The sequence below is a fragment of the Cetorhinus maximus genome, chromosome 17 (genome assembly GCF_964194155.1).
Source record: "Cetorhinus maximus chromosome 17, sCetMax3.hap1.1, whole genome shotgun sequence".
NCBI lineage: Eukaryota > Metazoa > Chordata > Chondrichthyes > Lamniformes > Cetorhinidae > Cetorhinus > Cetorhinus maximus.
In genome coordinates, this window is record NC_135895.1 from 62769253 (window position 1) to 62897294 (window position 128042).

Sequence of the window (128042 nt, forward strand, 5' to 3'; positions counted from 1 at the left end):
CCTTTTCATGGATGAGAAACAATTGTAGCCTTGTTATTTAATCTTTTGTTTTGTATTTTTATCTCCTGTTGCTGTAACTGTGTCTTCAATGCAATTATATGAAAATCCAAATTTGTCTCATGTATTTTCCTGTAGGCATTGATTCATACTGAGATACGATTCAATAGGTCTGATTTACTCTCAGTACTTCTCCCATATTACCACTTTTTATGCATTTAGATAGACATTATGCTGTCTATATAATTGTGTTAAGAATGGAGTGCTAGCGTCACATTAAAATATTGTTGTGCTTCATTCAGCATTGTGTTTTTTTCATATGAGGGTCTCATGATGTTTCCCTTTTAGAAATGTGTGATGTTTAATATCATAGGGTGGAATCATCCCAGATTCGCACTAAGTGTGGTAGCGGATGGGAAAAATGGCCTCTCATACCATCACCACTAACATCCCAGCTGCGTGTAGCCAGACCACAAGTGATTCTGGAGGGAGAAGTGTGTGTGTGGCAGGGCCTTTTGGAGCCTCGTGCAAACACTCTCCCATGCACGCGGAGCCTTCATCCATCACACTCATCTTACTGTTGCAAGTATTTTCAGTGCTGCCTGCTGGGATTCTCCTTCAGTTGTCCATCTGAGCTGAGCTGCATCTCCGCCCATCCACTGACTGCACTCCCATGCAGCACCTGTGCAGTCCAACATGAGGTTCTGCTGGGTAGTTGTTAAGTTTCTGATCAGCACCCCCTGTTCTTTCCCCTCCCCCAGTCACCCGTGTCCTCTCCCCCAGCACTGCCAACCCCCCTGGCGTCACCTTCCACCTCCTCACCGTCACCCACCAACCAGAACCCTTGTATTTCCAGGATGTCCAGGTGAACGTGCACATTCCCTATCTTACTGATAATCCCACATCCACATTGACCTCCCCAACCACCTTCTTCCCAGCCTCAGGGTCCAAGTCTGCCTCCGAGTTCCCACCAACCACCCTCGCCATCCCTCCTATTGCTACCAACACACCCTCACCCTTCCGGCTCCTTCTGTGTCCTCTCATACTCACCATTCCCTCCTACCATGCCCACCATCAGTTCGCTCCCCAGGAGGCAGTCATTGACTCCACAGACCTCACCCTTGTACATTAATCTGGACATCCCCCACCCTTTACTCCTTACTCCCTCCGCACCCCGGACACCTCCCTCCCTCCGGACATCTTCCTCTCTCCAGACACTATCTGGACTCCCTCCTCCTCCTGGACACCTTCCTACCCCCGGACACCTCCCCCCTCTGAAATCCCTCCCACCTGAGAACTCCCTCCCTTATACCTTCCTCCCCCCTTATATCTACCTCCCCACTTGCTGCATCTTCCCCCGGTACACCTTACTCTCCCAATCACAACCGGCCCTTCCCCTCCCTCACCCTTGCCGATGATTCGTAGCAGCCCATGACAAAAACCATGATGTTCCGATGCAGGCCCAAAGCATCAATGGAGACCTCCCACCCTCCAAGTGCTGCTTTGCGGTGGAGCCATGTCCATGAGAGTCCATCCAGCATGCGATGCATGTGTTCCTCCAGGGTCCGGTAGCTGTCGGGCTCCAGCATCTCCTGCTCCTCGGAGGTCCGCAATCTGACCAAGGCCCTAACAGTAAGTCCCGACTTCTGCATATCACACTTGTCCAGGCATGTTCTAGGCCGGTGTGTTTTCCCGCCAGGGTAATGGTAAATCTGGCATGGGGGGACGATTCCGGTCAGGCCTTACTTTGCATCCAATTAGTAGGTTGCAAATCGGGTTCACGCCGGCCACCAGTGGGATTGGCATTCCGCCATGGTGGGCACCATCAGATGATCCCACTATGCTTTCACGCCAGCATGAAACTGATTTTTGACTTTCTCGCCATATTGCTCCCCCCCCCCCCTCCCCGCCCACCATGACACCTGACGCCAATGGGGCTGGAAAATTCCAGCCAGTGATTAATAACATTGGGGAGGACTTTACCCTTGTCGGGCAGGCTTGGCAGGTGGGCCTGGGAGTGGCCGTGCAATGGCCCAGCGTCTGCGATCGGGCCCTGACCACGATTTCACGCTGGCTAGCCAATTAACGGCCAGCCAGCGTGAAACGCGCACTGATAACCTCAGCGCTGCCTGGGTGGTGGCAGGAGGAGTGTGAACGCTGAAGTGTGCGCACACATGAGGGTGCGCTCAGTGAAAGCTCCCTGAAGGCACAGAGCTGCCTCATGGAACGGAAGATTTTTAACATGAGAAATAAAGAATTAAAAATAAGGAAAACATATCCCCACATGTGACTCTGTCACATGAACAGGGACATGTGAAATATGAGTTTTAAAATTTTTCATTGTGTTTTTTAGTCGACACCTCATCTCGCCCATGGATGAGGTCTTGCAAAAAATGCAAAGGCTGCTTGGCCTATTCGCCCGTCCGCCAACCGTAAGGTTGGACAGGTGGTGAAAAATTCAATTTAATTAATTGATTAAGGGGCTTATAGCCCTCTTAATTGTTGGTGTCCGCCAACCAAAATATTGAGCAAGGGTGCGATGACATCATGATGCTTGCCCGACGTCATTGCGCGCTATTTCACACCCATGCGTGTCAGACGCGGGCCTGCACACCGAGCTGAAAATCCTGCCATGTGTCTAAATTTGGGATTTGATAGCTGGGCGATAGGTGTTTCTGCAACATGTGTCCCACATGCTGAGTTGCCTCCCCGGTGTCACAGTAAAGGATGCTACTGAGAGGGTGCAGAATATTTTGAGGGAGCAAGGGGAAAAACCAGAAGTCTTGTTCAAATGGGAATTAATGCCACAGGATGGAAACGGCTGAAGGGAAATCAAAGAGCAGACTTCAAAAAGTAGGAATCTCTTATACTCCCAGTGCCACATGCTAGTGAGTTTAGAATAGTAGGATAAGATATATTTACACGTGGCTACAGAATTTGAAGGGAAGAGTTCACACTGGGATATTGGGACAAGTTTTTGGGCAAGAGGGACCTGTTCAAGGTGGACAGGCTGCACCTCTACAACCCTCACAGGAAGGTTAATTAGCACTGTGTGGGGGGGGGCATTTAAATTCATTTGGCTGTGGTGGACATTAACATGAAAAATTCAAGGAGAGAAACAAGGTGCACAGAGGACTGGGAGAGAAAATAGAACTTGAATAAAGGATAGTTCAGAAATACCAGGGATCAGACAGAGGCAAATTTGAGGCAGTCTAAATTGGGTTTGGAGTGCATAAATACACACAATATGGTAAATAAGGTTGGTGAGCTGCAGTCACATGGAACTATGACATAGTGGCAATAACAGAGTCTTGTCTCAAAGAGGAGGAGAATTTGAACTTAATATTCATGGGCAATTACCTTAAAAATAAATTGTTGTGCCTGTTTATTTTATTGTTCTGTCCTTTTAAATTTTTTTTGCGCAGCCATGGACACACATTACTTATCACAGAGCAAGACCTACACGATATCTTTCAGATAGTTGCACAGCTCCACACCCAAATTGCTTACCGGAAACATGGCTCATGGCTGCCAGGTATTGAAGAAAGGAAAGGAAATGAGGGGGACAGGGGGTGGTGGGACGGCAGGGGTGATGGGGGATGAAGGGCAGTGGAGGTGACAGGGGCAGTGGGGTTACGGGAATGGTGGGGTGGCAGGGGGGGTGGGGGGCAGTGGTGGGGGCAGGGCATGGTGGGGGCAGGGCATGGTGGGGGCACAGAGGCAGGGGATGGTTGGGGGCAGGGCACAGTGGAGTGGCAGGGGTGGTGGATGCGCAGGAGCAGTGGGGGCAGGGGGTGGTGGAGGTGGCTGGGGTGGTGGGGGGACAGGAGGTGGCTGGGGCAGTGGGGATGCCACAGGGCAATGGGGGGGCAGGGTAGTGGATGATGGCACGGGCAGCAGGGTGTTGGGTTGGTATAGGTCATGGTGGAGGTGGCAATGTTAATCAAAGAAACTATTATAACAGGAGAAAGGGATGGTGTAGATAAAGGTGAGGTTGATTTGCAGCCAAAAGGTTGACACTCTTGTAGAGGAAGAGAGCATAGTTGAGATACTAAATGAATACTTTGCATCTACTTTCACTAGAGAACAGAAAGTTGGCCCTGTAGCCATATGGAGGAGGCAGTATGGGATTGAATAGGATAAAAATAGATACAAAGGGAGCGTACAAAAGATTGGCAATCCTCAAAGCAGTAAGTCATCTGGTCCAGATAGAATTCATCTGAGGTTGCAGAGGGAAGCAAAGCCAGAACTTGCACAAGCTCTGGCCTCAGTCGTCCAATCCTCCTTAGATATGGGGCTGGTGCCAGAGAACTAGAGAATTGCAAATGTTGCACCCTTGTTTTAAAAAGGGAAGGGTTAAAACCTGCAACTACTAAAACCTGCAACTACAGGCAGTCAGTCTAACATTGGTAGTGGGGAAACTTTTAGAGACAATAATTCATGACAAAATTAATTAGCATTTGGTAAAGATATGGGCTAATAAATGAAAACCAGCATGGACTTGTTAAAGGCAAATCATGTTTGACTACGTTGATTGAGGTCTTTGATGAAATAATGGAAAGTACTGTGGTTGATATTGTGCATAAGAGCTTTCAAAAGGCATTTGACAAAGTACCAGATAAAGGGCAAAATTACAGCCCAGGGAATTAAAGGGTTAGTGGCAGTGTGGATACAAAATCAGCGAAGGAAACTGAGATAAGTAGTGAATAGTTGTGTTTCAGATGGCAGAAAGAGTATTATGGTATTCCTCAGGACTCAGGATTAGGACCTCTCCTCTTATTGATATGCATTAATGGTTTGGATTTGGGTATATAGGGCATTATTTCAAAGTCTACAGATGGCCCAACATTTGAAAATGTATTAAACAATGAGGAGAATAGTAACAAGCTTCAGGAAGACACAGACAAGCTGGCGAAATGGGGAAGTGGGTGGCTGCAACAAAATTCAATGCCGACCTGCCAATTGTCAGCACAGTCAGTATAACCTGTCACTAATGGGCACAGGTAACAGGTTTGGCCGGAAACTGCCAGAAATTTTTGAAGTTTATCCCTTTTTAAGAGGGTGGGTAATACCGGGGCTGAAAGTTCAGTTCTGAGCCTGGCCTGCAAAACTCTTCCACCATACAAATGTAATGGATATGTCTTTTGTTCTGGCATTCAGTACATGGGAGCATAGCAGGGGTTCTGATTAATGGCACCGTTCCACAGTTCCCACTTCAGTCTGCAAGGGAACAAATGTGACTTCTGTCGAACTCTGCCTCGAGGAAATCCCAGTGTCAATTTTTTTCGGGCAGAGGTTGGGTGAGGGGAGGGAGTTTCAAGTTCCCCTGGGAAAACAAGAGCCACCACAGCATTCTCTGTAAGGAAGCTGTTTTTAAATATTAAAAACATATATATTTTCCTGACTCTTCTGGGGCCCAGGCCTCAATCCCAGCCTGCATTATGGTGAACATCACTTCTGCCATTTGGGAGCCTGGTACAGCTGGAACCACTAAGCTGGTCCTGTTGGCTGAGGAGCCTGGAAACACAGGCCCAGCTCCGGCCCCAGTGCCACCTCCTCTACCTTGCTGATTTATAAGGGGTGGCTGAAGTTCTACACAATTTTCTCCAATCCCGTGGCTCTTCCAGGAGACTCCTGCCAAAGTTATGATGAGAATATGCCGGCAGGCTTGTGAATTTTGGGACTGTACTGTCTAGATTCAGACAAGAAGAATAGATCCTTCAATGAGGCATTAAAGGGCTTCTGATGCCTGTGGAACCATAATCAGCAAGAGCCACACTGGGACCGGCTAGATCTGGACTGCAAGATTCTGGTCCTGTGTGAGGCAGTGCCTTTGCAAGAATAGGGTGAAAGATAGAAAAAATATTTATTGACAATAATGTGAAGCAGTTGGTCGGTTGGTAACACTCTTGTTTCTGTGCACAAGTCCCACTCTAGGGCTTAAGTATAAAAATCAAGGCTGACAGTCCCGTGCAGCACTGAGGGAGCACCGCCCCATCCGAGGTGCTGTCTTTTAGATGAGACCGAAAACCAAGGCCATATCTGTCTGCTCGGGTAGATCCCATGGCACTACTTGGAAAAATAGAGCAGAGGAGTTATCCCCGGTTTCCTTGCCAATTTTTATTCCTCAATCAACATCACCAAAACAGATCATCCAGTCATTATCACGTTGCTGTTTGTAGGAGTTTGCTGTGGGAAAATTGGCTGCTGGATTTCTTACATTACAACAGTGACTTCCCTTCAAAATATACTTCAATGGCAGTAAAGTGCTTTGAGATGTCCAAAGGTCATGAAAAGCGCTGTTTAAATGCAAGTCTTTCTTTCTACAATCTTACAGCACATTTTGTCCCCCAGTCATTTCCACTCCATTTGCTTGCAATCGGACTTTACTTTTATGCAGAAATAATAATGTATAATAGTAAGATGCATCCCAACATGCAGTATACCCAGGTACAGCAGCTGAAGCCCATTCTGATATCAATCAAATGTCAATCAAACAATCTCAACCCTGTGTTTCAGCCAACTGGAATGTGATTGTTGATTAATTATAAATGAGTGTGACTTTAAGAAAAGATTTACAGTAAGTATAAAAAAAAATGTACTATTTTGGCCAGGCTGTCAGTTGTTCCAACAGTGAACTTGCTTTGAGGCTAAACATGGAGAGAATTAGCTCTCACTGTCATTTTCAATGGTGCTCATTTCCTGTTCTTAACATCCAGAACCAATCCATTGGCCCTTTCCTCTCCAAGCTGAAATGTAAAGTTTTGCCAAAAGCAACTCAACAGTTTCACAAAGAAGCTGGATAAATATTTTGTTGTAAGTGGAACTGGGGTTATTGAGATAGAATGAGAGCATCACATGATTAATAGGACATGGTGATTGCTGTTCTACAAAGGCTGGGACATGGTAGAGCGATGTTACTTGCGAAGGACAGCAGACCAGGATTAAATAGAAATATTATGAGAAAGTATGGAGTTTTTAAATAAAAATCATTTTCAGGGTATGGGCATCAATTTTCAGTATTGGACGCCACCCACTGGTGAGTCACACAAATACCTATTAATTCAGTTTTACCAGGGCTCCGTGATGCCATATTGGATCAAATACTGCCTTGATGTCAAGGGCAGGCGCTCTTATCTCACCTCTGAAATTCACTCCTGTTGTCCATGTTTGGACCAAGGCTGTAATGAGGTCAAGAGAATAGAGATCCTGGTGGAACTCAAATTGAACATCAGTGAGTAGGTGAGTAACTGCTGCATGATAGCAATGTTGAAGACTCCTTCCATCATTTTGCTAATGATTGGCAGTAGGCCAATAGGACAGCGATTGGCCAGGTTGGATTTGTGCTGCTTCACGTGGACAATTTTCAGGATAATTTTCTGCATCATTGGAGAGCTGTTTGGTGTCAGTGTCGTCTCTGTACGAACACCTTGGCCAGGAACTTGGGTAGCTCAAGAATACGTGTCTGCAGCACTGGAGCCTTTGCTGTGTGAAGTACACTCAGTCATTCCTTGAGACCATGTGGAATTAATCGAACTGACTGCATGAAGACTGTGGCAGTGGAGACCTCAGCAGGAAACCAGGAAGGATCATTTACTTGTCACTTCTGGCTGAAAATGATTGCAATTGCTTCAGCCTGGGGAGATGATGGCATAGTGGTAATATTGCTAAATTACTAACCCAGAGTCCAGGCTAATGTACTGGGGATGTTAGTTCAAATCCCATCATGGCAGTTGGTGGAATTTAAATTCACTTAATAAATCTGGAATATAAAGCTAGTCTCAGTATTAGTGATCATGAAACAATCATTGCTTGTTGTTAGAAACCTATCTGGTTCCCTAATGCCCTTAAGGGAAGGAAATCCACCATTCTTACCTGGTCTGTCCTACATGTGACTCCAGGCCCACAGCAATGTGGATGATTCTGAAATGGCCTAGTAAGCCATTGAGTTCAAGGGCAATGAGGGATGGGGAATAATTGCTGGCCTTGCCAACAGCACCCACATTCCATGAAAGCATAAAGTAAAAAAAAAGCCTTGTGTTTTACATTCTGTAACATTTTTGTATTGCCATAAAGTAGATGTTGAACTCGGTGTATATGTACATAGGTCTTAGAGATGGCAGGGCCTGTTGAGACAGCAGTTAATAAAGCAGACTGTATCTTAGGCTTTATTAATAGGGGCAGTGAATACAAGAGTAAGGAGGTTGTGTTGAACTTGTATAAGACACTAGTTAGGCCTCATCTGGAGTACTGCATCCAGTTCTGGGCACCATACATGAGGAAGAATGTGAAGGCATTGGAGAGAGTACAGAGGAGATTCACAAGAATGATTCCAGGGATAAAGAGCTATAGCTATGAGGACAGATTGGAGAGGTTGGGACTCTTTTCCTTGGAGAAGAGAAGGCTGAGAGGAGACTTGATAGACATATTCAAAATCATGAGGGATCTGGACAGGGTAGATAGTGAGAAACTGTTTCCATTCAAGGGATCTTCAAGAACTAGAGGGCACAGATTCAAAATAATTGGCAAAAATAGTAAATGTGACGTGAAGAAAAGTTTGTTCACCCAGAGGGTGGTTGGAGTCTGCAGCAAAATTCCTGAGAGGATGGTGGAGGCAGGTTCGATCGAGGTATTCAAAAGGGAATTGGATTGCTATCTGAAAAAGAATATGCAATGTTACGGGGATAAGGCAAGGAAGTGGGGCTAGGTGGAATGCTCTTTCAGAGAGCCAGTGAAGACTTGATGGGCTGAATGGCCTCCTTCTGGACTGTAATTATCATTGAATTGTTCTTTAGTTCTTGAGCCAACAATGCAGCAATACTAATATGGATGAACAACACAGGAACAAGGTCTCCACAACTTTCTAAACAAGAATAAACCAGCTTCACTTCCAGCCTAACTGGCAAAGCCAGATTTGAACTAATGTGATTGCTGTCAGGATCAATAATAAGCATGAACCAGGCTGAGCTCCAGGGATTTCTTTGTTGTTTTTTCGAGTTCTTGTGGAACAGGGAAATTTACCACTCCAGGGGAAATTAAAACCCCAAGTTTAATCAAACCAGGCAAACTTGCATTGGCTTAGAGTTTCACTCTGGTCTTGTCTTGTTGCTTGTTCAAGTTTCCTCACACAAAATTCAACACTGTATTAACACTACCAGTGTCTTAGTCTCACACATACCATTTGTTTACAGAAGTTTATTTTCTTAATGCTAAAACATGTCACTGCCATTTAGCAAGTTTTTTTTCTCCTTATGCTTGTCGTCTGATGTATTTCAACAGGAGGAAAAGCAAAATAACCAAGATAATTCACGAAAATAAATGTAAATCACATTCTCGTTTCATACTACAGATCGTTAGTGCCACCTGGTGGCAAACGCCATATTGAGACAGTCACAGCTCAGCTGGGCTGAACATGTAGCCAGAATGCCTGACACTCGCTGACCAAAGCAAATCTTCTATGCAGTGCCTGAGTCTGGGGTGTGCTGTCATGGCAGTCAAAGGAAGCGCTACAGGGACTCTGAACACTTCACTGAGGAGTTTTGATATCGACTTCAAGCCCTGGGAGAAGCTTACCCAGGATCACTGTACCTGGCGTAACCAAATAAAAAACAGCGTGGCCTCCTTTGAAAGCAAACGCATATCAGAAACAGAAAGAAAACACAAGGAGAGGAAATCACAAGCCAACAATTCATCCAAAACTAAATTGTCTATGACAATTGTCTCCTACTTTTAGTAGAACCTTCTGGCCTCAGATTGGCCTTCAGTCACCTTTATACCCACCAGAACCTTACCAAAGATCCCAGGTGATGAACATGGTCACCTTCATCTCAAAGGACGAACAAGTGAATATTGAATAGCTATTGACTGCCCTGACAGCTTTAAAGAGGCACCATCTTTATCCCAAAAATACTCAGTAAACCATTGTTTTGTTTTAAATTACTCCAGCATGAATCTAGATGAGTGGCCTAATGTTATTAAAGGCTTTGGGAGAACATAGGTAGTCTAACAGCTTGAGTAGGTAGGTGGAAAATCAGTTCAATGTAGAAAAATGTAAAGTAAGAAACTGAAAGTAATGGAAGAAGGAAATAGACCTTAAATAAAGTGACAACTCTAAGGGCCCTGATACTAAAGGCCATTAAAGATAGCATTAAAGATTAATGTCATAATGGAGAGGAAAGTAGATAACTAAAGGAGAAATGTATATTGTGTTGGTGATCCAAACAGAGGATATCTTCAGTAGCTAAAATTCATAGATAAGATGTTCAGCAGAAAGATGTTGGAACACTGGAAATGCAACAAGGAAATAAAAAAACATAGCCTCAACGTGCAATCAGTTTTTAGGAGCAGAAGTCCATGGGTCCAACAAGCTCATTCCTTTATGTTTGATCTCAATTGCACATGATCACCAAGCTCTTCCATCTCCTCTGTTAAATTCAATGGCACTGTCAGCTTCAATGGTTATTCCTTGTGTTTGTATCACAGATTTATTGCCTCTGTGGAAAGTACATTCCACCTAACTTCTGTACCAACTCTTAAATCTATAATGTTATCTTTCAATTCAGAGCTTGGCCTACATTATCATGCTATAACTCATTCTTAATCTACAGTATGGTCAGCTGCTCCTACAGTACCCATGATTAATTAATGGCTCAACTACTGCTCTTGTGAGATTTTCAAACATTTACAGGTAATAATTTATGATGTGGAGTCATGCTGCAGGAAACGGCCTCAAAACTTGGCACGTGTTTCACTTCGAGTCTGAAGCAGCAGTCAGAGAGAATGGTCTCATTCAGTGGGCTAGATTTAATGTCATTCTTAGAACTGGAAAATCTTAAGGCTATATCATCAAACATGCCTAATTATGAAGAAAAGACCCGTCAGAGGCGATTGTTTCCATTAGGTAGAATGGGTCATGTTACCTTGTCTGCCCTGCTAAGGCCATTAAAATTTTCATTGCACCAGTCTGCAGTCCCAGGGTTGTGTTAGTTGGCAGTTAGTGCTTAGTGCCACCACGCTCCAGGTGGTGTGAGTGACATTTCTGGTAGGTTTAGAGGCATAGAGTGTTAGAGGTCTACAGCGCAGAAAAAGGCCCTTCGACACATCAAGTCTGCGCCGGTCAAACAAGTACTTAACTATTCTAATCCCATTTTCCAGCACTAGGCCCATGGCCTTGTATGCCATGGCATCGCAAGTGCACATCCAAATACATCTTAAATGTTATGAGGGTTTCTGCCTCTACCACCCTTTCAGGCAGTTGTCACCAGCAGCAAGAAGTATTTATCTCCTGAAGCCAATTTTCTTGAGGAGAGCTTGCAGGTCAGAGTTTGTGAATTATGCCTTTTCCTTCTGCGCTTTTGTGCTATGGCCTGTGGCTAGTTTGGTAAAGTGCCCCAACCAGTCCTGTGGCAAACATTCTTGCAACAGCACTACACTTCAAAAGTACCTCATTGGCTTTAAAGTGCTTTGGGCAGCCTGAGATTCGATTAAGTTTTTGTTTTTAACATTCTTGAAAAATGGTAGGAAGAGATTCTTGAACTTACAGTAAAGCCCACTCATATGAGTGAGCCCAGACCTGCTCCTTACATACCTGCTTGTTCCTTGGTATGTTGTTAGAGAATAGTCTTCTTAAAGGCTAGTTTACATTCACTCCAGCAGATTACACCAATTTAATCTGGAATTTAGGTCAAATGCTCCTTCAATGGATTTGCAAAAGGGTTGATCTCGGAACCTGTAATGTAAACGCCCTTTGACCAGAAGCAGGTGCAAACCTTTAACATTGTCATAAAAGCCGTGCAACTCACAGTGTGAAATTCGAGACCACTGTTTTCAGAAGAGGAGGAAACTGGAGTAATCTATCAATAAGATAATTACATTGTACAAAGAGAAAGATGCATTGAGTTATATTTTTTCTATATGAAAAGCATATTTTGAAGTGGAACTAGATAGTTGGGTATCAGTGTCGGATGCAATGAAGTGTTTTGGAGAAATAAAAGGAGCCGCAGAGACTGAGAACACAGCGAGGATAAAAGGAACAGTGATGACTGAGAACACAGTGAGGATAAGAGGAGCAGTGATGACTGAGAACACAGCGAGGATAAGAGGAACAGCAAAGACTGAAAACACAGCGTGGATAAGAGGAACAGTGATGACTGAGAACACAGCGAGGATAAAAGGAGCAGCAAAGACTGAAAACACAGCGTGGATAAAGGGAACAGCGATGACTGAGAACATAGCGAGGATAAAAGGAGCAGCAAAGACTGAAAACACAGCGTGGACAAGAGAAACAGCGATGACTGAGAACACAGCGAGGATAAAAGGAGCAGCAAAGACTGAAAACACAGCGTGGATAAAGGGAACAGCGATGACTGAGAACATAGCGAGGATAAAAGAAGCAGCAATGAATGAGAACACTGTGGATAAAAGGAACAGCGGTGTCCCTGAGAACACAGCGAGGATAAAAGGACAGCGATGGCTGAGAAAACAGTGAGGACAAAAGGAGCAGTAAGGACTGAAAACACAGCGAGGATAAAGGGAACAGCGATGACTGAGAACACAGCGAGGATAAAAGGAGCAGCGAGGTCTGAGAACACAGCGAGGATAAAAGGAACAGTGAGGACTGAGAGCACAACGAGCATAAAAGGAGCAGTGAGGACTGAAAACACAGCGAGGATAAAGGCAACAGTGATAACTGAGAACACAGCGATGACACCATGAAAAAATGGAGAAGAGGACATCGAAGACTGAGAACACAGAGAGGGTAAAAGGAGCAGCGAGGACAGAAAACACAGCGAGGATAAAGGGAACAGCGAGGACTGAGAACACACCGAGGATAAAAGGAACAGCGATGACTGAGAACACAGCGAGGATAACAGGAACAGCGATGACTTAGAACACAGCGAGGATAAAAGGAGCCGCGACGACTGAGAACACAGCGAGGATAAAGGGAACAGCGATGACTGAGACCACAGCGAGGATGAAAGGAGCAGCGAGGACTGAGAACACAGCCAGGATAAAGGGAACAGCGATGACTGAGAACACAGCGAAGATAAAAGGAACAGTGATGACTGAGAACACAGCGAGGATAAAGGGACAGCGATGATTGAGAACACAGCGAGGATAAAAGGAGCAGCGAGGTCTGAGAACACAGCGAGGATAAAGGGAACAGTGACAACTGAGAAAACAGTGATGACCCCATGAACAAATGGAGGAGAAGAGGATATCGATGACTGAGAACACAGCGAGGATAAAAGGAACAGCGATGTGCCTGAGAGCACAGCGAGAATAAGAGGACATCGGGACATCGATGACTGAGAACACAGCGAGGATGAAAGGAGCAGCAAGGACTGAGAAAACACCGCGGATAAAAGGAACAGCGATGACTGAGGACACAGCGAGGATAAAGGGACAGTGATTATTGAGAACACAGCGAGGATGAAAGGAACAGCGAGGACTGAGACCACAGCGAGGATGAAAGGAGCAGCGAGGACTGAGAACACAGCCAGGATAAAGGGAACAGCGATGACTGAGAACACAGCGAAGATAAAAGGAACAGTGATGACTGAGAACACAGCGAGGATAAAGGGACAGCGATGATTGAGAACACAGCGAGGATAAAAGGAGCAGCGAGGTCTGAGAACACAGCGAGGATAAAGGGAACAGTGACAACTGAGAAAACAGTGATGACCCCATGAACAAATGGAGGAGAAGAGGATATCGATGACTGAGAACACAGCGAGGATAAAAGGAACAGCGATGTGCCTGAGAGCACAGCGAGAATAAGAGGACATCGGGACATCGATGACTGAGAACACAGCGAGGATGAAAGGAGCAGCAAGGACTGAGAAAACACCGCGGATAAAAGGAACAGCGATGACTGAGGACACAGCGAGGATAAAGGGACAGTGATTATTGAGAACACAGCGAGGATGAAAGGAACAGCGAGGACAGAGAACACAGCGAGGACTGAGAACACAGCCAAGATAAAGGGAACACCGATGACTGAGAACACACCGAGGATAAAAGCAACACCGATGACTGAGAACACACCGAGGATAAAAGCAACAGCGATGACTGAGAACACAGGGAGGATAAAAGAAACAGCAATGACTGAGAAGGCAGAGAGGATAAAAGGAACTGCGGTGTCCCTGAAAACACAGCAAAGATAAAGGCAACAGTGATAACTGAGAACACAGCGCTGACCCCATGAATAAATGGAGGAGAAGAGGATATCGATGACTGAGGATGCAGCGCGGATAAAAGGAACAGTGGTGTCCCTGAGAACACAGCGAGGATAAAAGGAGCAGCGAGGACAGAAAACACACCGAGGATAAAGGGAACAGCGATGACTGAGAACACACTGAGGATAAAAGGGAAAGTGGTGACTGAGAACACACTGAGGATAAAAGGAAAAGTGGTGACTGAGAACACAGCAAGGATAAAAGTAGCAGCAAGGACTGAAAACACAGCGAGGATAAAGGGAACAGCGACAACTGAGAAGACAGCGAGGATAAAGGCAACAGTGATAACTGAGAACACAGCAATGACCCAAAGAACAAATGGAGGAGAAGAGGATATCAATGACTGAGAACAGAGCGAGGATAAAAGGAACAGCGATGTCCCTGAGAACGCAACGAGAATAAGAGAACATCGATGACTGAGAACACAACGAGGATAAAATGAGCAATGACTGAGAACACAACAAAGATAAAAGGAACTGCGATAACTGAGAACACAGCGATGACACCATGAAAAAATGGAGGAGAAGAGGACATCGAAGACTGAGAACACAGCGAGGATAAAAGGAGCAGCGAGGACAGAAAACACAGCGAGGATAAAGGGAACAGCGATGACTGAGAACACAGCGAGGATAAAAGTAACAGCGATGACTGAGAACACAGCGAGGACAAAAGGAACACTGATGACTGAGAACACAGCGAGGACAAAAGTAACAGCGATGACTGAGAACACATCGAGGACAAAAGGAACACTGATGACTGAGAACACAGCGAGGATAAAAGTAACAGCGATGACTGAGAACACAGCGAGGACAAAAGGAACACTGATGACTGAGAACACAGCGAGGATAAAAGTAACAGCGATGACTGAGAACACAGTGAGGATAAAAGGAACACTGATGACTGAGAACACAGCGAGGATAAAAGTAACAGCGATGACTGAGAACACAGCGAGGACAAAAGGAACACTGATGACTGAGAACACAGCGAGGATAAAAGGAGCAGCGAGGACCAAGAACACAGCGAGGATAAAGGAAACAGCGATGACTGATAACATAGCGAGAATAAAAGGAGCGTGATGACTGAGAACACAGCGAGGATAAAAGGAGCGTGATGACTGAGAACACAGCAAGGATAAAAGGAACAGCGATGACTGAGAACGCGAGGATAAAAGAAACAGTGATGATTGAGAACACAGCGAGGATAAAACAAAAAGCAAGGACACTGAGAAGAGCGAGGATGAAGCGAGCAATGGTGACTGAGAACACAGTGAGGATAAAAGGAGCAGCAATGACTCAGAACGCAGTGAGAATAGAAGCAGCATCAGTGGATGAACACCGCGAGTAAATAACAGCGGTGACTGAACACAGTGAGGATAAAAGAAGCAGCAATCACTGAGAACGCAGTGAGCATAAAAGGAACAGTGATCACCCTGAGAACAGAGTGATGATAAAATGAACAGCGGTGGCTGAGAACACAGCAAAGATAGAAAGAGAAGCGGTGACTGAAAACACAGCGAGGATTAAAGGAACAGCGATGAATGAGAACACAGCAAAGATAAAAGGACAGCAATGACTGAGAACACGCCGAAAATAAAAGGAGCAGTGATGACTGAGAACACAGTGGGGATAAAAGGAACAGCAGTGACTGAGAACGCAGTGAGGATAAAAGGAACAGCGATGACTGAAAACACAGTGAGGAGAAAAGGAACAGCAGTGACTGAGAACACAGCGAGGACAAAAGGAACAGCGATGACTGAGAACACAGTGAGGAGAAAAGGAACAGCAGTGACTGAGAACACAGCGAGGATAAAAGGACAGCGATGACTGAGATCACCGTGGGGATAAAAGGAACAGTGGTGACTGAGAACACAGCGAGGATAAAAGGAACAGCGATGACTGAAAACACAGTGAGGAGAAAAGGAACAGCAGTGACTGAGAACACAGCGAGGATAAAAGGAACAGCGATGACTGAGAACACAGTGAGGATAAAAGGAACAGCGATGACTGAGAACACAGTGAGGATTAAAGGAACAGCGATGAATGAGAACACAGTGAGGATAAAAGGACAGCAATGACTGAGAACACGCCGAAAATAAAAGGAGCAGCAATGACTGAGAACACAGTGGGGATAAAAGGACAGCGATGACTGAGAACACAGTGAGGATTAAAGGAACAGCAGTGACTGAGAACACAGTGAGGATTAAAGGAACAGCGATGAATGAGAACACAGTGAGGATAAAAGGACAGCAATGACTGAGAACACGCCGAAAATAAAAGGAGCAGCGATGACTGAGAACACAGTGGGGATAAAAGGACAGCGATGACTGAGAACACAGTGGGGATAAAAGGATAGCAATGACTGAGAACACAGCGAGGATTAAAGGAACAGAGATGACTGAGAACACAGCAAGGTTAAAAGGAGCAGCGATTACTGAGAACACAGCGAGGATAAAAGGGGCAGCGATGATTGAGAACACAGCGAGGATTAAAGGAACAGAGATGACTGAGAACACAGCAAGGTTAAAAGGAGCAGCGATTACTGAGAACACAGCGAGGATTAAAGGAACAGCGATGACTGAGAACACAGCGAGGATAAAAGGAACAGTGATGACTGAGAACACAGCGAGGATAAAAGGGGCAGCGATGGCTGAGAACACTGATGATAAAAGGAACAGCAGTGACTGAAAACACAGAGAGGATTAAAGGAACAGCGATGAATGAGAACACACCGAGGATAAAAGGAGCAGCGAGGACTGAAAACACAGCGAGGATTAAAGGATCAGCGATGGCTGAGAACACAGCGAGGATTAAAGGAACAGAGATGACTGAGAACACAGCAAGGTTAAAAGGAACAGAGATGACTGAGAACACAGTGAGGATAAAAGGAGCAGCGATGATTGAGAACACAGTGAGGATTAAAGGAACAGCGATGACTGATGACACAGCGAGGATTAAAGGAACAGCGATGACTGAGAACACAGTGAGGATTAAAGGAACAGCGATGACTGAGAACACAGCGAGGATTAAAGGAACAGCGATGACTGAGAACACAGCGAGGATTAAAGGAACAGCGAGAACCCGAGGTCACAGCCAGGATAAAAGTAACAGCGAGAACCCAAGGCCACATCGAGAATAATTTGCAGTGGCATCGCAGCAAGGAGGGGTGACTACACTGATAAATGTATATTTTAAATTAAATTAATCGTGCACACAGTAAGAGTAGGTCAATTAATTTGTATGAAACTAAAGCTAATTTGATCATTTATCGTATTAATATAATTTGTGTTCTGTTAATTAACCAGGTCTGTTGGATAAGTTTTACATGAAATAAGAAATGAGAGCAACACTAAAGGGTTCTGAATTTTTCAGTTAATTAAAATCTGAGGTATACAGATAAATAAAAAGTTAAATAAGATTTAAGTGAAAACATCTTAGTTACCTCCCCATAAAATAAAGTGATTACACACAGGAAAACAGTGTGAGTGTTGGTCAACTTTTAAGTCTTAAGTTTGCTTCTATTATGTTAGATAACAGTGTAATAAATATTGGCTTTATAGGGCATCTCAGATTCCATAGAGTGCACATCTTGTCCCACGTGGGAAATCTAGGACACATCTTGACACATAACTCCATGTGCAGGAAATGTCATCAGCTGGAGCTGCCCAAGCTCCAACTTTTGGTTCTTGAGCAGCAATTGGATTCACTATGCTCCTCCCTCCCAGAAACATGATAGGGTCCCCCTTGTCCTCACTTATCACCCCACCAGCCTCCGCATTCAAAGGATCATCCTCCTTCATTTCCGCCAACTCCAGCTTGATGCCCCCACCAAACACATCTTCCCTTCACCCCCCCTGGCGGCATTCTGTAGGGATCGTTCCCTGGTCCACTCCTCCATCACCCCCTACTCCTCAACCCCCACCTATGGCACCTCCCCATGCCCACGCAGAAGATGCAACACCTGCCCTTTCACTTCCTCTCTCCTCACCGTCCAAGGGCCCAAACACTCCTTTCAAGTGAAGCAGCATTTCACTTGCATTTCCTCTTAGTCTACTGCATTCGTTGCTCCCAATGCGGTCTCCTCTACATTGGAGAGACCAAACGCAAACTGGGCGACCGCTTTGCAGAACACCTGCAGTCTGTCCGCAAGCAAGACCCAAACCTCCCTGTCGCTTGCCATTTTAACACTCCACCCTGCTCTCTTGCCCACATGTCTGTCCTTGGCTTGCTGCATTGTTCCAGTGAAGCCCAACGCAAACTGGAGGAACAGCACCTCATCTTCCGACTAGGCACTTTACAGCCTTCCGGGCTGAATATTGAATTCAACAACTTTAGATCTTAAATTCCCTCCCCCATCCCCACCCCCATTTCCGTTTCTTCCCCCTCCCTTTTGTTTTTTCCAATAATTTATATATTTTTCTTTTCCCACCTATTTCCATTATTTTTAAATCTATAACTATAATACCCTGTCAGTCCTTCCACCCCACCCCCACTAGAGCTGTACTTTGAGTGTCCTGCCATCCATCCTTAATTAGCACATTCTCTTAGATAATATCACCACCTTTCACACCTCCCTATTCCTTTGTCTGTAACATCTTTTGATCATCTGTATCACTGCTTGCTTGTCCCTACAACACCTCCCCACCCCCAACTTCTCTCCCCCCCCCACCCGACCTTAAATCAGCTTATATTTCACCCCTCTCCTAACTTCACTCAGTTCTGCTGAAGGGTCATGAGGACTCGAAACGTCAACTCTTTTCTTCTCCGCCGATGCTGCCAGACCTGCTGAGTTTTTTCAGGTAATTTTGTTGTTTTTTTTTGGATTTCCAGCATCCGCAGTAGTTTTTTGTTTTTCACTATGGTGCATCCGTTGAAAACTTTTTGAATATCGTGTTTCTGAAAGTGGTCATCCTACAACTTAAGAGATTTCAGGCAGAAAGGGAATGCGTGATTGCCAAATAGTCAAAAGGAGGACCAGGCATGTAGTGCCGGAGTCCCGAGTGCATCTCATTCTCCAACTGGTATTGTTAAATACTGGTGAAAAAGTGATAGCTCCTCTGGAGAGTGTAGCTAGAACCAATCAATGGCTGGCTCCGCTGTACAGGTGGGAGACAGGACAAAGAATTAGAAAACAATAATGATGGGGATTCTATAGTTTGGGGACAGACAAGAAGCCAGTACAGGCATAATAGGCTGAATGGTCCCCCCATGTTGTTTAATTTTATGATGCAACAAAATAAATCGCACCGCAGCAGAGATGATGTATATTGCCATACCTGATTTTCACCCTAGGGAACAACTAATGGAATTTTGGATACAGCTGGGTTTCAGGGGAGAGGTGGGGGCTTAGGAGAATGTAGAATCCAAGGAAGCAGCCCAACCATTCTTGTGGAGCCCAGAGGAGCGTATAAAAATAACTTTAAACTTGTACAAGATGGCCTCCCAGCAGGTATGTGGCAGGTTTTATTAAGCAGAGTGTCCACATAGATGCTCCATTCAGTTGACAGTTCAGGGATATCATTCATAGGACCCTGATTTCTGTTTATCCCTAAGGCTCCCATCTCAATATACCTTTTTTGTGAACAATATGAAAGCAATTACTTGCACTGTACTCAACCAAATAAATTATCTGTATCACTGCATGGGTACAATGTGATGCTTTATTTTAAGAGGATGTAGTCAAGTATTTACCAACAATATAATTGCAAAGTAGTAAACCGTTTTACATTCTGAACTCAGATTAAAGTGTAATGATCCTTACTGTAGTGAAAATGAAATTTGCTTTCTATTACTTAAATCGATTAAAGCCTGAAATTTACCACAAATCAATTGAAAAAGTTTTCGAGAATAAATAATGTCATTTTGTTCGGGTATTGACTCAATCTTAATTGCACTTTTGAAATAAAGTAATCATTTCATTTCATTTCTGTCCTGTGTCTGTCCATTTCTGATGAGCCAGGTAATTTACAAGTTTGCTATAAACTAAAATACTTTCTGCTTATCACTGTTGACCATAAAAGCATAGGATCAGGAACCTGCTGAACAAGCACCATCATGATCAACAAAATATCTCTGAAAAGAATTCAACTGAACAAACAAGTGGCTACTCTGTGACTTAAACAACCATGCTGAGCATATCAATGAAACAGAAAATCAGTTATTTCATGTGAAATAAGTTGTTGCTGGTTTTGTTGATGCTTGTTTGTCACCTTAAAATAAATTGTGTGTGTGGTGTCCTTTCAAGTACTAATTTGCACAAGTTTCTAGTTGTAATACAATACTGGTGTTGATAATGAGAACACGTATTTAGTTACGAACCAAAGTTAATTTTAGTTTTCATCTAAACCATTTAAGAGGCTGGAAACAACATAACACCAATGGAGTATGTATATATATATATATTTATATTTTATTACATTTTTACTTCAGCATTCCTAGCCCATGTTCATTTTCTCTAATAGCTTTTTCTCTCTACAATATTCAGAAAACTTGAACATGAAGTAGGAAATGATAGTTTACAGTAGCACTTTTCACATTTTTTCAGGTTTTTCCTTTAGTAATTCCTTCTCCAATATTTTATCTTCTGATTTATTAGTATTAGACTTTTAAGTGATCACTGTAGGGCTGGTGCGGCCTGTTCGCTCATGAATCTGAGAAATCTTCAAAGCAATTTTTATTAGAGGGGCGAGCATTTCCTGTAAAAGAAACAGAAATTAAATTTTTGAATTAAGGTTTTTTTTTTAAGAACACTTGTTTTCTTGGCTCTCTTATTTTGAGCATGTTCACATGAGAGGGTACAAGCCTCATTTTTTGAATAATATTTTCTCTCCCAATCAGGCCTTCCCAAATGGATGCACCATTTGCAGATGAGGCGGCTGCTTTCAAGATTTTGATAGATGCTAGGAATTAGTCTCATGGCTCTGCTTTGAATAAACTGCAAGAATTAAATGACTCCCTTGAATCATGTTGATCAGAAATGGACATTCTTTCTAGAACGCTATGGCCCAAATCTTCTGAACATGATCAGAACACCTATTTCTGACCCTGATCAGACAAGAAAGTACCCAGTTACCTTCCTCACTCTTGTTAAGCACCTTGGGATATTGTATTAGATTAAATGTGCTATGTAAAGGTAAGTTGTTGTTAGAGAGTCTGATTGGATTACTCCAGCAAACAGCTAGCCCAGAAATAATTGGCTGAATGGCTTCTTTCTGCCTGTGGAATTCGTTACCACAGAAAGTAGTTGAGACCAAAACATTGTATGTTTTCAAGAAGGAGTTAGATATAGCTCTTGGGGCGAAAAATATTAAAGGGTGCAGGGAGAAAGCAGGAGCAGGCTATTGAGTTGGATGACCAGCCGTGATCATAATGAATGGTGGAGCAGGCTCGAAGGGCCGAATGGCCTACTCCTGCTCCTAATTTCTATTTTTCTAATTCAGTCAACACAGGAAACCTCGGAGACATCAGTGGAGAGAATCCATGCAAAAGCCATGCCTATTTTTACAGCACTAGCTACCATATTCTGACAAGTAAAGAGTTTAAAATGTCCCAAAGCTTCTTTGAAGAGCTACGGAGAGAAGGTAAGTTGGTAAGGAAGTAGGGTGGGTATTGTGGTAGGGAGGGTAAGGGGGTAGGGTGAGCGAGGTAAATGGGTAAGGGGGTAGGGTAGTAAGATGGTAGGGTGGATAAGGTAAGTAAGGGGATAGTGTGGGTGATGGGTTAGAGTGGCAGCTGGGTCAGGAGGTGAGGTTGGGTTGGGGGGGCGGGGTCGGAAGTCGGGTGTTGAGGTCAGGTTAGAGGGAATCGGGAGGTTGAGGTGGGAGTCCGGGTGGTTCAGAGGGTCAGTTGTGTAGTGACCCAGATGTTAAGCTAGGATTTTTCTGTCTAACATTTCCTGGGTAACTCTCCAGGTAAGTAAGTTAGAACCGTCCGAAGTCTCTGACTCTAACTCAGAGGTGGAGACTTTTTCAGAGGGTTTCAGGGAGCAGGGAAATTGCCCATCAGAAGTTCAAGCTTCCCAGGCAATTCCCATGGAGTCAGTGTGTTCGACTTCCAAAGAATCCCAAAGGGAATCTTGGGTTGGCTACGTCCAGTCTCCGACTATCTGGAGACTGGAAGGTCTAGGCCTATATAGTTTGAGCATGACTTTGTCTCATTTGTACTCCACTATTTTGGCTGCATATTTGAGCGTTCAATTTATTTTGTTGATTGCTGCTCTGCCACTAACGATTGGACTATTGAGAGTTGACTGAGGCTACCGAATCCTCTTTTAACTTCAATCTCAGTTATTTTACACCTTTTCATGGGCAGCAAATGTAGCTAAGGTCTGGATCCCCTTCAGATTTCCCTCTTTGTGGGAGGAGATCATCCTTCACGTGGTTGTTCTCCAAAAGTTGAGATCAAAACCTCAGTAATGCATGAAATTACAGACACTAACCAATGGGCCATTTCACAGCAACACATCTTGGTGTTCCAATAAACTGAAACACCATGCTACACAAAACCTTACTTTTTTTTGCTCCAGTGATGCTGGACAGTTTCACCAGCACTGGCAGCCTCTGGTACCACCTCCAAGTGAACCTAGATATGGAGCGGTTCCCTCGTAGTCAGGCACCACGTGGCCCGATCAAGGGACCCAGCATCGGGCAAGGGAATGACCGCTGAAAGTCACACCCCTGCCTCCAACCCCTCCATGACCCACATTCTGCCTTCATTCATCTGTGACCGAGGGTCCCCCCGTGATCCTGGGCCTTGGGTGGGTGCAGTGCGGCCAGCAGCCACTGCTCCCAATGGCAATGATGAGCTGCTGGCCTCTGATTGGCTGGCAGCTCTCTGCAAGTGGGACTTCCGCCACTGGGGTCCTCAATAATGGGAAGGCCCGATGGTGTCCAATTCCATCAGGTCTTTCCCACAGAAATGATGGGGGCTCCTCCCCACCCCCGGTTCTCCAACCGGTTGGCCTGACAAAATCCAGGCCATGGTGTGAACACAACAAAAATTCCCTTTTCTTCCAATTTTCTGCCTGCTTCGTGTGAAGGTACAAAGGTCCATAAGTGGTGGCAATCTTTCAGTGCCTCGCTCAAGTGGTCATATGGTTTAGTGAGTGCTGGCAGAGTATTTGACCATGGAGAACACTGCATTCAAACCCAACATTCACAAAAGATATGCTTTTCAGCAGAGATCAATGAATGGCAATGAGGAAAGGAAACAAGGGCTGACTTCTTTCTTATTTGCTTGGTTTAGAGACATCGAACTAGTTGTAGCACCCCTACCTCTGATTAGCTAATCAATAGAGACCAGCAACAAATGTCAGCTTCCAGAGTTGTATGGTTAAGTGCCATAAGGTGCAATGCATTTATTAGCTATATCATCCAGTTAGTAACTGAACTATGCAAACCAGCAAGTTTCACAGCTGTAACCCCTGAGCTGTGGCAACCAATAACAATCTGAATAACAGTGCTTTAATTAGCTTCAATGTCCCTGGGTTAGAGAAAGCAAAACTCCATCAGTGCTACTGCTGACTGATATCCAGTGACTCCTGCTGGAAGCACCTGTTTGACGAGGACAGGATTGGGCTCAGTTAAGAAGATTCTTCACCATCAAGGTATATACATGAGTAAAGAATGAGGTAGTGGAGTGCCTGCATCTGTGGAACCATATCTCAGGAAGAAATGAATATCTTCAGATTATGATGAGAGGGGGAAAAAAGTTAGCAAATATAAATTAAGAATTTTCTTCCGTGGTTCCAAAGCTTCCAAGGCATCCTTTTAGTTTTAAATATTTCATTTATAAAGCAAAAGGTTAATTTAAGAAAAATGTATTTATGACTTTATCAGAAAGGAAAATTCTAGCCAATTATGCTAACATATTGCAAGGGAGAAGACTATTACATTACCGTGGTCTATGATGGAGCCTGATCAACATGTGTTTTTGTGGCAGATTTTTAAAAGAAGGTAGCAAAAAAAAAATCCAGTAAAATCATATTGGAAAATAAAAGCCTGACACAATGTCAAGTCCATAACTACATAATTAAACAACATTCTTAAAGATGCATATTCAGATAGTCTTCATTGAGTCTATCACTGACTGACCATGGTTAGTGGTTTGTATTATCAATATAACAACATCCCTTCCCATATTAGCGTTTTACTTGGCAATATCCTTTTAGCCCTCATTACCAACACATCTGTAGGAGGGTGACCTCTGTAACTGTTCACAGGAGAATGGCCTGAGTTGGTTCTTTCTGAATGAATGCCTAACCATTGCTTGGAAAATCAAACAGACTGCCCAGTCAAGATTGGGAACTCACCAGTTCAAACAGATATCCTACTCCAGCTGAAAAGAGGTCACATTTACAATTTAGTTAATTTATAGTTAATTAATTATAATATATATTAATGACCTGGATGAGGGAAGTGAATGTACGATCGCCAAGTTTGCAGGTGACACAAAAATAGGTGGCAAGGCAAGCGGTGAGGATGACACAAAGAGTCTACAGAGGGATATAGACAGGTTTAAGTGAGTGGGCAAAAACTTGGCAGATGGAATATAATGTGGAAAAATGTGAGGTTATGCATTTTGGCAGGAAGAATGGAGGAGCTGAATATTATTTAAATGGAGAAAGACTGCAAAAAGCTGCAGCACAGAGGGTTTTGGGAGTCCTCGTGCGTGAATCACAAAAAGCTAGCATACAAGTTCAGCAAGTAATAGGGACGGCAAATGGAATGTTGGCCTTTATTTCAAAGGGAATGGAGTATAAAAATAGGGAAGTGTTGCTAAAACTATACAAGGCAGTATAGACCACACCTAGAATACTGTGAACAGTTTTGGTCCCCTTATCTAAGGAAAGATATACTGGCACTAGAGGCAGTCCAGAGAAGGCTCACTTGGTTGATCCTGGGTATGGAGGGATTTTCTTATGAGGAGAGGTTGAGTCGGTTGGGTCTGTACTCATTGGAATTTAGAAGAATGAAAGGTGACCTTATTCAAACATATTAGATTCTTAGGGGGCTTGACAGGGTAGATGCTGAGAGGTTGTTTCCCCTCGTAGGAGAGTCTAGGACCAGAGTGCATAATCTCAGAGTAAGGAGTCACCCATTTAAGACAGAGATGAGGAATTTCTTCTCTCAGAGGGCAGTGAATCTGTGGAATTCTTTACCACAGAGGGCTGAAGAGGCTGGGTCATTGAGTGTATTCAAGGCTGAAATAGACAGATTTTTAATCAGTAAGGGAATCAAGGGCTGTGGGGAAAAGGCAGGAAAGTGGAGTTGAGGACTCTCAGATCAGTCATGATCTCAATGAATGATGCAGCAGACTCCATTGGCTGAATGGCCTACTTCTGCTCCTAAGTCTTATGGTCACATTAGTTGAGCCAAATGGCCTTGTCCTATTCCTTAAATTGTTTGGTTTGATTTGAAGTAACTTTCTGGGAAGTCATCACTTTTCCACTGAATGATCTCAACACTTGTTAGAATTCTAACCAAACATAGTGTTTCGCCAATTATATTGCAGCTTATCCATAATGTTTAAGTGAATTCACAGCTTTCTAGATGGTTAACTCCCAATCTGAGTCAGGCTTTCAGTATGAACATCCAGACTGTTGTCTTACAATTCATGTGAACCCACTTCAGAGCAGCACTACCAGGCACCAGGTCACAATGTTTGGTGGATAGATCCAAGATGGCAAAGCAGAATGGTGACAAAATGCTATTTATAAAAATGTTTTTAAAAAAAATTACCTGTGGATCTTTCAAGATTTTAGATGCATCTTTATAATAGCTATCAATGTAAATTCTGACAGTTGCTCCAGCGCTGCCAGTTCCACTTAATCTAAAGATAAGGCGTGATCCATCTGTGAAAATGATTCTCAATCCCTGTCAACATATGATTTATGAGAATTATTCATGAGTTGATACGGATGCTGTGACATGTCAATGATATGGCCAACATTCTAAATATATACAGTATGCTGCTATTATGAGTTACTGGTGTATATTTCTACCCTACAATGTAAAAGTAGAACATATTGTAACATCAAGCAGGAAATCAAAAAAGTATTTGGAACATTTCTGAGGGTTTGATTCCTGGTCTTTGCTGAGCTAGCTGATTCCCATGATTGGGTGCTATAACTGCTCGCAGAGTGGAGGATGTGGAAAAACGCCATGGTCCTCCCTCCTAGCAACAACTCAGTAGTTCCTGCTGGGAGGTCTGTGCGCACAAAATTTCTGATTAGTGCGGAATAGGACTTTAGTTGATGTCCTCCACAGAATAGCTTGTTCTCATCATCTAGGCTCATATCTGAAGAAAAGCCATGTGGGAGAGTTATCAGATAGCTGTAAGCAGCTGTACAACTATACCAATCATCAGTCAGCACCTTGGGGAATGAAGAAGTAAGAAAGGAAAGAAGACTGAATAAAGAAATAAATTTTCTGGGGATGTTAATCCCTGACTGAAGGAAAGTTACAACACAGCTCCAAGTTTTCAGCTGTTCTCTAGCTCACAACCAATCCCAAATCACTGTCTTGTAAGGAAAGAAATTATTTTGTTAATGGATTACATGGGTTGTAGAAGCTACTGGTTATATAAAAATATTTAATGTGGAAAAGCAAAACAATTCCAAATTTTATTTGGTGCTTCTGGTACATTGCAAAATTATTTTTTTTTTGGCAATTTTATATTCACATTTGAGAGATTTTAGTTTTAGAAATGTAACACATTCGCACTTCAGGCATCTATATTTTTGATATTGAGTATTTCTAAGTCAGATTCAGCACAGTCAAATGTAAAATAAAGCTTTGTACGATTCCAATGCTATGTTTTTGCTCGAACTTCAGCAGCCTCTGGAATGAAGCAAATCATTTTTATATAAAATATCAGCATTAATGCTGTAGACTCGTTTCCATTTGAAACCACAGTGAGACTGCCAAAACATAGTTTACAAAGTAGCCTCACAGCCAGCAAACAGAGGAGATATTCATTAATGACCTGCAAATGGCTACCATTTTAATCCACTGAAGCTCATAGCTTCCCCAACATAATTCTTAACTCGATATATTTTTTTAAAAGATCAGCATCCAGATTTCCAGTCAATCACAGGAATGAATCTGTGGTTGTATTGCAGTTGGTCTTTCTCATGCTGATATTCCTGACTGGCATCTCTACGGATAAGTGAGACAGGAGAAACTATATTGTTATAGGTCATCATCTGTATTTCTTTATCCCCTTCAAGTGTAATCCCCTTGGGGTGTAATCTTCTAAATTTATGCAGGTTTAAGTTACAAAAATTTCAATTTATAATGCAATGACTTCTATGTTTGTTGATAACTAATGAATTAGATATTGTGCACTTGCAACACTTATCAATCTCTTACCTGGTTTCTTGAGATGCTGCCATCAACAGGGTCGCAATATTCAAAATTATCAGCCTTGTCCACAATGTACTCTTCCTCACAAACGGTGAACTTGTGGCCAACAAAAGCGCGGTCTGACATTATAGTCTCCAAATCCTTCATTATTTTACCCGCTGCTGCAGCATCTACTTCTTCATAGTCATACCTGCCGCAGAAAAAAATCAGCATGAACAATATGCATACAGCTAAGAAGTTAAGAGGTGATTCAATACATGTCTTCAAGATTAGGGAAGTAAATATGATTGTTTCCGAGGTAGTAATGACAAGCTGTAATTTTAAAGTAATCACGAAAAGGAATTCAAGGGAGGTTAGAAAAATTTCTTCATGGTCAGGATGGCTAAAATGCATAATTCTCTGCCACAAATCATTACTGAAGAAGAGTTCGTAGTTGTTTTAAAGGAAATTTAGACAGTTGCTTGAAAATGATGCACATTAAAAGGTATGGAATGTGAGCAGGAGAGTGGGACTCGACTAGTTCGCTCATGTGGACAAAAACACAGCACAGACTTGTTGGCTAATTAAAGATATTTCAGCTGAGCTTTTTTTTATGTCCCTTAAACACTTCGTTTAAGCATTTCGTTTTCTCCTCATCACTTCTGAAGGTGTTGATTTGTGTTAAGGAATACTTCACAGAAATTGGCAGCTTTCTGATGCTTCACTCAAATGGTTATTCTTCATATGTTAAATTAGACTGTAAGCTATTTGTTTGTGGAGGGTTTCCCAGCTAAACCCTAACTCAAAATTTGTACATGTACACAAATTTGTTCGACAGGGCTAACTGGATAGAAATATGGGGCAATAACTCTAGCTGCTTTTTTCCCCATCCATAACCCAGGGCACTGAGACCTACGCCAGAGTCCAAATCGATGTCAGCTGGAGAGGAAAACAAATTTCAACTGACCTCAATTTGGTGCTTTCTAGTCTGTATGGCTTAGAACCGAACCATGTCATGCATTTACACATCAACATCTGGGGAGATCAAACACATTTGACTCAGACATGATCCTGATAACTGAGTTGTGCCACAGTTCCCCAATGAATATCTGAATTTTTTACATAAAGGATGAATTACGAATCAAGCTAACTCCTTCCAACAGATCAAGTGAAAATTACATTATATGGGGATCTCCCAACTCATTTATCACAGTTTATCATACCATAGGTGAGTAGAGATGGAAAATGTGATTTGTGAAATAACCTAAGTGTGGATTGCAGGCATGTGACTTCTATCCATCACAAGGGGTTGTTCATTTTCAATAACCTCTCATCTCTGATATGTATTCTGTTTATACGACAAAAATAAGACAACTTAAAACATAATTATTTTTAAACTTAACGAATGGCCATTTATGCGGACATCATAAAAGAAATTGTGAAGTGACTGAAGATTATGTCATGGAGTACGAAATCACTAAACATCAGAATAAAAATCATTTAAACTTTGTATAAAAGCTCTGTTCTTTTTTCTAAACAAAGCAAAACATAACATTTCTTCATTAGCAATGAGTGCATGATTTCTTGTGCTGTAGACTTACAATATACAAAACACGAGTCTAGCAGCAGTTCATTTACAAGCATATCTCAATTGTTTGCGTGTTCAGCATCTGCCGCAACACAAACCTTCCAGGTAGCAAATAGCGTGACTGTCGAAACATTTTTCAGAGCAGGATCTTTCAGCAACTGAATACACAGAAAATACTGGAAATACACTGAAGATTAATCAGAATTTGAAACAAACACAAAGGCCAGCATTTCAGGTATGTCTTTTTGACAAATCAGAATTCTGAAGGGTTCTTTCTGAAATATTGACTTATCTTTCTAATTTGGATGTTAATTGAGTTGTTTTGGTTTTTCACTATTTTCTAGTCTTGCTGCAAATTCCCAGCATTCACAAGATGCCTCATAATAGGCTGCTATACAAGATAGAGGGTCCTGAGAGTTTGGAGGGCAGATCCTGGGATGGAAAGAAAATTAATGCATTTTTGTTGACAAGGCCATTAATAGTGGCGGCTCTGTGTGGAGACTGGTGACCACTGGAGCCCAGCAGGGATAGGTTTTAGGGCCACTACGCTTTGCAATATACACCAATGGTCTCGATGAAGGCATTCCGCATACTGATGCAAGTTCATGGATAACAAAAAGGTCTGTGCTGGTGTCTGAATCTTTGATAAGACTAGATCACAATATCATCTAGATTCAGTGGGAGAATGGACCTATGCCTGGCAAATGACATTTAATGTTGATAAGTGTATGTGATGTATCTTGATGGGGCTAATGCCAATCATTCTGGTGCCTGAATTAAAACCTGAGGGCTGGATTTTGCAGAGGCAGTAGGAGCTCTGCCATCGGAGATGCAAACTGGGGAGAACACCACTTTGGCGGGAGGCTGGACCCAGGCTGCATTTTGCTGCTGGCAGCCAATTAAGCCAATTCAGTGGCTGCTGCTGGGGCTGCCATCCCTTGTAAGTCCCAATCAGAGGGCAAACAGCTCACCAGTGCCACTGCTAGCAGGGGATATTGCTCAGGCTGTGCCTGCAGGACGAGGGCACATTGATGGCCAACACTTTTGAAGAAGGGTAAATGGGACTGGGGGCAGCAAGGGCCTCACAGGCAGGTGAGGCCAGGGGGGGCAGGTGGCACTGTTGCTATTGGGGCAGCCATTGTCACCCAGGGGGCTCCTCCATGGGCCGAAGAGTACCCAAAAAAGAAACCCCCCCCCTCCACCCCAAGTCAGCTGGAAAGCTGCAAGGTTTCACTGGGTGGTATCCCCACATGGCAGTGGACCCCTAGCTTCCGGCAAAATGCTCACAAAGGCAGGAAGTGGCCGTTAATTGGCCATTTAAGTGATTCTATTGCACTCTGAGTGGGCAGCTCATCTGCCATCTTTCCCATTGCTGGCTAAATGGCATGGCAACAAGATGACATCAGGCATGCCACCACGCGCCACTTTGTCAACTGTCCCATCTCCCAGCCCATTCCTAAAGGGCTGATAAAATTCAGTCGTGCATATGATAGTGCTTAAGTCACTAACAGTTCATGACCAGCACCGAGAGTCTACAGCGAAAGCAAACAGGGTATTAACATCTGGAGCTAGGAAAATGCAGGAGAAAACAAAAGCACCACAGTGTTCCTGTCTAACAACTCTATCTAGAATACTGTGTCCGCTTCTGGTCCTTTCGCATGGTGAATGGTAGTGAAGCATAGAACTAGGTTAGATGTCAGGAGGTTTTTCTTTTGACCTTTTGAAAAGGCTGCCAACTCATGAAGTGGATGAAACTTCATTGCAAATAGTCAGAAGGGAGATAGACAAGTTCAGGCAGGACATGGATATTGTTGCGTACAAAAGGTAGGTGGAATGTTGGGTAATGTACCTTGCGATCATTGTTATCACCAGGAACTCTTCTTTTTGCCTTAGGAGTCGGAGAGAAATTCCCCAGGTTCTTTCGCACCTGGATTGGCCCTGGTTATTTATTTCTGTTTTGTTGCTTCTCTCAGGAGACTAATGGATGAGGAGTATTGGGGGTCATGTTACTTAGCTACGACATAACTAAACAGGACAGATCTGGTCTGTTCCTTTCCACTCATTTGTATGTTCGCATGTATTTATGACTTTTAACACCATTCCTGAAAGTAAATCGGAAAACGCCCTGACAAATGATAATCATGGTCTTCACATAATTTGACCACAACCTGTAGATAAACATGAGAACCAGATGTGGTGCATATCTCTGCATTTTGTTTTGAAGCCCTGCATGTTAGTGTGAAAGGCAGAAGAAGTTTTTTGAATGAGATGATCTAACCTGGTGAAAAAATTGCGACCATATTTCTGCCAGTGTTCCTCCATGATTGTTTCCACACTCTGTTTGCGTTTGGCAATAATGGACAGCCAGGCAAGCACAGCCCACAAACCGTCTTTTTCACGAATGTGGTCAGACCCTTAAAAGAGATAATAAACATAAGTCATTATGTATCAAGATTTTAATTAAACAAAACTTTGTGAATATGATGATGATGAAGTGCTGGTACAATAAACATTTTTTAATGTCATCATCAAGCACTCCCAGGTAAGGTTAGATTAAGGAAAAACTTTTTCGACTTTGCACCTAAACAGCCCTGGGATTGTTCAATGCTCAAAGAATAAAAGTTCCTTCTACTGTATTCCAACAATGTTCTCAGCCTTAACCCACTTCACTGGATAACTATCAGGATTGGAAACAATGGCTGTTTTCTCCTTCAAAGCCCAATGAGACCAACTCTTATGAAGAATTAGATCAGCTAACTCAGCAGAGATCAGGAATTGAACATGTGACTTTCTGTTATGTATAGTTCGGTATAACATAAGACAAGCGTCTTTACCCAGTAAGTTACTAGACGAGATACCAACTCAGGGGTTTTTATGAAATTTTGCACTTTTTTGAGTTACATAACAATACTTTCAAGAGCATGGGGAGAGTAAACAGGAATAAAAAGAAAATTTAAAACTAGAAAAGGGTCAACATACAAGTACAGCTCGAAAGCAATATCACAACAGAGCTTAAATACATATTTAAGACAGACATATCAGTTAATATTAAGCCAATCAACATTAAACAATTATATAATCCAAGAAGCAAAAAAATAGCAAAAATTTAAAATCTAGAACAAAAACAGAAAATCTTGCATATACAAAAGTGCTCAGTCAGCATCAATGAACAGGTAAGTCAATGCTTTGAGCTGTACCTTTAATTTATTTAACATTTCTCTCCTTTCACAACATCTCAGGCACAGGCACAATGGGCCGAACAGTTACCTTCTGTGCTGTATCATTTTATGATTCTATGATCTAACAATCATTCCACCAAAACTTCCTCTCCATTTACCTATATTTTCCTGTTTCCTGTCACTTTTCCTGATTCCATAAAATAATTTTAATCTTTCATTATCCCTTCTGAAGAAAGACCTAAGTTGTTAAATGGTTATTTACCTAACCCGAGAGAAGTGTTCTACTGAGTCTTGATGACTAAGCTGAGTAGAAGCATACAAAGCCATTTCAGGACTGATATTGGCTGAGGTGAATGGGACAAAGGCAGCAAGTTTAGTATAGGAAAGATCTTACTGAGGCAACACCTCAACTGGATAAGGTCATAGTGGTTTCCATGGCAAGACATATGTAATATACCAGTCAAGATGTAACGAGGAATCTATATAAAATCTCAGCAAGAACAGTTTGAGTAGTATGTGTACTTTTGGGCTCCATACTATAGAAAGGATGCTGAGACATATAGAGGGTACAGCATAGAATAACTAGGATGCTAGAAACAAAAACAGAGAAGGGTTTAAGTACTCAGCAGATTAGGCAGTATCTGGCGACAAAACAGGAGTCAATCAACATTTCAAACCCTCAGAGGTTGGCGATATTATAGATGAGCAGCACTGAAAAAGGCACACAACAAAAGAAAGGAATAGGGTAAAACAACAACAATGTATATCTATATAGCACGTTTAACATAATTTTAAAAATCCCGAGGCACTTCACAGGTTCATTATAAAACAAAATATGACATCGAGCCACATAAGGAGATGTTAGGTTCGATGGCTAAAAATTTGGTCAAAGAGATAGGTTTTAAGGAGTGCCTTAAAGCAATTAGAGAGAGGGGGAGAGGTGTAAGGGAGGATATTCCAGAGCTTAGAGCCTAGGCAACTGAAGGCACAGCCACCAATGATGAAGCGATTAAAATCGAGAATGCTCAAGAGGCCAGAATTAGAGCAGTGGAAATATCTGAGAGAAATTAGAGAGATAGGGAGGGGCAAGGGCATGAGGGGATTTGAAAACAAGATGAGAACTTTAAAATCCAGACATTTCTTGACTGGGAGCCAATGTAGTCCAGAGAGCACATGGGGTGATAGGGGAACAGGACTTGGTGCAAGTTAAGACACAGGCAGCAAAGTTCTGGGTGAAACAAAAACAAAAATAGCTGGAAAAACTCAGCAGGTCTGACAGCATCTGCAGAGAGGAATACAGTTAACGTTTCGAGTCTGTTTGACTCTTCATTAGAACTAAGGAAATATAGAAATGAGATGAAATATAAGCTGGTTGAGGGGGATGGGACAGGTAGAGCTGGATAGAAGGCCAGTGATAGGTGGAGGCAAAGAAGAGATTGCCAAAGATGTCATAGACATAAGGACAAAGGGGTGTTGACGGTGGTGATATTAGCTAAAGAATGTGCTAATGGTGACATTAAGGATAGAAAGCAGGACGAGCAAGTGACAGATAGCCCTAGTGGGGGTGGGGTGGGGGGAAGGGATTGAAATAGGTTAAAAGGTGCGGATAAAACAGTGGATGGAAATAAATTTTAAAATAATGGAAATAGGTGGGAAAAGAAAAATATATTTAAAAAATTATAAATTACTGGAAAAAGCGGGATCGGAAAGGGGGTGGGGATGGAGGAGAGAGTTCATGATCTGAAATTGTTGAACTCAGTGTTAAGCCTGGAAGACTGTAAAGTGCCTAGTCGGCAGATGAGGTGCTGTTCCTCCAGCTTGCGTTGAGCTTCACTGGAACATTGCAGCAGGCCAAGGATGGACATGTGGGCATGAGAGGAAGGTGGTGTGTTGAAATGGCAAGCGACAGGGAGGTCTGTGTCAAAGTTCTAGGTGATCCCAAGTTTACAGAGAGTGGAATGTGGGAGCCCATCCAGGAGTACGTTGGAATAGTCAAGTCTAGAGTTAACAAAGGCACGACTGAGGGTTTTAGCAACAGGTGAGCACAGATAGGGCTGAAGTTGGGTGATGTTATGGAGGTGGAAATAGGTGGTCTCCATGATGGTGCGAATATGCTTGTGGAGCTCATCTCGGAGTCAAATGCAACTGCAAGGTTGTAAACAGACTGGCTTAATCTCAGACTGCTGTCAGGGACATGGATGGATTCAGAACCGAGGGCATGGCGTTTGGAACAGGGACAGAAATGAATAGCTTCAGTCTTCCCAATATTTAATCATCATTCAGTACTGAATATCGGGTAAGCAGTCTGATACTTTAGCAACAGTGGACGAGCTAAGAGAGGTGGTGGTGAGGTAGAGCTGGGTGTCATCAGCGTATATGTGAAAATTAATGTTCTGCTTTCGGGTGACGTTGCCGAGGGGAAAATAGGAGTGGGCCAAGGGCAGATCCACAGATCCTTCATGTCATCGAGGTAATGGCGCAGGAGCAGGAAGAAAAGCCATTTAAAGTGATTCTCTAGTTACGATTAGATAGTAAGAATGGAAACAGGTGAGAGCTGACCCTCCCAGATGGATGATAGTGGACAGACGTTGGAGGAGGATGGCGTGTCAAAAGCTGCAGACAGGTCAAGAAAGACGAGGAAGGAGAGTTTACCTCCGTTACAGTCAAATAGGATGCCACTTGAGACTTTGATAAGAGCCGTTTCAGTACTGTGGCAGGGCAGAAGCTTGATTGAAGGGATGCAAACAGAATTCTGGGAAAGATGGGAAGGATTAAAAAAAAACACAAAATATAGGTAAAGAAGTAGAATGGCCAGTGAAGTGCTTGGGTGGGGAACAAGAGATGATAAAGTGGCAGTCATGATATTAGCCGAAGACAAAGAGAGATATAACAAAATAAAATCAAAGAAATAAAGATATTTATGAGACACAAAGTGTGTGTGAATAGTTAAAGAGGATGTAGAAAGGGGAGTATTAAAAAGACACAGCAAAGCAGAACAGATTCGGCTGGGCTGGATGTCTGGCAGAGTAGAAGCAGCAGATCGGTATGAAGGGTACAAACCATCCAAAGGACAGAATCTTCAGCATCCCGACATCACCGTGTGTCATTTAGATTTTCAGTTCGGCGGGCGCGCAGCTGAGTCGACTGCGCGCCCATCGAACTGTTAAAGGCCTATTAAGGCCATTTGACAATCAATTAAATCATTGACCTGAGCTGCCCTTCCAACCTTAAGGTTGGCGGGCAGGCAAAGAGCCCAGGCAGCCTTCGCATTTTTTATGAAACCTCATCCAGAGGCGGGATGAGGTTTCATGGGTGTTTTTAAAAGTGTTTGAAAAATGTTTAATAAAATTAATGGACATGTCCCAGCTCATGTGACAGTTTCACATGTTTCACATGAGGGGACATGTCCTTAAAAATTTTTTTTTACCTTCAATCAATGTATAATAAGTGAAAGTAATCTCCCTGAGGCACCTCTGTGCCTCGGAGATTTTTGCGCTCTTTCGCGCACATGCACGAAAGAGTGCACTCCCCGACTCAAGCAAGCCCCCCAACCTGCACAGGGAGCACTCAGCGCTTCCAGGTGCGTGTGGCCTGCCCACATAAAATGGCAGTGCTCAGTCAATCGGGGCGCCGGTCGGCTGCGCGCCCGTGCCTGCCCCAACAGGGAGAAAATTCTCCCCCATCAGTCAGGTTTTGTTAGGGAATGTACATCCCAAGATCCCTCCCCACTTCTATGGAAACACCAGCACAACCATTGTTTGTTCGCTAGGTTGCTGGCTGATATTAAGAAAATTAGGAAATTGTGTTGCTTTTATTAAAACAGGGGAAATGAGAGTAATTTGACAGTGTGTTTAAAGATATGAATGGATAAACTCCCAAATTTAGATCATGCAAGTAAAATTAAGGATATGTATTTAATCTTGATACATTACTCAGTTTACAATGATGTTATAATATTTAAGTTTTTAAAATTGGTCCCAAAAGGCTTGGCTTTAAAAATCAGTAGTAAAACAGAATCTTTCATTAAACATATATCAATAAATTGTTCTGTAAAGCACATTAGCGAAGATTTCAAACAGGACTTTTGGTGGGTATGGTTTCATGAGCCCAAACGCATCTATTGTCCAGCAGTGATCTCTAAATACTGATCAAGGGTGAAACCAGAGTTGATTTGTCCCTCCTTCTTGCCCAAGGGCAATGAAGCAAATTATAGAGCTCCAAACTGCCACCCCACCCAAGGTGAGCACAGGCCAGTATACAAACCTACAACCTCCTACTCTGTATGACTTAGTACCACACTAGGTGGTGGCATTACCCACTGAACTATAGTACAATTGATTAGCTTACACAACTTCTTAATCGTTTACTGCCACATTTTATACATAATGAAGATAGTCTAAGTGCTTGTTGGGAAATTTGCAGCCTAAGCTATCCCAGGCCAAAGAGTGATTATGCTCATGGTGAAAAACAATACAGACTGCTAGAGGGGGAAAAACAGGGCAGTACCTTGCTGTATTACCTGGGATTGAAAGTAGTACATCATAAAATCAAAGCAAAATTAACTGTATGATCAGATGAGATACTCTATGATCAGATTCAAGTATTGAAAATAATTTGTAAAGTACAGGAATATTTCTGACATACCATACTACAGTGGAACTCTGTACATCTGCAATGTTAAAGGGACATAAAGTGACTTACCTTACTGCCACATGATTCTTCTTGCTTTTATCATGCAGAGTTGCAGGGGTACAGTTCCAAAGGTGCCAAGCACCCTTACTAACCTCATCAAAATTACAATCTTGCATAGTCAGTGAGTGCTAACAAACAACCATAAGAAATCACTGTGTAATAACCTTATAAAATTCGAAGAAATTTATTGAATATTATGGGAATAGCTCTCTCTCTTATCAAGAAAGCTCCCATAGTAGATTTCCTGGCTGACAAACACCGAACAGTGAAGGCTAATCTCTGCTAAGGACATGACTTTAGCACAGGTACTGAAACAAGACATTGCTAATCCTGTTAAGGAGGGGACTGACCTCATGACCCATATGTAAAGCAACTGCCTGAAGGTTAAACAGGACGTCCTAACAAGCAATAAGCCACAAAATGACTTCATGTGATTCCATTGGAAATAGGAAGGATTACCTTGAATATACATCCCTTGCCGATGGGCAATTGATTAAATGATTGATACAAAATTTCAAGATATACAGTATATAAATGGACTCTCATGAGGGAAAAACCACTTTGGTTAGCTGAAGACTTTGGACAGAGGAGAACTTTCCGAAGTGATCCATGCTGGCTTCATCCTAACGCTCTGGCTAGCTCAAGATGACTGAGAACGGAAGAGACTGCCACTTCCAGCTATGGAGGTCAGTTTCATTCATCAGGTCAGCTGATCTGCGACCAATAAACTGTTCTAAGGAGACTGCCACTGCCGGCCACGGAGATCTATATCCCTCTGCTTCTCCCATCGTTTCATCTGATCTAGGATCAGTTACCCATTCTCACCTGTTATGGGGTTGTATGTCTTTTCTGCCTATTTAGCTGATGTATCATATCTAAACTGTTGTTTCTTAATAAACTGCTTTAAAATCACCTATGGCTTCCAACCACCTTTTTTGGGTAGTCTATGACTCCCGGACTAAAATCTTATATAACGCAACTGTGGGGTGAATGGAAACCAAGCGATCCTGTCGCTCCCCAGATATCCACATTTGTTTAGATTCCAGCTCACGTCACTGGGCAGTAATCAGAAATGAAATCCCTGGCTCATTTTTCCCTCACTCACCAAGAGGTGCTGAAACCATTATAACCCCATTTTGTTACAGCCACTCTGGCTGAAATCAGCCAAACCAACACAGAGCAGGGATCAGAACTGAGACTGTGGGATCCTTGTACCTCAGTTACCTATAGCTTTCCAAATTGTTATTACTTTTTGAGAGTGTGTGAATCTCACAATAATGCCCATTCATACTTCCAAGAGGTCAAAGGGAAAAGGCAAATCTGCTCTCAGCTCACTGCCACTATTGCTGCCAGAGTTACCTTGAACAAAAACAAAAATTGCTGGAAAAACTCAGCAGGTCTGACAGCATCTGTGGAGTGGAAGACAGAGTTAACATTTCGAGTCTGTATGACTCTTCTTCAGAACTAAAGAGAAGTAAAAATGTGGTGGAATATATACTGTTTAAGGGGGGCAGGACAGGTGAAGCTGGACAAAAGGCCAGTGATTGATGGAGGCAAAGGAGAGATTGCAAAATATGTCATAAACAAAAGGTTGAAGGGGTGTTGATAGTGGTGATACTGGCTAAAGGAGGTGCTAATGGTGACATTAAGAGTAGAAAGCAGGATGAGCAAGTGACAGATGGCCCTCGTGGGGGTGGAGTGGGGGGAGGGGACAATGTGGGAGAAAAGATCGAAATAGGCTAAAAAGGTGGGTATAAAACAATGAATGGAAATAAATTTTAAAAATAATAATAATAGAAACAGGTGGAGAAAAAATATATTTATAAAAAGTTACCTTGACTTTGGATTCACTGTGGTATTAACCACTCAGTGGTATTGGGAACTGAACTGCTGTTCAGCACTGCCAAGGCACCACATATGGGAGCATGCCTGCTACAATGAGTTTCTACATCATCCCATGACAATCAAGTTCAAATGTGAGCATGTTTTCCAGGGTCTAGTAGCATACAGCCATTACACAGTTTAAACCTTTACATTTATAAAGATGTCGTCTTTGAACTGGCAACAGATAAAGTTTAACCACACAGAAATTTAGAAACCATCTCTCCACCAAACTAAAAAATCCCTTTCATCCCCCCAAATAGAAAATAAAACACCTTACCGGTACCAAAGCTTTCTTCGCCACAAAGGGAAAGTTTGTTGGCATCCATCAGGTTTCCAAAGAACTTCCAGCCAGTGGGGGTCTCATACAAGGCTATTTTTGTAGCCTTAGCAACCCTTCAAAGAGAGGAGTTAAGAAGTCCAGTTTTCAATGTTGTTCAACTCATTAAGAAAACTGCCCAGAAAATGTACCCATTATGCATTGTGGAAATTGATCTCATGTCTGCAGATCCTGTCATGAAAGGGGAATATGTAGAATAGAGTGAGGACGTAGCGAAGGATGGATCCTCGGGAGACTCCAGAGGGAATGGTGTAGGACCAGGAAGAAAAGCCAATGCTGGAGTGCATTCATTACAATTAGATAGGTAAGAGTGGAACCAAGTGAGGCCAGTTCACTGAGCTGGACCATGGGGTAGAGGCACTGGAGAAGGATGGTCTTATTAGTCATGTCAAAGGCTGCAGAAGGTTAATGGCAGGACGGGTGGGATGGGTAAATAGTGGTCACAGTTACAGAGGATGATTTTTGCAACTTTGACTAGAACTGTTTCAGTGCTGTGGCAGGCACAGAAGCCAAGCTGAAATGATTCAAACATGGACTTAAAGTAAAGATAGACACAGATTTGGAAGGCAACAATACGTTCAATAACCCCAAAAAGGGAGGTTGAAGATGGAATGATAGTTGCAAGGTCAGTAGGTTCAGGTAGGGCATTTTGAGAACAATGTGCTGACAGTGATTTTGATAGGGAGGTGCGCAGTAAAATAGAATAGAATGTACAACACACAAACAACTGGCCCATTCCGGCGTTTATGCCCCACATATGCCTCTCCCACCCTTCTTTATCTCACCGTTAACATGTCCTTCCATTCCTTTCTCCCTCATGTTTATCTAGCTTTTCCTTAAATGAATCTATTCCATCCACCTCAACTATTCCCTGTGGCAGCGAGATCGACATTCTCACCACTCTCTGGGTAAAGAAGTTTCTCCTGAATTTAAGAAAACAAGTACTACATCAGGGAGGCTGAGTGTTTAGAAGTTTAGTGTAAATGAGATCAAGAGAGTAGGAGGTGGTTTTCCTGGACAAGATGAGCTCTGAGAGGCATGAAGGTGATAGAAGCCAAACTAGGCAAAGGTGTGGCTTCAGGGATAGAGTACAAGGAGTCTTTGAGTAAGTTTGTCTCGGTGGGCAAGAGAAAGTGGGGGTACAGCAGAACCATTGAACAGATTACCACTATCTCAATGATACAAAAATCCATGAGCTGTCTGCATTTGTTGTTGGTGGGCAAGGGGGCCCCTCCCTCCCAGGGAGGGAGGTTTAAGGAACTGGTTTGCAATGTGGAAACACAGTTATTTATGCTCTGGAGAGGAAGGCCTGATAGTGCTTGCTATATTACCAACAGAATAAGAATGGGTTTCTTGCTAACTCATTACATAGTTTATCATTGTCTGTCTCCCAATTAGCACACCATAAATTAGATGGACTACGCAAGCATGCATGTATAAAAATGACTCCAATTAAAGCATTTCTCCTTGAAAACATTTTTGTGTCAATTTTATTGAATAACTAAACTGTGTTAATTCACGGTGAATCTGTCAAGTCAACATCATCAGCTACCTGTACCACCTTCGTAAGAAATGTCATATGACATCCAGATTATCCATAAAAAAAGTGCTTTAAAACAAGAATTGAAGGTGGGCTGGTAGCTCAAGTGATTTAAGTTCTTCATTTCCAAACATATTATTGCAATATAGCCAGTAGATAAGGAGTTTCTCGGGGAGGGATATATCCGGGTGAGGAGAGAAAAGCTATAACCTATTCAACTCAGGTAGCACAATAAAGGGAAGTGGGTTTGTGCCATTAGCTCCCACGACCAAGAATTATCGAGTTTGATTGCACTGCTGTGGAGAGGTTCTAGGCACTCAGGTACAGGAGGAAAATTAACAGGGAGAAGCATGAGCAGACATCTTTCACATACTACCAGTAATAGGTTTCTCAGCTGTATTAGCAGAAACTTTGGAGCAGCTCACCAAGAGATTATTTCAGTTTTGGATGATGAGGATACCTTGAAAGAATAGGAGTAAAAATAAAAATTATAAGTGGGAGACCTACCCTACTGACTGGTCCTAACCTGTCATCTGACATGTTGGTGCGCCATCTCAAATCAGAGAAAAGCAGGTAGGGAGAGGAAACAGAGAACAGACAACCCCAATAGGTAGACAAGGTTAAGATGGGTTATCTCTGATGCCAGCTTTAGAAGATTAGAAGACTCATTCAGAGGGTGCGAGTTTGAATCTGAATCATAACTGTCATTAAGCATCGTTGATCTTTATAACCTCCATCTTGGCATTGGGTCGGAGAGATATAAGGAGATTAATTCCCATTAAAATATAGCAGCATTGGTGGTACCTACTTAAAAGCGCATAGTCAAGCCCATCTTTTGATTGAAAAGAGGCATACAAAGGCAGAAGGCAATGTTGAGAAAGTGAAAATACATACAGGCAGAGGAGGGGGAGCCTACATTGAGCTGGGAATGTGCTGGTTGTTCAAACATCATTCTTTCAAAGATATTTAGTACGGTGTTGCAGACCACAATTCTTTGGAATATTCTGAAACTTAAACTATTATTTTCACAATATGGTACAAAGGAGTAAAGCAGCTTAAATTAAAAATTAACTAGGACTATCTTATTTACAGAAGTTTTGATTAGCAACACTAAGCACAATAGTGGTAACATGCAACATGCAAGTATTTTTGATGAATGGGAAACAATACTAGAGGATTTTCTGGTTAGAGGAAATCTTGTCATCAGAAGCCTTCAAAAAAAAAATCAAACTTATAACAAAATTGTGTTTAAGATCCTCTTGTTCTCTTAATTTGTCTCAATTAAAAAACAAGTATCAATAGCAAAACAAAAACAAAAACAGAATTACCTGGAAAAACTCAGCAGGTCTGGCAGCATCGGTGGAGAAGAAAAGAGTTGACGTTTCGAGTCCAATGACCCTTCAACAGAACTGAGTGCAGTTAGGAAAGGGGTGAAATATAAGCTGGTTTAAAGTGGGGGGCGGGGGGAGAGAAGTTGAGGGTGGGGTGGTTGTTGGGACAAGCAAGCAGTGATAGGAGCAGAGAATCAAAAGATGTCACAGACAAAAGGATCAAAGAGGTGTTGAAGGTGGTGATATTATCTAAGAGAATGTGCTAATTAAGAATGGATGGCAGGACACTCAAGGTACAGCTCTAGTGGGGGTGGGGTGGAAAGACTAACAAGGTATTAGTTGTAGATTTAAAAATAATGGAAATAGGTGGGAAAAGAAAAATCTATATAAATTATTGAAAAAAACAAAAGGGAGGGGGAAGAAACGGGGTGGGGATGGGGGGAGGGAGTTTAAGATCTAAAGTTGTTGAATTCAATATTCAGCCCGGAAGGCTGTAAAGTGCCTAGTCGGAAGATGAGGTGCTGTTCCTCCAGTTTGCGTTGGGCTTCACTGGAACAATGCAGCAAGCCAAGGACAGACATGTGGGCAACAGAGCAGGGTGGAGTGTTAAAATGGCAAGCGACAGGGAGGTTTGGGTCTTTCTTGCGGACAGACCGCAGGTGTTCTGCAAAGTGGTCGCCCAGTTTGCGTTTGGTCTCTCCAATGTAGAGGAGACCGCATTGGGAACAACAAATGCAGTAGACTAAGTTAGGGGAAATGCAAGTGAAATACTGCTTCACTTGAAAGGAGTGTTTAGGCCCTTGGACGGTGAGGAGAGAGGAAGTGAAGGGGCAGGTGTTGCATCTTCTGTGTGGACATGGGGAGGTGCCATAGGTGGGGGTTGAGGAGTAGGGGGTGATGGAGGAGTGGACCAGGGTGTCCCGGAGGGAACGATCCCTATGGAATGCCGCCAGGGGGGGTGAAGGGAAGATGTGTTTGGTGGGGGCATCAAGCTGGAGTTGGCGGAAATGGCGGAAGATGATCCTTTGAATGCGGAGGCTGGTGGGGTGATAAGTGAGGACAAGGGGGACCCTATCATGTTTCTGGGAGGGAGGAGAAGACGTGAGGGCGGATGCGCGGGAGATGGGCCGGACACGGTTGAGGGCCCTGTCAACGACCGTGGGTGGAAAACCTCGGTTAAAGAAGAAGGAGGACATGTCAGAGGAACTGTTTTTGAAGGTAGCGTCATCAGAACAGATGCGACGGAGGCGAAGGAACTGAGAGAATGGGATGGAGTCCTTAAGCGGGGTGTGAGGAGCTGTAGTCGAGGTAGCTGTGGGAGTCGGTAGGCTTGTAATGGATATTGGTGGACAGTCTATCATCAGAAATTGAGACAGAGAGGTCAAGGAAGGGAAGAGAAGTGTCAGAGATGGACCATGTGAAAATGATGGAGGGGTGGAGATTGGAAGCAAAATTAATAAATTTTTCCAGGTCCTGACGAGAGCATGAAGCAGCACCGAAGTAATCATCGATGTACCAGAGAAAGAGTTGTGGGAGGGGGCCGGAGTAGGACTGGAACAAGGAATGTTCCACATTCCCCATACAGAGACAGGCATAGCTAGGGCCCATGCGGGTACCCATAGCCACACCTTTTATTTGGAGGAAGTGAGAGGAGTTAAAGGAGAAATTGTTCAGTGTGAGAACAAGTTCAGCCAGACGGAGGAGAGTAGGGGTGGATGGGGATTGTTCGGGCCTCTGTTCAAGGAAGAAGCTAAGGGCCCTCAGACCATCCTGGTGGGAGATGGAGATGTAGAGGGATTGGACATCCATGGTGAAGAGGAAGCGGTTGGGGCCAGGGAACTGGAAATTGTTGATGTGACGTAAGGTGTCAGAGGAATCACGGATGTAGGTGGGAAGGGACTGGACAAGGGGAGAGAGAAGGGAGTCAAGATAACGAGAAATGAGTTCCGTGGGGCAGGAACAGGCTAACACGATCGGTCTGCCAGGACAGTTCTATTTGTGGGTTTTGGGTAGGAGGTAGAAGCGGGCCGACCGAGGTTGGGCGACTATCAGGTTGGAAGCTGTGGGAGGAAGATCTCCAGAGGAGATGAGGTCAGTGACAGTCCTGGAAACAATGGCTTGATGTTCCATGGTGGGGTCATGGTCCAGGGAGAGGTAGGAGAAATTGTCTGCGAGTTGACGCTCAGCCTCCACGAGGTAGAGGTCAGTGCGCCAGACAACAACAGCACCACCCTTGTCAGCGGGTTTGATGACAATGTTGGGGTTGGACCTGAGAGAACGGAGTGCAGTAAGTTCAGAGAGAGACAGATTAGAATGGGTGAGAGGAGCAGAGAAATTGAGACGGCTAATGTCACGCCGACAGTTCTCAATGAAAAGATCAAGAGAAGGTAAGAAACCAGAGGGAGGGGTCCAGGTGGAGGGAGAATATTGGAGGTGGGTAAAAGTATCAATAGCAACAAGGCAGTATTGTCTTGAAATGATTACTGAGCTCAATAGTGTTTGGGAGCTAAATTACCAGCATCATTAAAAGAAGTGAGCTTTGCTCTAAATTGGACTAGTACACGGTGTTTAGACTCCTATCAGGCCATGGTTAACCTATTAACATGGATCCTACTCGAGGGCAGGTAATGTGTTGGAGAATTTTGGATCATAACTGTTTGGGTGACTCTGTGGAACTGGTCATGGAATTCTTCTATTCTTGAGTTCAAAAGAATGCTCCCGTAAGCAAAAACAAAGGAATATAGTTTTCAACAAAATCAAATGAGAAAGGAAAGAACAAAGGAATGTCCTCATAAATGTATTTTTTCAAAACAGGTCCCAAAAGCAAGAATTCAGATTTAATAAAACAAATGAGAAAAAAAATCAGGAGCTGTAACTAAAAAAGCTTCAGAGTACAAGTAAATCAGACCCACCGGTCGAGCGCTCCACTAGTGGGCATGCTGCGGGCAAATCCACGCACACCGGTCTGCTGAAAGTACGGAATAGTGAAGATGTTTGCAGCAATCACAGCCACGGAATCAGACGGGTTTACGAAGAATCCATGTTTTCCAAGGATCATGTTCCGATCCTATAAAAAAGTTCAATTTAATAGGTTTAATATTTTATCCTTAGTAAAATTGATAGCGAAAATAGGCCATCATATCAGGGTGGTATGAATACGGATATACACTGATACACTGAGTCACAGATATGGCACACTGAACTTTTAAATTCAAAATTTCCATCTACTGAGTAGCAGACTCATGTGGCCCAGCAGACTCAACAAACTATGTGGCCCAGCAGAGTGGAAGCCTGACTTCAGAACTCGACTAGAATCTATGGTATTTCTATTCCAAAACACTGAGCATTAAGGCACGAATGCCAACACTGCCCTTGAATGGCTCATATGTTCAGGTCCTTTCATTTACATTTAAAAAAAGACTAAGTCATTAGCACTGAAACTAGGAAGTTACAATACAACAGCTGAGTTAGAGTGCTGACAGGAAGACAAATGCTTTTCCTTACACCATCACCGTCAAAAGCAGCTCCAAAGTCATAGTCTCCTGTTTGCATTGCCTGCACCAGGTCCGCAGCATATGTCAAGTTCGGATCAGGATGGTGCCCGCCAAAGTCTTCAAGGGGTGCACAGTTCACTGCGGAGTTTGCAGGAGCCCCAAGCTCTTCACACAGAATCTTCTTAACATAAGGGCCCATAACTATTAGAGAATAAAATGATTGAAACAACATTCTGATGACAGAAAAGTGTAACTCACAGGCAATAATAAGATAATACACTGAAATGTAAAACTTAATCAGCAGAAAATAGTTAAGAATGATGTCCAGAAAATACGAGATTTGAACCGAAGCAAAATATATACTATCACAGCAGCAATTGCTTATTTAATGCTGTATATTTTTGAACATACAAAACTAACTGAATGATTTGTGAGGTTTCTCATCCCTAGATATCTCCAGGTACAGACTTGCACTGGGAAGTATACTGAATGCTCTTATGTTCAAAAGGCCATCCCACAGGTATGAGACTTGGTTGCTGAGCATTGACAGATTATTTAAAAGTGTCAACCTTAGCTCAGTTGTAGCACTCTTATCTGAGCCAAATAGTTGTTGATTCAAGCCCTACTTGATGCTTGAGCAGTGCAGCTCGAGAGTCCAACTCGAACAACACTCAAGAAGCTCGACACTAGCCAGGACAAAGCAGCCCGCTTGATTGACACCCCGTCCACCACCTTCAACACTCACTCCCTCCACCACCAACGCACAGTGGCAGTGGTATGTGCCATTTACGAGATGCATTGCAGTAACTCACAAAGGCTCCTTCAACAGCACCTTCCAAACCCACGACCCCTACCACCTAGAAGGACAAGGACAGCAGATGCATGGGAACACCACCACCTGAAAAATCCTGGAACTCCCTCCCCAACAGCACTGTGGGTGTACCTGAACCACATGGACTGCAACAATTCAAGAGGTGGCTCACCACCACCTTCCCAAGGGCAATTAGAGATGGACAATAACTGTTAGCCAAGCCAGCGATGCCCACGTCCCATTAAAAAATGTTTTGAAAAGTGAGCTTATCCGTTTAAGTTGCACAAACAACATGCCAAACGTCCACGGCTCAGTTGTTAAAAATACAATGCAGAATGTAGAACTGAGCCAAACAGAACAAGATGTTCTGAGGCTTAATGCTTTATCTGTGCTGAGATGGCAATACAGATCCTATAATTCAATGCGGCACTCCTAGCCCAAGAGGAAAATAATCAACCAAGTTTCACATTTCGGATCGTTATTCAGTGACCCCTGTTGGAATATGAGTCAGAGAAAGAGACACAGTGACAGAGACAGATTCACAACTCTGGCCATTTTTGCAGAGGCAGGATCAGCAATTAAAGAGGGCCGGCTGAAATTTTCCAGTTAGCCTCTGGGTTCCTGCAGGCAGCAGGTGCCAGCTTAGGTGTCTGGAGGCAGGTACCCAGTAACAGGCCGGAGGGCCAGAGCTCCAGGCAGAAGTAGAAGCCCTCCATTCCTACCTGGGCATAAGAACAGTTGCAAGCCTCCCTATAGAGGGGTTCATCTCATTCATCCACAGTGGTGGCCTGGCTGTCCTGTTATTAAAGATTCAACAAAAGTTGGAGAATGTGCGCCTCCATTTGAAAGTCCCTTCCCTCATGCTTAGTTTCCATTGCAGCCTACTGTTCTTGTCAAACAAGTTGGGCCCTGATTGGCCCCACAGCTTTGAGATCCCACCCACAGTTCTTAATTGGACGGTGGACAGCAGCCACACACACCCCTCCCCCTCACCCCAACTCCCCCCCAGGCTATTAATTGGCCTCTCAGGGGAAAATCACAGCTGAGGGGCTATTCCCTCCTGGGGCTGGGCTCGGGACCTAGAAACAGTCCTGACCTCTGTTTCCAGCCCTCACAGGGACAATTCAGCCCAGAGACAGACAGTTAGGCCCAGCTGAGATACCATCACAATTAAATCATGTTGCTGAGATCCACAAATAAACATTGAGCAGAATGGAGCTGGTTACTTTGCATCTGTGCCTCTGTGAGTCAGACCCGCTTTGGATTTTCAGTCCAGGTGCAACATTGGAGAGGTCAGTTTACAAGAATACTTGAGGATTGAGAAAGTAAATCTTTTTACTTTATTATATTACTTTAAATAAGCTGCAAGAGGAGAACAAGGGGACACAGATTCAAATTAGTAAAAGATAAATTTGGGACTGACATCAGGGAATGCTTCACAGAAGAACGGCCCATAGAATGGACTCCCAGATAAAGTGGTGCAGGTGGACACCCTGGATTAAATTTGATGTTGCAATGAGGAAAGTTTAGGGTCTTTCTGGATGGGCTGAGTGGCTTTATTCATTGTAATTACCCTGCAATCTTAAGTCAGTGGGGGAGAAATGGAACTCACATATCAGTTTATAGAGTGTTAAACCCCCTCCAATTTTTGCCCTGTGAACCACTACATCCAAGTTGCTCTGGAAGTGTGCCTAAAGCCACATTGGTTTCAGGTGGCTTTTAGTTATCCAGGGCACCTCCCTGACTTAAATGTATAAATATACAGCCAGCTGAAGAACACTGAATCCCAAATTCAGGTAGAAATGGGCAGAGCTGAGCATCTCTCCAACTAGCTGTGCCGGGTACTGAACCTTCTAACCAGCAAGCAATAAAGGGGCTACTGAAGGCCACTCAAAAAAAAAATGACAATTTTAACGCGGGCCTAAGAGAAGCAGGAATGCTCTTCTGAGACAACAAAAATCACCGGTTTGCTACCCTTGTTGGCCCCATAACCTGCCATATTGCTTCCCCCACCACACCCCACCCTGCAGTCAGCTCAGCATAGGAAGTGCTATTTCCGACCCTCCCTAACCAGTGAGCTACAGCAGGGCCCCCATTCGGCATCTGCACTTTGCCAGCTGCATTTAAAATAAGGCTCAAAGCCAAATATGGCTCAACCCTCAGCATGCAGGGCCATCACTCTGCCAACTTTAAGCCCATTAGAACTCATCAAATTTCTCAGCCAATGATTTTCAAGTGGATTGGGAGCAAAGGAAGAGAGAAAGTCGGAAAAATAGATTAAAGTTAGAAATAAAATCCTACATTAAAAATACTATACAGCTTGTTTTATTTAGGAATTAAGCAATATTTCGCACTTTTGGACCTTATCAAAACTAGAGCAACTTAAACTGAAGAAACATGAAATGAGCAGTGCTTCACCAATCCTGTTCATTCTTCAGTGGAACAGGGATATTTGCCATCATCTTTAGGGCAGTTATATACCCATTCAGCATTCTTCACACATTTAGCAGCACTTAATAACATGACACCTACTTTGCAGCAGCTGTCATCAGTTAATATCACGTTGGTCAAAAGCTTAAAACAGCTGAGTGGGCAGTTTGGGAATCAGAAATGGAAGGGCATGCTCACAGTCAGCATCTTGATGAAGGATCCACTGATCCATTGGTACAGAACTTTTATACTAGAACTGGCTGCACTATAGAAATGATGAACAACTGCCCACCAACAGTTTAAGACACAGGTCATGAATGTCTTGTCAGGGTGTATTTAATCTTACACAAGGCTTTTCATTTTATACAATGTATTTTCTACTTTAAAATTCTTTCAATAATTATTTTTGTGCGGTTATATGGATAGAAATGGGAGTATCTAGAAATCCTGGTGGCTTATTAAATACGGAATGGTTTGGTAAATTGTTGTATCTTAACAGTTAGTTCATACAATGAGGACTGCTATGAATAGTCAGCACAAAACCCAGTTGTGGAGTGCTTACTACAACACATGAATCCACGACGAGTACAATAGCCCTGCTGAACCATGCAGCACATGTGATGTATAGGGCTCCTCCTACAACATGTGGGATATTCACCTTAGTGAGAGAGGGGAGAGATAATGCATTCACATTATGGATGAAAAATTGGGATCATTAACACCCATTTTTTGGGCACCACAAGTATTGTTAAAGCTTCAAAATGGCATCTGTGCCATATGCACAGACCAGTGGGATGAACTGCGTAGTCACTAATGTGAATGTAGCAAATGTCCTAGAAGTAGGTAGGCCAGGTAGATCATGACATCATCAGCTGTGCAATAATGATTTGACACCAGTGGTGCCATTTTGGAGCACAATTCTCCAACTAATGCTCTCTCTTAACTTTGCACAGCTGATCACGTTTTGAACAGAAGGTGCAACTCCCTTTTCAGCACTAACCACCAGCGCAATTGAAAGGGATTTCAACTACATGCAGGTTAGTTGCGAGTTGATTTCTTCTGGCAGTTCCTATGACCTGTAAGTGTTTGGAGCTTTCTATAATTGTATAGGCAGTGAGTCATTAGGTCAATGTGCCAAATCTTGGCAGCATCAGATAGCAGTTTGCCACCACATCAAACCAAAGGTTAGCTACTGGGCAACACGGGCTACACGTTGATGACATGGCTCATGACTCTCATGCCAATGTGACACCTCACGTGAGAGGCATACCTGGCGCAGAGGTCCTGCTGCAGCACATGTGATACCCACCTGGTATAGGGTTCCTCCTCCAACATGTGGGCAGCATGCATATAATGAAGATAAAAGCATAAAACTGCGGATGCTGGAAATCCGAAACAAAAACAAAAATACCTGGAAAAACTTAGGTCTGACAGCTTCTGTGTTGAGGAATACAGTTAACGTTTCAAGTCCGTATGACTCTTCAACAGAACTAAGGAAAAATAGAAAGGACGTGAAATATAAGCTGGTTTAAGGGGGTGTGGGACAGGTAGAGCTGGATAGAGGGCCAGTGATAGGTGGAGATCGCCAAAAGATGTCATAGACAAAAGGACAAAGAGGTGTTGTCGGTCTGTCCGCAAGCATGACCCAGACCTCCCTGTCACTTGCCATTTCAACACACCACCCTGCTCTCATGCCCACATGTCCGTCTTTGGCCTGCTGCAATGTTCCAGTGAAGCTCAACGCAAACTGGAGGAACAGCACCTCATCTTCCGACTAGGCACTTCAGAGCCTTCCGAACTGAATATTGAGTTCAACAATTTTAGATCATGAACTCTCTCCTCCACCCCCACCCCCTTTCTGATCTCCCTTTTTCTAATAATTTATATATATTTTTCTTTTCCCACTTATTTCCACTATTTTTAAATGTATTTCCATCCATTGTTTTATCTCTACCTTTTACCCTATTTCAATCCCTTCCCCCCCACCCCACCCCCACTAGGGCTGTCTGTACCTTGCTTGTCCTGCTTTCTACCCTTAATGTCACCATTAGCACATTTCTTAGCTAATATCACCACCATCAACACCTCTTTGTCCTTTTGTCTATGACATCTTTTGGCAATCTCCACCTATCACTGGCCCTCTATCCAGCTCTACCTGTCCCACACCCCCTTAAACCAGCTTATAGCTCACCTCTTTTCTATTTTTCCTTAGTTCTGGTGAAGAGTCATACGGACTCAAAACGTTAACTGTATTCCTCTCTGCAGATGCTGTCAGACATGCATACAATGAAACTCATGCTGCCATATGAAATGTGATAGAGCAGATCACTGTCATGCTGAAACAATGATTCTGCTATCTGCACGTCTTTTGAAGAACCCTGCAGTATTCAACAAAGCAGATGTCAAGATTCAGAGTGGTCTGCTCCAAGCTGCACAAGCTCACCATCATGAGGGTACAGCTCTTGCCATCAGCCATATTGCGAATGGGATATTGAAATTTTGGTTAGGGGTATCGCATTCTGCCTGGGCAGAAAGGAGCCTTTTTGTTGTCTGTTCCCTTCCTTTTCCTTCTCTTCCTCGTCCTCCTGACGTGCCTACTTCCTAGCTGCTCGTCATATTTTTTCTTATTCATTCAAAGGATGTGGGCGTCACTGACTTGGTCAGCATTTATTGCCCATCCCCAATTGCCCTTGAGAAGTGGTGGTGAGCTGCCTGCAACTCCATAGTTCCATGTAACTTCCCTGGGGTGCGCCTCAGCAATTCTGGTAATCCATTTGGGAGTAAATTCTGGAGTGCTGCAAGACCCTGCAGGCTCCTTTGCACAAGGTAATCCACATCCATGATGTCAGTAGTCTTAGCTTGCATGGCAGCAAGCTGCACCTTGCAGGACAGCAGTCTCAGCATCCACTGCGGCACTCAGATGTTAGGTGGCTGTTGCTTGTGCTTCAATAGAAGCTGAAACTTTGGCCAGGAGAAATTGCATCACCATTGGATGCACAAGTGAATGAAGAGAGTTGAAGAAAGTGGTGGAGGCTGGCCGGGTCATGGAATTTATTCAAGGCTAAGTTAGGTAGGTTATTGATAGACAAGGGAGTCAAGTGTTATGTGGGGTCAGACAAAAAGGTATCAGATCAGTCATGATCTTACTGAATGGCGAAGGAGGCTCGCAGGGCTGTGTGGCATACTCCTGCTCCTAATTCCTATGAAATCATGTTTGATGAACCTGTTCGAGTTTTTTGAGGATGTTACTAACAAAATTGATAAAGGGGAGTCAGTGGATATAGTATACCTGGATCTTCAGAAAGCTTTTGATAAAGTCCCCCATTAGTGGTTGGTTAGCAAAATTAAAGCACATGGGATAGGAGGTAATATATTGGCATGGATTAAGGATTGGTTAACAGGCAGAAAACATAGTAGGAATAAACAACTCATTCTCATGTTGGGGTACCACAGGGATCAGTATTCTGGCCCCAGGTGTTCACAATATACATCAATGATTTGGATGTGGAGACCAAATGTAATATTTTCAAGTTCGCAGATGACACAAAGCTAGGTGGGAATAAGGAAGATGCAAAGCGGCTTCAAGAGGATTTGGACAGATTTAGGGAGTGGGCAAGACCATGGCAGATGGAGTATAATGTGGAAAAATGTGAGGTTATCACTTTGGTAGGAGGAACAGGTGCACAGAGTATCTATTAAATGGCAAAAGATTAGAAAGTGTAGATGTACAAAAGGACTGGGTGTCCTCATCAGTAAGTTACTTAAGGCTAATGTGCAGGTGCAGCAGGCAATTAAAAAGGTTAATGGCATGTTGGCCTTTATTGCAAGGGGATTTGAGTACAGGAGTAGCAAAGTCTTTCTTCAATTGCGTAGAACCTTGGTTAGACCGCACCTGTAGTAGTGCGCAGTTTTGGTCCCCTCACCCTAGGAAGGATATTATTGCCATAGAGGGAGTGCAACATAGGTTCACCAGATTTGTTTCCAAGATGGCAGGACTCTCCTATGGAGAGAGATGGGGGAAATTGGGCCTGTATTCTCTAGAGTTTCGAAGAATAAGAGGTGATCTCATTGAAACCTATAAATACTTAAAGGGCTAGACAGGGTAGAAGCAGGTAAGATGTTTCCCCTGGTTGGGGAAATTAGAACCAGGGGACATAATTTCAAAATAAGTGGGAAGTCACACAGGACCAAGATGAGGAGAATTTTTTTTTTACTCAGAGGGTTGTGAATCTTTGGAATTCTCTACCCCAGAGGGCTCTGGAAGCTCAGCCACTGAGTACGTCTGAAGTAGAGATTGACAGATTTCTAAATGCCAATGATGTAAAGGGATATGGGGATAGTGTGGGAAAAAGGTATTGATGTAGTTGATCAGCCATGATCATATTGAATGGCGGAGCAGGCTCAATGGGCTGAATAACCCACTCCTGCTCCTACATCCTATGTTCCTATGCTCCTATTCCACCACTTACACACTTGAAAGGATGAGCTCCAAGCTGTGCACAACGCCTTGTGCCAAGCTGGTGCCAGGCTCCTCCGTGGTCCTTGACATTGAACGCAGGCTTTCTGGCAGGTTTCCTAATGCACAAGCGTATTGTTGTACATACCCATCAGTGTTCTTCTGTAACTTGTCCTATCAAAGTTATCATCTGAACCCTATGCAGCAGAACTCTTGTGTCTTCTTCCATATTCTTCCAAATATTCATCCAATTTCCTTTTTGATAGCTGCCACTGAATCTTCTTCCACCACCCTGTCCGACAGTGCATTCCAAATCCTAACCACCTGTTGCATAATCTCTTGTTCTTTTGCCAATCATCTTAAATCAATGCCTTCTGGTTATAAACCCTTCAACCATTGGAAATGGTTTCTCCTTAGTTACTCTATGTAAATACTTCATAATTTTAATCACCTCTACCAAATCTCTGCTCCAAGGAGAACAATCCCAGTTTCTCCAATCTATTGACTTAAACCAGGAAAATTATTCCTGCCTGATTAAGAATAACTGGCAAAACACATCAGAAGAGTTCATTCCCAAAGCAATGGGGTTGTGATGCATTATGAGGTACAGTCAGTCTCATTAGATCCACAAGGATCACCCTTTTCAATTCTGACTGTAAGTGGATTTTGTAACAGCCTCAGTATTTTGCTTTTTCACCTTTCATTAGACAACATTCTGTGTAAAGTAACAATGCTACAATATAGGAAATAATCTAAAGAGAAGAGAGAGATTAGAAATTAACAATTAGAAATTTTCCTAAGGAAATTGATCAGTTTTCCTCCTGACTCCCAAATCCTGTTTACCATCTACAAGGCAAAAGTTAGGAGTGTGATAGAATACCCTCCACTTGCCTGGATAAGTGCAGCTCCCACAACACTCAAGAAGCTTGACACCATCCAGGATAAAGCAGCCCACTTGATTGGCACCCCATCCACTACCTTAAACATTCACTCCCTCCACCACCAACACAATGGCAGCAATGTGTACAATCTACAAGATGCATTGCAGCAACACACCAAACCTCCTTAGACAACACCTTCCAAACCCACTACTTCAACCACCTAGAAGGATAAGGGCAGCAGATGCATAGGAGCACCACCACCTGCAAGTTCCTCTCCAAGCCACACACCATTCTGACTTAAAACTATATTGTCGTTCCTTCACTGTTGCTGGGTCAAAATCCTGGAACTTCCTTCCTAACAGCACAGAGTGTAGGTACACAACATGAATTACAGCGGTTCAACAAGGCGACTCACCACCACCTTCTCAAGGAAAATTAGGGATGGGCAATAAATGCTGACTTGCCAGCGACACCCACATCCTGTCAAAGAATAAATAAAAACAAAATCCCAAAAGCATAATGTAGTGTTTGGATTAACTGAACTGTTATGGCAGTTTAAACTTTGACAATTAACGGGGCACTATTTTCACAAACAAGTGCATGGCAAAGCATTTTTATGCATTTGCAAAGAATGCAATTACTGAAATACATGATCACATCTTGGACATTGTGATTTAAGTAGAGTGTGGCTCAGCTAGCTCTTCCCATCTGCTTAAAAAAAGTTTGCTAAACACTTCACGAAAAAGATGCATCTTTGATATTTAGTTTTTATAAAGAATCTTCTGTCACAAAATAAAAATACTTTAACACCACTAGTTGCCACATTGCACTTCATACCTCCATGCATGGCATCCAATCTGATCTTCAACTGATGTGGACCAGAAAGTAGCTCCTTCAAGGCACTAAAATCAAAGATGTTCCGTAGCATGCTAGTGTAGGCCTCCACTGAATCCACAATCTCCACTGGAAAATAATCACACAATGTTTATAGGTACTGAGTTGGCATTCAGTTTTAATAGAGTTAACAGCTCATACTCCAGAAACTTATTAATCAGCCAAACTTAAGCCGATACCTTGAGCCAAGGGCCAGTAAGCTCTGTAAAAGTTGGCATTAAACAGAAAAATACAACCCTGAAAAATACTTCCAAGGGAAAATATTATCAGGGTGAAGCCACAATGAACCAGCAATGGCTGGAAACACTACAGAGAAGGGCAGTTGATTATTTGCATCAGAGGATCGAGCTATAAGAAAAACTTTGAAAAATTTGACACTCCTCATCTATGAAATGAGGTGAATAAGAAAGGACCTAATATGATCTTACAAGAGGCAGAACGGAATGAATGAAAATTGAATGACAGTGAAATTTAAGTTCATGATTGATGTGCAGATAATAGTTCTGTACATAATTGAGATTAATACCTGAAACTAATACCTGTAATACATTACATAGGAACAAAGAGTGGAATTTTCCGTGCCCGCTGGTGGCAGGCGTCATGGTGGGCGTGAGTGGACAATATGGCGGGAAGGCCAAAAATCGGTTTCACACCGTTGTGAAACCTGTTTGCAATCGTCCACTCCGCCCTTCAATGGCAGGCTGCATTTCCTGCTGTCAGGTGTTGGGAACTTTATTGCAGTACATCTGCATATTATTATAAAGCCAACTCGCCAGAATCATTCCCCCACATCAAATTTACCGCCCATGTTGTCAGGAAAACACACCAGTGCAGAACACATCTTGACAAGTGTGATGTGCAGAAGTCGGGACTTACTAACTCATAGACATTTACAGCACAGAAGGAGGCCATTCGGCCCATTGTGTCCATGCCGTTCAACAAAGATCTGACTACACTAATCCCAATTTCCAGCACTTGGCCCATAGCCCTGGAGGCTATGGCATCACTGGGTGACTATCCTCTTTTGCAAGGCGTTGGCACTGACCACTGCCGCCATTGCCTCCTGTGCTGGATTGGTGACTTTGCTTTCTGGCCTTCGTCCAGAGCAGGGGTAGCAGACGGGCCTGCACAGCGTCCAAAAGGCGTTTCAGGGATGCTTCACTGAATTGGGGGGCTGCAGTTTTCTTACCTTTCAGGGCCATGTCTTCTGTGCAGCAGTCCTGGGCTGGAAGCACTGAGAGGTGTGCGTGCGGCTGCACTTCAAATATGGCACCCAGCATGAGGAAGCAGCGAGGTGACGGTGTAGCAGGTGAATGAAAACCCACTCGTCATTGGAACGGCATGTTTCCCGGGAATGCATGATTAATGAGGCAGGTTTGGGACGATGCGGCGTGAAAAGCCACCACTGCGGCTGGTGTGTAAAACTTTCTTTTTCCTGCCCGGTACTGCGCTTAATGTAAATCTGGGACAATTCCACTCAAAATTTCTTGAATCATCCAAAACCCAATTAGGTGAAGTTATTGCACAGGGGGAGGAATGTGACAAAAGAAATCATAGGTTCCTATGAAAAGATAAGCTAATTTGGTGAATGACATCCCTCACATATATTGAAGTAAATCTAATGAAACTCATTTTACCTTCAGAACGAGGAGAGTGGTTTTCCTCCCAGTCAGAGCTGGATTCAAACACACTTCCCGCAGATTAGAGGACAGTGTGTACCCAACTGTAAGACTCAGTCTCCCACAATGCTTCTTTGAGAGGGTGTAGGAGTGCATCATGGATTCTTTGTTGCCTTCTAATTTAATACCAGTCTGTGCTGAACTAATGGATGATACATTCTTAGTGTGGCTTCAGGGCTTTATCGATTTCTCTCCCCCAAAGTGGAGCATCTCTGCTACCCTGAAGTATCCTACCTCATGTACCAACATAGATGAGAACAAATTTATCTCTCTGATGGAAAATCATACTCTATTTATATTACAGACCCACCAATAGAAGTAATTCTGTAAATCCATGGATGTAAAATCTGTCTAATTTATTCTGTAGACTGGACAGTGATTTCGCCAGTCTACTTTGTGGATCTCCTCCAATCAACTAATTTCTTTTTTCTTCAGCCCCTACTTTTAAAAAATTTTTTTTTAGACATCTCTACATAAACAATGAAAGCTACAGACATCACTGGATTAGAGGACCTACTCAGTGGCTGGTTTAAGTTACAGACATTAACCCCAAGATGTTCCAGTAATTTGGTTATTCCAAACGTATATATCAAAGCATTTAGTGGATAGATAATTTACAGTAGATCTTGTAAATCTAAAAATTTGTGTCCTTAAAATGCAATACTTTATGATAGTGATAAGGGGGAGGAACTGAGGAGAGTTAGTGCTAAGTTATCTCAAGAGAATATGTTTAAAAATACCTAGATTTACTAATGGATTTAATATTTAAAAATGTTTTCTAAGCTTCAATAAAATAGAATATGTCTTAGTTCTCCACAAGCTGTTTTGTAAGAATGCACAATAAGGAATAAAACACAAAAATCAGACGTGTTACTAATCAATAGGGGAAAAACTATTATTTATTCTTTAAAAAAAGATTTTTTATGGAATAAAATCAAATATATTCTGGGCTAATGTTAAATTCATACTCAACCAAGAATTTTGAGGAACAGAAAAAATGCCGTTAGGTCCATCAAACCTATTGCTTTTGATAAGATTTCAGCTCAATCGACCTACCTTCTCACCAGGTTCCTCAATTCCTTCTTGCCATGGTTTTGTTAAAAATGGTTTTACAACTCCATCTTTAAAGAACATAATCATGGTAGCCTAAGTGGCAAATCCTCCATTCCTGGATCTCCATTTTTCACATCAAAAATAGCAGTTTGTAGCTACCCTGATAGCTAAATGCCCCAATCTATAAGTACTAAAGCATGAAAGATCAAAGCTTCACTTCTAGTTTGCACGGAGTTAGCTGATCACAGTTGTGATGCAACAATCAGCCTCAGTTCTCCTTGGACAAAGGTGTGAAAAAAAAGAGTAATTGCTCCAAATTATTATCGAGGGATCCTTGCTGGAAAACACGTGTGTGACTATAAGGCGAGGATGCTTTCTATGGTCCAATTGTTTGCCGACACTCAAGCAGCTCATGTATGAGAAACAGTTGAGATACTGATCAATCATGTCCACTAGACGAGGAGAGAAGGAAGGAAAATTTAAACAATGTACACCCAATTCTGCATGCAGCCGCTTTGGAGTTCGGAACTACACTTCATATAGAATCACCAAGAGGATCATCATTGAGCCTACTATTGCATGTGTCTTAATGGCTAGCTAAGGGCAACACCAACATGCCCGGGGCAGGTCACTGAGCTACAGTGGAAAACTCAACAGGAATGAGGAGACTTAGAGAAATGCGATACACTCTCTAAAAGATATTCTGCAAAAAATTATCATAGTTTAGGTCAGTGATTTGAAATGGTGCAAGTAACTAGTTACCTGTAAATGGTTTGAACTTGTTTTCTAAGTCAAACTGCTGTTTTCCAATTGTAGTTAGATCAACTTTCAGATCTGGACAGGTAGCATATTCTTCAATAGTTTTGCTGAGCTGAAAAATCTTTTCTGTGACAGCCTCAGGTGCTGGACCTGCAAAAGACAAGGCATATGCATGAAACTGCAAAAAAGATACATCACCATTGTTAACTGGTTAATAATTCATCCTGCACACTTTTCACCAAAAGAGATCCTACCACTTATCTTATTTTCATCAGGTTGGTTGGTGGTCAAACACTAGCTGAAGCCCTGGAACAGCCAGCTAGCTCTAGGCCATGGGATGGCATGGCCTGCCGTGACAGAGATGAGGAGAAACATTTTTTCTCAGAGAGTCGTGAGTCTTTGGAACTCTCTTCCTCAAAAGGTGGTGAAGGAGGGTCTTTGAATATTTTTAAGGCAGAGGTAGATAGATTCTTGATAATCAAGGGGGCGAAAGGTTACTGGGTATAGGCGGGAATGAGGTTACAGTCAGATCAGCCACAATCTTATTGAATGGCGGAGCAGGCTCGAGGGGCCGAGTGGGCTACTCCTGTTCCTAATTCATATGCACATATGAGTGGCTCAACCTGTCTTCAGGCCAAAAAAGATAGGCTCGCTGGGAAACCAGTTATTTGGAAGGGGGAAGGTAGAGCAGCAGTGGCCCAGGACCCTGTTCCACACAGCCCCACAGAAAAATAAACTTGCCTTCAGGATCCTCTTTGGCTGCACCAGCAGCAGATGCTAGTTGGAATGTACATGGTATCCACTGCAGTCAGTTCAGACAAAAAAGGCAATCCAGGTCCTACTGATGTTATGGAACCTAATTTTCATTACAAAGGAGTCTAGTGCCTGATTCCAGGGGTCGTTCTGGCCACAGGGTGGTGGGCACCTTCTGGGTATTAGTACTCTGTGCCTGTGGAAGTGCTGCAAATTCTGCTCCTAATCCTAGCTTGCAGGGAAAAATAGTGGCGCAATTGTCTTAACATGTGCCTGGGCAGGAGAGAATGGGAAAAAAAAATCCCAATTGCCAATCAATGTTTCATGAATGCTTGGTGGAAAGTATGACATGGATTTTTGCAGAGTTGGAAGTCTCACCCCCATTTCTGACAGATCCCATTTTTGCTGGTAGGGGAATGGGGGCAGGTGACCCACAAAAGAAGGAAACCCAAACTCAGCAGGGCCATTTGAACTCAGTGCTGAGTTCAAAAAGACCCCATTTTCACTTTAGCAAGGGCCTTAACCTGCAGTATGGAAGTTCTTAAGAGTAGATGTAAATGCTTTTGAAGGGTGGATAAGGTCTGTAGAACTGTCAAGCTGTGAAGTTATTTAAATCCTAACCCTTCAAAAAAAGAGCCCGTCTGTGTCAGTGAGGTAAAACAAATCTGTTCCAGCAGTTACAATAGCTACCTGTTGACATTTCCCCAAGGGCTTTTAATTATGTCATTGCTAATATTTGGCTGCTTTCCACAACCTATCAATATCTCAGTAGCAGACCCTAAGTTCGCCTTTGATTGACAGCTTTAAAAAGTTATTGAAGGGTTAGCTGTCTTTGAAGTGGGTTTTTAAAATTATTTTCACAGGACGTGGACATCGCTAGCTAGGTGTGGTGGTGAGCCACCTTCGAGTCACTGCAGTCCACTGGTGTAGATAAACCCACAGTGCTGTTAAGCCGATATAATTCAATATGATGTGTGGCTTTAAGGGGGAACTTTAAGGTGGTAATGTTTACTTGCATCTCATGCCCTTGTCCTTCTGGGTGGGAGAGACTGTAGGTTTGGAAGGTGCTCCCGTAAGGGCCTTGGTGAGTTGCTGCAGTGCGTCCTGTAGATGGTACACACCGCTGCCACTGTACGTCGGTGGTAGAGGAAGTGAATATTGATGGTGGTGGATGGGGTGCAAATCAAGTTGTCCTGAATGGTATCTCGCTTCTTGAATGTTACTGGAGCTGTGCTCATTCAGGCAAGTGGAAAGTATTCCATGACACTCCTGACTTGTGCCTTATAGATGGTGGACAGGCTTTGGGGAGTCAGGAGGCGAGTTACTTATTGCAGGATTCCCAGCCTCTGACATCCACAGTATTTGTGTGGCTGGTCCATTTGACTTAGCATGGTAGAAGCCCTAGCAAAACTGAAGCCAATGCCCATGATGGATACTGGGTGAGTTGGTATGGAGAGTGTAAAGGCAAAGGGTGATGGGTTGGTTAGCATGAGTTGGCCTTAAGTTGGTATGGAGCTATAAGAGGCCATGGTAGTGGGTAGGAGGCATGAGTTGGCATCAAGTTGGCATAAGGAGCCATTGGGGCATGGGTTGACATGGATTAGGCATGGGGAGTGGGTGGGGGTTACGGGGAGTGAGGAGTGATGGCCTAAAATATGAACAAACAAAGACAAAAACAAAGTCCCAGATAACTGAGACAAGCCTTTTAAACAGCCCGCTTTGGCACTCGGCAGTCTCTGTGGCCATCTTTGATTTGCGTCTATGGGCGGTGGATCCGACTCCATCATGCACCCAAACCCCCTTCCCTACCCCGGAACAAAGATCCAGCCATTCAGGTAAGTTTCTCCTGAGGCCGCTGCAGCAAGTCTGGATATTTGCAGGCCTGCACTATCTACCTCGGGAACAAAAATCCAGGCCCTATTTGTGTGGGGTGCTGATGAGTGTAGGTTCAGACTCGGGTGTGATGCTTGTAGTCAAATAGCTCAAAAACATTGACTGACTAGGCTCTTACATGAAGAATAACAATTTGGTGAAATACTGAGAGACAAATCAGAACCCTGGCAGAATTTAATCCTGAGGAGAGGAGAAAAAGCAACACAACATTAAGTTTCCCCCTCCCAGATTAATATTGCACTTTAAATGAAACCTGTTTATAATTAAAATGTTTTAAACTCAAATCTACCATATTTTAGTGAACAATATCGAACTCAAAAGGTTATAATACAAGTACATCTACACAGCTACCTATAATACTGGACTAGATATCGAAAAGCAATGCTTTTCAAAGTTTGCTTCACTTATTGTTTATGTATCCCAGTGCATGTTACAGAACAAAAGGCTTGGGGGTCTCTGGCCTAGATTGATTGATCGAGTCCATAATGGGACTTCAACTTTCAGATTCAGAGGCAAAAATGCTACAAACCGAGCAAAGCCAAGAAACTTAGAACTTGGCATCCTATTAAAGTAGGTAGTTCTGAAGTGGAGCTGGAACAGGCACAAATGAAGCAAAGAACCTCCTCTAGTATTGAAAGTTTGATTATGATATGCGCCAATGGCATTAAAATTAACACTCAGTGTTGTATCATGGATTGTTAGTGAAACCACTGACAAAACCAAAATTACCTCAGGTAAAAACAGAAAGGGCACCATAAGACACAATTAAAATACAGAACCAATCTGAAGGAATACTATCAACTGATTAAAAAATAAATCAAAAATCAACAAAGACCACAAAGATCAACCTATTTTGTGGCTACATGTAATTTATTATTTACTCAGAAGTGTAGTGTGAGGCCTTATGGTTGTTCCAGCAGCTATGTCATCTGATGTTCTACGCTGATGCTATTCTATCATAATTTCAATTCCCCACAAATGCTATAAACTGGGACAGGATGGAGACGACAATACATTTATGTGATGCACAAATGTGTTTATACTGTAAACTTCTAAGCAAATGAAAAAACGCCGAATACAACTTTGCCACTTTAAGCACATGTATCTAAGTCCAGTGCTGGGGCCTTTCTGAATTAAAAAGCAACGACATGGAACTAATTAAACAGTTCTTTCAAAGAGCCAGTACAGATTGGTGGACTGAATTATCTCCTTGAGCTGTACTGTTCTTTGATAAAACAGAAGAGGGGAGTAATATTCTTTCAGGGGCGGGGGGTGGCACAGCGGAAAGGGAAGTCAAAATCATGAAGAACATCTACTTTACAAAGAGAAGACATTCCCTGCTTTGAAACACATGCCTATGACGTACTCAGATGTTACATTAAGATGGGGTTAATGAGCTAAGCAGGGGCAGCATCCTACCTGTACTGCTACGTCTGAATCTCAGCAATCAAGCTGGGATCAGCATTCGGGTTTGGGAAGGAAGCCAATGCCTCTCAATCCAAAAGTAGCCCATTGGAAGCAACCTCTGCAAAACAGTCAAATATTCTTTCTTCGCCAGAAATAGAAAACAGTAGATCACAAGGCTACAAATAGATTTCTAAAATGGCCACTGTTCTTCCAGAAGAGAATTATTCCTTATGAATATTTTCCCCAGCCATTTTTTAAAATAAGTATTTTTCTCCTGCATCATCCTCTCTGAATCTCATTCCATTTTGCACGACCCATCCTCCAAATATCATTCAAGTTTAACAAATGCTCAATGAAACTCTACCTTGCAGGTGCTATTGCATGATAGTGACTCTTAACCTGTCTTGCTGGAATGTTACATCATTGGAAATAAGGAAAACAGCAGGAAGTAAGCTGGGACCAATAAACACTTCCATGTCTGTCTAAAATGAAATTATACAGTTGTAATCACTACCTTTGAACTATTCTAAACAAGGCCTATCATGTATGAGTATCACAGCATCGGCTTGAAATATCGGAGTTAATCAACAGCCATTTCTACCACTGTTTGTGAATTACCCACCTCCACTGGAAATATTGTACTTGATCCCAAAATCTCCATCAGGCCCACCAGGATTGTGGCTTGCTGTCAGAATAATTCCTCCAATTGCTTTGATTTTTCTGATAATGCAGGATACAGCTGGAGTCGAGAGAATTCCATTCTGCCCAATTACTAAGCGTCCAATCTGTTAAAAGGATGTTAAAAATCTTGAAAGAGTGGCACTATTCATTTAAAACTTCTTAATTCTACTTTGTTTGAAGTGAAATTTATCCTTGCAAAAGTTGAAGAAAGCCAGTACTGAGGAATAAAACACTCTTCTTATCCAGCATACAGCACCACAAGGTTGGCTATGGCATGAGTCTGCGCAGTGATTTTTTTTCCCCTATGCTGCACCAACCTCAGAAGAGCACCCCTTACTGCATCAGGGTGGCATTTCCAGTACCCACATCCTTGGTGATCCATGAGATCATCCTTAGGATTGCAAATTTACTGAAAATTATGGGCTGTTTTATGTTATAAATCTGTGCCTACAAGGAATCAGATTAAGATTATCCCAAACTTTTACAGTCAGGACAGTTAAATAATGACGACCTTCAAGCCATCAGCAAATAACTGCAGTCTACAATACAGTTTCAGTATGTGTCTCATTAATTTGCATTCACTGATAATTCAACTGCAACTTCTTAGAGTGTTGCAATTAGTGAAATGAAAGAATGTTTTATGGGATTTATCTATATTGAAAAGAAATATACTTAAAGACTGATTTAATGGAAAAGACTCATGATTTACCTTTTTTTTGATAAAAGGGCTTTAAAAGGATCTTGTACAACATTACTGAATCTTTTTTGGCAGACAGAGATAGAAGTTATTTGCTTTCATCCACTGTAATAAATTCTTTTAATCAGGGCCACTGATTTATATTGATTGAATTTGTCCGATTTTTATTGCATTTCAAAAGTAACTCATTGTCTGTGAAGAACTTTGAGATGGTGAGAGGCAAGTTTCCTCTTCCTTCCTGGGAGATTCAGGGGACCATGAAAAGGAGCACACAGCCTCTGCAAGCTGCCACTGTGAAAAAGGTAGGGTTTTTGTTTGGTATAAGTCATGAATGGAGGGAAGAGACGTAGACTCCAGATATGAGGATGAAACTGGCAAGCTGGGGGTGGTGTAGGAATAGTACGGGCAGTTGCAGCAAACTGTGAGCAGGAGAAGGGTGCTGGTGCTTAGCATGGATGGGGAGAGCAATGGCTTAGAAATGGGGTTCCCGGCACTGAGATAGTGAGGTCTGTGTTACATAAAATAGATAAACAGCTCTGTACATTGTTTTTAAACACAGACTTTACAGCTTAGGCAACCTGTCCTCAGAATAAAATTGCGTTCCGTCTGTGACTGAGAAATAACTAGGTTGAACATTTTCACAATGGCAAAAGCAAGTCCTTAACTTAAGCTACTTCCAGCTCATGGTCAAAAATTCATCTATATTTACTGCCTAGTTTAGCAGTTTGAATTAGTGGTTCAGAGCTCTGGTCGTGCAATAAGGGCAAGATCGGGCTCAGTCATATTTTGAGGAATGACTGAAGGAAGGGAATTACCACCAGGGCAGCAGGGAGCTAGGAAAGAGAGGGGCCGGACTTCAGTTGGCCTCAGGTGGTGGCACTCTCCTGCACTATAATGCCAGCCTTGAAGAAGCAGCTAGGAGAACTGAATGGGAGCCATGACACACAGTAAGTATAATGAGACATAACTGAGGCATAGTCAGGCAGCAGTGATGGAAATAGGCAACAAGAGGATTTTTCAGGAAGTCAAGAATCATGTGCAATTATTAATATATTTGCAACAGAGCTCATGTGTATTGTTCATGCTGAGTCGCAAGATACTTTGCTTTATAACAGGTGCATTGTGCCACATAACACAAAATGTTGAGGGTCAGAGATTTATGGTGATAGAATAAGTCAAATTCTATTCTGTCAAATCAATCATTAAGGAAGCTATCAAACTATATCTTCTTTCCTGTCATTACGGTTCATTTTTAGAGAATAGTTTGTTGATATTAACAGATGGGAATGTGGTTACCTATCTTTTTAAGAAAGGAGGGAGAGAGAAAAAAAGGGAACCATACAGCAATTGGCCTGATATTAGGGGTAGGGAAAATAGAATTTATTATTAAAATTTTTCCAAGGACAGTTGGAGCTTTTTGGAGTGTGTAAATAGCAGAGTAGAAAAGGGTGAAATCAGTAGATATGGTGTATTTGGATTTTCAGGAGGCATGTAACACAAGAATTTAATTGCATACATGATTAGGGTTCATTGAGTTAGGGGGTAATATAGTAGTGTGGATTGAAAATTAATTAATGAGCAGAAAAAAGATATTAGAAATAACAGGTCGTTTTCGACATCGCAGGGTGTAAATATTGGAGCTTGAATTAGTGCTCGAACCTCAGCTAACTACAACCTACATCAAATGACTGAGTGTAATATATCTCAGTTTTCTAACTGTACAAAACTAAGTTAGCTACAAGGAGAATGTAAAGTGGTTGCAAAGGGCAATAGACCAATTAAGTAATTGGGAAAGAAGATGGGAGATAGTATATAATGTGGACAAGTGTGAAATTATCCACTTTGGTAGGAAGAATGGAAAAGCAGAAAATCTTTTTAAAAAGGTGAGGGGCTATCAAATTTTGGTATTCAAAGGGCTTGGGTGGGGTGGGGGTCCTTGCAATTGAATTACAAAATGAACATGCAGGTATAGCAAGCAGTTAGGAAAGTATGGTATATTAGCCTTCATTGCAAAGGGGTTAGAGTATAAAAGTAAGTTTTGCTGCAATTAAATGGGGCTTTGCTGAGACCACCACGACCATCCCCCAGCTGGAAGTATTGTGTACAGTTTTGGTCTCCTTAGGTAAGGAAGGATATATTTGCTTTAGAAGAGGTGCAACAAAGGTTTTCTAGATTGATTCTTGGGATGAGAGGACGGGCCCTTCAGGAGAGATTAAGGAGAATGAGCCAGTATTCTCTGGGCTTTAGAAGATTGAAAGGTGACTAAATTTAAAGATTTTTAAAAAAATTCTAAGAGGACTTGACAAGGTTGATTCTAAGAGGCTGTTTTCCCTGGCTGGACAGTCTAAAGCTTGGGAGCATAGGCTCAGGATTGGGGTCAGCCATTTAGGATTGTGATGAGGAGAAAAGATTGTTGTGATTCTTTGAAATTCTCCATCATAGAGGGGCTGTGAATGCTCAGATGGTGAGTATATTCAAGTCTAAATTGACAGATTGTTTGGGGCACTGAGGGAATCAAGGAATATGGGGATAGGGCAGGAAAGTGGAGATGATGTAGAAAAAGGAAAATGATGAATATAAAGTGGATTATTAGAAAAAAGAGTAGACAGATGAAGAGTCAGAAATATTGGGCAGAATTTTACGTTCGTCAGGCAGGCGCGCGCCCAACCAGATCTGGCGTAAAATCACGCTCAATGACATCGGGTGAGTGTCCCGACGTCATCGTGTGATATTTTGGTCGGCGGGCGCACGCAAGAGTCAGCAGCGCGCCCGCTGACAATTAAGGGGACTATTAAGCCCATTAATCAATTAATTAAGCAGTATTTTTTTGCTACTCGTCCAATCTTACAGTTGGCAGACAGGCCAAGCGGCCGTTGGATTTTTTAGGAAAGCTCATCCACAGGCAGGATGAGGTTTCCAACAGTAATTTTAAAAAATAAACACTTTTAAATATCATGTCCCTGTTCATGTGACTGAGTCACATGTGGGGACATATTTCTCTCATTTCTAAAATCTTTATTTTTGAATCCACAATTCTTCAGCTCCCTGGGGTAGCTCTGTGCCTTCAGGGAGCTTTCAGTGCGTGGTTCCCCCGCGCATGCGCAGACTTTAGTGCTCACACTCCTCTCGCCCCCATCCCGGCAGCGCTGAGCTTCTCAGCACACCTTTCATGCTGGCTGCCTGTTAATTAGCCAGCCAGTGTGAAATTGCGGTCTGGGCCCAATCGCGGGCGGCGGACCCTTTCCCGGCCACCCCCGGGCCACAAGAATTAATGGAAAAGCAGTCAGCAGGTCAGACATTAGTTTTAACAAAGGGAGGACAATGTGAGAGTAAATTGGATAGCTGTTAACTTGGTAGCTTTGGCAGCAGGAGAATGAAGAAATGTTTATCTTCACCGCTAAAGCACATCTGTTTGCAGGGTAATCCAAACCCTAATCTCTGAAGGCAGAGGGGCATGTTAGTGGGGTGGGGAAAAAGGCATATGGGACACTTGCCTTCATCAATCGAGGCATAGATTACAAAAGTAGGGAGGTCATGTTGGAGTTGTATAGAACCTTGGTGAGGCCACAGCTGGAGTACTGTGTGCAGTTCTGGTCGCCACATTATAGGAAGGATGTGATTGCACTGGAGGGGGTGCAGAGGAGATTCATCAGGATGTTGCCTGGGATGAAACATTTAAGTTATGAAGAGAGGTTGGATAGACTTGGGTTGTTTTCGTTGGAGCAGAGAAGACTGAGTGGTGACCTGATCGAGGTGTACAAGATTATGAGGGGCATGGACAGGGTGGATAGGGAGCAGCTGTTCCCCTTAGTTGAAGGGTCAGTCACAAGGGGGCATAAGTTCAAGGTGAGGGGCAGGAGGTTTAGGGGGGATGTGAGGAAAATCTTTTTTATCCAGAGGTTGGTGACGGTCTGGAATGCACTGCCTGGGAGGGTGGTGGAGGCGGGTTGCCTCACATCCTTTAAGAAGTACCTGGATGAGCACTTGGCACGTCATAACATTCAAGGCTATAGGCCAAGTGCTGGTAAATGGGATAAGGTAGGTAGGTCAGGTGTTTCTCATGTCGGTGCAGACTCGATGGGCTGAAGGGCCTCTTCTGCACTGTGATTTTGTGATTCTAATAATCTCTTCTATCCTCTTGTTATTTACAATTGGTCAGTCTGTGGGCGTTATCCATTTGGTGCTTGTATTTTTGTTATAATTATATCCTCATGTTACTATTTGTCATCGCATTCAGTGTTTTTCTAAAAATCAAAAAAGGAATTTGGATCATTTGACCTTTATTCATTCTGTCTGTTCTAGAAACACTGAACGATGTACAAATTCATAAAAGTATGATACCACACGTTAAACAGTGTCCTTCACTCTAAACATTGTCACATAATGCAAATACATACACAATTGAACCCAATCTAAGGCAAATAACAGCCATAAGGTTTAAAACTCTTGATACTGCAGGGCACTTCCCGAGTCTGAAGCTATCTTAATTTTTGTGTCTTTTGTCTGGTACTAGATTTCTCTTAAGTGGGTGATCCAACCTCTCCAAATGCCAATTACCATATTTTAGACTAAACTATGTGCTCAAGGCATTTTTGTCTGCTTAAAGTTATTTTTTTCTTCTTCTGACACATTTGTGCATTCACAAGGTTGAAGAAAAATGTTACCATTTAACATAACAATTGTTCACTATCACATGTTCAGAAAAAAACTATTTATAATTGGGCCTAATAACATTACAATCTTCTTAGGATCTATGGTTCAGCTTAAATTGGACAAAATGTGTTCTAGCATGGCCCTTGATGACATATTTAGTAAATCCCAGTTGGGATGCTAAGCACAGAGGGGTAACTAAATTAAAAGGAAAATAAAAATCACCATTTGCCTTACCTTGGGAACATAAATGAGTTTGCAATCATTAACACAAACATCAGAAGTAATGCAAAACCAATTTATTCGCCCTTTCAACTACCCATTCACTTTTGTATCCTGAAATTGCACACCCAAACTGATGGTTCCCTCTGATAGCTGTAATAGTCTCAAATGAAATAAGTTGATTCAGTTTTAACCCAGTTCCTAGTTCACAGCATGGAACTGGAAATAACTGGTAATGTTAGAGACATCGCAAGGACAACTGCGTGACACTTAAATGGCACATAAGAAGCGTTCTAAGTGGGAATAAAGGACATTAATCTGGTAAAACAGAGGCTTTTTTTTTGCATCTTTTCCTTCTATGCCTGACCTAGACATGCTTGGTGATAATTAGTGCACAAAATAGGAAAATGTTCAATTTCCCAGCAATAGCATCCTTAAATTTATTGAACAGAAAAAATGTTTAAAACAGGGAAACATCTTCCTTAAATTTAAAAAAAACCTTCAACTGCACTTGAAATAAATCAAACTGCTTTCATTCAATGTTGAGTTGTGATCCATCATTGGAATATAATAGCCTTTTTCATAGACTGTGAAGAAAAACCATCTCCTGCTCCTGGACTCAGTAAAATCATGCTGATCAGTGTAGTTGATGATGATCAGCTACTGAATGCATGGTCACTGTCTCCTATACTCACTGGATTGTTATTCCCCTATCAGCATCACAAGAATTTAGCCCAGAATAACAAGAGTTGCTGAAGTTGCACTGCAACTTTCAGTATTAATCCAAAAGGTTTCCAAAAATGTCAATTCACCCACTGAGCCAAGGCTGACACTAATCAAACATTAGCTATGCAAATTTGCATTTGGATGTTTGCCTTTTGAAGGTTTCACTCTCTCTGATGCAGTTGGGCACAGCGCACACACACACACACACACACACACACACACAATTTTGATCTGGGTACCAAACATAATTGAAGGAACTTCTCCACTCAGTGCACAAATCAAAACATAACCTTCACAATCTGGCCAAATATTATTTGCGCTTTTTGACAACCTACCAGCCTCTTTAAGCTTAAGTGTTGCACTTTCATAGAATTTTACAGCACAGCAGGAGGCCACTCACCCCATGTCCATGTTCTCCAAAAGAGCCATCAGCCCTCAGTGGAAGTGCCTTTACCACATACCACACATAAGAAAAAAAACTTTCATCAATCAAAAAGGTCAGAAGTGAGGATGTTTGCTGATGGTCGTATAATGTTCAATACCATCCCTAACTCCTCAGATACTAAAGCAGTCCTGCATGACCTGGACAACATTCAGGCTTGGGCTGATGAGAGCCAAGTAACATTTGCACCACAGGCTGGTTCACAATCCTGGAGCTCCCCCCACTAACAGCACTGTGGGTATATCTGGACTGCAGTGGAAGGAGGCGGCTCACCACCTTCACAATGATAATTAGAGATGGGCAATAAATGCTGGCCCAGCCAGAAGGTCACACCCCATTAAAGAATCAAACAAAACTTTACACTGTTTTGCACGCTGAAAATACCCACTGAATCTGTGTAACTCATCAAACTGCATCATGAAGGCAAATGTTCTTGTGTTGGTCGATAATGCACCAGTGGCAACATACCCCATTGGCAGCAGCCATCTGAACTATAATTTCTATGGCAGCCTTATTGTAGTACCGCCCATCGCCTCCGACCACCACAGTAGATCCCTGACGATCCCTTAGGTCAATGGAAGCAAAGATGCACTGAACGAAGTTCTCAAGGTATCGCGGCCTGGTCTGAAAAACATTGGTTTTCTTTCGGAGCCCGCTGGTTCCCGGTTTCTGAGCATCATACGGAGCTGTAAGCAGAGTCACTAAAGGCAAAGGAGTCCCATCCATACCGAGATACACGTCTGTGATTCATAAAACGTTGTCTGAGGAAAGGAATGAATGAAAAGTAGACGAGAAAAGTCCAGAATTTCTTCTGAAAAATCTCCGGCGAAATGGGTCAGTGAAGGGCAGCATTAACGCTGCCGAGAGATTCAGATGTTCAGAAAGAGAAAAGCAGCGCCCAGAAATAGCTCCCTCGAACAGATACAGCACTTTCTGTAATCGAAGAAGCGTTGCCACACTTGTTCCAAAAGATCACTGTCAAGAAGTCAGCACGAAAAAAAGAAATAGAGCGCTATAAATCAATCTGAGGAGAAAAAAAATAATTGTTCCACTAATCAATTGGGAGCGAATTTTCTTCCAGTCCTTTCATTAGAAAGACAAACTCCCAAGATACGAGGCAGACTCTCGCTTGCTGCTTTCTGTTGTCAGATAAATCTGATGGATGGAGAACTGTGAAAACACGACACCATCTCAGCACCATCCCACCAAGAAAGGTTTGGTCTTCTCAACTGAGAGCCAGAGCCAAAGGAACAGGGAATCCGAACCGCCTCTAGAGGAGAGGACTGGGTATAGGAACGTGTAAAATATACAGCACGGATTTGAGCACTGAATGTCTCCACAATACGATAGGCAGGGTAAGTGGCGACAGTTCTGACGGCTTCTCTTGTTTATTGCAGTTTAAACATGACACTACACGCAAACAAGCCAGCATAAATTGACTCTGTAGTCTATAAACATTTAAGAACATGAATAATTTACACATCACACAAACATCTTCCATTGGATTTAACACACTACGATTCCGGCTACTGGTACATGAAGTACTTTTCTTGGTGTCAGAAAATGTGTGGCTTTCCCAATGTGCTGACGCCCCCAGTTTTTAAAACGATAATTAAATTTCATGCTGCACTCATTTCCAACCATGGTTTAACGGCTATTTTCTCTAAAAGCCTAACTTTTAAACGTAACAATCTGCATACAATACCAAAAGAGATGAAATCCTATGTCTATTTTTTAAACTTCCCACGCCGCCGACAGACATCGGCTATCTGCTTTGTTCGGGAGTGCTCTATGTATATAAATATTTACATGCGGGGGAGAATTCATAAGTTCTGATTAAGCACAATTATTTCTAATATCAGACGTTGGCGAATCTATCCAAAGCCCCCCTTTCTTTCTCGTGTCCCAGCAGCTTTGATCCAGCCACTTTGTTATTTGTTATTCTTTGTTATTTTGTCTCCTCGTTGCGCACCGCCTTGTAAAGTTGTAAACGGAAACCTTGACAAGATGTATACTGCTTAGAACAAAATTGTAACCAGAGATATTAACCCAGAAATTACTGCTGGTGTGCTATTTAAAGATTAAGGTTTAAGAGAATAAGCGTCAGAGGACAAAAAATACTAAAATCCCCACATTCCCCTCCAGTTGTTAGCTCAAGTGTTTTGCTATGTAACATGTGGTCCACTTTCTAACTTCGAATAGTCCCATGGTTTATCTGTACTGAATTCCACCTCACTACCCACTGACCCAGACAATTAATTCATTGCTTATAACTGAAACCCCTTTTTGGCAAAATTATTGGCAAGTCTAAGCATTCATCTTATTGGTTGACAGGAATAAATCCCTCAAAACAAATTCGGTAAAGACAAAATATTGCTTCGTTTCATGCCCATGTAAAGAATATCAACTACCTTCAGATAGTCGGATACTGCGATTCGCCATACAAAGTGTATGTTTAGTTCAGTGAGTGAAGCATGTATTTAAATGGGCCAGATTTTGCAATGGTAGTGACAGCGAAATTGCCAGCGTTCACCATCATTTCTTCACTGAAACCAACCACCACTCCAGGAGTCTGCATATGCGTAGAATATTCTACATAGCTTCAGAGGGTCGCTCTGTTAAGCATCCACACCCCTACCCCACGCAGACTGCAATCAACGGGAACTCTATATATGTATAAACAGTAGACGGGCATTAAAAGGAGGGGTGGGAGCATTTAGGGTCCAAAACTGAGACCTACATGTGGAAGCAGAGGGCATGGCTGAGGTATTAATTTCTCTTTACCAAGGAACAGGATGCTACCAAAGGAATAGTGCAAGAGGGTCACCACATTACAGGAAGAACATAATAGCTCTGGAGAGAGTACAGAGGAGGTTTACAAGAATGTTGCCAGGGTTAGAAAAGTGTAGCTGCGAGGAGAGATTGGATAGGTTGAGGTTATTTTCCTTAGAACAAAGAAGGTTGAGAGGTGACTTGATTGAGGTGTACAAAATTATGAGGGGAATAGATAGAGTGGACAGGATAAAATTGTTTCCCTTGGTGGAGAATTCTAGAACCAGGGGACATAGATTCAAGATAAGTGGCAGAAGGTGTAGGGGGGATTTGAGGAAGAACCTTTTTACGCAGAGGGTAGTGCGTGTCTGGAATTCGCTGCCCAAGTTGGTGGCAGAGGCAGAAACTCTAAACTCTTTTAAAAAGTACCTGGATCTGCACCTTAAGTGTTGTAAGCTGCAGGGCTATTGGCCGGGCGCTGGAAGGTGGGATTAGAAAGCATACCTGGGTGTCCTCGGTCTGGCATGGACAAGATGGGCCGAATGGCCTCCTTCTGTGCTGTAACTTTTCTATGGTTCTATGGTTCTCTGAGGTGCTGTCCCTCCTTTTGCATTGGGCTTCACTGGAGCATTGCAGCAGGCCAAGTCCTTGGCTGGGGTTGTTGCCTTTGTATCAAATGAGGTTGAGGAGAGATTTAATTGAGGCTTATAACATTATGAGGGGCCTAGATAAGAGTGGATAGGAAGGATTTATTTCCGTGAAAAGCGATGTCAATACCAGATTTGAAGTAATTGGTAGAATTAGAGGGGAATTGAGGGGTATTTTTTTTTTCCACCTTCAGGGTGGTGGGTGTCCGGAACTCGCTGCCTGCAAGGGTGATAATGACAGAAATCCTCATCGTATTTTAAAAATACTTTGATACACACTTGAAGTGCCATAACCTACAGTGTCACGATCAAGAACTTTAAAGTGGGATTAGGCTGGATAGTTCTTTCTTAGCCAGCAAGAATATGATGAGCCAAATGGCTTCCTTCTGTACCATAATTTTTTTCTATCGGCAGAATTTTCTGCCTGTCGGGCGGGCGGGCCAGACCCAATCTCCGGCAGGCGGGGAGCCGATCCCCACCGGAGAAGTGGGCCCCGCCACCATTTTACGTGGGCGTGCCAATTAAGGCCCGCCCAGCGTGACGTCCGACGGGAAGCGCTATGTGCTTCCTGCGCGGGCGGGGGGTTGATTCCCCAAAAGCGAGATGCGCTCTTTCGTGCATGCGCATGAAAGAGCACACATCTCCCTGAGGCAAAGTGCTGTCTCAGGGAGATCGTTTACACTTTTAAAAATATGAAAAATAGAAAAAATAAAATTCCCTAACATGTCCCGCTCATGTGACAATGAGATGGGACATGTTCATAATTTACATAATAAGTTTATTAGACCTTTTAAAACCCTACATGAAACCTCATCCCGCCAGTGGATGAGGTTTCATGTTTTTTCTATTGCCCGCTGGGGCTCCTGGCCTGCCCGCCAACCTTAAGGTTGGATGGGCAGGTCCTTTAATTGCGTTGGCTCAATTGGCCATTGACAGGTTGGCGGGCGCGCAGCTGATTTTGCTGCACCCCCTGCCTTCCTGAAAATTTAAATGGGGCGGGGTTCCGCCCGACATCATCCCACGTCATCTTACACATCAGCGAGCGGGCCCCATCCCCTGCTCACCGATGGCAAAATTCTGCCCTATGTTTCTATATTGCCTATCTGGATGGCATTGTTGCCTTAGTTTGCTCTTGTACCTCTCAGCAGCACTGCAAAATTCTGGCATGAGGCCACTTTCTCAGCTGTTGGTGTGGGCTCTAAGGAGAGAACAGGTATTTGATTCCTTTAAAATCCAGAGATACGCTCTGTTATCCACCAAGCACATTCCTGCAACATGGAGCCCATTTCCATCAGGGTGAAGAATCATGTCACCAACTCTGATATCCCACAGAATTCTGACGCACCTGGATATGTCAGCATTGTGATCCTCACATCAGTCTGCATGGATCTTCCCCCAACATCAAAGAGGAACTACAGCCAGAATGATAAAAGCCATGGGGACTTTTGGGAAGGAAAAAATATCTTACAAAGTGAAAGTTGTGCTCAATGAAGAATTTTTTTTAAACAAGCTTTTGCAATTTACCCTCATTTTTTGCCAGGCATTTTTCCTGTCCAACTCCAGCAATACTGCTCTCTACCAGCAGTCAGAAGGTGTGCATAGTGGCTCACAATACTGGGAACAGGAATGGGTTTGAAATCAAATTTGTATTCTCCCACTATGAATGCCACTCCAACACAATATATTGACCTAAAATACTTTACTTTGCCTGAGCAATTTCCAGGCACATGTTCAAAGCAAAAAGCAGGAAATTAAAAATAAAATAAGGTGGTGTAGTGGTCTTAAAAAACTAATGGTGATCATGAAACCATGTCAATTGTAATAAACCCATCTGGTTCACTAATGTCCTTTAGGGAAGGAAATCTGCCATCCTTACCTGGTTTGGCCTACGTGTGACTCCAGACCCACAGCAATGTGGTTGACTCTTAACTGCCCTCTGAAATAGCCTAGCAAGCCACTCAGTTGCATCAATCCGCTAAAAACAAATAAATAAGGAAATGAAACCGGATGGACCGCCCGGCATCAACCTAGGCACAGGAAACAACAACGACGAACTTAGTCCTGTTGACCCTGCAAAGTCCTCCTTACTAACATCTGGGGGCTTGTGCCAAAAAAGCTGCCACACAAACTAGTCAAGCAACAGCCTGACATAGTCATACTCACAGAATCATACCTTACTGGTAATATCCCAGACACCACCATCCCTGGGTGTATCCTGCCTCACCTGCAGGATAGATCCAGCAGGGGTGGCAGCACAGTGGTATACAGTCAGGAGGGAGTTGCGCTGGGAATTCTCAACATCAACTCCGGACCCCATGAAGTCTCATGGCACCAAGTCAAACATAGGCAAGGGAACCTCATGTTGATTACCATGTACCATCTCCCCTCAGCTGATGAATCAGTGCTCCTCCATGATGAGCACCAGTTGGAGGAAGTACAGAGGGTGGCAAGGGCGCAGAATGTATAATGTACACTTCAATGTATATCACCAAGAGTGGCTTGTAGCACCACTACAGACCGAATTGGCCGAGTCATGAAGGACACAGCTGCTAGACTGAGTCTGTGGCAGGTGGTGAGGGAACCAACAAGAGGAAAAACATACTTGACCTCATTCTCACCATGCCGCAGATGCATCTGTCCATGACAGTATCGGTAGGAGTGATCACTGCACAGCCCTTGTGGAGACGAAGTCCCATCTTCATTTTGAGGATACCTTCCATCGTGTTATGAAGCACTACCAAAGTGCTAATTGGGATAGCTTTGAAACAGATCTAGCAATTCAAAACTGGGCAACCATGAGGCGCAGTGGGTCATCTGCAACAGAATTGCACTCAATCACAATCTTTAACCTCATGACCTGACATAACCCCCACTCTACCATTATCACCAAGCCAGGGGATCAACCCTGGTTCAATGAAGAGTGCAGGAGGGCATGCAAGGAGCAGCACCAGGCATAACTAAAAACGAGGTACCGACTTGGTGAAGCTACAGCACAGAACGACTTGCATGCCAAACAGCATAAGCAGCAAGCATTAGACAGAGCTATGCAATTCCACAACCAATGGATCAGATCTAAGCTCTGCAGTCCTGCCACATCCAGTAGTGAATAGTGGTGGACAATTAAACAACTCACTGTAGGAGGCGGCTCCACAAATATCCCCATCTTCAATGATGGGGGAGCCCAGCACATCAGCGCAAAGATAAGGCTAAAGCATTCGCAACAATCTTCAGCCAGAAGTGCCAAGTGGATGATCCAACTCAGCCTCCTCTGGAGATTCCCAACATCACAGATGCCAGTCTCCAGCCAATTCAATTCATTCCACATGATATTAAGAAACGGCTGAAGGCACTGGATACTGCAAAGGCTATGGGCCCTGACAATAGTACTGTAGACTTGTGCTGTGGAACTTGGAGCACCCCTAACCAAGCTGTTCCAGTACAGCTACAACACTGGCATCTACGTTGCAATGTGGAAAATTACCCAAGTATGTCCTGTACACAAAGAGCAGGACAAATCCAACACAGCCAATTAGTCTACTCTCGATCATCAGGAAAATGGTGGAAGGGGTCATCAACAGTGCTATCAAGCAGCACTTGCTTAGCAATAACCTGCTCATTGATGCTCAGTGTGGGTTCCATCAGGCAGCTCCTGACCTCATTACAGCCTTAGTTCAAACATAGACAAAAAAGAGCTGAACTCCAGAGGTGAGGTGAGAGTGACTGCCCTTGACATCAAAGCAGCATTTGACCGAGTGTGACATCGGGGAGCCCTAGCAAAACTGGAGTCAACAGGAATCAGGAGGAAAACTCTCCGCTGGTTGGAGTCATACCTAGCACAAAGGAAGATGGCTGTGGTTGTTGGAGGTCAGTCATCTCAGCTCCAGGACATCACTGCAGGAGTTCCTCTGGGTAGTGTCCTAGGCACAACCACCTTCAGCTGCTTCATCAATGACCTTCCTTCCATCATAAGGTCAGAAGTGGGGATGTTCACTGATGATTGCACAATGTTCAGCATGATTCATGGCTCCTCAGATACTGAAGAAGTCCATGTCCGAATGCAGCAAGACCTGGACAATATCCAGGCTTGGGCTGACGAGTGTTAAGTAACATTTGCACCACACAAATGCTGGGTGATGACCATCTCCAACAAGAGAGAATCTAACTGTCACCCCTTGACATTCAATGGCATTACCATTGCTGAATCCCCCCACTATCAACATCCTGGGGGTTACTATTGACCAGAAACTGAACTGGACTAGCCATATAAATACTGTGGCTATGAGAGCAGGTCAGAGGCTATGAATCCTGCGGTGAGTAACTCATCTCCTGACTCACTAAAGCCTGTCCACCATCTACAAGGCACAGGTCAGGAGTGTGATGGAATACTGTCCACTTGCCTGGATGAGTGCAGCTCCAACAACACTCAAGGAGCTTGACACCATCCAGGACAAAGCATCCCACTTGATTGGCACTCCCTTCCACAAATATTCATTCCCTCCACCACCGACACACAGTGGCAGCAGGGTGTACCATCTACAAGATGCACTGCAGCAACTCACCAAGGCTCTTTAGACAGCACCTTCCAAACCCATGACTATTACCATCTAGAAGGACAAGGGCAGCAGACACATGGGAACACCACCACCTGGAGGTTCCCTTCCAAGCCACTCACCATCCTGACTTGGAAATATATTACTGTTCCTTCAATGTCGCTGGGTCAAAATCCTGGAACTCTCTCCCTAACAGCACTGTGGGTGTACCTACACCACATGGACTGCAGCGGTTCAAGAAGGCATCTCACCACCACCTTCTCAAGGGCAATTAGGGATGGGCAATAAATGTTGGCCTAGCCAGGAACGCCCACATCCCGTAAATGAATTTTAAAAAATATTGTTGGGTGTTCAGTTGTTGCATTCAAAGCAGTGACCAGGAAGGGATAAAAACAAAAAGTGCTGCAAAGCTCAGCAGGTGGGTTCCGAAGAAGAGCCATAATGGACTCAAAATGTTAACTCTTTATCTCCACAGTAGCTGCCAGACCTGCCGAGCTTTTCCAGCACTTTTGATTTTTATTTCAGATCTCCAGCATCCACAATATTTTGCTTTTATTTTAGCAACCAGGAGGATTTGGCCAAGATTTAATTGAGTCAGAATGCATAATTTTTAAATGCCTTGGGATGCTTTACTGCATTTAAAAAGTGCTTTGTAAATGCATGTTGCTATTAATGCTTAAAATTACCACATTTTGTTGAGGTCTGAGTAGTTAAAATGGAAAAACTTAAGAAACTTTTTTGTGCTAATATTTTTGGGTATATTATTAGTAATTCAATCACAAAGTTCATTGATATTAAATATTTTACGTAAAAATATATTTAGTGTCATAGTTTGGAGTTGCTTATAACAAATATGTTGATCCATCATTATCTTTTGTTACTGACTCATTTAGTTGCAGAAATTAGTGATTTAGATATAAGGAAATAGCTATTAATGGAGAAGGATGAAATCACTATTTAATGGAGAAGGATGAAAATGTAACTTTGTGAAAAAAAAGTCTTGCTGAAGTGGGTTTGTGTAAACCAGCTGTATGTATTCATTGTTTGCCAGTGCAGCAATCAGTTTTGCAATGTTTCCCCCCTGTGGATGAGAAGTGCATGGTCAAAACAGAATGTATCCTACCAAAGGCTGCACTATATCAGAGTCTGTTTAATATTGTTTAGCATTCCCCACCATCTGTGTGGTACATTTCTTTCTGATTAGCCTATTTCGAGGTGTGTATTCTTTGAGGGCAAAGCTCAAAAAATACCTTCTCTATTAATGTAGCCATCCTTCAACCATGCAGTACCTAAGGTTAACCTGATTTTACCAACAAGGCAACTGAGAAATCTTTTTTTCCATTATATTTCATGGGATGTGGGTGTCGCTGGCAAGACCAGCATTTGTTAGCCATCCCCAATCCTCCTTGAAATGAGTGGCTTGCTGGGCCATTTAAGAGTCAATCATATTGCTTTAAAATATACAAGAATCATCCAGGATGATATATTATTATGGATTACACTATGCAGAAGCACTTAATCTGTAGTCTGAATTCTCCAGTGAAATAGTGGAGATCATTTGCTCAGCAAGTGAAGAGTGATCAGCAACAACCCACACATTCTACCACTTCTTCATCATGCCATACACGGATATAATCTGCTAATCCACTCAAATTTAATTGATTGACATTTTTTAATGTCATATGATTTTTGCTCTCTGTCTCTTCATCTCATTGCACCATTCAATTTCCCAGTTACAAAAACATGCAAGCAATCTACTCCCTAGTGTGCGAAAATATCTTAAACTGGTTGCTCATTACCTAATCCCTGGTCTGTGCCTTTTCTACTGGTAAAACAAAATCAGAAGCGTAGAGGTAGTCGTGTGGAGTACTAACTCCCCACATCATTAAAATTTGCAGTTTAAAAAACTGATCTCAAGCAAGCATATTTGCGTAGTTGAAGACTGATATAAGGCATGCAGTGAGTTTCACTTCGAATGCAAAGAAAACTTAGTTTGAAAAAATTTTCACATGCACCAGAGAGGTTTGTATTCCATCAGTGCAATACATTTCACACTATGGCTGCCTTCAAAATGTTCAGTGTGCAGCAACAATACATGTTTTTCCAAAGATATTCAACATCTAGCTTTTTGAGATTTAAAGCCACAGTTGCTCAGATTTTAAAACTAAATCATAGAATCACAGCATGACACTGCACAGAAAGAGATCATTTGGTCCATTGTGCCCATGCCAGCTCTTTGGTAGAGCTATCCAATTAATCCCATTCCCTTGCTCTTTCCCCACAGGCCTGTAATTTCTTTCCCCCTTCAAGCATTTATCTAATTTCCTTTTGAAATTTACTACCGAATATGCTTCCACCACTCTTTCAGGCAGTACATTCCATGCAAAACAAGATTTCCTCATGATGCCTCTGGTTCTCCCACCGATTATCTAAAATCTGTGTCCTCTGTTTACCAACCCTTTTGCCACTGGAAATCGTTTCTCCTTATTTAATCTTTCAAATCCATTCATAATTTTGAACACCTCTATCAAATCTCCTCAACTTTCTCTAGTCTAAGGAGAACCATCCCAGCTTCTCTTTAAATGACAGAAGTCTTTCATCTCTGGTACCATCCTAGTATATCTCTTTTGCACCCTCACCAAGGCCTCGCTATCCTACCTAAAGTATGGTGCCCAGAACGGAATACAATACTCCAGCTGAGGTCTAACCTGGTGTTTTATTAATGTTAAGCATAATTTCCTTGCTTTTGTACTGATATTCTTTTATTAATTAAGCCAAGGATCCCATACACTTTTCTTTTAAACAGTTCTCTCAACTTGTCCTGCCACTTTTGGTTTACTTAGGATACTAGAATACTTTTTTGCCCATTAACTTTCCCTGTAAAATATATTAGCCACAAAACACATTGCATGGCAATTACATATAGTCCTTCATTGCACAAGTTTTATTGATATAGATGTAGTGCTAAAGTGATATATATGTAACATTTCAACATGTGAGCAATGTAATTGTGTGGGTATATGGAAGAATCAATAAACTAAGTACACTGCAATGCTATTTTACTATGAATTTACATTTAAATTAATACTTTAAACGTCCAAGTAATTGAGATGACCTCAACACAGAAATTGTCAGACGTCACCTTCTCATATAGCTTCACTGTGGCCTTCACTTTAAAAAAGAATTTGCATTTATATGGTGCATTTCAAGTTCCAAATTGCTTTACAGCTAATTAATTATTGTTGTTACATCTGCAAATATGGTACTCTGTACATACGCAAAATCCTATAAACAGTAATTACATAATGGATGATAATAATTGAAGAATGGATGTTGGCAGGAGATCTATTCTGCCTTAAAATTGTGTCACAAGATCTTGCATGTCACCTGAGTAGGTGGTCAGGTCCTTGCTTTTACGTCTTATTCAAAAGATGGCACCTTGATACCTTAGCACTGTGCTGTAAATGTCAACATAGATTACATGTTCCCTTGAGTTGGGCTTGATCCCATATCCTTCTCATTGCTGATGCTTCTCTTAGTAGGCAAGGATGCTACCACTGGGCCAAGCTGACATTGATAATTAATTCACAGCGTTATTAAAAAGTACAAAAGCTTACTTTTATACAGAACCTCATCATGCCCTCAAATCAACCCAAAGCATTTCGCATCCAAATAAATCCTGACACAGGGAAATACGGCAGCAATTTTGCGCAGTGGAAGATCCCACACCAAATGAGATGAATGACCAATTAAAGTATTTTGGTCATGTTGGATGGAATATTGGCCAGGTTATCAGATCAATTTGCTGCTCTTCTTCAAAAAGTGCGATGGGCTCTTCCACCGAGACAGGCGCAAAGAGCCTCGGTTTAATGTCTCATCTAAAAGTAACATCTCTGACAATATAACATTCCTGCAGTACTACAGTGGAGTATCAGCCTGCTTTATATCGGAGGGAAAATGATGAGTTAAAATAGCACAATGGAGAAAAGAAGTCAGGAGAAGCAGAATTAAGTGTTCAAAATTTCAATTAACTGTGCATTGAGTATTTGTTTTACTAGTTTAGGATTAATACATTACAGAAAAATTACTGCTACATTTGAGTTACTTTATTATTGACATATTAGTTTTTCATATCACAGTGTGTAAACTTATACGAACTCAAAGAGACAGGAATTTCCTTGAAATGTTGGTGGTCTAAGGGTGAAGTTATTTTATGACTCACTTTACTTTTTGTGTGTTATACACTAATTGTTTACTCCTTTAAAAATATCATTAGTAAATTGCAGAAATACAGGGTCTTAACACCTTTAACTTAAAGCTTTGAAGAATACAAAAGATATGAAAGTTAAAAGGTAATGCTTGAGAATCAAACAAAAAATCCTAGGGGGTCAGGAATCATGCATTTCTGTCTTAGGCACAGAGGACTGTTGCATGATAAAATTATCTTAAGCCTTGGTATTTATTGAATCTGAAAGCTAAATGCCATGACTGTGTTAACACAAGTTGGTTACTTCAGATTCAAAACCAGCCTGTCAAGACTCAGAAAAAAAACAAATTAAAATTTCAAATATTATGTGCAGATCCTTAAATGATTGGTCTTACCAGTCTCCACATTCTTCAAATTTCTATGAAGGTGGAACAGGTTAAGACTAAGCCAGGCAAAGATTGGTATGAATTGTCTAGTTGCCTTATTTCACAGGAAGGAGACCACAGAGAACTGTTAAGATCAGATTCATCTAGTCCAAACAGTACAATCTTTTATTTTAATTTTTTAAGGTATTTTATTCAAGAAACACGTTTGCAGCCCAAAGGCAATGTGATTTACATTGAGGAGTTCACATGTGGACTAAATCAATCTGAAAACATGGAAACAAGTTGAAAACATGGAAACATATGACAATCATGTAGTAACAAAAATGGACAGACAAATTCAGTAAGCAACAGGTGGGCAGGGTGTTAAACGATGGAATAGTAAATTATTATATTAAAATCACAAACCAATACACCATTTCTACATTACAGGCACTGAAGTGCATATAGATTTCATCATTTAAGTACTGCATTGAGGACCCAAACCAGGTAAAGAATAGGGCTACATTGGTACCTTTCTGTTCTACATCTTACAAGGTTGAATTTAGTTGAACTTGTGAGTTGCCTTGATTGCGCTGGGCATGGTGGTAGCAACCAGTCCTGAAATTAAATAGATTGCTTAGTACAAATATTAACTAATTCATCTTGATTGGAGAGTTTCAAGCTTCGTGACATTGTCACACAACTGGTATTGAGGGTCTAAGATCAATCTCAAGGCACATTCTGTATCCATTCAATCTGGACATTTTACATGTGTGTGAAACCAGGATGCCACACAGGCACTGCATATTCAACCAAGGGACAGATGACTCTCTTATCTCAGCATGATACAAAATATCAACATACTACACTTATTCACATCAGTGGATCAGCTCACTTGACTTGATCAAGGGGCTTTAACTATCGTCTACCAACCATAAACTCTTTCCCTCAGCAAAGCCCTTCACTGCATTATCTTTAACAAACCCGACTATCTTTGCAACCTTCCTACCTCGAAAAATATTCTCAACCCTGTGTCCCATCCTCCTTCTTGTATCCCTATTCAGAGTTCAAATAGGTTTCCAGCACAAAGGAATGGTTTTCAATGAAACTCACAAGCCAATGAATTACCCTATTGTTTCGTTCATGGGGAAATTAGTTTCCTTTTAGCATATTAACCACTGTTCATCTAGGTGGCCTATTTATAAAAAAATCTTGCACAATCATACATTGTTTTTCTAATAAAATGTAACCACAACCAATTATTTCTGTGGAAAAATAGTTTAAGGGCTTTGAAATGTGACAGTCATGAAAACTTAAGTCTGGAATACATCAGCAAAATATTGTCTGAATAAACCAGTAAACAGTAGAAATGAGTGGCCTAGTATTATGTAAAGTTCGTTTTGCCATAAATAATATTAATAATAGCAAAGCGACTGAACATGATATGTATGCCACGATTAACAATGTAAGGCTTTGGAACCTAACAGAACTGTACAACCTAAGCTACAATATAAGGTACACTCCATGATCTTTCACAACCCACTTTCATTTTAAAACCAAAAGAGGCAAGGTTAAGAAGACTAGTGACATTCAAGCAATAAATCTCATGAGTCACAACCTTAAGAAGGTTATCAGGCTGCTTATTTGACATCCAGTACTGGATGAACAGAAATTTCCTCCAATTAAATATTGGAAGGACTGAAGCCATTGTTTTTGGAACCCGCTCCATCTCCATTCCCTAGCTACTAACTCCATCCCTTTCCCTGGCAACAGTCAGATTAAGCCACTCTGTTCGCAACACTGGTGTCATAAATGACCCCAAGATGTGATCTTGCCCTCATGTTTGTGCCATCACTAAGACTGCCTATTTCCACCTCCATATCATCACCCAACTTCACCCCCATTTCAGCTCATCGGCTGCGAAGAGTCTGGGAAGCGTGCCCTGCAGTCAGCATCATGGTGAAGCAGTCTTGGAAGAGTGCCCTGCAGTCAGGATCGCTGTGAAGCAGTCTGGGAAAAGTGTCCTGCAGTTAGCATCGCGGTGAAGCAGTCTGGGAAGAGTGTCCTGCAGTCAGCATCGCGGTGAAGCTGTCTGGGAAGAGAGTGTCCTGCAGTTAGCATCGTGGTGAAGCAGTCTGGGAAGAGTGCTCTGCAGTCAGCAGCGCAGTGAAGCAGTCTGGGAAGGGTGTCCTGCAGTCAGCATCGCGGTGAAGCAGTCTGGGAAGGGTGTCCTGCTGTCAGCATCGAGTGAAGCAGACCTGCTAGAAGTGTACGAGAGTATGCTCCTGGCCGGCAGCATGTCAGAATCCATGAGGAAAGGCATCATCACCCTCATCTACAAGCACAAGGGGGAAAGGGAGGAAATTAGAAATTGGCGACCCATTTCACTGTTGAATGTGGACTATAAGATTCTGTCCAAGGTCATCGCCAACCGGGTCAAATCCGCTCTGGAATTGGTGATTCACCCTGACCAGACCTGCTCTGTGCCAGGCAGGAAGATCTCTGACAGCCTGGCGCTGCTCAGGGATACGATTGCCTATGTACAGGACAGGGGTGTGGATACCTGCCTCATCAGCTTGGATCAGGAGAAGGCCTTTGACAGAATATCGCACACCTACATGGGGGATGTGCTCTCCAAAATGGGCTTTGGGGAGGGAATTCGAAATTGGATCCAACTGCTCTACACTAACATCAGTAGCGCAGTCTCAATCAATGGGTGGGAAACAGATAGCTTTCCGATTAAATCTGGAGTCAGGCAGGGCTGCCCTCTCTCGCCTGTCCTTTTCGTGTGTTGCATAGAACCCTTTGCCGAGTCCATCAGGAAGGACCCGGGCATAAGAGGAGTGACGATCCCAGGCAGTGGAGGCACTCAGGTAAAAGCCTCCCTGTACATGGACGACGTCGCCGTCTTCTGCTCGGATCCGCTGTCGGTGCGCAGACTGATGCACATCTGCGACCAGTTCGAACTGGCCTCGGGAGCCAAGGTAAATCGTGGGAAGAGCGAGGCTATGTTCTTTGGGAACTGGGCTGACCGATCCTTTGTCCCCTTCACTGTCAGGGCTGACGGCCTGAAGGTGCTGGGGATATGGTTCGGAGGGACCGGGGCATGCGTTAGAAACTGGAAGGAGCGAGTGGCTATGGTGAAAAGGAAACTGGGCATGTGGGAGCGACGCTCCCTCTCCATTGCGGGTAAGAACCTGGTCATCAGGTGTGAGGTACTCTCGCTGTTGCTGTACGTGGCGCAGGTCTGGCCCATTCCAGACTCCTGCGCGATGGCGATCACTCGAGCCATCTTCCGCTTTATCTGGAGGTCGAAAATGGATCGTGTCCGCAGGGACGCGATGTACAAGCCTCTAGATAAAGGGGGAAAAAACGTGCCCAACATCGCCCTCATACTGATGGCCACCTTTGTGTGTGGCTGCATCAAGCGGTGCGTGGACCCTCAGTACGCAAACACCAAGTGTCACTACGTGCTGAGGTTCTACCTGTCCCCGGTGTTGCGAAGGATGGGTCTGGCCACGCTGCCGCGGAACGCTCCAAGTAGTTGGACCGTGCCGTACCACCTGTCCCTGGTGGAAAAATTTATGCAGAAAAACACCTTTGACCACAAGTCCATCAGGCAGTGGTCAGCACGTAACGTCCTAGAGGCCCTGAGGGATAAGGAGAGGGTGGACCCTGTGGGATGGTTCCCCGAACAGACTGTCAAAGTCATTTGGCAGAATGCCTCATCGCCAGAACTTTCCAACAAGCACCAAGACGTAGCTTGGCTGGTGATGAGAAAAGCCCTCCCCGTCAGATCCTTCCTACACGCCAGGAAGCTCACCCCCTCTGCACGTTGCCCTCGAGGTGGCTGCGGTGGGGAAGAGACCGTTGTTCACCTCCTTGTGGATTGTGCCTTTGCAAAGAAAGTCTGGAGAGAGATGCAGTGGTTGCTGTCGAGGTTCATCCCGAGCAGTTCTGTGACACAGGACTCTGTGCTCTACGGGCTGTTCCCAGGGACACACACCGAGACAAACATCAACTGCAGCTGGAGGATCATCAACTCGGTGAAAGAGGCGCTTTGGTCTGCCCGAAACTTGTTGGTCTTCCAGCACAAAGAGTTGTCCCCGACCGATTGTTGCGGACTGGCACAATCCAAAGTCCAGGACTACGTGCTGAGGGACGCACTAAAGCTTGGGGCAGCTGCCGCAAAGGCGCAATGGGGAAGGGTCGCTGTCTAAGACCTTTCTACCACAGCGCACCGAGAGACTGGGAACTGTTTAGAGCCCCTCGGGCTGTACAGATCAAAATGAAAGGCTGTAAATGATTGTAATATTGTTTGTACTGATGCACCTGGTGATACATTTTGTAAAAGTTTAACCTGGATTGTACCCTTGTAATGTTTTTGAAATGGTTTTGAATGTGATTGAAGATTTTTTATGAATAAAGTATATTTTTACAAAAAAAAAGCTTGGAAAGAGTGTCCTGCAGTCAGCATCGCGGTGAAGCAGTCTGGGAAAAGTGTCCTGCAGTCAGCATCGCGGTGAAGCAGTCTGGGAAGAGTGCTCTGCAGTCAGCAGCGCGGTGAAGCAGTCTGGGAAGGGTGTCCTGCAGTCAGCATCGCAGTGAAGCAGCTTGGGAAGAGTATCCTGCGGTCAGCATCGAGTGAAGCAGCCTGGAAAGAGTGTCCTGCAGTCAGCATCGCGGTGAAGCAGTCTGGGAAGAGTGTCCTGCAGTCAGCATCGCGGTGAAGCAGTCTGGGAAGAGTGTCCTGCAGTCAGCATCGCGGTGAAGCAGTCTGGGAAGAGTGTCCTGCAGTCAGCATCGCGGTGAAGCAGTCTGGGAAGAGTGTCCTGCTTCTTGTTGAAAATAACAAGACTGACACCACAGGACAGCGCGAGAGAGCAGAGGAGAGATCTGAACCAGCACGAGTGCGGGGAAGCTTCAAAAGGTGACGTCAGCACAAAGGTGAGAGCTGATTGGTGAGTAGTGGGTAAGTGTTTTTCTCCAGTTTTTCTGCAGTTTAAAACAGATTAAGCTCAGGAAAGGTAAGGGTTCTAGTTTTTATTTAAAGAACATAAATAATTTAACGTATTTAACTTAAAGGAAGGGGTTTTTTTCAACTAGAGGCATTACAGGGCAGCCCAGTCCCATGTTACCGCCTGCAACATGTGGGAAGTCCTAGACGCTCCTTGCACTCTGACCGGCCACGTGTGCAGGAAGTGCCACCAGCTGCAGCTACTTGAGCTCCGGCTTGAGCAGCAGCTGGAGGCAATGAGGTGCATCCACGAGGCTGAGAGTTTCGTGGATAGCATGTTTTTAGACGTGGTCACCCCACAGCTTATGCAAGTGCAGACAGAGAGGGAATGGGTGACCATCAGTCAGAAGACAGGTGTCAGGCAGGGAGTAAGGAAATCCCCAGGGTGTATCTCGTTCAAGAACCCTTTTTCTGTGTTGGAAAACAGTGAGAGCGATGGTTCCTCTGGGGAGTGCAGCCACGCTCATGGCGCTGTGAGTGGCTCAGCTGCACGGGGGGGGAGGAAACAGAGGGGAAGAGCAATAGTGGTAGGAGACTCGACAGTAAGGGGAACAGACAGGCGTTTCTGCGGCCATAGATGTGACTCCAGGATGGTATGTGGCCTCCCTGGTGCCAGGGTCAAAGATGTCACTGAATGGCTGAATGCATTCCAAAGTGGGAGGGCAAACAGAAAGAGATCGCAGTACATATTGGTATCAACGACATAGGGAGAAAGAGGGATGAGGTCCTGCAAGCAGAATTTAGGGAGCTAGGAAGCAGATTAAAAAACAGGACCTCAAAAGGTAGTAATCTCTGCATTACTTCCAGTGCACGCGCTAGTGAGTATAGAAATAGGAGGTTAGTCCAGATGAATGCGTGGCTGGAGAGATGGTGCAGGAGGGAGGGCTTTAGATTTCTGGGAAATTGGGACCGTTTCTGGGGTCGGTGGGACCTGTAAAAGGCAGACAGGTTGCCCCTGAACAGGAATGGGGCCAACATCCTTGTGGGGAGGTTTGCTAGTGCTGTTGGGGAGGGCTTAGACTAACTTGGCAGGGGGATGGGATCCTGAGAGGAGGTTCAGCAGGGGGAGGCGCACAGCCAAAATTAGAAGAGAGAGCAAGTGAGTCTGGAAGGCATAGAAATTATAGGCCAGTTAAGGCACAAGTGGAGTTTGGCAAGGTTGGATGGTAGTTATTTTAATGCAAGGAGTCTGACGAATAAGGCGGATGAGTTGAGGGCACAAATTTACACATGGAAATATGATGTCATTGCTGTCACAGAGACATGATTGAGAGAGGGGCAGGATTGGCAGCTCAATATTCCAGGATATAGGGTCTTCAGGCGAGACAAGGAAGGAGGTAAAGGAGGAGGGGGTATTGCAATATTGATCAAGGAATAAATTACAGCTGTAAGGAGGGATGACATCTTAGAAGGCTTCTCAACTGAAGCCATATGGGCAGAACTGAAAAACAAAAAAGCAGTAATCACATTGCTGGGAGTGTACTATGGGCCCCCAAACAGTCAGAGAGAAATAGAAGAGCAGATATGTAGGCAAATTTCAGAGAAGTGTAAAAATAATAGGGTAGTAATAATGGGGGATTTCAACTTCCCCAACATTAACAGTCATAGTGTGATAGGTTCAGGGGGAGCAGAATTCTTAAAATGCATCCAGGAGAGCTTTTTAAGCCAGTACGTAGTAGGTTCTACAAGAGAGGGGGGCAGTCCTGGACTTAATTTTAGGGAATGAAGCCAGGCAAGTGGTAGAGGTATCAGTGGGGGAGCATTTTGCAGATAGTGATCATAACTCCATTAGATTCAAGGTTGTTATGGAAAAGGACAAGGATGGGCCAGAAATCAGAGTTCTAAATTGGGGAAAGGCTGATTTTAATAAGATCAGATTTGATTCGGCCAGAGTGGACTGGGAGCAGCTACTTTTAGATAAATCTGCTTCAGAGCAGTGGAACTCCTTCAAGAAGGAAACAGGGAGAGTACAGGGCCAACATATTCCAGTAAAGACAAAGGGTGGGACCAACAAATCCAGGGAACCCTGGATGTCGAGGGATATACAGGATTGGATAAAGAGAAAAAGGGAGGCTTATAGCAGACACCGAGGGCTCAAAACAGCGGAAGCCCTAGAGGAGTATAGAATGTGTAGGGGGTAGCTTAAAAAGGAAATTAGGAAAGCAAAAAGGGGGCATGAAAAAACATTGGCAGGTAAAATAAAGCAGGAGGACATAGATGGGCTGGTCAGATGGGCTGATCAATGGCAAATGGAATTTAATCCGGATAAGTGTGAGGTGATGCCCTTGGGCAGGACAAACAAGGCAAGGGAATACACAATGAATGGTAGGACCGTGGGAAGTACCCAGGATCAGAGGGACTTTGGTGTGCATGTCCACCGGTCCCTTAAGGTAGCGGGACAGGTAGATAAGGTGGTTAAGAAGGCATATGGGATACTTGCCTTCATTAGCCGAGGCATAGAATATAAGAGCAGGGAGGTTATGCTGGAACTGTATAAAACGCTGGTAAGGCCACAGCTAGATTATTGCGTGCAGTTCTGGAATCCGCATTATAGGAAGGATGTGACTGCACTAGAGAGAGTGCAGAGGAGATTTACCAGGATGTTGCCTGGGCTGGAGAGTTTTAGTTATGAGGAGATATTGGATAGACTGGGGTTATTTTCCCTGGAGCAGAGGAGATTGAGGGGAGGGCATGATTGAGGTGTATAAAATTATGAGGGGCATAAATAGGGTAGACAGGAAGAAACGTTTCCCCTTGGTGGAGGGATCAATAACCAAGGGGCATAGATTTAAGCTAAGGGGCAGGAGGTTTAGAGGGGATGTGAGGAAGAATTTTTTCACCAAGAGGGTGGTGGGAATCTGGAACTCACTGCTTAAAAGGGTGGTAGAGGCAAAAACCCTCATAACATTTAAGAAGTATTTGGATGTGCGCTTGCGATGCCATGGCATACAAGGCTATGGGCCTAGTGCTGGAAAATGAGGTTAGAATAGTTAGGTACTGGTTTGACCAGCATAGACTCGATGGGCCGAAGGGCCTTTTTCTGTGCTGTAGACCTCTATGGCACTGTGACTCTATGAATCCCTCATCGGTGCCTTCATTACCTCTAGATTTGGCTATTCCAAAGCACTCCTGGCTAGCCTCCCACATTCTACCCTTTATAAACCCAAGGTCAGCCAAACTCTGCTGCTTGTTCTGTTGAAGAGTCATGCGGACTCAAAACGTTGACTGTGCTCCTTTCCGCAGATGCTGCCGGACCTGCTGAGTTTTTCCAGGTATTTTTGTTTTTGTTTTTGATTTCCAGCATCTGCAGTTTTTTGCTTTTATCTGCTGCTTATGTCTTAACTTGCAGTAATTCCCATCCTCCTATCACCCCTGTACTCACTAGCCTACACTGGCTCCTGGTCAAGCAAGATCTTGATTTTAAAATTCTAATCCTTCCATGAAATCCCTCCATAACCTTGCCCCTCCACACCTCTCTAATTTCCTCTAATCTCACAATCTCTAAGATATCTGCACTCGCAAGAACACAAGAATTAGGAGTAGGCCATTTGGCCCCTCAAGGCTGCTCAGCCATTCAATAAGATCGTGGCTAATCTGATTGTGGCCTCAACTCCACTTTTCTGTCTGTCCCCGTAACCCTTAACTCCCTTGTCGATCCAGATGAAGTTCAACACAGATAAATGTGAGGTAGTACATTCTGGTAGGAAAAATATGGAGGTCTCTTATTACTTGAAAGGTGCAAGCATAGGTGGAGTAGAGGAACAAAAGGGTCTCAAGAGTACAAACGCATCACTAAAAGTTGTGCCACAGGTTAGCAAGGCCATAAGAAAACAAACCAAGCACTAGGCTTTATTTCTAGTGCGATAGAATTGAGAAGTAGGGAAGGCATGCTAAACCTGTATCCAAACTTAAACCACACTTAAGAGCACTGCCTGCAGTTCTGGTCACCATATTATAAAAATGATATAGAGGCACTGGAGAGGGTGCAGGGTATATTTATGAGGATGATACAGAAATGTGTGGGTACACTTATCAGGGAACGATTTACAGGCTGAGTCTCTTCTCTCTTGAAAATAGAAGGCTCCAGAGTGACCTAATAGAGGTCTTAAAAATTATGAGAGGTTTCGTTAGAGTGGATACAGAGTGAGTATTTCTTCTTGTGGGTAAGAGCATAACTAGGGCCATCATTATAAGATATTCACCAAAAAATCCAATAGGGAATTTAGAAGAAGCTTTTTCACCCAAAGAGTGGTCAAAATGTGGAACTCACTACCACTACAGGGACTGGTTGAAACAAACAGTATGGATATGTTTAAAGGGAAGCTGGAAAAGCATAAGAGGGAGAAAGGAATAAATGGTTACAACTGTAGATTTAGATGAGAAAAGATAGAAGGAGGCGAGAGTGGAGCATAAACACCAGCATGGACTGGTTGGGCCAAATGGCCTGTTTCTGTTCCATATATCCTATGAAATAACATTAAGAACCTTTATGAAACGTTGGTATGGCCTCAACAGGAGCACTGTGTCCAATTCTGGGCACTACACTTGAGGAAGGATATGAAGGTTTCAGAGGAGGTGGTGAAAAGATTTGCCAGAATGGTTCCATGGATATGGGACTTCAGTTATGTGGATAGATTGGAGAAGTTAGGATAAATGCAAAATGCTGCAAATGCTGGCGATCTGAAATAAAAACAGAAAGCACTGGAAAAACTCAGGAAGCGTGGCAGCATCAGCATCTGGCAGCTTTGGACTTGAAACATTAACTCTGTTTCTCTGTCCACAGATGCTGGCAGACTTGCTGAGATTTTCCAGCAGTTTCTGTTTTATTTAGAGAAGCCATGATTGTTCTCCTTTGGGAAAGGAAGGTTGAGAGGAGATTTCATAGAGGTGTTCAAAATTAAGTCAGGTCTAGACAGATTAAAGAGAGAGAAATTATTCCCATTGGCAGAAGGGCAAAGAGCTGGATGACATAGATTTAACATTATTGGCAAAAGAATCACAGGCATCATAAGGAATAACTATTTTCAAGCGGTGAGTGATTACGAGCTGGAATGCACTATCTGAAAGACTTGTGAAAACAGATTCAATCATGGCTTTCAAAAGGGAATTAGGTCAGCACCTAAAGGGAAAAGAATTTGCAAGGCTACAGGGAAAGGGCAAGGGAGCGGGACTAGCTAAATAATTTTGCAGAGATTGACACGGACTCGATGGGCCAATTGGCTTCCTTCTGTGCTGTAAACATTCTATGATTATATTCTCCCCCTTCTTTAGCAGTCTCAGAATCGAGGATGAATTGCTTCCATTCCAGTTAAGTGCATTCAAAGATAGCGAACAAGTCTAACGCGCGATATGCAGACTCGACCAAATGTAGGACAGGAATGAATAGATGAGCTGTTTGGGTTGAGGGTAGGGGGTGCAAAGCGGGAGCTGTGTGCTCCTTTCACTGTCTGGTCATGGCCTTTGCTTTGGGCAATCGCGGGCCAGGAATTTCCATGAATCTGTAGATATGTTAGATCTCTTCAGGGATGCTTTGAGAACATCCCTTAAGTGTTTCCTCTGTTCTGGGAATTTCTTGTTCAGAATACAACGGTTGTTTTGGGACACCAGGTTGCCAATTATATTCTATGGGTGAAATTTAATGTCAGCGATGGACTTGGAAGAGCTCAGTAATGCTGCTTGGGGCGGAAGAAGCCACCAAACGTGATCACCTAATTAACAAGGTACAGGCACGGGGCCTGGCAAATCAAATGACGAGGGAAGGGTGAAAGGCAGCATTCCCAACGTCAGCTGAAGACAGCACAGCGGCTGGCGCCATTTTTAAACACCAGCCAGACTTGCCTGGAGTGTTTCCCGGGTCTCTGACTTTTTCTCTGACTGCAGCTGAGAGTGGTCACTGTGCAGCTCAGAACACAAGCTATCAGCTCCAAGCCAGAAGTACTCAAGTAGAAAGATTTGGACCCATCAGTGGCCACAACAGCATCCTACTTCCTCAGCCTTCAGTGAAGACAGAAAAGCAAGAGGCTGGAAGCTGGGGAATGACGCAAAGGATGGCCCCATGGTTCAGCGATGCCTCCCTCTGGGTTCACCTCCAGGCAGCCCGGGAATGACAGGAGATCTTGTTCCAGGCTGATGGAAAGAGACCCACCTGCCTGACCAAGGAAAGCTGCATGGAGTTAACAGCGAAAGTTAGCAGCCTTGAGATCCAGCAGTTCAACTGGGTCCAATGCTGGAAGTGGGTTCAATGACCTTCCCTGCAGTGCCAGGGTAAGTCTGAGTGAATGATGGGCACGCTGTGGCTGCCAGGTGGACACCCTAAGATGGGTCTCAATGTGGGTAGGGATCTGCGAGGCAGGAGAAGGAATCATACATCCCAGCAGCTTCAGGGGGGATGGCTCTATGTGCCAGCGTCCTCCATGTCCCATGAGAGCGGATGTGTGAGAAAGATATCCAGGAGGACCCATCATGAAGGCTGCCATGTGAGGAGGGGGCCAGGTCATGATCTGGAGATCATGGTCTGAAGACTCACTCTCACCTTCTGCCTGCAGGAGAAAAGACCCAACAACACCAGGGAAAGGGTGAAGACAGGTGGAGGTGAGCCAGACCCGAGAATTCTGACAGCCGCTGTAGTGGAGGCTCTTGGCCTGGCCAGGATGGCCAGACAATCACTGATGGAGAGATCGGAGTAATGGGTGATGAAAGCGAGGAGGACTAGAACTTGATTCCACCTCTGAGCAGAAAAGAAGTATGCGACACACATGGATAGGGAGGACTGGGAAGAGCTAACTGTTTTCCCATGCAGGTTTCCAAACTCCAGAGGGACAAGTTGCTGCCTCGACAGAGGCCCTGCAGTCCACCTCCGAGGAGAAGGGCCTTCAAGCCTCAGAAGATGCAGTGACACTTCTTTCCTTAGCAGCCATCACCAGCACAGATACATTCACCTCAATAGGTGTGCGTTCACAAATCAGTTCGGGAGCACAAGTTGGTGAGCACGCAGGAGCAGCTTACGGAGGCTGTGAAAACTAAGAGCCCTGACAGACAGAGGACTGTTAGAGGACAGGCCCATGCTGAGCCCTAGATGATGACGAGCCTCTGGTGTCAGCCACACTTAATGTGCTGGAGTTGCGGTGTAGAACAGGGGAACATCTGATGGAGCTGCCAGGGGCTATTGTGCAACCATGCGCGGCAATGAGGAAGTCCATACAGGACATGTCTCAGACGTGCAAATGTATGACTTCCTCCACGGAGAGGTTGGCAACTGTCAAGGAGAACCATCCAGCAAACTACTCAGTGGCTGCAGGATATGCGCACATCTGCGTGAGCTCTAAGCCGCAGTGGCCAGGTGAGAGAGGGATGGGGTATCTAGAGTCCCCTCCATCCCCAGTAGACAGGGAGGTGCCATTGCACACAGAGAGGGAGGAGGGATTGAAAGAAGTGGCGATAAGGTAAAGTTGAATCCTCTACCTTTTCAATCCAACAACTGAGTAACAATAGTGCAAATGCTGAAGACAAGTAAATTTGGGCTTGCTTCTCCCCCTTTGCTAAATCCACAGAGGAAGCACACAAGTATTTGGTGCACATTCCATTCACATAAGAAAGACTTGCATTTATATAGTGCCTTTCACAATCACACAATGTCCCAAGGCCTTTTACAATCAAGTACTTTTGAAACGTAGTCACTGTTGTAATGTAGAAAATGAGGCAGCCAATTTGCACTCAGCAAGTTGCCATAAACACAATGTGATAATATGTTTTTGTGATATTGATTGAGGGATAAAAATTAGTCAGGACACCCACCAACCTGAATTGATATGTTCAGCAACTCAATGAAACTCTCAGAAAATCAGGGTCGATTGAGTTTTTTTTTTCCTCTTCTTGCAACATAAAGTACTTTGCAGGCACAGCTGCTCTAAACCTGGCTGTGTATTAAATTTCTGACCTTTCCGCGGGCTCCAGGGCGATGGTAGAATTTCAGATTGAGAGATTTTAATTTCTGCACTCTATTTTTCACCCGTGCTCTAAACCTACGCTGGGACGTTTTCATTTTTGCAAGAAGTAAAACGGTGCCGCCTAGTCCAAATGTTGCAGTGACTTTTGCTCTTTGTCACAAAAGCTCTTGAGCAACAGTGTGTGCACTCTTGTACACAACCTGCGCCCCCTCCTATCCGTTACTATGGCAACTAGGCCTGCAGAATCCCAGGCAGCCTGCGAACAGGAACTGCGAGATATTTGAAAATATACAAACGCGATGCATAAAACCATCCAAAGGAGTTTAAAATCCTTGGTAGTAAACCTATATGGGCTGGCATACTCTCCAGTATCTTATTACAAATAAGAAAAAGCCAGAGGGCAAACTGTCAGAAGGGCAGAAAGTCAGCGAGCTGCGGAAGTGCAACAAAGAAAAATAATTTTAAAATACATCTAACCAACCAAAAAGCAAATTCTGGAAACTAATTCACCCCACAGCTTTCAGGCAGGCATAAAAACCATTTTCAGCGTTGAAATGAACCCGCCAGATTAATTTGCATTCAACTTTTGCAAAGCAATTAACTATAATGCTGGATCTGCACAGATGTGAGCTGAAACATTTTAAAACAGGGCGAATAGTCACTGGCTAAGACAGCAAACAATTACAATCACAATACAGCCTCGATCGTGGATGGAAAAATAAAATCAGAGGATTTCTAAAGAGGCAGTTTCGTTTTAGGCTGCACAGAACAGATTAGAGGGGCTGAATGGCCTGTTTGTGTGTGATGTTTACAGTAAATAACTGCAGTGTGTTACTGAGGGTGGGTGGGGTTTACAATGTTAACAGTGGAGTGAGTGAGTGCAGTGTTTGTGTGTGTGTTTTTACCCCGTTGGCCGCCGACATCTGGATGATGAGCTGGATGACATGTTTATTGTAGAATCGGCCGTCTCCCCCGACCACCAGGACAGCGCTTTGCCGCTCAGCCGGCTCGGCCGCCGCCGCCAAGATGCACTGGATGAAATTCTCGGCGTAGTTGGTCTTCGACTGGAAGACGGCGACCCGCTTCCTCAGGCCGCTGGTGCCCGGCTTCTGGTCGCCGAACGGGGAGGTCTTCACCGTCAGGATCTTGCTCATGGCTTTTTGCTGTTGTTGAGAGATTCTCTTCAATCACTAATATTGCCTATTGTTATTAATATCTTTCTGTCTCGGCGCGACCCACAGGCTCTCTCACAGCGTCTTCTCCCTTCCTGCTCACCGCCTTTTGACAGCTCTCCTCCTCCTCTCCTGTCCGCTCCTCCCCTTCCCTTCCCTTCCTATCCCCACCCTCCGGCTGCCCAGCAACACGTACACCGCCCTCACCAAGGTCAGGCAGCAGCAGCTGTGCTGCCCTTCTCACTCCGGCAGAATCAAGCCCACCCTTACTAAGCAAGGGTGATGCCTTCCGCAGCCTTTCCCAGATAAGTGGACATCTTCACTGGATTCAGGCCATTCAACCGTGCAAAGCATCGCAGCCAACCCTTTAAGTAAAAAGCAAAAGTACTGTAGATGCTGAAAATATGAAATGAGAAGAACAGAAAATGCTGCAAAATGCTTCAGCATCTGCGGAGAAAGAAAGAGTTTCATCAGAACTGAAAAGTTAGGAATATAATAGGTTTTGATCAAGTGAAAGGAAGGGGGAAGCTGAGGAAAAAAGAACTAAAGGAAAGGTCTGTGATAGGGTGGAGGGCAAGAGAGATTAAATTACAAAAGGGTTCATGATGCATGGTCAAAGAAAGAAGAAGCTCTCAGAGAGCCCGTGGGTCATGCTGAGAGTCCTGGGGAGGGGCAGAATAATAAAACAAAAAAAAACAAGGGGTGGAATTTTCCCAGATTTGCATTAAGTGCGGTAGCGGGTGGGACAAATGGTGTCCTACCCGTTGAAAACGATGACGTGCTTTTGTGCCATATTTCGTACAAACCTGCCTCATTAGTTATGTATTCCCAGGAAACACGCCGTTTCCATGGCGGGCACACTCTCATTCACCCTCCCGCAATTACCCCACTGTTGCACCATGCCGGCCGCCATGTTTAAAAGGCAGCTGCCAGCGCAGTACTCATTACTACCAGCTCACCACCACAGCCCGAGAGACACCAGGGTAAGTCACTCTTTCCATCACTCTCAACTCACACACTCAAACCCATCACACATCCACAGGGCCCTCACACACTGCCAGTTCAAGGGACATCACCATTTACTCTCTCACACAGCTTTGTCCTCAGCCCATCCATGGGACCACTCACCACCCGCACAGGCCAGGCACATGTATCACCTGGCCTGGCAGGCGTCCTGATACACTCTCCCTATTCTATCCATACAGATCAAACTGGCTCACAACAGGAGGTAGAGGTTACAGACCGGTGGAGGAATGCCGGAGCTCATGGTCCTTACAGAATTTGAGAACATCGCCATCCAGCTGGCCGGCAATGATCGGGACCGGTCCTGTGCTGACAGTGAGGTCGGCGCTGCTCTACCAAGTGAGGATCCAGCAATGCAACACCCATCAGACAACCATGCTGTGAGTGATGTATCCTCTTTCACAGGCCACTGCCATGCACTAATTATTTTCCCTTGCTTTCACAGGCACATCTGCCAAACATCCGACAGAGTCCATGACCCAGGGCCTCCAAGCCAGTTCGGAAGGGACATCTGAAGGGGAACCGGAATGCACCCCTATACAAGTTCCATCACAGCGCTCACCCACACCCTCCACCAGCGCAGAGACACACACCTTGGTGGGACCTAGCTCCACCATAGGCATGGGATCACATATTGATAAGCACAGTGTACTGTCTGATCCACAGCAGGCGGCGGCAGGGACTCCCCAGGTCCCTAGCATTTCGAGGGCTGCAGAAGGCCAGGAAACTGTTGAGTCCGAGTCAGATGACAAGCCTCTCGACTTGGTCATGTCACAGTTGCTAAAGGCAACAACAGGAAGGGATGTCTGCTACACTCCTCAGATTGCAAAGCACAATGGAGGAGTCCGTCCGTCTTCAGGCTGAGGTGATAGCACCAGCATTGCAACGCACCAAGGTCAACACTGGCAGGATGGCGGCCGCCATGGAGACCTTGGTACAGGATGTCGCTCCTGCACGGCTGTGTGAGCTTAACTCCATCACTGTTGGCCTCCAACAGTGTGTATGCGAGAGGGGTGCCGGGCAGCTCAATCTCATTTCAGCTATACCCTCCCCTCATGGAATCAGCAAGGGGCCCTTGGGCACCCATAGGGAGGAGAATCAGCAGATGCACACTCCAGGGTCATCCACTCAGGTGACTCCGGGAGTGACCGGCCCATCAGAATCCCCTCTTCCTAAGACCTCCGCGGCTACGGCTCCACAGGCCGAGGAGGGTGCCACTGCCACACAGCAGGACCCCGAAAGCAAGCTGAGGCCCTCCAAGTCTCGGCCCTCCAGAGGACGCCCACCAAAGTCATCACAGACGGCATAACAGTCAGCAGGCTGCCTCCACATCCGCTGTGGATGTCTGGGGAGCACCAAGACATAGCTGCAGGGTTAGGGCAGTTAGAAAAAGTAGTTGCACAGCCTGGGCACGGGTGTTGATCACTTGTACATATTGTTCACTATTGTCAATAAACTCCGAAGAATGTCTCTCTGCCTGTGGCTCCTCATTATGATGAGCTGTGTTCTTGTCACTCGGATGTTAGGGCCTCCACTGCATCTCCATGACAGGAGCATTATCACAGAGGGTATTGGCGCTGCCATAAGCCAGGCTGCAGTCAAATGTTCGCAACTGCGATGTGAGGATCTATGGGGACACTTCACTGCATGTCATCATCATCCTCCACAAATCTAGCAGCAACGAGGGCCTCCTGAACGTGCCTGCTGCATTTAGCCAGTGTGAGTGCCTCATCCCCGTCATCGTCACCAAGGGGACCTCCTCACCCCCCCATCCCCGTCGCCGTCCTCCTCATTCAAGGAGACCTCCATCTCCTCCTCAGCCAGCTCCTCTCCCCGTTGCAGCGCCAGGATATAAAGGGTGCAGCAGACGATGATGATGTGTGACACCCTCTGCAGACTGTATTGCAGGGTTCCACCAGACCGGTCGAGGCACTGGAACCGTATCTTCAGCATCCCGATGGTTTGCTCCACCAAGTTGTGAGCTGCTGCATGAGCCTCATTATACTGTCGCTCTGTTGCAGTCTGAGGCCGCCACACGGGTGTCATCAGCCACGGCCTCTGTGGGTAGCCCTTGTCCTCGAGGAGCCAAGCCTGCAGCCTCTGTGGACCCTGGAAGACTGCAGGGATCTGCGAGTGACTGAGGATGTAGGCGTCATGCACACTCCCTGGAATCCGTGCGCATACCTGCAAGATGCGTTTCTGGTGGTCGCATATCAGCTGCACATTCAGTGAGTGGAAGCCCTTGCAGCTGATGTAGTCCACCATGTGTAGCGACGGAGACCTGAGCACCACATGAGTGCAGTCAATTGCACCCTGTACCTGTGGGAATCCCGAGATCAGGGTGAATCCAATGGCCCTTGCATCCTGGCTGTCCCTGTCCCAAGCGAAATGCACAAAGTTGTGTGCCCTCGAGAAGATGGCATCCATGACCTCATGCTTGCATTTGTCGGTGACGGATTGTGAAATCCCACAGAGGTCACCTGCAGAGCCCTGCAAGGAGCACTGGCATAGAAATTGAGCGCTACAGTCACTTTCACAGCACTGGCAGTGGAGGCCCATCATGTCCCCTTGACGCCAAGTCCTGCAATAAGTGGCAGATATGAGCGACCAGGTCCCTAGACATGCGCAGTTGTTGGTGACACTGGTTCTTGGTCCACCTGCAGGAATGACAGGTGGTACCTATAGACCCTGGATGTCGCTAGGCGCCGACCAGCCACGGCTCGCTGTCGCTCCTGGGCAGTGTGTGCGGGAGTCACAGCAGCTCCTTCTTCCTGAGGCTGCTGCTCCTGCTTTTGTGCCTCAGTCGCTCTCTTCTCCATCTTCTCTGCTCTCTGCAGGCCATCACAGCTAGGTCATCAGGATCCATGATCCTGACATGGTCTTCCTGCAGCATGAAAGAGAGAGAGAGAGAGACGTGGATGTAATTAGCATTCTTTCCTGACCCTGTGTGACCACCCCTTAATGCTTCCCGGAGAGTGCTGGCCACCCCTCAGATGGCCACAGATGAGTGAGCTGCATGGCTGCCCTGTCAGCCTGTGACATGGGGGACAATGCTCCTAACCGGGATGCTGAGATTGCAAGGGGCTGTGAGCACCTCCAGAAGTGACTGCGACATGGCCAGTGTTGGCGTGGAGATTGAACAACGTGTGCACTCCAACTGCTCCACAGTCCAATAAAGTGGTCGTAGACTCGCAGTCTGTGCCGGGGTGGTGGGGGGTAAGGTCTGGAGGGCTTGATGGCACATTGGTGCCCCCACATTGCTTGCGTGGGTGGGCAGACTAGGAGCCCGACCCCAATCATATCACTGTGGCTGCGCCTGAACTGTCTCAGTTGCAGAGGGATGGTCAGTTTATACAAGTGTCCCTACACATGGCCACTTCCCTCGCCTACCCTGCCCCCCACCTTGATTGCTTGTGCGCGGGATTCAACGCCCGGCAGCAGTTGCTCCTGGACAACACCCCACCCTCCCAAAGTACAGTCACCTCCGGGGCCAGGCAGCAGTTTTCCCCGGACACCAAACCCCCCCACCCCAAATGCAGTCACCTCTGGGCCCGGTGGCCACTTCATCCGGCCCCCTGGCACCCTCGAAGCCTGCAGAGCAAAAGGTGACCCTGGCGAACTGTGGAAAACAATGCTGTTCACTCACCTCGGTTCTGCCAAAATGAAGGCCGCCAAGTGCACTGTTGTGCAGCATGGTAATGAGCTTTCCCACCAACGTGGACGGACGATCTGGCAGGGGTCCAGAGCCTGGCAGGATGGCCTTTTGATGAGATGCTGATGTATTACAATGAGCTCCCCGCCGATCATTAGCAGGAAACGTGACCCACCAATGGCAGGCTGAGCGGACAATCGCGACCTGCCTTCCCGCCGTCGTGAACCAGATCGCATCATATTGCCCACGCCCGCCACCTATCACACCCGCTGTCAGTGGGCACAGAAACTTCCACCCAAAATGGTACTCGAGGAGGTGAGAATGGCAGGATCATGATCAGCTGCTGTCAAAAAGCAAAACAAACAGAAAAGAGAGGAAACAAACTGACAAAGAAAAATGAAATGAAATGGGGCAGAAGATATAGTGTAAGATTGTTGAACTCCATTAAGTAAGTGTGCATGTCACAGTCACACAGACCTGCAAACCTGTTGCACAGGTTGCCTTCAGCTATTTAATGCTCTAATATATCTATGAGAAGCAAAATAAAAACAAAACAGGATGCTGGAAATCTGAAACACAAGCAGAACATTTATTTTTCTTCCCCATTCAACTCCCTTTCTCTGCTGAGGTAGGGTTGATGCACCAAGAGCTGCTGGAGCCTTCGCCAAGTGAGCATGTTTTCACTGGACAGAGACTATAGTGAAATGTCATGTTCCAGCATATAATGAACTTTCAGTCAATACTTTATATTTAAACAAAAACACAAAAGGCTACAAAAATATGCTGCCCGAGATTTACCTAAGGTTCTCTTCTGTATTGAAACACCTCCCTGTCTCAAGAGGAAACAAAAGGAACTTTCCAGACTGGTGTTGACTCAATGCATTTCCCTAAAACAAATTCAAAAGGGTAATTTCAAATTGAATGGGTCATTCAGGTTCAAAGACACTGGCTGTCTCAGACTCGCAAGGTGTGAAAGTCATCACACAGGATGTATAATCGACTTGGCTACCTACATTATTTGGAAAAGAAATTTGGACTTGTAATAGGTCACATGGTGAGACGGCCATGTTTCTTGCCTGCTTTTAAAACAGTAAGACAGATTCCACCAGAATCCATCAACCAGCTGCAAGACATCCAAGCAGCCAAGATAATAAACAGCAATATCTTGAATCCTGTTTGAACTTCAAGTTCACCTGAGAACCAACCTCCTGGAAATTCAACTACAAGAGGCTTTGGAGTTTATTGAAAATTCCTCTGCTTTACAAGACCTTCACTTCAACAAAAGCGTCAACTCATTTAAGAAACTACAGGCCTGTCACAAAAAGAGACTGAGACATTGTAATTGTGTTGTTTTTTTCACTGATCTGTACCTAATCTTTGTGTGAGTGATAGCATAGTTGAGTCAATTGAGTGAGACATCAGGTTTTTTTTAAACCTCCGGGGCAAGTATGTGATAATAAATAACCATCCTTAGTTTTAAATTCACAAAAAGGCTTGCTGATGGAATTATTTCAATTGGGACAATTGCTCTGAGGGTGAGAAACCTCCCCCCCCACCACCCCATATACAAAACACACTGATCATGGGCAGTAAGAAAGCTCAAATTCTGTCTGTGCCACAAATTATTCCACTGTGGAAGTTATCACACTCAAGCTCTAATCCTCTTTAACTAGATGTGCATGTCACCCACTTAAATATCAACCAAAAGCAAGACAAAATTGGATGCTGGAAACCTGAAACTGAAGCAGAAAATGTTGGAAATACTCAGCAAGTCAGGCAGCGTCTAAAGAAAAGAACAGTTTGGGAAGGGACTGCTGAGTGCTTCCAACATTTTCTGTTTTTATTATTAAATATCTAATTGCCAAGACCCTTGGTAGGAACGCTGACTAACTTTAGGGGCGACTCCATGTTCCAAGGCTCCTAGCAATGAGCCATACACAAGGGGAGAATGGATCAGATAATCAGAGTCGCAGTGTTTTACTCATGTCTCCAACCTTTGCTTCCTTTGAATATTGCTGTAGGTCTCTTTCTTCAGCTGTGCTCCTTCTCCTCCTTCTCCCTTTTCTCTGTTGTGTTGCACACTGATTTGGCCTTTTTCTTCTGCTGTGTCTTTACACTCACCCTATCACTTTGTTTTCTGCTATCTCTCTATGAATGTGTCTCATTATGCCTGTTTATGTCTTGCACTTGGCCTTATCTAGCTGTTACTCTCTGACCCTCATTTTTATTCCCTACATTTTCTTCTTCACTTGCTGGTGTCTCTTTCCTCATGTGTGCCTGTTACTGCTTGTATAGACTTCTTGCTTAATTTTTTTCCAGCTTCATCTTCCACAAATTTTCTTAGCCTCTCCTCTTACCATTGCTGCTTTACAGATGCACAATTAACCTGTTTGCTATGCCTCTGCTTCCAACTCCAGCCAGCTTCACCTCCTGTGGCTGCTCTCTTGCACTCTGGCCTTGACCCCCAATCTTCCCAACCATCAGTCCCCATTCCAGACCCGACCTGGCTCTGACCTGACACCTAGCCAAGATCCCATTATCAGAACTGCTTAATTAAGCACCTACTGAGAGGCAAACGACTCCATAAATATCCAGTACTTTAACTATATTGCGATACAATTTCGTTTTACATCAATAAAATTTCAGAAATAAAAACTGTATGATAAAGCTAAGGGAAACATCATTGGTACAAACCTTGGTTCTGTCATGGTCAGCATCACTGGTTACTTTCACAACTGGAACTCAGCTTTTTTTTAATGAACTGATGAGTACATTTACAACTCAATATCTCATTAAACAATAAGATGACTTGGATGCTGTAATAATGTGCATTTCTCCTATATTTTGGGAAATGGACTGATAAATACTCTGGTGAGATAAGGCCTATTGTAAATGAATAAACTAAATTATTGCGTATTTAATGTAAGAATAAAAAGAATATAATTTTCTCTAAAATTGCCTGTTCCTACTGCTCCTTTTCACATGTAAAACACTGATACCAATTTTGCACATTTGATATGGGCCTAGCTCACTTTATAAGTCAGCATCACTGAGCTGAGAAAAACAAACTTTGAGAACTATAGGTCTCTGATTGTCCCGGACATTTCTGTCTTGTAGATTACTTTGCCCAGAGGAAAATGAATAAATAAAGATGATCTCTACCTTTTCCTTCAGCTTTGTGTTGTGAATGATTATCTTGCAGAACTGTCAATGAGAAGTGCCACTCTGACTGAGGAACTTCTCTATCCATGATGTGACAGCCACGACAACTACATTGTTTGAAATACTCAGCAGCTCAGGGAGCATCTGTGGAGAGAGAAACAGATTTAGTGTTTCAGGTCGATGACCTTTCAAAGGCCATAAAAGATCATTGACCTGAAATGTTGGCCCACATTTTCTGGCATCCAGATTGTCAAAGGTTGGACATAAATTGGGAAATGTACATCAGGACCCCACGTAAGTCCTGATGCGCACATGTGCCCAGGAGGTTTAAGCTTACAATGAGCTGATTTCTGTTGCTTGGGCCCCTCCGTGAAAGGCACCAACATTAATGTCAGAGATTTGGGCCACATGCACAGGACTTACCTAGTTACTTACCCTGGAAATGTTATGCTGGTTAATACCTAGTCTAACTCAGTGATTAGTCAGTGTAACTGAACTGAGCAACACAACTGACCCCTATACCCCATCACCCCACTCAAGCGACCCGACTATCCATTCACCCACTCATCCATTCACCCATTGACTCACTCAGCCATTCATTCACTCAGCCAATCATTCACTCACCCATTCATTCACCCACTTACCCAATGCCCCTGTATCCAACCCCCATGGCCCTTTATAGGTCTTAAGCCAACCTAGTGCCAACCTATGCCCTCTGGCCACCACTTTTTGCCCTTACATCTACCGTGCCAACTCACCCCATTTCCACTTTGGGTGGACTTCAGGACCAATGCAGAAATAAGATAAAATAAAATTCTATAAGGTAAAGCTCTAAATGTCAATTGCAGACTTCACTATGTTGAAATAGCATTCTCATTTCATGAAAACCCATTTACATTCCTTCAATGACATAAGATTTTATAACAGCAAACATTTGTTCAAGTGCACAATTTTTTTTACAACAAGCATTGGAATTCATAATCCCACTTCTTTAAGAGTCTATAAATACTTGCAGCTGTCAATCAAACTGTGAATTGGCAGGCACCCTACTGTGACAATGAATAGTTGTGAAATCAGTCATGCAGAATTAATCCAGTAATGGTAGTCCTCAGGCTTATGTCAACAGACACAGTGAAATAGCAAACAATTTTTTTAAACACCCCCGACATTTTTTCAATTATTTAAAGGGCAGAACTTCTAAATGCATTGACAGATTGACAGCTCCCTTTGACAGGTGCTTTCAACAGGTCCTCTTGGCACTTTTGACAGGTCCTCTTGACATTTGCTTTTGACAGTTTTGGCAGTTGATCTTGAAAGGTCTGTTGACAGTTCCAATGAGCTTGACAGTTAATGATAAAGCTAAGGAAAACATTATTGTTACAAATCTTGGCTCTGTCATGGTCAGCATCACTGGTTACTTCCATAACTGTGCACTCAATGATCTTTTATGGTCTTTGAAAGGCCATTGACCTGAAACACTAAATCTGTTTCTCTCTCCACAGATGCTCCCTGAGCTGCTGAGTATTTCAAACAATGTAGTTGTCGTGGCTGTCACACCATGGATAGAGAAATTCCTCAGTCAGAGTGGCACTTCTGATTGACAGCTCTGCAAGATAATCATTCACAACACAAAGCTGAGAGGAGGCAGAAATCAGCTTTATTTGTTTGTTTTTCTCTGGTCAAGGTAATCTGCAAGACATTTGTGTCTGGGACATTCAGAGAAGCCTAGTTTTCAAAGTTTGTTTCTCTCCGCTCAGTGATGCTGACTTGTAGGGCAGAACTTTCCCAGAGTTGCACTAAGTGTGGTAGCGGGCAGGTAAAATGGAGTCCGACCCGGCGATGAAAGTGGCGGGTTTTCACGCCATATTGTCCTGAGCCTGCTTCATAATTTATTCACTCCCACGAAATCAGTGGTTTCCATGGTGGGCAGACTCTCATTGGCCCTCCCGCCATCACTTTGCTGTTGCATCATGCCGGCCGCCATCTTTAAAAGGCAGCCGCCAGCAAAGTGCTCATCGCCACCAGCTCACTGCTGTATCCCGGGAGACATGGCCAGCAAATGAAAAAGACTGCAGGCCCGCACTTCAACGATGGATCCTTCAAGCGAATGCTGGATGGCGTGGAGGCACACCGGGATGTGTGCCCTCGCTCAGGCTGCAGGATGGGCAGCATAGTCACCAACCCGGCATGGGAGGCACTGGCAGTAGTGGTCAGCGCAAACGCCGTGCAGAGGAGGACAGCCACCCAGTGCCGCAAAAGGATGAATGATCTCCTCCGTTCCGCCAGGGTCAGTCATTCTTCTCATCACTCTCAACTCACACACTCACAAACCCATCACACATCCACAGTGCCCTCACTCACTGCCAGTGCAAGGGCCGTCACCATTCATTCTCTCACAGTCACCGTCATTGTCCTCATCCCATCCATGGGACCACTCACCACCCACACAGGCCAGTATACTTATCATCTGGCCCGGCAGGCATCTTGTTACACTCTCCCCATCTCTACCCATGCTGGACAAACTTGCACACAACAAGAGGGAAAGGTCGCAGACAGGTAGAGGGATGCCGGATATCAAAGTTTTAAAATAATTCAAAAACAGAGCTATCCAGCTGCCCGGCGATGACCGGGACCGGTCCTGTGCTGACGGTGAGGTCGGCACTGCTCCACCAAGTGAGGATCCAGCAGTGCAACATCCATCAGACAACCATACCGTGAGTGATGTATCCTCATTCACAGGCCACTGCCATGGACTAATTATCTCCCCTTGCTTCCGCAGGCACATCTGCCAAACAGCCGACAGAGTCCATGACCCAGGGCCTCCGAAGTTCCGAAGAAACCTCTGAAGAGGAATCTGAAGGCACCCTCCCTGAAATCCCGTCACAGCGCTCATCCACACCCTCCACCAGCGCAGAGACACACACCTCGGTGGGACCTAGCTTTAGAGTAGCCTCGGGATCACAATCTGGTGAGTACATCGCACTTTCTGATCCACAACAGGTGGAGACAGGGACTTCCCAGGTCCCCGGCACTCGGAGGACTGCTGGAGGCCAGAACGTTGCTGTGCCCAAATCCGATAATGAGCCTCTGGACTCGGTCATTTCACAGTTGCTGGAGCTGCAAAGACAAGCTCGGGAACATCAGGAAGGGATGTCCGCTGCACTCCTCAGATTGCAAGGCACGATGGAGGAGTCCGTCCGTCTTCAGGCTGAGGTGATAGCGCCAGCATTACAACGCACCGAGGTCGACAGGAGCAGGATGGCAGCTGCCATGGAGATCTTGGTCCAGGACGTCGCTCCTGCACTGCTGCGTGGTCTTAACTCCATCGCTGATGCCATAGTTGGCCTCCAACAGTGTGTATGCAAGAGGGGTGCTGGGCAGATCAATCTCACTCCAGCTGCCCCTTTCCCTCACAGGGCCAGCCAGGGGCCCTCGGGCACCCAGAGGGAGCAGGATCAGCAGGTGGACATTCTGGGGCCATCCACCCAGGTGACTCTGGGAGTGACCAGCCCATCCAAATCTCCTCTTCCTGTGACCTCAGCAGCTCCAGCTTCACAGGCCGAGGAGGGTGTCACTGCCACACGGCAGGACCCCGAAAGCAGGTGGGGGCCCTCCGAGTCTCGGCCCTCCAGAGGATGCCCGCCAAAGTCATCACAGACAGGGCTTAGCAGTCAGCAGGTTGCCTCCACCTCTGCTGTGGATGTCCGGGGAGCACCAAGATGTAGCGGCAGGGTTAAGAAAGTTAGATAAAAGTAGTTGCACAGACTGGGCATGGGTGTTGATCACTTGAACATACCGTTCACTATTGTCAATAAACTCCTAGGAATGTCTCCCTGTCTGTGGCTCCTTGTTCTGATAAGCAGTGTTCTTGTCACTTAGAAACCTTCTGCACAAGATAAAAGGCAGGTGTCTCAGTCCAGGGCCTCTTCTCTGTGCTCTGTGCAGCCTTCAGACCACAGTGATGGTCCAGCCTCACACTCATTGGAAACATTACTGATGCCTGCACCTCAGTGGTGCTGGTCATTGCCGCCAGGATGTAGTGGGCAAGAGCCACAAAGTTCTGTCATTCTCTGTGTGCTCTCAGCACCTATAAGGTGGGGCCGGCCCCCATCACATCAGCATCTGTGACCAGTGATGCTGTCACCAGCTCCTGAAGAGCTGAGTTGCTGAAGGCAGACACAGCATCAGGTGCTTCTAAGGTTTCATGGCTGCGTCTCTGAGATGGCCCTGGTCATGGAGCGCAAACAAGTTGTCCTCAGCCAGACAGGAGACAGTTATTCTCAGAGGCTATGTGAAGATCTATGGAGTGTCCTCACTGCATGTTGTCATCATCCTCCTGCGATCAAGTGACTATTCGGGCCTCCACTGCATCTCTATGACAGAAGCATTCTCACAGAGTGTATTGGCGCTGCCATAAGCCAGGCTGGAGTCAAATGTTTACAACTGTGATGTGAGGATCTATGGGGACACCTCAATGCATGTCATCATCATCCTCCACAAATCTGGCAGCTACAAGGGCCTCCCGAGCATGCCTGCCTCATCTAGCCAGAGCAAGAGTCTCATCCTCGTCATCGTCACTACTGAGCACCCCCTCACTCTCATCTCCATCAGCGTCCTCCTCATCTGAGGAGACCTCCAGTTCCTCCATCTCCTCCTCAGCCAGCTCCTCCCCCTGTTGCTGAGCCAAGTTGTAAAGGGCACAGCAGACGACGACAATGCATGACACCGTCTGTATTGCAGGGCACCACCAGGCCAGTCCAGGCACCGGAACCTCATCTTCATCATCCCGATGGTCTGCTCCATCAAGTTGCGAGTTGCAGTATGAGCCTCGTTATACCTTCGCTCTGCTGCAGTCTGAGGCCACCGCATGGGTGTCATCAGCCACGGCCTACCCTTGTCCCCGAGGAGCCAACCCTGCAGCCTCTGTGGACCCTGGAAGATTGCAAGGGATCTGCAAGCAACTCAGGATGTAGGCATCATGCACACTCCCTGGAAACCATGCGCACACCTGCAGTATGCTTTTCTGGTGGTCGCATACCAGCTGCACGTTCAGTGAGTGGAAGCCCATGTGGTTGATGAAGTCCACTGAGTGTAGCGATGGAGACCTGAGCGCCACATAAGTGCAGTCAATCGCACCCTGCACCTATGAGAATCCCGAGATCAGGGCGAATCCAATGGTCCTTGCATCCTGGTTGTCCTGGTACCCGGGCGAAATGCACAAAGTTGTGTGCCATGGAGAAGATGGCATCTGTGACCTCATGGATGCATTTTGTGGGTGGCGGATTGTGAAATCCCACAGAGGTCACCTGTGTCAATATGTTAAATATTGTTAAAGACAATTGCTAGTTAAACAGGTGATGGGCATTGATTTTCCCATCTAAATAGAATAAAAAGATACAGCTGGAACACTTTGTGTGGAAGCTACTTGGAAGTCAATGGCACTGAGGAGTTGTCTTGAAAATAAACCAGCTTGAACCAAAAGACTAGCCTGGATTAATTCTTCCACCACAACCTCTTATTGTGAGTAATATGGTAGCAGAAGGTGAACTTTAAGCTTTGCTGATTGATTGCTGTATATGAAGATTTTTGTCTCCATCCTCTGAGGGAAAAGGAGTGCACTGTCGCTAACAATTTAAGTTATGGAATGGTGGAAGGATGGTGCAAAATCGCAAGCTTTGACGCTGCACCATTTCTTTCTGACTCTGAACCTTATCAGCAATGGAAGGCTGAAGTTGAAATGTGGACCCGGGTTACTGCTATACCCTGGAAGAAGCGAGGTATGGCTTTGGTGTAATCATTACCAACCAAAAGTAAGATAAGGAGCAAGGTATTTTCAGAGTGGACAATGGATGATTTGGATCATGAAGAGGGATTGAGCCTTCTGATAATATTTGTGGATAAGTTTTACAAGAAGGCTGAGTTATTGGAAGCATCTGAAGCTTGGATGATCTTTGACAGGTTTAGGAAATCAGGTGTTCAGTCCATGGAAGAATATATCATGGATTTCGATTAAATAGTACAGGAGACTACAGAGATATGAACTTGAATTTCTGGAATCGGTATTGGCATTTAAATTACTGGACTGTGCTCACATTTCCCATGTTGATAGTCTTTTAGTACTAACAGGGGTTCAGTTCCAGGGGAGAGAATCTCTCCTAGATCAAATGGCTGCTGCCATAAAAAAAAGATTTCTGGGAAACAGTCGTTCCCTGCCACTTTTTTTTTAGCAAATGCGAACAACTATGCTGTGAAACAAATGATAGAGGATTCAATGGTGACTGAATTTCGCGATCGACCAAATATTAGATGAAAATTCCGATGCAACGACAAGAGGTCTGAAAATGGTCGTAACCCTAGCCAATTTTAGAGTTGGGACAAGAAGCGTATCTGGGATGGTGACCATAGGCGTTCAAACCCAAAAAATGCACAGGGAATGGTTAATTGGTATTTTTGGTGTGATTCCCAGTTTCATTACGCGATGAACTGCCCACAGCAAAGGAATCATGTTTTTGAAGTGACGCATGAGACGGATTCATCTGAAACAGAAAATGATTATGGTGACTGCCATGATGGAATTGTATTGATCACTAAGATGAATCTGGTGATGAGTATTTTGATGGTAGATTCCTTCAACTGTGCAGTTCTGGACAGTGGTTGCACTTCTACGGTGTGTGGCATAGACTAGCTTGACTTCTAGCTGGAGTCTCTCTGAGGCGGACCGGCGGAAGGTGAAGGACTATGAAAGCTCCACCTGCTTCAGGGTCGGAGATGACAATAAATTAACATCCTCCAAAAGGGTGATCCTCAAGTGTCACTACGTGCTGAGGTTCTACCTGTCCCTGGTTGCGAAGAATGGATCTGGCCACGCTGTTGTGGAACGCTCCAAGTAGTTGGACTGTGCCATACCACCTGTCTCTTGTGGAAAAATTTATGCAGAAAAACACCTTTGACCACAAGTCCATCAGGCAGTGGTCGTCACGTAACATCCTAGAGGCCCTGAGAGAAAAGAAGATGGTGGATCCTGTTGGATGGATCCCTGAGTAGACTGTCAAAGTCATTTGGCAGAATGCCTCATTGCCAGTACTTTCCAACAAGCGCCAAGATGTAGCTTGGCTGGTGGTGAGAAAGGCCCTCCCCGTCAGATCCATCCTACATGCCAGGACTCTCGCCCCCTCTGCACGTTGCCCTCGAGGTGGCTGTGGTGGGGACGAGACCGCTGTTCACCTCCTTGTGGAATGTACCTTTGCAAAGAAGGTCTGGAGAGAGATGCAGTGGTTTCTGTCGAGGTTCATCCTGAGCAGTTCTGTGACACAGGACTCTGTGCTCTACGGGCTGTTCCCAGGGACACACACCGAGATGAACATCAACTGCAGCTGGAGAATCATCAACTCAGTGAAAGACGCTCTTTGTCTGCCCGAAACTTGTTGGTCTTCCAGTGCAAAGAGTTGTCCCCAACCAAGTGTTGCAGACTGGCACATTCCAAGGTCCAGGACTACGTGCTGAGGGACGCACTAAAGCTTGGGGCGGCCGCCGCAAAGGTGCAATGGGGAAAGGTCGCTGTCTAAGAACTTTCTGCCATAGTGCACCGAGGGGCTGGAAAAGGTATACACCCCTTGGGCTGTACAACTCACAATGAATTTATGTAGTGAATACTAAATGTATTATAATTGTATTGAAGCACCTCAGAGTGCAACATGATGTATGTCGATTAACTCCAATCCCATTGCACTGTCTGACTGTCTGTAATGACCATATTGAAATGACTGTAATATTCATTGATTGTATTGAAGCACCTTGTGATCCATGTGGAAAAGTTGAATATGATTGCACTTTTTGTGATGCCATTTAGAAATATTTTGTAATGTTCTTTCAGATATTTTATAAATAAAGTATATTTTTCAAAAAAAAAAGGACACACTTTATTAACACATTCTTGAGAGCAGCCTCATGTCAGCCAGTCTGGGAGACAAAGACTAAAGAAAAGATCCTGCCCAGTAAAGGAAGAACCTGGCCTAGAATCCATTAATAGGCAGAGAAGTTGGGCTGGCCATTTACTGACAGATTTGCAGAACCAAGCCAGATATACACTACAGGGGCTTCACTACAACTTTGACTGGAGCAAAGCCAGAAACCTACTGTTGGAATAAGCCACTGTGAATTCATCATCATAAATTTATGAATCCATTTTATTCAGTGAACCAAAAGGAAATCATCAGGCCTGTAACGCTTCCATCGTGAAAGTCAAGAGTAATAGAGACTTACTGGACTTTGCTAAAAAAACTCAGTGCATGCTACCTCTTGTAATCACACTTTCTTGTGTATGTGTGTGTGTGCATATGCGCGTGTGTGCATATGCGCGTGTGTGCATATGCGCGTGTGTGCATATGCGCGTGTGTGCATGCATGCGCGTGTGTGCATATGCGCGTGTGTGCATATGCGCGTGTGCGTGCATGCGCGTGTGCGTGCATGCATGCGCGTGTGTGTATATGCATGCGCGTGTGTGTATATGCGCGTGTGTGTGCATGCACGTGTGTGTGCATGCACGCACGTGTGTGTATGTGCGCGTGTGTGTGTATGCGCGTGTGTGTATATGCGCGTGTGTGTATATGCATGTGTGCATGCGCTTGCTGTTGTGATTCCATTCAGGTGTTGAGAAATTTATTCTTTCTTTGTTAAAACTTACAAGAAATCCTGTCCGTGTCTGTTCCTGAGAGTCACAGCACCTCAAGGAATTAAAACAACTCATCTTCAAAGCACATCTTGTTGAAGTTAGTCAAAAGGTGGAAAAAAGGGGAACCATCCTATCATCTCTGCCCTGACCATAACAATGCTTTTTTCAAAGTCTTAAGTGAGTTGTGGTCAATGCAACGAGTGAAGTATATATTTTGACTGACATAATTTATACAGTATTTTACTCTCTTCCTCACTATGGTATGGAAAGTTTTTCCAAGTTAAAGGCCTATATTTGTAAGTATAATAGTTGTAGTAGTCACTATTGTCATCATAATTCCAAAAGCACAACATTTCTCTGACATTCTACCCGAGTAAACGCATATGAGTTTGGATATTGAGTGTTGACAAGCTTTTCAACCATGTCTAACATCACATCTGAGCCCAAATCTATTCTCATCTGAAGAATGCACATGCAAACTTTCAGTTAGTTCGACACAGACCTGAAGTCAAAACCGAGATCAGTTTAGCTCAGTTCCGCACTGCGGGCTGAATTTTATGAGATGCTGGATTCCCTGCCTCCCCAGCTAAAAAGTCAGGGTGAGCTTGCCATGGGGAACACTGGCTGTTCTGCAGCCATTTAATTGCCAATTGGCCATTAAGAGCACTGCCAGCCAATCAGAGGTCAGCAGCACTCCAGCATTTCAGGAGGCATGCAGTGTTGGATCAGGATTTGGGGAAGTGTTTGGGGGTCTTGTTGGGGGCCCAGCTTGCAGGACCTGGCAGGGCGGTGGGGTTTGAGAAGCCAGTGGGCAGAGTTCAGGAGGTACCCTGATCCTTGTGCGCCGCAGGGAAAAGTGCCAGATTGGCCGCTTGGTGTGGGCCTCTCCCGCCTGGTGGTTGTGAGACAAGGCCCTTAAATGAGAGATAAATGCCCACTTAATGGCTTCAATTGGCCCATTGGCGGCCAGGCCACCGAATGCCATGAAGTCGTGGGTATAATTATAGTGGGTTTGGGGTGAGCTGGTGAGCAGACTGCCTCCTGGGTTTAATGAGCACCCCCTCCCCACCTTCAGCCCCGCTGTGGAGAGCAAAAATTTCAGCCCCGTATGTGTGTTCGACCACTGAGCCATTAAGAAAAGTTCAAATGTATCAAAACTTGTATGAATTCCTAAAGAATAGAATTCCTCTTGAAAGCAAATTGTTTCCTAACATGGCTCTTACCTTTACTAGAATGGCACTTATCAGCTACTCATATTTTAAGGTACTAAGTAGTAAAAACCTTGTGGTAATTTTTTATCTGATAATTCCTTTTCTAATCTTTTTCTCCTCCCTGCTTTTTGGTTTCTTTGTCCCACACATCATCCAGGGCTTAAAAGGTAGACAAATCGCTATCCATAGAGATCATGGATGGCATTCAGGAGCAGCAACTCTGGGTGGCATTTTTCCCTTCACTAATCTGGGTTACTGGAGGCAGAAAGAGCAATTCTGGCTGAAATCCGCTAAATCTACATGTATCAAGGATTGAACCAGGGATATTCCTGGCCTGTGTTTCTGGACTGGCAGTATGCTTACTAGCTGACTCACTGGGTCAGTAACATTATACATTTAGAAAGAATTTGTTTTATCCATGAACTGGCGATCTTAGCAACAAAAGTTCACCTTGGATCACTGACCCCAAATAACTCTAAAAATAGAAGACAGCACATGTTATTAGATATTTAGTGCCAAAAAAGAGAATGGAAAACTTCACCAAGGTTTACTCTCAACTGAAGTAGCTGCTATTCGTTGATCTTCAATGAACTGCCTGCCTACAAAAGGTCATCCTGGCTAGGGCATATAAAGGGCACTTGATTCTTCTGAAAACTGATAAGAATTTTGATGTTGATGAGTTGGCTTTTGGCATTACCCTTCAATAAGTACCACAGTCCAGTGATTGGCATAGGTTCAGGTACCTCTCTGGTTACCTCCTTGTTGAGCTGCATTTGGCCAAGTGGACACCTATATTATCCCTCTGCAAGGAAACAGTAAGACTGAAGGGAAGAGAGAGACTCTATAAGAGGACATAACTACAGGAACATTTCTGGTAGCCTGGAAGCGAATCACATGTCCACCTGCTTGGCTGTAGGCAGCAGGCCAGATAGATAAAGGAAAGGGATAAAATACAAAAACCGGGGGTAAACTTACCCAAGTATCCCTCCCAAGTAAAAATCAACAAAAGGCAAACTTCAAGGTTATGGTAACCTAATTGTTATGGTATTAGATTTGCAAATCATGAGTTTTGAAATCAGATCCTCCCACATCAAATTTAAAAATTGATTTAAATAACATCCAACTGGTTCACTGATTAGGGAAGGGAGCCTGCTATCCCTGTCTGATCTGGACTAGATGAGATACAGCCGTAATAAAAACCGTAAGAAATAGAAGCAGGAGTAGGCTATTCAGCCCCTTGAGTCTGCTCTGTTATTTAGTAAGGTCATGGCTGATCTTTTATGTCAGCTTATAATCTATTTCCCATCTCAGCTCAATGGATATGACTATGGCAACTTCAACCCAGTTCTCACCAATAACTGGGGACTGATGCCTAAGTTAAAAGAACTATTCTGGAAACTAATTAAGCAGCAGACTGAGATACTCACAGAATCGCACCTATAAGACAACATCCTAGATTGTTCCTTCACTATCCCTGGGTATATTGTGTTCCACCAGCTTAGTAGCAGACAATTGGGCAATCTTTCAATCCACTGAATCCTCGTGACTTCAGATCAAACAAGGTTCACAGGGTATAACATATGTAGAAAAGATAGAGAGGGAAAAAGGGGAGATGGCACAGCTGTACTTACTAGAGATAACATAATGACAGTGGAAAAAAGGGACACAGCTCTCAGCAAGACAAAAGTCAAAAGCATATGGATAGAGATAAAATATAATAAAGGATCCATCACATTAAGCAGTTTATAGACCACCTAATGGTGGAAGGGAGGTGGAGGAAGAAATATGCAGACAAATTAGGGAATTGAGTAAAAAAACACATAATTATCATCATAGAGGATTTCAATTATCCTGATATTAATTGGACAGAAAAGGTAGGTAAAGGGGATAAGGGAATGGAGTTCCCACAGGATTCCTTTCTAACCCAAAACAAAAAAAACCTAACAAAGAAAGATTCCCCATTTGACCTAGTAATGGGCAATGAACCAGAGAAGTAAAAGTAAAGGGACGTTTAGGCAATCACGACCATAATCTAATATGCTTTAAGGTGATAATAAAGAAAGGCATAAGTATGATGAAAAGCTGATTTTGAGTGACAGATAATAGAATGTGGGAAAATAAAATTGGCAACTATATTGGCAAACATTGATGTAAAACAACAATGTTTGCCAATTTAAACTCCATTTAAATAAAAACAAAATACTGTGGATGCTGGAAATCTGAAACAAAAACAAAAATAGCTGGAAAAACTCAGCAGGTCTGACAGCATCTGCGGAGAGGAACACAGTTAACGTTTCAAGTCTGTATGACTCTTCATCAGAACTAAGGAAGCTTGTTTTTCACCTCATTTCTATTTTTCCTTAGTTCTGATGAAGAGTCATACGGACTCAAAACATAAACTGTATTCCTCTCCGCAGATGCTGTCAGACCTGCTGAGTTTTTCCAGCTATTTTTGTTTTTGTTTTAAACTCCATTTAACCCCATTAAACCCCTTATACAATGGAGTTCAGCAAAGTGCAGGAAAAATATATTCAGCTAAAGAGAAAGAACAAATTAAACACAAGTGAAACTCCATAGATGAATAAAGATATAAGGGAACATTTGAGGATTAGGGAAGAGGGATGCACTAAGCACATAGATTGCAGGGAAGTCCATGAAGAGATTAGGAGAGAAGTCAAAAAAACAATTAGGAAGCTAAAGAGGAACTATGAGATCAAATTATCCAGGAATATAAAAGAAAATAGTAAAATATTTTACCGGCACATCAATAAGGAAACGGAAGGCTGGGATGGGCATAAGTCCATTAAAGAATTGATAGGACATTACTATAGGTAACGATAGAGAGATGGCAGAAATATTAAACAAGTATTTTGCTTTGGCATTTACCAGGGAGATAGAACAGATAGACATGACATTGAATGATGACCTGAGTAATGAAATAAGTGCATTTCAAATTAAAGAAAGGAATGTACAGTATTGGAGAAACTATTCAAACTCAAAGAGGATGGAACCCTTGGTCTAGATGGATTGCATCCGCACATTTTTTTTAAATCTAGGGAAGAAATAGCAGAGGCATCATTACACATATTTAACAATTCATTAGAAAAAGGTGTAGTGCCAGAAGATTAACGGATAGCTAATGTAATTCCCATATTTAAGAAGAAGGACAGAACTGTCCAGTGAATTATAGACCAGTCAGGAATCCCTAATAAAGGAGAAAATAAATGAGCATATAAAAAAGGAAAATATAATAATGCAAAGTCAGCATGGATTTCAAAAGAGTAAACCTTGTTTAACTAACCTTACTGAATTTTGGGGAAAGTAGACAAGGTAATGCAGTAGATATAATTTATCTGGATTTTCAAAAGGCCTTCAATAGCATGCCCCATAATAGGCTAATGAATAAGGTCAGATAATGCTGTTGTGGAGTACCTAAAGACACTCGACACAGAGTCAGCTGTAAGCAAACCAAGTGGTAGTTTAGTGGTTTATTCAATATAAGTATTGCATGCAGAGGAATGCTCTCTCAGGATGCTCTAAGAGGCAATTCAAAGATACACAGTTTCATCAGTTATTTATACCATCTTTCTCATGCCTCATCATTAGGTCACAATGCTCTTATCTTGTACATCTAGTTCGGTACATCCACAATTACAGCTGAGTTTACAAAATAATCACGGAATGACTTGACCTTTAGCACAAATGATGCCCACAGTTTATTCCAAAGCACAAACTTTGCTTATCTATCCTGACAATTTACTGCTTTGCCCAGTCACCCGCATACCTTAGCCTGGCTCTGAGGTCAGGCAATCAGTATAATTCATAGATCATTCATCAATTTATTCTATCCTGGCCCAAAGGTCACATTTCTTAGCTTATCATGGAATGGCCCATAGGTCAGTCATCAACTTCCTGGCCTGACCAAAAGGTCACATTCCCTACTACATACACTGTAGTGTTTTTTTTTACTGCAAACAATTTTAAAACATAAATCAGCAACTTGGTCAAGCCTGGGTGATCCCATGATACACCAGGATACACCAATTCAATGCAAAGTCAGGGACATGTAGCAGAATGGATTGTCAGCTGGCCTCAAGACAGAAATCAGAAGGTATGAAATGTTGTTCCACAAGGGTCAGTGCTGGGAACCAATGCTATTCACAATTTATATTAATGATTTGGACTTTGGTATCAAAAAAACATTTTTAAAATTTGTACATGGCATCACATTGGCGTGTAGTCAATTTTGATGAGGACTGCAACAAATTATAGGAGGACATTAATAAACTTGCAGAGTGGGCAAATAATTGACCAATGAAATTCAACACAGATAAATGTATGGCAGTCCATTTAGTTATGAAGTGTTTGGGCATCACTTATTACTTGGAAGGTGCAGGTCCAGATGGGTAAAGGATCAAAGGGATCTCTGAATACAAATACACTAATTAATAAAAGTTGTGCTCTGGTTAGCAAGGTCATTAAAAAAAAGATTTGTGAAGTAGGGAAGATATGCTAAACCTGTATTGAACTTGGTGAGACAACAGTTAGAGTACTGCATGGAGTTCTAGTCATTAGATTATAAAAAGGATATAAAGGCACTGGAGATGCAGAGATGACTTACAAGGATGATACCACAGAATCACAGAATTTTAACAACACAGAAGGAGGCCATTCGGCTCATTGTGTCTGCACTGGCTCTCCAAATGAGCATTATGACCTAGTGCCATTGCCCTGCCTTTTACCCATACCCCTGCACATTTTTTTCTATTCAGACAATCATCTAATGCCCTCTTGAATGCCTCGATTAAACCTGCCTCCACCACACTTCCAGGCAGTGCATTCCAGACCCAAACCACTCGTTGTGTGAAAAAGCTTTTTCTCACGTCACATTTGCTTCTTTTGCAAATCACTTTAAATCTGTGCCTTCTCGTTCTTGGTCTTTTTACGAGCTGGAACAGCTTCTCCCTTCTACTCTGTCCAGCCCCCTTGTGATTTTGAACACCTCTATCAAACCTCCTCTTAGCCTTCTTCTCCCCAAGGAAAACAGTTCCAACCTCTCCAATTTATCCTCATAGCTGAAGTTTCTCATCCCTGGAGCCATTCTTGTAAACCTTTTCTGGACTCTCTCCAATGTGTTCACATCCTTCCTATAATGTAGCGCCCAGGACTGTACACAATACTCCAGCTGAGGTCTAATGAGTCTTTTATATAAATTCAGCATAACTTCCTTGCTCTTGTACTCTATGCCCTTATTAATAAAGCCTAGGATACTATATGTTTTATTAACTGCTCTCCGCCTGTCCTGCCACCTTTAATGATCTATGCACATATACATCCAGGTCTTTCTGTCCTGCACCACCTTCAAAATTTCACCCCCTATTTTATATTGTCTGTCCATGTTCTCTCTAACAAAATGCATCACCTCACACTTCTCCACATTAAACTTCATCTGCCACCTATCTGCCTACTCCACCAACTTGTCTATGTCCTCTTGAAGTTCCATACCATCCTCCTCATAGTTCACAACACTCCCAAGCTTCATATCATCTGCAAACTTTGAAATTGTCCCTATATATATATGGAATAGTAACCCAGAGACCCAGATTAATGCTGTGGGGACCCAGGTTCAAATCCTGCCAAGGCAGATGGTGGTATTTGAATTCAATAAAAATCTGTAATTAAAAGTCTGATGATGAAATCATTGTTGTAAAAACCCATCTGGTTTGCTAATGTCCTTTAGGGAAGTAAAGCTGCTGTCCTTACCTGGTCTGGCCTACATGTGACTCCAGACCCACAGCAATGTGGTTGACTCTTAAATGCCCTCTGAACAAGGGCAATAGGATGGGCAATAAATGCTGGCCTAGCCAGTGATGCCCACATCCCATGAATGAATGAAAAAATATATATATCAGGAAAACCAAGGGTCCCAATACCAACCCCTGGGGAAGTCCAATACAAACCTTTCTCCAGCCTGAAAAATATCCATTGGCCACTACTCTCTGCTTCCTATTTTTCAGCCAATTTTGTATCCATGTCACTACTGTCCCTTTTATTCCATAAGCAATAACTTTTCTCACAAGTCTGTTGTGTGGCACTGTATCAAATGTCTTTTGATACTCTATGTACACCACATCAACAGCATTACCCTCATTGACCTTTCCTTTTACCTCTTCAAAAATCCATGCTGGATCTTCCTTATCAACCCATATTTTTCCATGTGACTACTAATTCTATCCTGAATAATTGTTTCTAGAATCTTGCCGACCACTGAAGTTAAACTGACTGGTCTGTAATTGCTGGGTTTATCCTCACCTTATCCTTTTTTGAACAAGGGCGTAATGTTTGCAATTCTCCAGTCCTCTGGCACCACCCCTGAGTCTAGGGAAGACTGAAAGATTATGGTCAATGCCCCTGCAATTTCTACTCTCACTTCCTTCAATATCCTCGGATGCACCCCACCCGGTCCCAGTGCCTTATCAGCTTTAAGCGCTGACAGTCTACTCAACACATCCCCATTATCAATTTTGAATCCTTCTGGTGACTGAGTTTCCTTGTCTGTCACCATGGCCTGGGTGGCATCTACCAGAAATGTGTGAGATACATATCAGAAAAGAATGAACAGGTTGGGTTCTTCTCTGTTGAAATTAAAATGCTGAGGAGTGACCTGATGTAGGTCTTTAAAATTATGAAAGGTTTTGATAGAGAATGTTTTCTCTTATGGGGCAGAGCATAACTAGAGTCCATGAATTTAAGATAGTCAGCAAGAAATTCAATTATAAGTTGAAAGAAACTTCTTTGCCCAAAGATTGATCAGAATGTGGAACTTGCTACCACGGGGTGTGGTTGAAGCAAAAGTGTAGATACATTTAAGGGGAAACTAGACAAGCAAATGGTGGAGAAGAGAATAGGGAATTAGGATGATGGATTTAGGTGAAGAAAGATGAGAAGGGGCTTGAGTGGGATGGACTAGTTTCCTGAATGGCTGATTCTCTGCCATATATCCTATGGATATATCCAAAGAAACCTCCTGCTGATCACCACCTACCCTACCACAACCCATAGGAGCTGGAAAATCAATAATCCCTCATGTTGAACATCACTTAGTGGGAACTCTAAGGGAAGCAAGGGCACAGAAATCTAGGTAGGGTATTTCTATGTACACCACCAAGAGTGGCTCAGTTGTACCACAACTGATCAAATTCTGATGAACATAGTTGCCAAGATTAGCCTGAATTGGATGCTGAGATAATCAATACGAGACCACCTCCTCATTAACCTACCAGCCGCAGGCACATCTGTTCACAATATCATTGGAAGAACTGACCATCGCACAGGGCATACCCAGGGAAGTGATGACAAAGTCTCATCTCCCCTGTGAGGACATCTGCCATTACGTAACAAAAACAAAAATACCTGGAAAAACTCAGCAGGTCTGACAGCGTCTGCGGAGAGGAATACAGTTGGCGGTTCGAGTCCGTATGACCCTTCATCAGGATGCAATTACGTAATGTGTGACTACCACTGTTGTGCTAAGTGAAACTGATTACTGGTAGATCTAGCAGCCCAGCATCGGATATCTATAAGGCGCTGTGAGCCTACAGCAGCAGTAGAATTGTATACTGCCACAATCTGCAACATACTAATAACCTACTTATTGATGCTCAGTTTGAATTTAGACATAACAGGTGAAATTGTAACTAATTCAAAACACATCCACTTGCACAGAGTTAAAATTGGGTTCAAGCACTCAACTCTAGATCTCATCATCAGCCTTGATCCAGACATGAACACAAGAGTTTAATACCAGAGGAGAAGTGGGAGTAGCTGCTGTTGGCATCAAGGCAGCATTCAACTGAACATTGCACCAAGGAACCCTAGCAAAACTGAAGACACTGGCGATCCAAAGGTAAATTCTCATCAAGTGGCAGAAATGATACTTGACATAAAGAAGATGGGTTGTGGGTGTTGGAGGCCAGTCATGATAGCTCCAGTAAATCACAGATGGAATTTGTCAGGGAAGTGTCCATGGCCCAACCATCTTCAAATGCTGATCATCCCAGAGTGCTCAGCTCTATTCACAACTCATCGGTTAACAAAGTAACTTATGCCAGCTTACAGCAAGGCTTGGTAACATACAGGCTTTGCATGATTAGTCAAGCCATCAATATCATCACCATTATTAATTTAGGGTGGGTGTTCACCATTAAGTAGAATGCTAGCTGTGCCAATAATATAAACATTGTGGCTACAGAGTAGAGGTTGGGTACTTTTATGACAAGTGACTCACCTCCTGACCCCTGAATGCATCTATGTCATCTGCAAACCTAAAATCAGGAATGTGATGGAATGATCACCAATTAGCTGCAAGAATGTAATTGAAACAATGCTCAATAAGCTTGACCCTATCCTGGACAGAGAAGTCTTTTACTAATGCCCCTGCTACTGAATTTAATGTCCACCTCCTCTATCACATATTATGGCTGCAGAACGTACAATCTACTGGATGTATTGCAGCAACTCACCAAGGGTACTTTGCAGTGCTATCCTCCCCTGTAACCCTTACTACCAGGAAGAACAATCTGCAAAGGCAGTCATCTCCAAATTTTCTTCCAATTCACTCTCCACCCTGAGTTGGACATATGTCAGAATCTTCATTATTATCGGATTACAATCCTGAAATTTTCTATTTAGCATCATCACTATACTCCAGCAGCTCAAAATGAAGATCCATCACACACTCTCAAAGCAACTGAAGACAAGTAATAAGTCCCAAGAAAAAAATATAGTCTGTGCTTTTAGGTTATCATTCCTCCATTTATTGCCATTTTGCATCACCTGGTCTTCACTTGGTGCCTTACTTGGTGGTACAACTGAGATCATGTTTAAGGAGATATTGAAAAGCACTCAACAAGGGAAAATTGGTAGACCTGAAGAAGGAAATCATATTCAGTGGACTGAAGAGTCTAAGGGATAGACCTTAAAAAAGCTTTTAAAAGCAGAAAGGGAGCGAGGAGGAAAGGAGTAAGGCAAAGAATTCCGAAGAGCAGGAAGGTTTTGTTTAGTAGAAGATAAAACTGGCACTTTCACCCTCGGTGGGATATTGGATTAACTGCCCATTATAAGCTCCACTCAAAATTGGGTGGCATGTATAACAGATGGAAGATCTGATCTCGCCCATTTCATACCCCCACTGAAGTTGGAACTTCCACTCCAAACAGTAATATGGTATAGCGTACATATAGTTTGGAGCTGTATACTAAATGAAAATTTAGGACATTTCTATGTTTAGAGTCAAACTAAAAGTGGGTTTGTATTAGGGTTATGTGTTAGCTGACATTTACTCTACTGGGTTACAATTACAGTGCAAAAAGTCATAGAGCAAAGGAATCACTAGCAGGTTAAAGATAGCCCTCCAAGATGTCTTGCTGCCAACATGCCTGAGGCAATTAAAACATACTTTAAAATAACTAGTAGTTAGTCTTTTATAATTCCAAATATAACAAGTGAGTTCATCTATGAAATGATAAGACTTCAAGCAAGCTTACAAAGAATTTTTTTGCTTAATTTAATACTAGAATTTGTTAGAAAACTTGAACAAATTGTAAATCAGAACTCAGATTCTTGATATCCCACCAAAAACCTCAACTGATATTTTAATGTGCATTCAAAATCTTCCTTGAAGCCTCAGTCAGTAAATGTATCTTGTGGTGTGGCACTGAGCCATACAAACCAGGGATTCCAGTTTTGATACCTAGTTTGTGCTGAATCAACTGGTGTCTGCAGAGGTGATAAGTATGAAAATTGGTCTTGATGTCCCTAGACTAGGGAAGGGGCAAAAAGAAAATCACCATGCAATGATGCTTGTTATTAAATACATGGAATAACATTGGGCTGCATTTTACATGCCCTGCTGGGTGTGTCTTCATGGGTGCCCACCCCACCATCATCCCATCCACCCTTGAGCTCACCCCCATAATATGGGGGGGGTGGGAGAGGAAGGGTGAGCGGGTCCCAAAATCAGTAGCCCGCCTGCCATATTTAAATAGATAATCAAAGGTCAGATTTTTTTCACCCAGAGGGTGGTTGGAGTCTGGAACAAACTTCCTGAAGGGGTGGTGGAGGCAGGTTCAATCAAGGTTATTCAAAAGGGAATTGGATTGCTACCTGAAAAGAAGGAATGTGCAAGGTTAAGGGATAAGGCAGGGGAGTGGGACTGGGCAGAATGCTCTTTCAGAGAACCAGTGCAGACTCAATGGGCCAAATGGCCTCCTTCTGCACAGTAAAGATACAATGATACTGTGTATTAGACTTGTTACCAAGTCAATTGGCCCTAATAGTATGCTGCCTATGCGATAAAATGGATGGGCAGTGTAGTTTTTAAAAAAATTATTCAAAGGGCAGGAAGGAAGCGTTTCTATCTTTGAGCGCTGCCCTTTGCAGCTTAGGGGGCATCTCCCACCAAGATAGAACCACCCACTTTCTTCCTACCTGCCTGCTGCCAAACCCTCCCTGCCCAAGACCCTGAACTTACCTGTTTCCAGGGATCCATTGGGCCTCCTTCTGCTCCTTCATTGCAGTCCCATCAGTACCCACTAATGCACTCTTGGTGCTGACGGGACTGATGTAGTTGCCAGCCAATCAGATTGGCTGGCAATTCCTGAGGGCAGGATTTATTTCTCAGCGAGAGGCAGAAGTCCCATTACCCACACTAGCCCTGTTTAGCCCACCCACAGTGCTTTATGGCTGCAGAATGGGCTGGCCCGCTTCACGCTGAATTTACTTCTGATGGGGAAGGGGTGAGCTGTCCACCTCATAGCATCCCCCGGGTAATGTTCAGCCCTTTAGGTGTGATTGTGCTCAGATGTCATGTGCATATTCCCCACCCGCATCCCCCCCACCCAAAGTTAAATAGTCTGCTGACATTTAGTGACTAAATTGATACTTGAAGAAAGGCTGCTTGGGTGAGCTAGTGTGGGCGATCTTCCACAATAGAACTAGTTCCTAGCTCCATGTCCGCTTCTTTCTCCCAGCTGGATCTCAACAAGACCTCAGCTTTCCAGCTTCTCTCCTACCTATACGCATTACACTAGCCCTCACCTTTCAGGCTAACTTCCACCATGCTGCACACTATTGAATCAAAAAGGTTAAAAGATAAAAATTTGGGCAATCAGTAAAGAGACATGTATGAGAGCCAAACGGAGATACTGGGAGATATACAGGCCAGAGTGGAGGAGGAGAAAGATTTACATCAAGAATATGAAATAGTGATATAAATAGTCGGAGATAAACAAATAGAAACATCACAATGAGAAAAGTGTTGGAGCCAAACAGGAATACACAGAGAGGGAGACACAAAGAATTAGAGAGTAGGAAAAAGGCAGAAACATAGTTACAGGAGGCAATTCCATGGCAAATCAAGTTATTTTAAAACCATTCTACTTAATCTGTTGCTGTTTTTAGCAGTATCTTCTTGGGCAGGAGGTCTTCTGATGCAATGGGTAGTGTCCCTATCTCTAAACCAGAAGCTCTGGGTTTGAGTCCCACTCCAGGACTTGATGACCACAGAAGATGTGGAAGTATTAGGTTGATTATTAACCTGCAAATCCTTCAAATACTTTGGCAGGTGGTAAGCTATACTTGGTTTTATCCTGATCAGCCATGCTTGGTGCGGAGTGGTGCTCCTCAAGTTATAGCCCCTGGCAACAGGCAAATGACCTGTTTCAGAAAAACTAGCTACGAAAACAGACGTAAGTCTGTGCTTTGTCGGTAGGTGCTGAAGAGAATCAAGAAGGTTATTGTGCATGTAGCTGAAGATAGTAGCATGGCACACTATATAAAGAGCTGTTGCTGGACATGCAACTAGACAGAGGGTCATAATTTGGAACAGGGTACAAAAGTGAGAGATGACAACACATTCAAGAACTTTAAAGAGAAAATCAGTTTGGAAATGGCGTTGTGGTTATACAGGACAAATGGTTTTAGGTGTGTTTCTTGAAAAGATGGATGATAACGTACTTTTCATGAGGGGAAATTATGCTGAGAACAGGAACTCTTGGCAATGCCAAATAGCATGAGGACCAAGTAGAAAAGTTGTACAATTAAGTTAGTGAAGAGGGAATTAAGGTGGATTTCATGCATGAGGTAAGCTTGGAGAGGGTGAGATAGCTCAAAAAGATTTGCCCTGGCATAGAGCTGGTGGGACACCAGTGGGAGATTAGAGACTGAAGTTGAAGGGAATAAAGTAATGGAGGCAGCCTCCCGGGGTGGGCTTGATTTTGGTGATGAAGAAATTCATGACAGCCTCACGTTTGATGTTTGGACTGAAGTTGGAGAGGGTGATTGATCATATGAAACAGGAGCTTGGTGTTGTTCCTGCCTTGCAGAATAATCTTGGAGTAATAGATTTTTGCCTGGGTACAGCAGAGTAATGTTTCCTGTTGTCAAATATGATCTGATGATTGACAACGAGGCTGATTGTGCACCATATGCTCATGTTTGCACTCTTACTTGAGGGAGTTAAGATGGGGGCTTTGCCAAGGGCAATAGGTGGAAGCAAAGCAGCAACAGCAAATGGGAGGGAATGATTAAACAGGCCAATAGCAATAGAGGTGTCATAATATGTAGACGATCAAGATGAGAATTTAAATGCAAATTGTGAGGGAGTTTTTTTCCCCATGGGCCGATGGAGGGAATAGTGAATTGGGGAGGGTACATAAGGGACACTGTTCGAGGTTTTAGATTGGATATTTTCATGAGTATAGGGGTGTTGGTCACTTCCATAAATGGTCCAAATGTTTTACTTCCAGGAATGTACCTGTGCTGCTCAATATCTAATTATACAATACTGTTACAAGTGGTGTAACAATAGCACCCTCTTGTGACTTAAACTTATCATATTCCTCACAGGCACTTGTCCATGAAACACTGAGATGGTACAAATCAGAAAATTATTTTATCTTGCAGATAATGTAAATATCCAGAGTAACAGAAGTAATCAAATGTCACCTTGATGCACCTAACTACAGAATCTTCCTCAAGAACATAAGAAATGGTAAATTATACTACACCATCGCTTTAAGCTGAATTGCTTCTACCCTTCTTATTCTGACTGACTTTGGACTGGAGATATGCTTGTTTCCTTGCTTGGTCAGTTTCCAGCAGCTAGTTGGCTGATTGCCTGTGTTCCTATCTCCCTTTTGTCCTCAGCAAGGAGGAGAGCTATCCTTCAGACTTCACCCTTGTTCATTGATTTGCCAGCAAGCCTATCAATAAAACCAGCTAGAACAAAAAAAACACCTGGAAAAACTCAGCAGGTCTGACAGCATCTGCGGAGAGGGATACGGTTGACGTTTCGAGTCCGTATAACCCTTCACGGACTCGAAACATCAACTGTATCCCTCTCTGCCGATGCTGCCAGACCTGCTGAGTTTTTCCAGGTAATTCTGTTTTTATAAAAACAAAAAGCTAAAAGCTAAAAGCTACTGCGGATGCTTGTCCCTCCGTCCCCACCCCATCTTCCAATCCCAGCCCCAGCCGCGTATTCACTATACCCCCTGACCTTCCCCTTTCCGATGCTGAACGTTCAGTGCTCAGCA

General features: G+C 43.8%; 1 protein-coding gene across 1 annotated transcript; it reads right to left on the reverse strand.

The window, feature by feature from the left end:
* Positions 1 to 20623: 20623 nt before the first annotated feature.
* pgm1 (phosphoglucomutase 1) lies at positions 20624 to 96908 on the reverse strand. The gene is made up of 11 exons (XM_078561315.1): positions 96462 to 96908; positions 63257 to 63419; positions 58585 to 58731; positions 55034 to 55159; positions 45629 to 45819; positions 45037 to 45191; positions 39194 to 39309; positions 31440 to 31575; positions 27601 to 27784; positions 25969 to 26103; positions 20624 to 20925 (listed from the first exon to the last, which is right to left on the reverse strand). The coding sequence occupies exons 1-11, from the start codon at positions 96708 to 96710 to the stop codon at positions 20836 to 20838; spliced, it is 1692 nt and encodes a 563-aa protein (XP_078417441.1). The 5' UTR covers positions 96711 to 96908; the 3' UTR covers positions 20624 to 20835.
* Between the last annotated feature and the right edge of the window lie 31134 nt (positions 96909 to 128042).

What these genes read in the sequence shown, in the direction of transcription:
- pgm1 (XM_078561315.1), bottom strand. Translation starts at nt 96,710, where the DNA reads ATGAGCAAGATCCTGACGGTGAAGACCTCCCCGTTCGGCGACCAGAAG. An exon ending in CTGCTTTTGACGGTGATGGT is followed by an intron (nt 45,192 to 45,628) that starts GTAAGGAAAAGC and finishes ACTTTTTTATAG; the next exon opens with GATCGGAACATGATCCTTGG. An exon ending in AAATCTTGAAAGATCCACAG is followed by an intron (nt 20,926 to 25,968) that starts GTAATTTTTTTT and finishes TTTCTTTTACAG; the next exon opens with GAAATGCTCGCCCCTCTAAT.